The sequence below is a fragment of the Camellia sinensis genome, chromosome 14 (assembly GCF_055761805.1).
Source record: "Camellia sinensis isolate YWXY chromosome 14, ASM5576180v1, whole genome shotgun sequence".
Taxonomy (NCBI): domain Eukaryota; kingdom Viridiplantae; phylum Streptophyta; class Magnoliopsida; order Ericales; family Theaceae; genus Camellia; species Camellia sinensis.
In genome coordinates, this window is record NC_138974.1 from 75,465,297 (window position 1) to 75,609,475 (window position 144,179).

A 144,179-nucleotide genomic window follows, 5' to 3' on the forward strand; every position below is an offset into this window, starting at 1 on the left:
AGATGCAAATGAGTACAATAGAATTTCTGGGTGTATTACTGCTAAAGAGATTTGGGATAAACTTGAAATCACCTATGAAGGAACTAGCCAAATAAAAGAGTCTCAGATTGACATGCTTATTCATGATTATGAACTCTTTACTATGGAATCATTTGAATCTATTTCTGAGATGTTTTATAAATTTACTAATATTATTAATACTCGAAAATCTCTTGGTAAATCTTATACTAATGATGAGATTGTTAGAAAAATACTTAGGTCTTTGCCAAATGAATGGGAAGCTAAGGTTACAACTCTCCAAGAAGCAAAAGACCTAACAAAATTAGGCATTGAAGAACTCCTAGGCTCACTCATGACTTATGAACTTTCAATGATGGATGAGAGCAAAAAGGAAGCCATTTGGGGAGAAAATGATAGAGTAGCCAACCTGTGCCTCATGACTCTTGGAGAAGAAGAATTCACTCAAGATGAGGTAATTTCTAATTATGTAGAACTTTAAAGTGCTTTCAATGAATTACATGACATATTTAGAAATGTTTGTGTTGAGAATTCTAAATTAAAAAAAAAAATAGTTAATTCTCTTTCAAATGATGTAGATGTTTTAAAAATGAAAAATGCTACTTTAAAAAATGACTTTATGTCTATTGCCAATGAAAAAAACATTTTGAAAAACAATGTTAAGGATTTAAACAAAACTCTTGAAAATTTTGTAAAAGGAAAAAAAAAACCTCAACAAGCTTCTTGGAAATAAAAAATGTGTTTTTGACAAAGTAGGCATTGGTTTTGACCCTCCTAAACCTTTTATGAGATTAAATGTTCTTGAGACTAATCCCTATGGACCCAACACTATGGGTACCAAGAAAGAAATCATGATATTTTGCAGGTGGAATCTCAAAGAACACCAAGGACTTCGAGAGGAAATGCACAACAAGAGTGTTCAATCTAAAGAGCAAAATCAACTCCTACAAGAAGAAGAATGATGAAATGAAAATCACCAAGATAAACAATAGAGGTAATATATGGGTGAAGATTCCAAAGAGGTAAATGAAGGTATAACTCCTAACACACCTTTAAGCTTAAAGTTCTATATTCTTTAAGGTGTGATTTGTGTACAATAGGTTGTGTCTAATCATTGCTTCCATGTAACCTAATTGTACTAAGTTTGCTAAGTCATGTTCTGCTAGTTTCTTTCAAACATTCATTGAACTCAAAAATGAGAATTATATTGTTTTGATGAATGCCTATTAGAATATGAATGATTCATGTGTTTATTAACGTTTTATATCATATCATCCATTGCTATGAAAAAGAGATAAGAAGTGATAAATTTTTTTTGTGAGCATACTTTTCACATCTTATATATGACTTCATACTAATATGTTAATTCCTTTTTTAGTCATATCTTTGTAGAATCAATTTTGATGTCATAGCATGTTTTTGAGATGTATACTATCTATATTTTGAATTCTACATTTGTGATCTCAAGAATATGCTCAATATGAAAATTTCATGCTTATATGCTTTAAATTGGAATATTTGAATGAGTTGTGAAATTCCTTGATTATGATCCATCAACAATATCTAAATGAAAAGAAGTATCATACGTTTGTAGAGACATTGCATCTATCCTATTAAATATCTTTTGAATATGGATCATATTGGCATACATCTCATGAAATGCTTTTGATTGATAAATTGTTGAATTAATTATTTATAACATTCATGTTGTGTTCCATATTGAGTAAAATGTTTTATCACACTTGAGCATGTGGATTGAATTGATGAAAATGCCTCTTGTAGACACCCCATTTTTGAATTAATTCTTTTGTTTGTCAATATTTTGTGCGCTCGAGTTGCCCCAAAATCCCCACAATGACTCCGACAAGACAGAAGGCCCGTTATTTTATTTTTGGCCGCTCAGATTATTTTATCAAATGTGTTTGTTTCATCTCTTCATCTTTTATTTTGATGATGTCAAAGGGGAGAAAAAATATGATTTTGCTTTTGAAAATTATATGTTGCAGGGTTATCAAATATTTTGTTAATTTTATTTTGTGTTAAATCTATACAAATATTGCCATCATAAAAAAGGGGGAAATTGTTAATCATATTATTTAATTTTGATGATATCTAAAATATTATTTGTAAAAATTTAGATTTTTTAATATACATATTATTTGACACAAATATTATCTGTTTAAAATATATATTGTATGATACATTTGTTAAATATTATTTAAATAAATATATTTTTTTACTATTTACCTTTTGAAAAATTAGGCTGATCACTATTCATCTTTTGACAAATTTAAAATTGATTAGTTGTATCATTTTGAAAAATGTCATTTAGTGAGTTGTCATCTTTTGACAAATTTAATATGCTCACATAGGATGATTGATATATTTAAAATCTATATAGCAATCACAAAAATATTTGATTTGTGTAACATACTTAAGTGGTGTTTGATAGCAAAAATCAAACTTTTTATTCAAATATACATACATTACTTGTATGTTGTTTATAATATATTATTTATAAGTTTGGGGGTGCGGACGATGCCATGTGATGCATTTTTTACATATATATATATATATATATATTGATATAATAAAAAGAAAAGTCCGCAAGTTTGAACTTGTGCGGTACATCAGTAATAAATATATATATAGTCAAAATCTTAAAATTGATATACTATAATGATTGCAAGAGAAGACTTATTTAATTTTTTATTGAAAACAAATTCTTGAAGATGTTTTGCCTGCAGAATGAAAAAGAAAAAATTGTAAGTTGGTTTGAATTTGTTTGCAAAAAGAAAACGAAAAAGTTACAAAATAGACAAAATTTCATGTGGTTTTTAACTTCAAGGAACCCATAATGATGGAGCAAAATCATTTGCTTATTTGAATTCAAAGATGTGATAATTGTATTATATTATTCAAATTGCCTACAGAACGGTGGCTCCATGTTTGAATTTTGTATCATGTCACACACACACACACACACACACACATATATATATATATATTATAATAAAACAAGAAGAAAAAAGCAAATCATTTGCTTGTTTGAAAGTTGTGATTGTTGTATCAAATTGCCTACAAAAGTGGTGGCTCCATATTTGACAAAACAAAAAGGGAAAAGAAAATTATCATTTGCTGTCTGTTTGAATCAAAGAACATGCCATGTAATCCATGACGTCAGTAAGGAGCGTCCTATCTCCAACGGGTAGATTTTTTGGTATAAATAGAAGTGTTGTGTGTGGAGAAAAATTAAGAACTTGAAAAGAAAAAATTTCTGTGTGCTCCAAAATTTTGAGTATATTGTATTCTGCTCTTTCACTTTCAGATCTAAATGTAGCATTTGTTCTTACACTCTCATATCTACTCTTTGTGAGAGAATTATTGTAAAAGAGGGAATAAGTACCACTTATTTTTATTCATTATTTTTGTGAGAGATTTTTGTAAAGGTGAGGTATTTATTGTTGAGTGAAGCTCAATAAATAAAAGTAAGTCTTGTGCAAAATCCATAAGCTTGGCGAAGACTTGGTGGTGTATTAATTCATTTTGATAGTAAAGAAATTCTCAAGGAGGTTCCTTGGGGAGTGGACGTAGGCCTAGCGTGCCGAACCACTATAAATCTCAGTGTTTGATTTTCTCTCCCTATCTCTTTTATTTTTTATATTGATAATTTTTATTCTGTTTTTTATTTGTTAAAATTCGGAATATCGTGATTATAAATTTTAATATTGTTAAATTTTTTAAATAACCCAATTCGCCCCCTTCTTGGGTTGCCTACCTGGGATAACAATTTTCATGTGTATGGTTTTGACCCTATGAAAATGATGTGTTATTGGTTGTGGTAGTGGTGGTGATGGCAACAGTGACGGTGGTTGTGTGGTGGTGGTGGTGGGTTGGTGGTAAGATTAGTCCACAAGACCAAAGTAGCTAATTTTTCGTTGAACATGGAAATTTTTTTGGGTTGAGCTTTGTCCCTTTATATGTCAAAACAGAGCCTTAAATGTCCTGAATTTACCATACAATTTATACCGAACCCTTTTTCCTTAGGTAAGTAAGTTGCTTGCTCTTTGCTCATATGAGTTGGGCAAGCTTTCCCACCTTTACAAGAGAGGGTTGTGCCTCGGAGCCTAGTTATCTCATTTTCAGTCGTACTAAATACAAAATATGAAATGTGTTTTTTAAAAAATATTTTCCATTGAAACAAACGAAATGTTAGACAATATAGTGGATAGTAGCATAGAAGAGTTTACATTTGCAAGTGACTTTACACTTGCTACTACAGTCAACACGACATCCTTTTATCTTCTTGCTCTTCTTAGGCTTCTTCTGAGGGCATTGAGCTGGGCATACAAGGACCTTGTTGTAATAGTGTCCTCTGGCTTCACAGTAAGCTTGTTCCTACCCATATGGTGTCAACTTTTTCAGTATTGTGTAATCTGTCATTGTAGCATCCTTCCTCCCCCTCCCCCCTTTTTCTTCTTATTGTCATTATTGATATTATTGTTGTTGTCATTGTTGTCATTGTCATTATTGTTGTTGTTGCCATTGTTGTTGTTGTTGTTGCCATTTCCATGGCCTTTGTTGTTGCCTTGAGCTTGAGCAAAGATGGCTTCCAAGGAGATGATGAGCACAAGAATTAGAACAGCCGAGCACAAGAACTAGAACAGTCTGTTGGAAAATAATGGTTTTTTGACAACTTTAATTTGAAATTAAAGTGAAACCTAGCCGCTGGTTGAGGTAGGTTTGAGTGGTTTTGTATTCTCTCAAGTGAGAAGATTACAATATAAAAATAATGAGCCGAAACCATTGAGTTGTGAATGAGAATTGTCTTATAAAGTGGGCATTAATAAAATTGGGCTTAGATTTAAACTTAGTCTTAGTTTGGACTGAGCATAGACTTGTTCTTGTGTGTGTGCATGTGTTGGGTTTAGTCTTGGACTTAGACTTGGACTTAATCTTAAGTTTGGGCTAAGCTATGTTGTGTTGGGCTTAGCTTGTGTATGTGTTTGAGAATTGGGTTTAGATCCAGTTGTGACCCAACATTAGTATCTATTTTGTGACCCATCTAGTTGGCTTATTCAAACATCATTATATACATATTTATTTGTATATATTAAGTACATAGGAGGTTAGACTTTTGTAGCTCTCATCTTTTGATGATAGAGTTGATGACCATATTAGTGGCCATAGGTTTTTAACCTTTGTTACTCTAGTCCTAAAGGCTAGAGTTGATGGCCTTGATTAATGGCATTTGATGGCCCTATTGATGTATAGCCTTCATGGTTAGGGATTCCCCTACTTGTATAAATAGAGGCCTTTCTCCTCTAACTTGAAAAAAAAAATTAAAAAAAATAAAAAATAGAGAGATTTTTTATGGAAAATGGAAGTGGTGTTTTGAGATAAAAAGTTGGAGATTATTTTACATAAAAGAAAAATTTTCTTATCTTCTTTTGCTAGCCCCTTCTTTGGTTCTTGTTAGAGAGAGTGCATCCATTGCCAAATTTGCCGAAATTATTCAGAAGGTACTTCTGCATTAGCTGGTTTCGACTGTCATATCTTGGGAGACAGAAGCCGACGTACCTCCAGCACCCATCGGGAGGCTTTGAATCTGTTTTAAAGAAACTGTGGTGTCACACAAGTTTCGGTTTGCAACCTTTATCTTTTGTTCTTCAAAGTTTTAAATTTAAATAGTTTCTCGTATATTATTTTATATGTCCATTTGAATCCATCTCGTAATATGTTCCATGGTATAATCTAGTTCATTCTTGTATGTTTTTTTTTTTGGTCCTATGGTTTATTGTATATTTCATTATTTAATAATAAAAAATAATTATTATTATTATTTTGTCATTTCTATTTAATTTATTTTATATATTTTTCATGTATTATTATGAAAAAATACCAACAATCTTAAAATAGATTCATTATAAATAGTTTTGATAAAACAACTTAGCTTTTGTTATAATTTTATTCTAGTGACTCTTGGAATTAAAATTAATTTAATTGCCTAGAGTTATTGGAATTTGAGTTGTTTGTTTCAATTAATTTATTCATGCAATTTATTTTATATTAATTGGTTGTTATTGCATGAGTAATTTGATTGTTAGTGCATGATTTACTAAGTATTTATGAGATAAAATAAGAATTTTATTTCTTAAGATTCTTACTAATTTATTTGATTTGTTTGTTATTTTTTTTCTTTTATAATTAACTTTCTTCACAGGTTTACCTAAGCAAGAAAGGATGATATATAATACAAAATAAAATAAATTGGAATTAGTAAATTGGACTACTAATTTGTGATTTAAACATGATTACCTTTGCATGGAACAAGGAATAAGATTGGACTTTCAGTTTTTTTTGGACATATCTATGAATTGAAATATTCGCTTTAATGTTGAGTTTTATTTCAGATTTATTACGTATGTTGTTTTGAAAGTTCGGTAACAATTTCGATTTAATTTGATTAATTAAATTCTGGAAAAAAAACAAAGAGTTGAGCTTCTTTTTTTTTTTTGAGAATTTCAAGAGATTCGGCTAGTCGAGAGGTTTTCAACGGTATAAAAATCTCCAAACAGGTTTGTTTTGGGAGAAAATTTAGCAAAATAGTTTCGGTTTTTCTAAATATAATATTTATGTTGCATTATAAGGTGGATGGGTTCTACGAGAATATTAGTGCATGATAGAATATTTTGCATTATAATGTCTTTACTTTGTATTCATTCTATTAATTACTTGTTGTATTGGTTGTGAGTTTTTCCATGTCTTGATGTGTATAATCAAGTGGATTACTCCAAATACTATTGTGTATTGTTAGAACTTAACTCTATTGTTTATAAGATTATTTACTCATAATTAGATGGTTGAAATGCCAATGTTATGACCGTAATAGTCTTATATATTATTACATGGCTATGAAGCTCATGACATTCTTATAATTGCAATACATCTATAGCTGCTTAAATTACATAATGTGAGTGATAGTTTAAATTACTTATTTAATATGCATTATATGAGTTATTGGTTTATTAACTCATTTTGTATCCAAGTGTGTATATAAGCAGTGAGCATGGAGGTTTAGCGGCAACATGGATAAAGTTTTGTACACATCCCCTTTACATGGAATAGAGCACTGAGTTTATTTTTTGTATTGTATTTTATACAAAGATAAGCTGGCAATTCAAAAAGATGGTTTCAAGTGAAGGAGTGTGTTCTTGGCTAAATAGACCATTTTGAACGCAGCCATGAACTTTGCTTTTGCAGATTTAGATAATTTGTAATTGTAACAGTTGCATTTCCTATTGTAGTAGTTTTAATTTCTAATTTGTAATAGTTTCACCATAGTGAAAGGAAATGGAGAAGGAAAAAAATTATAAACCTTCGGGTTTAGAGAAAGTCTTTAGGATTAATTTTATTATTCCCAAAAACTAAGATGAATTTGGTTTCAAACCTTTGTGGTTAGAGGAAATCTTTGGGTTTAAATTTTTTTATTCCCAAAGTGGTAGTAAACCAAGTTTTGAGAAAGTCTTTGGTTATAATCTGATTATTTCCAAAGTATTGTAGGAAAAGAAACCAAATTTTAGCATTACCTAAAATATTTTTGATTTTTATTCAGAAATAATATGCTCAATTCCGGGAGTACCGGTTAACTTTTATGAGTGGTGTAATTCTGATAGCAATTTTGAATTGCTTATAAGTTTTGTAAACTTAGTTTGTTTTAACCTAGTTTATCCCCTGGAAAACTTAATTCTAAATTTGTTTCTCATGGACTATGAGTTAATATGCTCTTGAAAGTTTTGTCTAAGGTTAACTGAGTCTTAAGTGGGACCGGTGTAACCCCTCCACTCTTCCTGAAAACTTTCCTAACCATGTTCGATTCTTGGGTCAATAGTGAGATCAATTTTGAATTAAATTTCAGACTTTGGATTTTCTAGTGTTAAGTTTAGTTTTTGAAAAAACATAATCGTGAAATTCTATTGTGATTTTTCAGAAATGGCTTTAAAATGTGACAATAGAAAATATTGTTCCACCTAACAACTTTAAGCCTTGCTAGGCTATTAAAGGAAGATCTAGAGAGATCAAGTATAATTAGAGGAAATCATAATATTGCATAATAATATCTTTGAATGAATCAGAGGCAATTAGTATGTTATCCTTGTGTCAATTATAGCATGTATGATTGCTATGTGACTTTGCTTGAAAGCAAATATGAGACAACCCATTGGGATAGATGAATGTATTTTTTGAATTTTTATAATTCTAAATATATTCTTATATTGGTGGCTCCTAGTGAGTACAAGATCACTGATCACAGATCACAGAGATAGAAAACTGGTGGTTTCTAGGAGGTGTTAGACCACTGGCTACACAGTTATGAGATTGTGGTTCCTAGTAGTGAACAGATTACTAATCACATGTCAAGACATGACGGTTCCTAGTAATGAAGAGGCTACTGATCATATGTCAAGACATGATGATTCCTAGTAATGTAAGAGTCTATTGATCCTATGTCAAGACGTTATGATTCAAAGTAGTAAAGTGACTACTGGTCATAGGTTAAAACATCATGATTCCTAGTATTAAAAAGTCTACTGACCACATGCTGAGAAATTAGTAATGCTAGTGATAAGACTATTGGCTATGTTATGAAGTTCCGAATAGTAGACTATTGAACACTGGATTTGTGTTTCCTAATAATAAGATTATTGGCTTCAGAGTAACATGTTGGACCAAACTTGTTTTGGTGCCTTGAATTCAAGAACGACCTAATTCGATTAATGACGATCTGGGAATATGTTTTCTATAATATGATTTTGAGAGTTTCATAATCATTGTAACACATGGAATTGTTTAAAGGCCCTGTATGAATTTTTTGAGAGACCGGAAGCCTTCGTATAAATTCTACAAATGTGGAGGTGTCATGCAGAAGGTGACAAATGAAGGGGTGTCATGCAAAAGGTAACAATACCTAAACCCAAGGTGGTTAAAATAAGCCTTAAAAATCCATTGACTTTGTATTCAACAGTTATGCACAATAAAGTAGTGCATATCGGTTTTTGTGTGGACAAATCTGATATTCAGATTTACACAAGAATAATCATGAAATTGAGGAAGCGATTTTCATGAGAAAAGAGATGAGCCTAGAAGATGTTAATATGCTAGGACTTTAAAGTTTTTCTATCTAAATCTTGTTAAACCTCTATGGTGGCTAGTGAGGCTAAAAGCTTCTTTGAAGCTGTGATTTCTCTAGAAAATTTGGCTTTATCTTGCATAGGTAGTAAGTCTTGGGATACAAGTGAATGAAAGCTGATGAGATAGGCTTGTTATTAAAGGATACCGACAAAGAGAATGCCTGGATTACTTTGATACGTGATCACCAGTTATAGTGAGTGTAATCACAATTGTGCGACATCTGAAAATACATCGAGATGGATATTCAGATAGCTTTCCTAGATGAAGATTTAGTTGAATAAATCTTTAAGGTTTGAATACTTGAGAAGATATTCAATACTACCAAGTGGATGTTGTATTCTAAGTTTGATATGAAAAATATGAGCCTTGCAGATGTGATTACCAGAACATCTGGTAGTATTGTACTTTCTCAATCTCATTATGTTGATAAGATACTTGAGAAATTTAGTAAATCAGATACAAGTGTGTCGAGGACACCGGTAGACTTGAGTCTACATTTGGACTAGAATAATAGTGAGAGTGTATTTCAACTAGAATATTCTCAGGTCATTGGAAGTTTAAAGTATTTGATGAGGTATACAAGGCCATGTATGTCACACCCCAAACTTGTCTCTAAAAGTTTGGGCATGACCAATTCGGAAACGGACACAAAATTCGATTTGCATAACATATGGGGCCTGATCGAAAGCAATCGTTAACATAAACAGTATCCATTGAGCTATCACTAATATGCCAGGACCACAAACATCGCATCAGGTAGACAAACACACAGTGAACATACATATGAGAACAATTATGTACATACATATATACAGACTCGGCCCCATGATTGGGCGTGTAGCAAAAGCATTGGTAAAAGAAGGTTATACACATTTCATGACATTAGACAGAAGACTTAGAGCACAAAGCTAAAAGGTTAGCAAGAACTCCACAAAATGAATGAGCTTCATCTAAGTGCTTGGACGCATTAAGTTAACAAAAGAGAAATGACATGATGGGTTAAGACTGACCTCCAGGTTGATTACCTACAGATACAGACATAACACGGAGTGAGCAAGGCTCAATGAATAATAGTACTTAAATGATTTAAAGAATAAACCTGAATTATAACGTATATAAGAGCAGATGTCATATGATTAACCTTATTCTGTAAACATTTTCAAAAGGCCTTGGGCCCAATCTTTATACAGAGTGGCTTCAAGCCCAGTATCATACAGAACGGCCTTAGGCCCAACAGATTTTACAGATTGGCCTCGGGCCCAGATATCAACAGCTATCTGAACATTAATGGGTAAGTGAGACATTGACATGTACGCCACTTCCCTCAGCCACAGGCCCTAAAATATATTTAATTCAGATCATAACATGGTCGATGGGGCATTAACATGTCCTCACCTCCCACTTCTTTAGAGTTATCCATGCTCGATGGCTTATAACAGAACGGCCTCAGGCCCATCTTTAGCAGACCAAACTAATATCAGAGTTATACAGATGTACACAGATTTTTCAATCGTTCATATAGGTTAACATAGTTAACTTGCGAATAACAGAACATTAATAATAATTAAGTAAAACGTACTACTACCGCACTATTACTCACAGTGTTGTGGTAGAGGGATAGTCCCCTCCTGTATGTGACCTACACACACATACAGTTCAAACATTAGTTCAGTTTCCTTTTTAAACAATATCAGATTCCTTCGCTTCTAATGAATTTACAACCATTTTAAAAGCATCAAATACAGATTTTAGTAATATCAGATGGTCAAACAAGGAAAATGAAGCAGACGAAATTTTTCGGCATGGGCCGCACGTGCGGCAGTCCCCCTCCGTACGTGCAGGAAAGTGGGCCGCACGTGCTTTTATTTCAGTAGCCAAGCCTCGAGTTCCCCTGTTTTCCGCACGTGCGGTGGTGCTTCCCGCACGTGCGGCTATGAGCCCCGCACGTGCAGTCGTTGCCTCTGTTTTGGGCAGTCCGAATTAAGGCACAACTTCATCATAACAACTCAATATGAAGGGGAAGAATGAGGAACCCTTTTCTATACTATAACATATTATCACCATAACATGAATCACAAATGCTAATATCACAATAAACATGAGTACAAGCTTAATTGCATCATAACCCTTCTTAAATTCCCTTACACAATCCAATTCTTTCATGTTAATGGCTATCATTGATATATGAACAATACATATGTATCACCATGTGAGTTTAACATGGAAAAGCAAAGAATAAAATGTAATTCCTCCATATAGCTCAAATTAATTCCCAAAACAAGCAAATGATAAGTACAACTTTCCAATTAAGTAATTATCACACACAAAACTTCAATCACAAACCCTAATTCTCACAAATGAAAGGGGATTCTTACACAAGTCCAAGAAAGAGGCTATTTAAGGTGGATTATACATACCTTGAGTCCAATTCTCTACAATCTCCCCAATCTCTTCCTTGTTGAAGTTCTCTCCTCTTTGTTCTTCTTCTCTAACTCTCTCTCAGGAGATATTTGTGTAATGGCTTCTAAGTCAAATGTTTAAAGAAACATATATATATATATATATAAGTTGATTAAACAAAAATCAATCAGTTTAATCATTCCGAATCAGATTTTTACAAAAATCCTTATTATGAGCTAAAAAGCATGCTCATCACATTTATAAAGTCAATTTCGGATTATCAAGCCTCTAAGGCTTTCAATTTCTAATCTGAACATTACAATTGTAACAGATATTTCTCTTACTTGACAGATATGAATCTACAATCATAAGATTCACTCAATTAAACGTAATTTCACATGGAATTTCACAGTAAGCATGTAAATGCACAGAATAAGAGACTGAAAGCATACCAGAAAACATATACGAGGGTCGGGTTATTACAATGTATAGCCTACTCAGTAAACAGACTAAGTAGATACATGAGTAATCCCGACGCCTATCTTTAGAGGGCGTTTGTGCAGGTACTAAGGTATTTACACTACACCCGGGATTATGGGTTACATAACACTTGCTATCCAGTTGTACTAGAAGGGTACAAAGGCTCTTTCTAGATATCTGATACAAAGACTACGTATTCATTAGTGGATATGTTTTCTCTAAATTGGAGCTACAACCCTATCTTGGAGATCTTTCAAGCAAATGTGTATCACGAGATCAATGATGGAATCGGAATTTAGTACTTTAGATAAAGCTACTAAAATAACTGAATGGCTTTGCCTTTTTCTTGAGAATATTCCATGTTGACCAAAACTTGTGCTAGCAATTTTATATATTTTGAACAACCAATCAAGTATTGGTAGGGCACAGATGGAAGGTCTAGACATTTTCGTCGAAGACATAATTCCTTATGACGGTAACTCTTATGTGTTGTCACTATAGACTATATACAGTCTAAGGACGATATCATGGACCCGTTAGCCAAAGGGTTAAATCGAGAGTTAGTAAGAAAGTCGTCAAAAAGAATGGAGTTAAGGCCTTTAGTGAATGTTACTGGAATGAAAAACCCAACCTAGTTGACTGGAGATCCCAAGATCTAGATTCAAAGGGACAACCTAATTGCATGTAACAAGTGAGTCACTATGGAGGTAAATCCTCCTACCCATTCCTTAATACAGTGATAACCTGTGGAGTGGAAGGTTAAGCTGATGCTTTTAATGACCTAAGTGCTGTGAATAGTCAATCGTGGTATAGCAAGATACCTTATATAGGTCACCTATGTGAGTACGAAGTGGGGCAGCTTATTTAAGAATTGACAAGGCCAAATTCTTTAAAAACACTCACTGAACCATGCTAATGTTCCAGGGTCAAACCGGACACACCAGTGAGAACAAGAACAATGGTTAGAATGACTCCTATGTGACGTCTATTGTCTCGGTTTACAAAAATGGCAAAACAGTTCAAGACATCATGTTCACTAGTCAACCAGTAAATTCGATAAGCTTTCACTACAAAAGGTTAAAGGCTAACACCTACCTTTTCTGATACAGGGTTATTTTGTGTGCTCTCTCTCAGAGTCTTTGTTGTTAAGCGTTGTCCGTTTTTCTTTATTCGGATAATTTTATTCATGTGAGGGATTGTTGGAAAATAATGATTTTTTGGCAACTTTAATTCGAAATTAAAATGAGACCCAACAGCCGATTGAGGTGGGTATAGCTCGACTTTTTCGTGCCCCTTTTCGGAAAATCGAAATAAACCCTACAGTTCAGACTCCTGCGGTGCTAAATCTAATCTCACAAGTGCAATTGTCATGGCCCGAACCCGCCCCTATTGGTTAAGGACATAATCGGCCAGTAATCAAGGGATTACCTGTGGCCTCAAACCAATCCAGACATAACTCATCAGAGTAAAGGGGCCAAACGGAAGCAATTTCAAACTTTTGTCCGTAGAGCTGTGCTTACATGGCACATCAACAATCCATACATATACATGTTAATAACTCACATCAAGATATGTAATAACACAAAGTGTTATACATACAGGATCATTCAAGTCTAAGTCAGTCAATCAAAACTATATACAACTGTAATTCAAAGTTCTCGCCAATATTACAAAATATAATTAAATAGCAAAAAGGGCAGAAACAAGTCTCATGCATGAGACATATGGGCTGACTCTTCCAAACCTTAACCGTTTCGCACAAACTTCACTGAGGCTGGGTTTGGACCTCCCTTGACTCACCTACAGACACATGAATGAGCGTGAGCGAAAGCCCAGTGAATAATATCGAATAAAGAATATACACGAACTGTATTTAGAACGACATGCACCAAATAGCCTTGAGCCCAATTCATATCTCTATCTAGTATATATATATAGGTCAAGTAACTGCGGTTCCAAACACATCAAATGGCCTCGGGCCCAATCCATTCATGTCAAACGGCCTTTGGCCCATTCATTCTTTCATTCATGTCAGACTGGCATTCGGTCCATTCATTCATGTCATACGGCCTCTGGCCCATTCATTCATATGTCAAACTATCATTCATGTCCAACTATCATTCGTATTAGACGGCCTTTGGCCTATTCATCCATGTCCAACAACCTTCGGCCCAATCAATTGTATCCAACGGCCTCTGACCCAATCACATGGCATAGCAGATATTTGTCCCCAATTCAATGTAACAAACATACAAGACTTATATGAAAATAAGCAGTTGGACAAATAACATACTTCAGATATCTTTGTTAAGATATTACTCACAGTGATCGACTGGTTGATTTGCCCTAGAGCTTGACCCTATACATTGCATAACACATATGGGTCATAAACGATTCAATCCGTTCTTAATTCATACACCCCTCTTAGGCTTTTTTCCTATCCTTTTAATTCATTCATAATGCTCAATGCATGCCTAAGAGTACTCAGAAGTGAAAGAGAACAGAAAATGAAACACAGAACACCTTTACCAATTTTTTGAAATAGGGGTCCCCGCTCGAGCGGACCCATTAGGTCTGCAAAAGTACTGGTTGCCTCATTTTTACGCTCGAGCGTGAATTCGGACGCTCGAGCTGAAAGTCTCACTACATGGCTCCCTGCTCGAGCGTAAATATCCCCGCGCGAGCGGACATCCATGTCTGCAAAACTTCTGGGAGCTCGCATTTCCGGCTCGAGCGGCGCCTTCCCCGCTCGAGCGGACATGCCAAATTCTGAAAAATCCAGAATTGTTCTTAAGCCTCAAACTTACATTCAAATCAACATATCTTGCATATAATGACTCAAACTTCACATATACATTTACTAACATGATCCAACACCAAATTCATTACATTATGAAGCTCAATTTCATGAATTAATCACATACATGTCCCAAATTACACCAAGCTTATTTCTAACATAACAAATTCATGCATTCAAAGCTCATACTCTCATGAATTGTACATGCATGTGAGATATAACTCCCATTTTCAACTTACATGGTGCAAATGGTGATCACAAACATGAACTTTAACCAAAATTCTACATGGATCATACTTCTCATGCTCAATTATACAAGTTCATGGCAATTATACATATGCATGCATTCCATGACTTCAAACTCATCAAACACAACACAATTCTTGTTCTTGATCACCGTTCAACTTTGAATTCACAAAATTACAATATTAAACTCATGAATTCATAACCAATTACTCACCTAGAAGCTCAATCTTCCCAATTTATGGTCAAATCTTGAGTTCGTCTTCAAATTACTCAAGTTTCTTGCTCAAATCTTCCATTTCCTTCATCCTCTCTCTCTTTAGTCAACCCTCTCTCTTTCTATGGTACAAAATCTGATCTTGAGCTCAAGTAAAGTGATTGAGGCTGTAAATTGGCCCTTCAAAAGCTCTTTCTCAAACACATTTCTTTAATATTAAATAATTGAGCACCATGTCATTAATTTAATCTATTTAATTTGATCCGAATCAATTTTCAATTAAATTTCATCGTAGGCTCTAAAAATCATGCTAATCACAATGGCGCAGTCAATTTCGATTTCTGTGGCCAATAAGGCCTTCAATTTTCAGTTTATAACAATAAGTTGAACAAATATTCCTACGGTAAACAGATAGAAATTCAAAACCACATATATTCATATTGTCCAAATCTGGCAAATCTTTTAGAAAATCAATTTTGAATCAAATTGCCAAAAATGGACTGCTTTTCCAGATACAGAGTCACCACCTAAATATTTTATTTTGGAAAAATTTAGGAAACCCATGACTCGTTCCAAAGGCCACGTGTCCGTCATCACCAAGATTGCTTTGGTTCGAGAACTTAGGTACGAGAGGGAAAGGTTATGAATTGAGCACCTCCGCTTGCTCGATCAAAGATCGGCCTCTATTAATCATGATATGATTTTTATCAACATTATATGCTCTTGATTCTGGTTATTAGACTAGCATTACTATGTTGATGCACACACACAAGTATAGACTAGTTTGCTTAAATTAGAACAATTCAATTTTCATGTTTGTTTTTCGAAAAGGGTTTCAATTTGCGACTTAACAAAGTGGGCTTAAAGTTTGTGAATTTGTCATTTAACAAAGTGGGCTTAAACGTACATTTATTGAATCATTCCAATTCAAGCAACAAGTCTCCATCCACAAGCACTCAAACATTTTAACAAGTAAGCACTTAGCCTCATGTTAAGCATGCGAATCATGGCAATCACTCACACTCATGCAAGTATGCTAAAGCACTAAAAACTCACCAAGTACTCCAAGTCAAGATAAAACAAAAGAGTTAGAAAAAATATGCATGATTCCTAACTATACAAAATGTCTAATGCAACGCATGCAATAATGCAACTAAAATAGGCTCGGCTACTAAACATAGCATATGAATTCAATTAAATAGTATACAGTCTAAGCACGTATTCAATGAAGTATTGAAATAACAATGTAGTTAGAATGATGCATCGAGCCTCGGCGCATGCGATGCAAATGAATGGAAAACGAAACATGATACTCCTAAACTAACCATCGTAAGCTAGTAAATAAAAGGAAGAAAGACGTGAGGTTGGAAGACATACACGTTATTACAGCATTAATGCCCTCGCGCAGGACGGTCCGAATGAAGAAACTAACTAATTAATTAAGCTAAGCTAATTATTACAAAATAGATGAATAAATAATAAACTACCTCTAAGCTAATTAAAAATTATAACAATTAAATAATTAATTATTCTAAGCTAATTAAATATTTACAATACAAACTAAGTTAATTAATCAATCTAATTAAATCAGTACGAAACAAACTAATTAGGTACAACTAATCAATTACAACAAAGTCACTAATTAAACTAGTTAACTAAATGAAAAATGACTTATTTAAACTAATTAACTAGTCCGGGAAGCGAGAGAGGTCCATGCATACTCAGTTTCCACCCGAAGAACGTCCACTGTTTGCCTCGGAAAGCCTCTGTTGCACAACCTTTGCATTGGTTTCCACCTCTAGACCAACTCTGTTCTGTCTCAGAAGAGGACTGCTGAATTTTCACTGGTGGCCAACAAGGGGCCGGTCGGCTACTGATGATGGCCTGTCGGTCACTGTTGATTTATTCCTCCTTGCTGCAACTGAGGATAAACAGAGCAAAGAAAGGGTATTCTCACAGGTTGTTTGTATTGTGTATCTCTTCTTATCATCAAAACATCTCAAATGAGTGATACACTTAGCTCTTAAACCATCAATCAAGCAATTTCATTTCATGATGGCCAAAGAACTAAGATGTACAAATTCAATAAATGCACAAACAAGACCAAAAGCCTTTACCCTATCATGCATGATCAAGGGTAATGGAGACCTTGGAAACTTGGCACATTTTATCACTTTGAGTATGAAATGTCCCAATTTTCCTTGTGTTCAATTAACATCTGATTGAACACAACAAGACACAACCAACTTCTTATCTTGCACCATTTTAGTTACAACTTTTAGTTACTCATTTTAGATTACCAACCATTCCTTAACCAATTAAGTCCATTGGTGAGAAGTCCTCTAAAGAGAAGAAAGTGCCAAACAAGGGGTGGTTTAAGGCAAGAGAGAGATGTCATGTCGTTGGTAATGAACCCCCAAAAGAGGATTAAACCATTAAGTATGAACCTCAGTCTCAAACTTAAACTATCCTAAGGTTGAAACAACCCTCAAAGCAAATAAAAAAGTCAAGAAATGAGGGAGGTTGTAGAGATTAATAGTGTTGAAATTAAGTGAGAAAAGCACTAAAACATTGTAATCAACTCAAACAAGTGGTGTCTAAAGCCTTAAAACACCAAGCTTGTGAGGACACTTACACTACAAGCATGCAAAGCAAGACTCAAATGCACTAAAGAGCTAAAAATATAGGCAAAACAGTCTTAAATAGAGCCTAAAACATGCTGGAATTAAGCTACAAATGGCTAGAAAAATAAGCTAACACATAGAGCTAACTAGGCTAGCAAACACGACACAAGGAGGGGAGGCTAAGCCCTCTAAATTTAGACTTCAAAACGTGATTTTCAACACTGAAAATACTCTGAAATTTAGTGTTCAAAAGCCTAAAAAAAAGATGGTTTGAAAGTGGGAAACAAAGGTGGAAAGGCCTTACAAACAAAGAATAAAGAAATGTGAACCACCCCCTACCTTTAAACGGCCTACAACCACCAATTTTAGCCCACCAAAATAGAGTTTTTTATAGCCCAAAACAACCCAAAAACTGTGGAAAAAAGATAGAAAAACAAGTATACAAAGCAAGGTAAAAGGGGAAGTGTTATACCTCTTGAAGCAAAGACCAATTCTAGGGAACAATTCAAGCCAAAACCACCTTCTAGAGCTCCAAGAAGGCTTCAAGAAACCACATCTCAAAGATGAACAACTTTGGTTAAGGAGGTATATGCAAAAGTGTAGTGTATGTAGGCTAATATGCACAAATTTGCAAGAGAGAGAGAGCGAGATATATATTTTTGTTCCAAAAATTCTAACCTTTCTCAAATGTTTCTAACCTTCAAACCAAGAGAGAATGTCAAGTATATATAGAAAATATGAGCCTCACATCGAAAATATATGAATTAGGACAGCTAGACTGGCCAAAATATCTGGACTTTACACCAGTGGCCGACCAGGCAGAAGTGGTGGCCGGCCTTCCACCAGCGGTGGCCGATCGTCCACAGATGGTGATTGATGGCCACCTGTCGGCCACAACAAAAACTACTTCCTGGCCCGACTTCAAATAGTCATATCTCCTTCATCCGAACTCCTTTTCAGGTCATTCTTTAGTCTAAATTGAAGCCCTGGAAGTCTAGTTTTCAATGGTGGTAGCCTCACATCTAAATTATAAGTGTGCAAATAGATATGTTTATTTTAGTGAAGGCTGCTCAATTTTAGTCTTAATCGGATTGATGCCTAACTTCAAACAGCCATATCTCCTTCATCTGGACTCGGCTTTAGGAGATTCTTGAGTGTAAAATGAAGCTCTGGAAGTCCTCTTTCCAATGGTGGTGGCCTTACAACTAAATTATACCTGTACAAAAGGATAGGCCTAATTTAGTAAGGCTGCCCAGTTCTCTCTTAACGGTTTCAAGCCCAACTTCTTCCCCAACTAGTTTTCTTTCCTCTCCTCCAACTCTATTCAAATCCAAACCTATTAATAAGATGTTTAAAAAATATTTTTCAAAGATTTCACCTCTCTTCCATTTATTTCCACTTTGTCCTTGCTCGGTCTCTCGAAAAGTGCAATGTTTAACGAAATGCGAGCCTCGGAACATCGTAGAAACTTTTAGGAAAAATATTTTCAAAAAGAGGGTTTTGAGGTCTAAAATTTTTTTGGTCAAAATAGTTTTGGTCCAAAATGGGGTGTAAGGTTAGGATTTAGAGCTCTTCTTACTGAAGAAATTGAACATTTGCACAGTACAACTCATCATCAAGTAATCAATTAGTGGCGCCCAAGTCTTAAGGGTGGTCAAAAATAGGGTGTCTACAGTGGTTTTGAGTGGTTTTGTATTCTCTCAAATGAGAAGATTACAATATAAAAATAATGAACCGAAACCATTGAGTTGTGAATGAAAATTGTCTCATAAAATGGGTATCAAAAAAGTTGGGCTTAGATTTAGACTTAGTCTTAGTTTGGACTAGGCCTAGACTTATGCTTGTGCATGTGCATGTGCATGTGTTAGGTTTGGTCTTGGACTTAGACTTGGACTTAATCTTAAGCTTGGGCTAAGCTATGTTGTGTTGGGCTTAGCTTGTGCATGTGTTTGAGAATTAGGTTTGTATCGGGTTGCGACCCAACATTAGTATCCATTTTGTGACCCATCTAGTTGGTTTATTCAAACATCACTATATACATATTTGTTTGTATATATTAAGCACATGAGAGGTTTAGAGCTTTGTAACTCTCATCTTTGATGATGGAGTTGATGACCATATTAGTGGCCACAATTTTTAACCTTTGTAACTCTAGCCCTAATGGCTAGACTTGATGGCCTTGGTTAATGGTATTTGATGACCCTATTGATGTATAGCCTTCATGGTTAGGGATTCCCCTACTTGTATAAATAGAGGCCTTTCCCCTCCAACTTGCCCAAAAAAAAAAAAATTAGAGAGATTTTTGACGGAAAATGGAGATGGTGTTTTGAGATAAAAAAAGTTAGAGATGTTTATTTTATACAAAAGAAAATTTTTCCTATCTTCTTTTGCTTGCCCCTCATTTGATTCTTGCTAGAGAGAGTGCATCCATTGTCAAATTCGTCAAAACTATTCAAATGGTGCATCTGCATTAGTTGGTTTCGACCGTTGTATCCTGGGAGACAAACGCCGGCGTCCCTCCAACACCCACCGGAGGCGGTGAATCTATTTTAAAGAAATTGTGATATCACATAGGCTTCGATTTGCATCATTTATCTTTTGTTCTTCAAAGTTTTAAATTTAAATAATTTCTCGTATATTATTTTATATGTCCATTTGAATCCATCTTATAATATGTTCCATGGTGTAATCTAGTTTATTCTTATATATATATATATATATATATATATATTTTGGTTCTATAACTTATTGTATATTTCATTCTTTAATAATAAATAATAATAATAATTGTTTTATAATTTCTATTTAATTTATTTTATATATTTTTCATTATTATGAAAAAATACCAACACAGTCATGCTAATGCATGACTTTCTCTTATCCATGTCTCTTTGACTTGTGCGTTTTGGATGTTACACTCTTACTTCTCTATTGAACATGGACTATGATGGGCTTGAAATGGAGCCCCCTATATAAGAATGTGTTTGGGGGGGCCTGGAAAAAAAGGCCTTGGGGCTCGGCTTAATTATTGGAAGTTTGCTTTTTCCAATGAATTAAACAACTCTGTTGGTGTTATTCATGGCTTTGACCAAATGGGAGTATACCTTTAAATCTAGAAAATCTCAAGAAACTTGAGGTCGTGTTTGGTTAGAGAGAACTATATGTTACTGATTTTTTATCATCATTTTATATCATCTCTTACGTGCAATGTGAGTAGATCTTTATTTTTATTTTTTTCGAATGATGCAATGTGATGTGAATAGATCATTGAGCCACTTAGGCTATTGCTTAAGGTCCGGAAAAAATTTAAAAATTCTTAAATAAAGACTCATTTTAATGTTTAGTCTCGGGTCTTTAAAAACTTTAGGTCATTACTCCTTATGTAGATAGTTATGATTGAGAGTTTGTGTCAAAATATTTGGTGTAACTTCTTCTACTTATTAAATAAACTTTTAAAAAAAAATTAATTATTTGGAAATTGAAAAATGGGTATTTTGGATTTGGATTTTTTACGATAATTAATTGGGTGGTCAAATTATAGCTATAGAATTTTACAAGTTTATTGTTAGGATTATTGCAAAAAGATTATAGCAGAGAAACCCATATGCAGTTTTTTTAACTTTTGTTTTTTGACCATCAACTTCTAATTTATTAAAAAAGTTATTCCAAACAGTCCAATAGCAAGATAAATGACTTCTGCCATTGACAAGTGTGTAGTGAGCTTTCCGAGGCCAATAATTATGGAGCTCTTCAAGCCATTGGAGAGGCAAACCTTTGCATAAAAATATCATCTGTTATTTATTTTTATTTTATTTTATTTTCCTCTCAAACCATCGTTGGCGTTAAGTCTAAAATGTTCATTTCTCCTAATATGGTTAGCAGAAAGGCTAGAGAGCTGAGTCACTATTGTGGGATAGCCCTAACTCAAAATTTGGGGAAAATGCCTCTCCTTTATAGCAGAGTTGATAAAGGCATTTATAATAATATTTTGGAGAAAATTCAGAAAAAGTTATCCAACTAGAAAGCCAATACTCTCTCCCTGGCTGGAAAAACTACCATTGTACAGTCTATATCCTTATACATACCCTCTTACATCATGCAAACAACCAAACTTTCCCAAAGTGTGTGCAAGCAAATTGACAAGCTTAATAAAAATTTCTTGTGGGGAAACCAGAGTAACAAGAGGAAAGTTCATCTAGTAAATTGGAGACAAGTATGCAAGCACAAACAAGATGGAGGGCTTGGCATCAAAAAAGCTGAAGACCAAAACATAGCACTCTTAGCCAAGCTTGGGTGGAACATAATTAGTGAAAATGACTCCATCTAGACTATAGTCCTCAAAGGTAAATATCTCCAAAAAGAATCCTTGATGGATTGGCCCGTTAAAAGAATTGCTTCTCATACTTGGAGAAGTATTATCAAGACTAGAGAACTTCTCAAAAAGGTGTCAAGTGGACAGTGGACAATGGCATGAACATATCCTTCTGGAATGACTGGTGGTGTGAAAATCACACAATTGCATCTCAATTCCCTGGTGTCCATACCTCAAATTGTATGAAGGTAGTTAATGTAATTAAGGAAGATAGGACCTGGGAGCTTGATGAAGTTGCGGATATCATTCCATAATCAATTTTGTAGAATATGTTTCAAATCCATCTGCCACAATTTGTTGAAGTCTCAGATAATCCCTATTGGAAAGGAGCACCAACTGGAAATTTATTTGTAAATGCAACATATGACCTGTTAACATGCAATGGTAAGAGCAGTACTAAGGTTAGTTGGAGCTGGATCTGGAATCAAAAAACCCTCAGAAACTAAAGGGCTTTTGCTAGATGCTATTCCATGAGAAACTACTAACCAATCATCACAGAAGCATTAGAGGTTTAACTACGGACGACAAGTGCCTTAGGTACAATTCAGCTAGAGAAGACATCAACCACTTGCTCAGAGAATGCCTCAAAGCCAAAGAATTACGGCTAGCTACAAGAAGCCACAGATGGGTAGAGATAAGTAAAAGATAACCTCTGGAGCAATGGCTTCAAGTAAAATCTGAAGAGTAAGGAAAAGGAGATCTACCATATTCCTTGGGGAATTGAGTTCTTATTCACTATTTGGACAATTTGGAAGGATATAAATAACTTTGTTTTTAGACAAGATAAAGGCAATGTGTGTGAAGCCATCAGATATATCCAACACCAAGCAACTGAGACTTATGAAGATTTCCAATTTAACCACTTTACTGGCCAATCCCTAGATCAAAGAACTAATTGGGTTTTGCCTTTTGTAGGAAAAATCAAGCTTAATACTGATGGATGCTCGAAGGGAAATCCTGGACTAGGTGGATATGGAGGACTTTTCAGGGATGAGAGAGGAGCATAGGTGCATGGCTATCAGGGGAAATTGGAAGAAGTATCTAGTTTGGAAGCTGAGCTTTGGGGAGTTTATAAAGGCTTAACCATAATACTTGAGAAAGGAATAAGAGACATATGCATTGAGACAGACTCTAGTCAAGTTGTCAAGCTCATTCAGGATGAACCTTCTCAACACTTTCAGCACAGGGCATTACTTGAGGACACCAAATTTTTGATGAAGAGATGCAATTGCATCATAGCCCACATTCTTAGAGAAGGCAACAAAAGTGTAGATGGCTTGGCAAACATAGATGTTAATCACCAAGACTCTTTTGTCTTTCTTAATGACCCTTCTAGTGAGATTGCAAACCTGCTTGGCAAATTTTTGTTAAGGCTAGATGCCTTAGTACTCTGTTCTGTTTTTTCCTTTCTTCTGAATCAAAAAAACAAAAAAAAATACCTATGCCTTGGATCTAATCATCTTTATTTGCAACCCTATTAGCATCATTTTCAAACTTTGTTTTTATTTTATTTTTTGTTTTTGTCAAGAACAAAAGTAGTGAAAAGTTATAACATCCAAATTGTGTTGGTTGGTACAGTTTATGAGTTTTGTTATTATGCGAGTTTATATCAGATTTTTTGGTACAATTTTTACTTACAGCTTATTATTATGCAAAAATAACTTGAATAAAATTTTTAAAAAAAAATTATTATCTTAAACTATGAGATGGGTACTTTTAATTTTTACTTTCTGATTATAAATTTTATGAGGCTTTCAATTGGACGGCGTTGTCAGCCCATCGTGGGCCCATCACGGGACTCACTTAGATAATCCGAGTCGTCATCTGGTAATATCTTTCGAGAACATAATTCATGCAAAAACTTACATTGATCAAATAACCGCAGCTACATGATCGCATCACATTTATCTTAATGATCAATTCTAAAAATTATACTTGTTTATTTCTTTTTAAGATAAATCTGATTTGATCATATAGTTGAGATTATTCGATCAACTTAATTTTTTGTGTAGATGTTGTTCTCAAAAGACATTACAAGATGACGATTCGAATTATTGAGATGAGTTCCGTTATGGACCTACTGTGAACCAACGACATTCAATAGAATTATTTAACTGGAGAGGAGCCTCCTTATAGATTTTAATTTAGAATAACATTTCAAACTCTCCTTGGATGTGTTTGAGTATAAAAAATTGTGTTACTATCATAATTCAAAAAATTTATTATTATTATTATCATTATTATTATTTTTACTACTACTACTATTATTATTATTATTGAAAGAAAAAAAATCCTGAAAATTTTGCCAACTAACTTCTTTAGTTTTTATCTGCTTTGGAGAACGTAAAACTACACGAAACAAGCACGATTCTTGAGATCTGAGGAGATTTGAAGAGTCATAATAAGATTCTAGTTAAAATATAAAGGGTAAATTATAAATACTGATATTTATTTAAAGTATAGATTATTTTTTATATTTTAGAAAATTATAAATATTATTTTGTTAGAATTTTTTGTTTAATAGAATTAATTAAAAAAATAAAATTTATAATTGTTCTTCTATACAATAATAAAATTATCTAAATTATTAATTGAAATATATTTATAACATCATTAAAAACTATTAATTGACTTAATGATTTATTAATAAAAAAAATAATCTGTTATGAAATTGAAAATCTCAGATGGTGGAATATAATTTCAGAATCATAAGAGGCAATTCGTATTTTAATCAAATCTGAAAGGGTATGTTTGTAATTTATCCAAATATAAATAAATAAAGTCAAACATTAAGGTTGATTAATGTTAGCTTATTATAACAGTTGAAGCGAAACGTTCTCAGATGCTTAATAGGCTCATCTGTTGGTTTAACATCTAACAATGCATGTCACTCTTTTCATTTTTTTCTTTCTTTGAATATATGGTTCTTGTGTTTGAATCTTGGATTGTAAATGGAAAAGAGTTTAAAGGCTCTGTTTGGCAACACTTTATGTTCCTTGTTTTCTGTTTTCATTTTTTTGGAAACTGGAAACAAAAACTTGTTTTTGTTTTTAAAAAAGTGAAATTGATTCTAAATATTCCAAAACTTTTTAAAATTAAAAAATATGTGTTTTCATTATTTTCAAAACGAGTTTTCACTCTCTCCTCCTCCTTCCTCCACTACCGACATTTAGTTGCTACTAAGTCAACCCGCTAGCCAGGTCTACCTACCATCTGACTGACTGACAACGAGCTACAATCACCTTCCAACAGCCAACCAGCAACCGCCAACCTCTGGTTAACACATCCATCCACTCTCTACCATCAACCACTATCTCCAACAGCCAACCAGCGACCGCCAACCTCTGGTTAACACATCCATCCACCCTCTACCATCAACCACTATCTCCAACAACTCACCCAATATATTTATTTATTTTCAAAATATTTTTGTATACCAAATAATTATTTTTATTTTTTGTGAATAGAAAATAGAAAATAAAAAATCGACAGTGTTGTCAAATGATAGATTAACTTCTATTTCATTTATTTTTTAATTCCTTTTTCTTTTTCCTCTTGAAATCCTTTAACAAATCACAACCCAAACACAACTTGAAGCTTATATGTTATGGCAGACATGTTTTAATGAAATATTTTACATGTCAGAATAACTTATCCACAAAGAGAGAGGTGGGACAACTTATCCTCAGATAACTCTTTCAACACAAAATAACTAAAGCACCCCCTTCGGATAACTAATCTTCAAATACATTATCCCTTCTAATCCTATCCTCCAATCAAACATGGTCTTAGGGAAATGATATTTACGCTCCCCTTTTAGCCATCCATTGTTATTTGACAAGGACATAGTAGTGAAATTTAGTTACTTCAAAAGAAATATTAAGGTAAAGGGAATAATTAACCCCCAATATTGATATGTACATCAGCAGAAAATACATCTACTTCAAAACTAACCCACCACTCCAAAAGAATCCCTCTCAAACACAAACCGACTTCGACAATAAATAAAAAATCTTCCAACACAAGGGCAGCTAAAAAATGGGGATATAAGAGAAGAAAAGAAAAGGAATGTGATAGAAGTACCTAATCTGCAATTCTTTTAGCCTTTTGTTATACCACTGATACTACTGAAATATAGGAAGGTCAATTTTGGGTTGTTGATCGAAGCTTAGCTCTTCTTCAACTGCACAAATGCTACTCAAGTCTCCTTCTCCGACCTCGCCCATCTTCAAAAAGTAACTGTGCCTGCACAAACAAATGTTTAGAATCTCAAGTAAGATCATATGATAACAAACAGAAATATCTATAAATATATATTTATATGTGAAATAATAATTGGAGAAAGTGAGAGAAGATAGAGATGAGCGAATAGAGAGAGAGAGAGGCACAATTGTTTCTATAAATTGTATATGTCAATTACACAAAGAAGGCACTCTATTTATAGAGGATGCCTTGGATGCCTTGGATGATTGCCCACCGAAAGGTGCTACACTATGAACAATTAAATAATGATACACTAACATAATGCTACACTATGAACAATTAAATAATGATACACTAACATAATGCTACACTATGAACAATTAAATAATGAGACACTAACATAATGCTACACTATGAAACACAATGATGATACACTAATATACACTAACAGCCCCCCGCAAACTCAAGGAGGGAAAGCATCAACCAAGTTGAGTTTGGAAACAAGAGCATTGAAGCGGCCAGGAGGATGAGCCTTAGTGAAGATATCAGCGGGTTGATCGACGGAAGCTATAGGGAGAAGACGAACAGTACCACAGGTAACATGCTGACGAATGAAATGACAATCAATCTCAATATGTTTGGTGCGATCATGAAAAACATCATTGTGAGCAATCTGAATGGCACTCTGATTGTCACAATAGATAGGGGTAGGATCAGAAGAAGAAACACCCATATCAGCAAGAAGCCAGCGAAGCCAGAGAAGTTCCTAAGTAGTATCAGCAAGAGCTCGGTATTCAGCTTTGGTGCTAGAGCGGGCAGTGAGGGATTGTTTTTTGCTACGCCAAGAAAGAAGAGAATCCCCTAAGAAGAAGCAGAATCCCGTGGTGGAGCGTCGATCCGTAGGATCCCCAGCCCAATCAGCATCGGAAAAGGCACGCAGTTCAAGAGAGGAGGAAGCAGAGAAGTGAAGACCATGGAACAGAGTGCCTTTGAGGTAGCGAAGGATGCGGAGTAGAGCAGCATAGTGGGGAGTGCGAGGAGCCGACATGTACTGACTGACAATGTGAACAGCATAGGCAATGTCAGGACGAGTTACTGTGAGATAGACAAGGCTGCCGACGAGTTGGCGATAAAGAGTAGCATCAGAGAGAAGAGTCCCATCAAGAGGAGTGAGACGAAGCTGAGGATCAACTGGAGTAGTGGTAGTTTTGCAATCAGTCAGACCAGCACGAGCCAGAAGATCGGATGCATATTTGGCCTGGGACAAATAGGAACCAGTAGAATCATGAGAGACTTCAAGGCCTAAGAAGTAGTTAAGAGTACCAAGGTCCTTCATCTCAAACTGGCGGTGGAGAAACTGTTTGAGGTGGAGAATACCAGCTTCATCATTACCAGTGATAATCATATCATCCACATACAGAAGAAGAAGAGTGGTACCATGAGAAGTAGTCCGGATAAAAAGAGCAAAGTCATAGGAGCTAGAGGTGAACCCGAAATCATGAATGGTAGAACTGAACGTAGCAAACCAAGCACGAGGTGCTTGCTTGAGGCCATAGAGAGCACGCTGTAGTTTGCAAACCTGATGAGGGGGAAAAGTGGACCCAGGTGGAGGTTGCATGTAGACCTCCTCAGAAAGATGACCATTGAGGAAAGCATTTTTGACATCCATCTGAAAGAGCCCCCAGTGGCGAGCAGCAGCAACAGCAAGTAAACTGCGAACAGAGGTTAGCCGAGCAACAGGAGAGAATGTCTCCTCATAATCAATACCATATTCCTGGTTGAAACCCTTGGCAACAAGACGAGCTTTGTAGCGTTCAATAGAGCCATCAGAATGTGTTTTGATTTTGTAAACCCATTTGCAGCCAATGGCAGTCTTGCCAGGAGGAAGATCAACAAGATCCCAAGTATGAGCTTTGTTTAAGGCCTGTAGTTCATCGGTCATAGCTTGCTGCCAAAGAGGATTAGTACAAGCCTCACGATAGGAGGTAGGTTCATAAGTAGAGAAGGCAGCAGATCCAACAATATAATCATGAAGATGGATAGGAGGTTGAGTGACCCGGCGTGGTCGACCCGTAGGAGGATCGGTGGGAGAAAGAACCAGTGGAGAAGGAGGTGTGGCAATAAGAGGTAGACCTTCAGGGAGAGCAGGCTGGACAGGATCAGGAGTGAGCAAAGGCGTCTCCCGCCATGTCGTTTTCTGGGAGCACCAAATGTTTTCCTCGCTATCCTCTTTTCACTTACCCGCACTCTCCACTACTGTACTGTTTACTAATCCTTCTGTAGATCTTTTCTCTGCTGATTTTGATACAGGTTCCTCCTCCATCGAGATAAATTGATAGAGAGAGTAAATTGTATGTATTCAATTGATTTATGTATTGAATGTGTTATTACAATGTTCAGAGAAGACTCTCCTTTATAGGGGAGAGTGTGTACAGAGGGGCCAAAAGTGGCCGAAAGAAGCAACGCACTAAGGAACAACATTATGAAAGCTGGTTGGTAGACAGCTCATATACAATTAGCTAATATACTACTAATATATTCTAACAACCCCCCTCAAACTCAAGGAGGATAGGAACCAATCAACTTGAGTTTGGAGAGAGTAGAAAAATAAAATAAAATAAAATAGGATAGGAGACACTGTATGGTCGTGTCACACCGTTGTTGAAGACACGGTATGGTCGTGTCACACCGTTGGAGAAGACACTGTATGGTCATGTCGGACCGTTGTAGCAGATAATGTCTGGACAGTTTACGGGGTCATGCCGGACCGATGTAGAAGCTGACCGGAATCAATGTCGGGACAGTTTACGGGGTCATGTCGAACCGTTGTAGAAGCTTGTGATGGTGCACCAAGGAGGCGACTTAGGGAGTGCACCATGGGGTGGCTTGAGTGGTTCCCATGGTGTATAACCATGCTCACCAGCTTGGGTGGTTCACATGGTGTGTAACCATGCTCACCATGATATATGTATAACCCCCCCTCAAACTCAAATAGGTGTGAAGATAGAAACCTATTTGAGGTTGAAACAAAGGGATTGATAAAGTGGAGCAAAGCAGCTCAACACAGAGTGGAGATGTTATAAAAAAAATAATAATAATAAGAAAAATGGTAGAAAGGTTTTTTTTTTTTTTTTTGGTGTGTGATGTAGAACGGTGAGCGGAATCAATGTCGGGACAGATAAGAATAAAACAAGGGTGTTTGTGCAAGCTGGATGGCAAGAATGGTACAAGGTTGGTGGAGCAGAAAAATCAGTGAGGTGGTGTTGAATCTGTGTTTTGTTTTGGGCTTTTTTTTTTTTTTGTGGTTGGTGTGGTTTTTGTGGAGAAGGAAATAAAAAAAAAAAATAAGAAAAATCAGAGGTGATTTCTGAGGCCTGGTGGGGTAGGATAATATATAAACATATATATATATATATAAAATAAAATAAAGTAAAAATCAGAGGAGGCTGGGTGTGTTGGGAGCTGTGTGTGTGGGGAGTATGGAATAAAAAACAAATAAGAGTGGTTTTGTGTTTAAATAAAAGAAGAGTCGGTGGGCAATATTAAAATAAAAAGAAAGGAAAAGAGTGGGTGTAAAGTGAGAGAGCTGGATGTCTTCTTTTGAATTTTGAGAGAGAAGAGAGCCCAGCAGAGAGAGAGAGAGCTTTTGCTCTGATACCAATTGTTGAGGATTGGGGGCACACCAGGGAACTCAAACAAGCAATAACACACAAGATTTAACGTGGTTCGGCAAGTCGCCTACGTCCACGGGCAGCAGATTCACTATATTGAACAAAATTGTAAGAATTACAACACTCTCTGTAATTCTCTCTCTCTCTCTTTGCTCTCTAAGCTCACACCTCTCAGCTGTACATCAACTCTCCTTAGCTTCTCTATATATAGAGATTACCAATGCTAGAGTAATTGAGCTGGCTGCCAGCCCATTTCGGTGGCTTTCCAGATTGAGGCTTCATGGCCTCATGGCCAACTCACATGGCCTCATGGCTTCCCCCACCATGTAGCTGGCTGCTACTTTTCTTCACATGGCCAGAATCTGTAGCCAACTCAACAAATCTCCACCTTGGCGAGGATTCTCTTATCCAACATAGTGATCGATCAACACTGCCATGCACCCGAAGGTGCTCAGTTCCGAGAGATGTTGACCAAGTCCAAACAATGTTGGAACTTGATCCCAGAAACTACCTTTGTGAGCATATCGGCCGGATTATCTGCAGTACCAATCTTTTGAAGCAGAATATCCCCTTCATTCACAATTTCTCGGATGAAATGGAAACGGACATCAATGTGCTTGGTGCGGGCATGATGAAACTGGTTCTTTGCCAAACAAATGGCACTCTGACTGTCACAAAACACCTCAACGTGCTTCTGAACAATTCCCAAGTCTTCAATCAACCCATGTAGCCAATGAACAGGATCAGGAGTAAGCAAGGGCGTCTCAATGGATGGCGATGAAGCAGAGAGGCACGTACGGGCTCAAAGGAGGAAGTAAGAGCCATAAGAAAATGCACCAACCTTTGCTGGTTGCGATAGATAGTAAATAAAACAGCATCTTCGGGGGTATGCCAAGTTGGTTCTGAAAGAGCAAGCTGATCCCAAACAGAGTATATCTGAGAAAGGAAGTCATTAATGGACTGAGTGGATTCTTGGCGCATGCGGGGAAGTTGGTTCTGAAGTTGATATTGGTGGGCAAGACCAGTAGTCTGGTATCGTTCTTTCAAGAAATCCCAGATGTCTTTTGCAGGAGTAGTTACAGAGTCAAGCTGAAAGCGACCAAACTGACGACTGATAGATGTAACAGAGGTATTACGAAACCAGGTAATGATTTGGTAATTCTTACTGTCCCATTCCTCAAGTCGGTCTTCAAATGTAGCAGTAGGAACAATAGTTTCATTAGTGTCACTGTCTTTCACTGGTTTAGTCACATCCCCGGTGATAATTCGCCAGAGCTTCTTTCCTTTTAGGAAGGAGGACATGGCTTGGGCCCACAGAACATAGTTTGAACCATTCAAAATAACGGAAATAGGATGGGAGGCATCATGACGATCCATAATACTAGTTGAATAGGGTTTAAAGTAATATGATAGACCTATAGGAGCAAAATTAGGTAAAACAGAGTGTACCAGTGAGTCCGGAAGGTCGAAAATAGCCAGGAAAGGTATGCTGGACAGAGATGATGTCAGCAAATATGACAGCGGTGCACATTAGCAGAGTGCAGGAAGGAACACGTTAGCAGGAAGCGGCGGTGCACGGTAGCAGTCAGGCGCAGACGCGGCGCACGGTAGATGATTCGGCGCACGCGGGTGCACAATAGCAGGCGCGGCGTACGGGAGAGGCAGGGCTGACGTCAGCCGCGGGTCGTGTGGGCACATGTAGGCGCGTGTCGGAAGGGAGAAACAACGGATGGCGCGTGCGGGCGCATGTGAGAGTGGTGGCGGAAATGGTGACGCGCAGTGGACACTGGTGGCGCGTGTGGGCGCGTGAAAGGTTTTCTGAGGCCGGGCTTGGTGCCGTTGGAATCGTGAGGAAATTCCGAGTGGTTTGATGTAGTGCCGCTGTGGATGGGACTAAACACCAAAATCGCAAATTGCCAGAAATGTAACACTGTGCTCTGATACCATGAAATAATAATTGGAGAAAGTGAGAGAAGATAGAGATGAGCGAATAGAGAGAGAGAGAGAGGCACAATTGTTTCTATAAATTGTGTATGTCAATTACACAAAGAAGGCACTCTATTTATAGAGGATGCCTTGGATGCCTTGGATGATTGCCCACCGAAAGGTGCTACACTATGAACAATTAAATAATGATACACTAACATAATGCTACACTATGAACAATTAAATAATGAGACACTAACATAATGCTACACTATGAAACACAATGATGATACACTAATATACACTAACAATATGTACCATCGCGTGTCTGCAGTCAATTCAGGATGAAAGGCAGTCCCTAGCAAGTTTCCTTGCTTCACACCAACGATCACTTTCTCTACGGAACCAGTACTTTCCTGAAACATAAAAAATAAATTAATTTTGCGTGAGAAATTATGATATTGGTTCCAGAAAGATCATGGTTTCAAAAAGTCACAAACAATCAATATGATCATTTTCAATCAAATTGTTTTTGGTAGTCTGTGCTTGGCTGGACCATCTTCATATTTCATGCCTAGCATTTTAAAATCATGCAAGAGCTAGTCCCTACCTCACACCTTAACAGCAGGGTTGTGCTGAAGTTCAAGTCAAACAACTGCACCTAAGAGATGCACTGGTGAATTCCAGAACTTCTATTGAACAAGGGTTGTCATTACCTATAAATCTTAGAATTCGCCAAAAATAACAGACAAAATGATTCTTAGGCAGTGTCCAAAACAGCATACTCAATTTAACAATTGTTTTTGGTCTCCAACTCATATTTTGATAATGTATGACAAAGACAGCCCCAGAAACTCTTTCCCATGAATAGGTTCTGTACGGGGAGCAATTATTCCGCGGAACCCGTACTTCTTTCGTTCAAGCTCCTTCTCTATCCGATCGACCTGCGAGCATAACGGCGGTGAGTTACCCGGCAATGTGTGGCCGGAAAATCCCTCTGACGGTCAAGTTAGCACACACACTCCGGGAGAGAGAGAGGAAGAGAGAGATAAATCACAATGAGTGTTTCTTACCAAAAATGATGTTCCATCCTCAGCATGGGAGGCGCAGTCATGCTTATATACTTTCTGCGCTCAAATCTGCTCCCATTAGTCTCTTGACACGTGGATCTGCTTTCCCATCTGTCAGCACAAATCCAGCAGACACCACCTAACCAAACTGCCAGACTACATTAGCGGGAGCTCGGCAGCCCGGTGGCATAACCTCGGCTTCTCACGACCGTGCTGCGTAACAAGCCCGAGTGCTTCACTTGCCGAGCCCCATAGCAACCGGGCTCAATAACATTCTGGCAGAGCCAAGTTCAAGACAGGCCGAGCCGGCATTTAGAAAACTCTTCACACCGAGCTAAACGCGCTCCCCTAAAGCCCGGGCTAGCAGATGATCATCTCAGCCAAATTAGCTCGGTCCAAACACGGGACCTGGACCTCAGATCAAGGCCTCGACCGAGCAAGACCAACTCTAGGGAAGCCCAAGTTAGCTTGGCCTAAACAAGGTCCTGAGCCTTAACCGGGCAAAACACACTCTGGATAGGCCTAAATTAGCTCGGCCCAGCATGGTCGGTCCTAATCTATCCAGCTTCTACCACGGCCCAAAGCCAGATTATAAATCTCCCTCTCAATTGCCCCTTAATTTCGTCCACGCACGCGTGATCGGGATTACATGACCCGACTAGGGTAGATCCTGCCTCAATTCTTAGTTTGTAAGAGATAAACCGCGCTAATCCCCACGCTCGGTTTCTAAGCTTGCTCGGTTGACACCTTAACTCACCACCTTGTCTCTTCAGTACTGACGCCACCGCCATTATGAACACGCGTCGACCATTTATTGGCCCCGAGTAGCCAACCCAAACGTCCCTTCACATTTGAAATTTTGGCAGTTCTTTTCGCCTATAAACATCACTTCCCCTTCACATTTTCTTCTTATTGCCTCTCTTTCGTTCCAGACAATCAAGCACCATTCTTGCTCTCGAAGATTCGACTCTTGCCTCCTTCTGGTAAGTTCTACGAGTCTTTTTACTGCTATTTGATTTCGTATTTCACATTCTAGGGCACAAAAACCATTGGTTTTAGGATATAACCCCCCAAAAACCTCTTCTGCCCCTGCTCTCTCTGCTGTTCTTCAACTCCAGTGATGAACACACGAAGATCTAGAGTAGACCGGGCTCCAGGTCTTCTTTTGATCCCAAAAAACACCTAAACTGAGCAAATTGCGAGTTTGCAAAAACTCCTGTAGGAACCGAGGTAGGCAGAGGACTCGATCGCTCGACCGGGCTAACATCTAGTCCGCTTGAGCAACCGAACTTCTGGATTTACCTTCGTGACCGATGTGGTCAGGCACTCCATCTGACCGAGCTAAAGTCAAGCTCATTTTGCGTGACCGCGCTCCCGCTTACACTTGCCTTCCTTTTCTTGCAGAGTCCAAATGGACTACGCACCAACACTGAGGCTCTCAAAGACCGAGCAGCCATCAGACGAGAGTTTTGACAAACCAACACAGCCGTGCTAAAAACAGCCAGCTACACATGGGGCGCTACCACTTCCTGGTTGATACGCCGGTCGCATTAGCCGCGTTCCGGGAAAAATATGGCGTCCCTACTGACATACACCTCGAGCTCGGTGAGGAGGACACAGCTCCTTAGGGCAAACTTGACCAGTGCCCTTTCACCGTTCTTTCCATTATCAAAGGTGGCCTTTGCTTCCCGGTCAATCCCCTCATGTGTGAGTTCTTAAGGCACACTGAGCTAGCACCGACGCAAGTCTCTACCAATACCTATAGGATAATTAACGGGATAGCCGAGCTGAACAACCGGCTATGGACCAACTTAGGATTAGCCGAGATACTTCGCCAGTATGCCCTCGGGCATACAGGCGACGGCCTTGCCTATTATTTAAAGATCAAACCGGGCAAAGAAAAAATAGTGACCGGCACCTCGGACAAAGACATGCATGACGACGACTTTTTCTGGGTGTCCGGTAATTATGAAATAGCCGGCGTGCCGGGCTGGTATATCAGCAAGGACTTCGGTTCAACATGTAAGCCGTGCTAACTGCTCGGTCAAATTACTTTCTTTCTATATTCTGTACTTAATATCTTTTCTTCTTCTCCTCTTTGCAGCAATCGAAGCTTTGTAAGCCAACTACCATTATCCCAACGAAGCAGCCATCAGAACCGTGCTGCGGTACGATAACCGAGATTGCCACGAACTTCTCAGCTACGTACCGACCTACAAATACTCCGCTCCCCACCGAAGTAGAGTAACAGACTTTCTTCGAGCGCCATCTCCGTCCCCCAATCCAACTCTACCGGACGTGCCCCTAATCCGGCTAACAGAAGCAGAGGAGATGGCCAAACGAAGCCGCATCAAAAATCTCATCACCGCCACATCCACCGAGCTGCCGAGTATCCCTTCCCGTGCAGCTGCTGCCGGTCAAACAAGCGGGACGGTGGTTGCATTGGTGTCACCTGCAGCTTTGCAGACAAGCAAGGAAAGCCGTCGAGCTGGGAAAAGGCCTCGCACTGCCGATCCTTCAGCCGAGCTCGTTGCGGAGTTGAACACCGAGCAACCAGCGGTCACAACCGAGCCAACACCCCCCTGGAAACCTCAACTGAAGCACCGGGAAAAAGAGATCCCGTCCAGTGCTTCGGTCAAAGGGGATAAAGAGCACCTCCTCGCCTTCGACCTAACCAAAGCCCTCCTTCTGCCGAGTGACGTGACCGGCAGTGACCACGTGCTCGACACTCGGCTCGTGAAGTCCTCGGTGAAGTCTATGACCCGGGTAAGAATTTTGCATGCTTTATCCAAATATTTCCAAGTGCTTGCTCGGTTTTCTTTTTCTAATCAAACTCTCTTCTTGCAGGCCATCCAGAAACAACATCTGGTGATGGAGCGGATTCATAGACTCCGGCAGAAGGCGACCGACGCTGCCAGTCAGGTTGAGCACCTTCAAACTGAGCTGGGGTGGTCGAAGGCTTCCTTAGAAATTGTAAATTTCGATAACTCAAAATTGTTCGGCCAACTTAGAGCTACCGAGCAAGAAAGGGACGCTCTCCGGGCTAAGCTGGAAGTATTGAAACAGTCAAGAAAGGATGAAGTGGATGAGGCCAACAACGTCGATTTCAAGAAGGCCGAGGAAAACTACACCAAGCAAGTTCATGCCACCCAGGACATTTTCTTCAAGTCCGGCTGGAAGGCTGCTTGCGAAAAGCTCGGCCAAGAATCTGGAATTGACGTGTTTGCCTCCCCCCCATCTGCCTTTCTGCCGACGTACATGGTGCCTTATGCCAACGATGTCTTTAGTGCATTACAGGCTAAGGCCGAGGAAGAAGGCGAGGAAGATGTTGCGAGAGAAAACCACCCAAAGCAGCCCGGTCAGGTGGAGACCGACGTCTAAGAAAAAACAACCACGGTCGACTTGGAAACAACTAGAATCAGGGATGACTTCGCCAACCTGTCCTCCTTAGTTTAGTTTTCTTTTCTTTTTTCAAGAATGTAACCGGGCTACCTACCCCACCTAATGTAATTCAGTTTTACATCAATGAAAAGTTTTGATTTCTTTAACTGTTGCATTGCTTGTCGGACTGTGTTTTGTCATCTCGGCATGAACCTTTAAACAAAACGTCAACAACTTTAGCCGGGGCAAAGCACCTTGGCTAAATCTTTTGAGTGGGACAAATCACCAACCCCTTTAGCCGAGACAAAGCATCTCGGCTAAATCCTTAAGTAAATCAACTCATTCAACCGGAGTAAAACTTCTCGGTTGAAACCACCGAGTTGAGTAAATCATCAACTCATTCAACCGGAATAAAATATCTCGGTTGAGACCATAGAGCTGAGCAAATCATCAACTCATTCAACCGGAGTAAAACATCTTGGTTGAAATCATAGAATTGAGTAAATCATCAACTCATTCAACTGGAATAAAACATCTTGGTTAAGACCATAGAGTTGAGCAAATCATCAACTCATTCAACCGGAGTAAAACATCTCGGTTGAAATCACAGAGTTGAGTAAATCATCAACTCATTCAACCGGAATAAAACATCTCGGTTGAGACCATAGAATTGAGCAAATCATCAACTCATTCAACCGGAGTAAAACATCTCGGTTGAAATCACAGAGTTGAGTAAATCATCAACTCATTCAACCGGAATAAAACATCTCGGTTGAGACCATAGAGTTGAGCAAATCATCAACTCATTTAACCGGAGTAAAACATCTCAGTTGAAATCACAGTAAATTATCAACTCATTTAACCGGAGTAAAACATCTCGGTTTAAATCTCAAAGTAAGCATCGAAAGCAACAGAATGCTTCAGCAAAGATTAGTCACTTCTATTATATTTGACAAAAAGCGTGTTACATTCAAAAGTATAGGGAGAGCAAGTCCTTCCATAAAAAATTACATAAGAACGTAAAATGCTAAAAATAGTACAGTTTGAAGTTGGCCGCATTCCATGGCCGGGGTATGCATTTTCCTTCCAAATCTTCTAAGTGGTGTGCCCCCTTGCCCGCCAGACCGGTAATCTTGTAAAGCCCTTCCCAGTTTGCCCCTAGCTTGCCTTCCCCCGGCACCAGTGTGTTGCCCATCACCTTTCTTAAAACCCAATCCACAACTTTGAACAGTTTGGGGTGCACCGTTTTGTTGTATTTTCTGGAAAGCTCTTGTTGGTATGCGGCCACATAGATTAGAGCCTTGTCTCGGTGCTCTTCCACTAGGTCCAATTCCAGGGCGATAGCTTCAGAGTTCAGCTCGGGCTCAAAACTTTCACTGCGGAGGGTGGGCACGCCAACTTCCAATGGGATGACCGCCTCCATGTCATATGCCAAGGCAAAAGGAGTTTCCCTGATAGAGCGTCTCGTCGTCCGGTATGCCCAAAGGACACTTGGGAACTCCTCGGCCCATTTTCCTTTGGCTTTCTCAAGTCTTTTCTTCAACCCATCAAGAATGGTCTTGTTTGATGCTTCGGCTTGGCCGTTGGACTGTGGGTAAGCCGGGGTGGAGTTATAGAATTTGATCTTCAATTCGTCGCAAAAGCCTCTGAATAGGCGCCTGTCAAATTGGGTGTCATTGTCAGAAATCAGAATCTTGGGGACGCCAAACCGCGTTACCACATTCTGCCAGACAAACCGTTTGACGTCTTTCTCCGTGATAGTTGCTAAAGGCTCAGCTTCAACCCATTTGGTGAAGTAGTCCGTAGCCGCGATGAAGAACTTCCGGTTGCCTGGTGCCGTTGGGAGTGGTCCTACTATGTCCAGCTCCCACATCGCAAAAGGCCAAGGGCTTGTGAGAGGAAGAAGTTCTCTGGTCTGCTAGTGAATTTGGTGGGCAAACTTCTAGCACTTCTCACATTTGCGAACATATTTCTGAGCGTCCGTTTGCATGCACGGCCACCAATACCCTTGCGAGATAGCTCGGTAGGCCAAAGTTCTGCCCCCGATGTGACTGCCACATATGCTTTCATGAATTTCGTACAGGAAAGCTTTCACGCTGTGTGGGTGTACACACTTGAGATAAGAACCGATGAAAGACTTCTTGTATAAAGCGCCAGATGGAGAGAGCCAAAACCGCTCTGACTTCACCCGGACTTTATGCGCTTCCTTTTTATCGGTCAGAAGGGTCCGCTCTTTTAGGAAGAGGATAATAGGATCCATCCAAGAGGGGCCGAGCTCGGTGTAGAGTACTTCTGTCTGCTCGAGTTCCTCTATACTAGGCCTTGAAAGAAACTCAATCAGGAGAAGACTAGGAAATATTCTGTCGACCATGGAAGCCAAACCGGCTAACTCATCCGCGCGGCCATTTCTTTCCCGTCCAATTTGTTGGACCCTTATTGCCCGGAATCGCTTGATGCGGTCTCTTACCAGAGCTTGGTACTTTGCCATTCTGTCGTCTTTAGCTTCGTAAACCCCAGACACTTGGTTAACAACAAATTGGGAATCACTGTAAACCATCAGCTCGGATGCGCGCACTTGGAGCACGCTCTTAAGTCCGGCCAGCAGTTAGGAATGGCAACGAGGCGGGGCCGGGGATCACCCTCCCCGTCCCCGATCCCCGACGGTGGAAATTTCCCCAGCCCCGACCCCGACCCCGACCCCGATCCCCGACGGGAAAGCTATCACCGGTCCGGTCCCCCCCCGCCCCCGCCCCCGCCCCCTAACGGGGATCAGGTTTCCCCAACCCCGGAAATTCCCCGACCAAAAAAAAAAAAAAATCAGTCCCAAATCTGATTCAAATTTCAGTCACAAAAATTTCAGTCCCAAAAAAATTTCAACCACAGATTCATATTCAACAACAAACAAGATCAGATCATCATCATCAACAGATTTAAATTAAAAAAAAATAATCTGAAAACCTAACAGATCTAAATTAAAAAAAATAATCAACAGATTTAAATTAAAAAAAAATAATCTAACAGATTCATCATCATAATCTGAAAATCTCAAGATCTGAGTACAGGGAGAGGCTGAGGCGAGGTCGACTGTAAGAGGCTGTGGCGAGGATGAACCGTCGGTGAGTTGCAGCCGCGATGCCGGTGCTAAAGTGAGGGTGAGCCGTCGTATGTGTGAGAGAGAGTGGAACGATCGGAGGTGAGGGAGCATAGCAGCGGTGAGGGAGGAGTGTCGGTGAGAGTGAGAGTTGAGAGTGAGATCGACGGTGGCTGTGCTATGAGAGACATAGAAGAACAGAGGCTACTGCTGTGAGAGGGAGAGAGTTGGAGAGAGAGAAGGACGAGAGTTAAGAGAGAGAGAGAGAGAGAAAATGACGAGAGTGAGAGTGAGAAAGTGACGCACGGTTTAGGGTGTGGTTTATTATATATATATATATATATATAAGGGGTATAAAAGTAATTTAATTTCGGGGAAATTCGGGGACAGAGACGGGGCCGGGCCGGGGCTTGAACACTAATTACCGTCCCCAGCCTGAAACAGATCGGGGATTGATTTTCAAATACCGTTCCCTCCCCGTCGGGGGTATTTTTCGGGGAAAAATCGCTTAAATCGGGGTCGGGATTGGGGATCCCCGTCGGGTCGGTTTCAAATTGCCATCCCTACCAGCAGCGCCTCGTACTCAGCATCATTGCTTGACGCAGGGAATCTGAGTGTGATAGAGTGTTCGATGGTCAGACCATCTGAGGAGATCAAAACTATGCCCAACCCGGCACCGTGACGATTTGTGACTCCATCTACAAAAAGTTTTCACATTTCACCGACAAAGAGCTTCCAACACTCTGAGGGGTCCTGGGAGGCTCGAAGGTTGATGGGATCACGGTCACTTAGCTGTTCGGTTTCTGGTTCGCTGTTGTTTGGTTCTGTTTCATCCCCCCTTGGCGATGCAGTACCGGACCCAACAGGTTGATCTGCCATGCCCAAGTCCGGAGTCCAATCGCCGGGGTGCAATACTATGTCGGCTGGAGGTTCTATGGCGGGGTGCGCAAGTTTCGCGTCGCCAACATCGCCCTGCTGTGCAATTTCTGGCGAGCTTGCATTCACCTCTTTGGCTACCATGGCAAGATCTACCGGGCATACTGGATGAATTCCAGGTGAGAATTCAGTAACGAAGTCGACCAATGTCTGTGCTTTTATGGCAGTTCGGGGTTGGAACTTGACGTCGAATTGTCCCAATTCGACCGCCCACTTGAGGATTCGACTAGAGAAATCCGCCCGCTCGAACAAGGCTTTGAGTGGGAACTCGGTCAAGACGATGATTGTGTGAGCATGAAAATAGTGCGCCAATTTCCTGGAGACCATCATCAACGCCAAGGCGAGTTTTTCCAACGGCAAGTATCTCAACTCTTCCGGTAGCAAGGTTTTGCTCACGTAGAAGATGGGGAAATACTGGATTCCTTCTGACCAGACAAGCACTGCGCTAACTGCATGCTGAGAAACGGCCAGATAAAGGTAGAGTTCATTGCCGGGCTTTGGTGTCACCAATAATGGAGCAGAAGACAGATACGCCTTTAGCTCAACCAAAGCCCTGTCACATTCCTCGTCCCACGAAAACTTGGATTTTAGGGCTCGAAAGAAAGAGCGGCAGCGATCTGATGACCGGTTTATGAATCGATTAAGTGCGGCGGCCATTCCAGGCAAATGCTGCACGTCATTCGCCAAGTTGGGCTGCTTCAATTCTTGTATGGCTTTGATTTGTGTGGGGTCTGCCTCGGTTTGTGACTAAAAAGCCTAGGAATTTCCCGAATCCCACGCCGAAGGCACACTTGGACGCATTCAGGCGTAGCTTGTGCTGTTTGAGAATGGCGAACATCTTGGCTAGGTCGGACAAGTGGTTTGCCTGATGCCTGCTTTTGACCACCATGTCATCAATGTAAGCCTCCATCGTCCAGCCTAGCAAAGGGGCGAACATTTTGGTCACCATCCTTTGGAAAGTTGCCCCGGCGTTCTTTAAACCAAAAGGCATGACTCGATAGCAACAGAGTCCCCTTGGAGTGGTGAAAAAGGTTATCTCACGGTCGGGGCCATGCATGGCAATCTGATGATAACCGCGGTAGGCATCCAAGAAACTGAACCTTTCATGTCCGGCCGTTAAATCCACCAGCTGGTCTATTCTAGGCAGAGGAAAGCTATCTTTAGGGCAAGCTCGGTTAACGGTCTTGTAGTCGACGCAAACTCGCTACTTCCCTTTCTTCTTGGATACTACGACCGTGTTTGAAATCCACCGAGGGTAGTGCACTTCCTGAATAGCCTGTGCTTCAAGCAAGTTCCTTACCTCCTCCGCGACTACCTCGGCGTGATGAAGAGCTGATCTCCTTGTTCTCTGAATGACTGGCCGTGCATTAGGGAAAACATTGAGTTGCTGGCAAATAAAACTTGGATCGATGCCAGGCATGTCGTAGGGCGACCATGCGAAAACTTCGATATTTGCCATCAAGAACTCTACCATCTTGGTCCTTTCTTGAGCGGTCAGGCTTGATCCGAGCAAAAAGAACTTGTTTGGACTTTCTGTGTCGATACGTACTTCTACCAATTCTTCAACAGCTTTGTCCTCGGCCCTGGTGCCCACGTCATCAAGGACACTCTGGTCTTCTGGGCCTTCAATCATTTGCACAAAGCCTCTGGCAGCTTGGCTCCCGTTCATTGCCACGAAGCATTGTTTCGACATGACTTGATCACCCCAAATTTCCTCAATTTCCCCTATAGCCGAGGGAAATCTCATAACCTGGTGATAGGTCGACGCTACAGCTTGCATAACGTGAAAGCCAGCCCCTACCGAGGATCAGATTGTATGTAGACGGCACCTGCAATACCCAGAACTCCACCTGCTTGACCACGGATCCGGCTTTGACCGGTAAAATTATTTTTCCCAAAGTCCACTCCGGTTGCGAGTTGAAACCTACCAGTGGCGAAGTTGCCGGAGCCAAGTCTGTATCTCGAAGTTTGAGTTGTTTGAACGCGTCATAGTACATAATTTCAACCGAGCTTCCCTAGTCAATCAAGATGCGTTTGACATCGAAGTCTTTGACGCGGAGGGTGACCACTAGGGCGTCGTTGTGTGGCGTTTGAATGCGCTCTAGGTCCCTTGTGGAAAAACTAATCATGTCTTTTTCCTCGGTCTTCCCCCTTTTGATCGCAGGCTGGACTGACAAAGCTTCCCTCATGTGTTCCGCCTTTTTGATCATTCTGCGGAGCTCGCATACACGCGCCGGCTCCACTATGCGGTGGATCACATTAAGCACTCCTTGAAGGGGCGCCTCCAAGTCATCTGATCCATGCAAATCAGCCGGGGCAGGATGCGCGGGCTTAACACCCCCATCAATGTAAAGATCTAAGTGTCCAGCTGCGACTAACTCCTCCAAGTGTTACTTCAGAGGCAAATAGTCCTCTGTCCGGTGTCCTCGCTCCCGGTGATGTGTGCAGCGGTACCGCAGATTAAAGCCCTTTTGCGCGTCGCCTAACTTAGTAGGAAACCGGACGTAATCCTCATCACGGATTTCACTAAGTATGCGATAGATTGGAATCTTAAAGGCTGTGGTGATGCCCGTCCAAGCTTTCAACCTTCTGTTAGAATCAGCTACGTTATCGCGAGGGTATTCAGCTCGGTTAATCCAACGACCCCTTCCCCGATTTCGATGATTGGACCCACGATCAGAATCCTCTGCGCGATGATTTGGACGGTTAGTCTCCTGTCCGACCGCATGTACCTTGTCAGCCGACCTCTTGTCTATTACCGGAGTTGTTTTCGCGGTGGACGCCGCCGCATCATCCTCTACTCGGATGTGCTCATTGATGTGCTGCATTAGTTGGCCCATGGATATCGGCTGGCTCATGGTAAGCGAGTCTCGCAGCCTATGTCCGATCGGGAGACCGCGCTTATATTGGGTGATTGCCAGGTTGATCGAGCAATCTAAAATCTTATTGAAGGTTTCCCAGTATCTGGAGTTGTATGCCTTGAGTGTGTCGCTCGACTCCATTTTGACACTGAGAATGTGGTCTACCTCCTTTGGCGTTTTAGTGTTGGTCTTGAAACGAGTCACAAAGGCTTCCGCCAACTGCTACCACCTTTCGATGCTTCCCTCCGGCAGCCTCTCAAACCATTTCAAGCCCAGCTCGCCCAAACTCGATTGGAAGATCAGGCACATAAAAGCGTCATTGCGCCTATGTCCGGCCATGACCTGCCGAAAATAGCTTACATGCATGTATGGATCGATCTTTCCGTCGTAGAGCGTAAACTTGGGCTGGTGAAAGCCCGCGGGGAGCGGTGTGGTTTCTATCTCAAGGGAAAAGGGGGTGGCGTTCAGCCTCTCCAAATCTGTGTCTAGAATGAGAGGCACGGCTGGGCGGGGTGGTGGCATTATGACCTCTTCACTGGCGTGACCCCCGTAAGATAGCCGCTGGAGCGCCGGCAATCTTTGAGTCTCTTGCCCGCGAGCTCACTCCTTCAAGACTACCCGCAAGTCCTCAGAGTGAGCGAAGTAGGAATATCTCGACGTCGGCGCCAGACGTGAGGGTTGATAGGTACTATCTTGCGCGCTAGACTTCTCTACAGGCTCGTCGGAATCTGCAACCCTGTAACTTCTGGTGATAGAAAGGGAGGGAGTGTGCCACTGGCTCTGACTGCCTGAACAGCGTAGTTGGGTGCGCTCACTGTGGTCTCCCACTCCAGCAACACCCTTCCCTTTAACATGCCATTTGAGAGCTTTCATCTCCGCTGCCATTCTCCGGATGACGGCGTCTTGGTCCCTTAACTTGTGCTCCAGATGTCTAGCGTGTGATTCTCTTCGCCGCCGGTGTTCGTCTGGGCTCCGCGAGTGACCAAAACTTCTAGCGCACTTATCACACGCGTCTCTTGAATGTCCACCTGGGGAAGTCTCCAGGTCCGCCATGTTTGGAACGGCGGGGAGTCCGTCTCTCCGTCTAGCTGACTCCGGGGTAACACCGTCGATGGCGGACAACGGTATTTCGTCGTTGTTCACCATGGAAGGCGATCAGATAAGCATGGAAGACAAGGTTTTGTCTATCAAACTTTCCACAGACGGCGCCAATTATACGGGGAGCAAATATTCCGCGGAACCCGTACTCTTTTCGTCCAAGCTCCCTGTCTATCCGATCGACCTGCGAGCACAACGGCGGTGAGCTACCCGGCGATGTGTGGCCGAAAAACCCCTCCGACGGTCAAGTTAGCACACACACTCCGGGAGAGAGAGAGGAAGAGAGAGATAAATCACAATGAGTGTTTCTTACCAAAAATGATGTTCCATCCTCAGCATGGGAGGCGCAGTCATGCTCATATACTTTTTGCGCTCAAATCTGCTCTCATTAGTCTCTTGACACGTGGAGCTGCTTTTCCATCTGTCAGCACAAATCCAGCGGACACCACCTAACCAAACCGCCAGACTACATTAGCGGGAGCTCGGCAGCCCAGTGGCATAACCTCGGCTTCTCATGACCGTGATGCGTAACGAGACCGAGTGCTTCACTTGCCAAGCCCCATAGCAACCAGGCTCAATAACATTCCGGCAGAGCCAAGTTCAAGACAGGCCAAGCCAACATTTAGAAAACTCTTCACACCGAGCTAAACACGCTCCCCTAAAGCCCAGGCTAGCAGATGATCATCTCGGCCAAATTAGCTCAGTCCAAACACGGGACCTGGACCTCAGATCTGGGCCTCGACCGAGCAAGACCGACTCTGGGGAAGCCCAAGTTAACTCGGCCTAAACAAGGGCTTGAGCCTCAACCGGGAAAAACCCACTCTGGATAGGCCCAAATTAGCTCGGCCCAGCATGGTCGGTTCTAATCTGTCCAGCTTCTACCACAGCCCAAAGTCAGATTATAAATCTCCCTCTCAGGTTCAAATTTTTCCCAAACTAAAAGCTAATGTATGTAATGAGATAAAATACTGATAATGTGTGAAGCACCCATTTTGAACACAGTTATGGGATCTGTGTTGGGAAGATGCTAGTGAGCACAAGCCCAACAGGCATAATCAACAAAGGAGTTAGAGGAAGGCATTCTAGCTACAGAAGAAATTATCAAATATATATATAGACACTTGTCTCACCATATAGGGTTTAGAGATGAAAAACTGGACACTACAGAAGTTCAGTTATGTCGACCATTGTACTCTTGAGGTTCAACCCTTCAAGTGTAACACGAATGTCTATTTCATTTCTACCGAGAAAAATATCTAAATAGAAAAGACAAGTGCCAGGCACCGCGACATACATTAGCACATGAAAAGTAATCTTTAAGTTTAGCCCAAATAAATGTATCACATTCTAAAGTGTTGTATTGCACAATGGTTCCACCAGTTGCACACTAACAATAAATGGTTCACTCTTTATATTCCACTAAATGTGGGGGAAAAAAATTTTGTGAACAAGCATGTTCAATCTCAGCACAACCATTAAAATATAAAATACTGCACACACAATAATGCAGCAGCAATAGCACAAATATGCTCCATTAAGTAAACAATTGTTACAAGGATATGTCAAAATTGAATAGTGGAATAAAGTTGACATTAAAATTAAAGGACATGCAGTTAATAATAATCCAAGAAAATACAGTTAACAAAAAAGAGCTCACAGCAAACCTCTTGGCTTTCAAGAGTAGAATTTGGATCAACTGTTTTGTTAGATGTGATAGTAATATCAGCCACCACTTCAACTTCTGGTCCCACTACAAGGATTGTAGGTGCATGGATAAAAACCCCACGAAAAGTTGGAGGACCGCCTTTTATACAGGGCGGCCCTGTGCTAAGGCGAGTAAGGCCTGTGCCTAGGCCCTCCAAAATTTGGCCCAAAATAGGGTCTCAAATTTTGAAGATCCATTATACTATTAGGTTTTAAATAAAGTCCAATTATTGTTAGAAGCCCTCAAAAACAAAACAACTCACTAAAATAGAAGCCCTCCAAAATAAAACAGCCCACTATAAAAGGCCCAAATAAAAACATGTTGCAAGCCTATATTAAAAACAAATAAAAAAATTAGTCCAATTGAAAAAACAAACAAAGGGCCAAAATTTACTCAAGCAAACTTGAGTGGCCACTAGCAAATATATTTTTTATATATGGGCGTATGCACAAGCGACGGGGCCCAAACTTAGAAACTCGCCTAGGGCCCTGAATTCTCAGGGCCAGCCCTGCTTCTATAGCTGCAATCTAAGGTATTGGAAGCTCTGCCTCAAAACTCTGAATCTGCAATTTTTTAAAATTTATATACAATAAAATTGGTTTAACATTTTATTCAGAAAATTTTACTAGCATGTCATCACTATAGTAATAAATATATTTGCAACTCATGCAGCTTTGATTTCATGAAATACATAATGGTTTTACTTTTTTGCACTATATAAAGTTAGGGAGTGAAGAAAATGAAATGCCAAATTGCTAATTAATACTTTAGGACAATGAAATGAATAGTTCAAAACTATGCAATAAAAGCAAAATTTTGACCAAAATTTTCAGATTTTTGGAATTTGTCAAATCCAACATATATTTGTGTCAACTTAATATATTTTTCTAGACATGCATTCCATTTACCTTCATCCTTGGCAAACAAGAGAAACTAAAGATGCCTATACTAACAAGTACCTGACTGCCAAAGAAGTTCCGGTGGACAGTACAATCGAGGCCCCCAATTAGTTCCTGCCCTCCAGTTTTCTGGCTTGAAAACAGACCATACATCTCTAATTCAAAATTGAATTTTATCCTTTGTTTCCAGATTGATAAAAAACAATAAACAACATGCCCTTTTTTTTTTTTTTAATGAATAACAACACACTTTTAAAAATGGCATTACATAAATTAAATCAGTATAAGACAATGAGGAAACATAGGAAAACACACTAACAGCCTTGTTTGCCAAGAAGATAAGCCCTGCACAGGTCCCACAAACAGGCCTCCCCATTTTAACAAATTCGCGCAAAGCAGGAAACTGCAAGTAATGAGGAAATTACAATAGTTGAGAGGGTAATTTTTGGAGAAAATTGGGCCGAGCTGTGAGATGGGCTTTTGTGGCCCAAAATATGAAGGACTTGATAAAAGGCCATAATGTTATTCCGGCCCAGAAGAAGTATAATTACTTCGGCCCAAGAATTGATAAAGTTACTTCGGTCCGGTGTAGCTTGGAGTAGGTCCGGTCGCGGATTTAGTCCGGTCATGATGTCCCTTAAATAGGTCGGTCTGACATTGTCTTTGAATTAGACCGACCTAGGAGTTATACCGGTCACAATTGGTTAGGTATTTTCCAACCGTGCCATGGGTTGAACAAGAGAGAACCGAGATAAGGAGGATTAAAAGCAGAACCGAACTAAGGAAGTTCGGCCTACTCAGTGGCTCTGCACAGTCAAGTTATTTCGGTCATGTTATAGTTCGGCCATGGTACAAGCCATCTCACTTGGTTTAAGCAGTGAGGGGGGTGTTAAAGGATAAGCATTATCCTTAGGAGTATGAATCCTAGGAGGACTCTGCATGGAGGAATAAAAGTCCTACTAGGATTGTGCCACACGAAACTTATAAAAACTCACAAGCATCACCTTGGAGGAGGTAACGGAACACAACACAATTTTGCTTTCTAAGAACATAGAGCTTTGTCTATTTGTCAAGTTTTCTGACTTAGGCATCGGAGAGGTTTCCGGCACACACCCGCCGGCTAGCTCACGTTTGTGTTTTCAGGTGACAAAGCGACGTCGTACGGAGGAGCGTGGACTTAGTCAACAGGATTATACGAGAAGGCGTATTTCTTTCCCGTACAATTGGCGCCGTCTGTGGGAAGAACAGACAAAAACAAAAACCTCTTGACTAAGCTTCTCCTTTTCTCAATCAATGGCACACATTGAAGAACTACCGCAGTCTGCCGTCGACGGGCTAACTCCAGACGGGGGCACAAGGCGAGAAGGATTACCCTCCGTCCCTCCTATAGCAGATCTGGAGCCCCAACAACATAACTCCAGGAGGGGTGGCAGGGGAAGGCGGAATAACAGCCCTCGTCACTCTCAAAGTCCTGACAGGCAAAGGAGGAGAATTGATCCTCAAGCCCTGGAAGATCGCGTAAAGGAGCAAGATGAACTAATTCGGAAGATGGCGGCGGACATGGAGGCTTTGAAACGCCAGATGAAGACTAAAGATGTGGCAACAGGAGAGGGGCGCAAGCACAAGACGCCCCCTCGCCACTCAGAGAATCGTAGTAGGAATACTACACCCTCCCAAGGAGAGAGCAGAAGCCTCAGGACAGGCGACACTCATTCCTTATCTTCCAGAACTCGTCACCCCAAGTCTGAGAGGACGAGATCCGAAAGATCATACACTGAAGGAAGCACGTATTGGCCTTCGCACTCACACCAAACCAGATCTAGACAGACAGAGCTGCCCAGGTCATCCGACTTACGAACCGTGCTCGAAGAAAAAGCACGATGCAAGGAGGATGCCAGGGCGCGCGATCCACACAGAGTCTCTGCCTTACAACGGTTGGCTCCTCGGACACATGGAAGCATCGAGGTTGGAATGTCAATACCACGCCCAGCGTATGAACCAACGGACAAAGCCTTAGCAAGACTACAGACTTCGCCGTTTGTTCCCGCAATTGAAAATGCGCCCCTACCATCAAGCTTCCTTCAGCCGAAATTCACTACATATGAAGGGAAGACGAACCCGTATTCACACTTGAGCCACTTTCGCCAAGTCATGGCTGTGTACAGGCGAAACGAGGCCTTAATGTGTATACTCTTCCCGTCAAGCCTTGGCGACCTAGGCTTGACTTGGTTCGAAAAACTCCCAGAGGGCAGCATAGCCTCCTGGGCTCAATTGGCAGAAGCGTTCGTAACAAGGTTCCGAACAAACACTAAAACGCCGGTGGAAATAGACCAGTTGCTCTCCATCGACATGGGTGAAAAAGAGACCCTCAGATCTTACAACAGTCGCTACTGGGAGACATTCAACCAGATTGGAGACTGCCCCACCAATCTAGCCATTGCGCAGTATAAAAGAGGTCTTCCAGTCGGAAACAGACTAAGGGACTCTATCACCATGACGCCACCCCTTACCATGGAAGCCCTGATGGAGAGAGTGCATCAGCACATCAGGGTAGCAGAGGATGGCGCACGTGCCAAAGCAAAATCAAGTGCGACCGCAGTACCAAAAAAGAAAACCTCAGCGAAGGTCAACACGGTAGGCCGAAGTAACAGGAACGGACGTGGCAAACGAGATAGTGGAGAGGACCCAGACAAGAGATGGTTAAGAATCCGCACCGCTATAACTACGGTGTTCAAAAAACCAATATATCGGATCCTGAGCGAAATAAGAGATGAGCCTTTTGTCAAGTGGCCAGCCAAGCTGGGAGAAGCTCAGAAAGACTATGACGACAGATCACGGTGCACCTTCCACAAAGAAAAGGGGCACCGAACTGAGAATTGCATGCCACTAAGACAACACTTGGAAGAATTGGTGGCAACAGGCCACTTGGACAAATATATTGAAGGAGGGACACAGCCAGCCCCCCAGGATCATAATAACCCCAATGGGATGCCGATCGACGCCCCACCACAAGGCATCATCAATGTAATACATGGAGTCTTTGAACCTGAGCGTGTATGCGAGCTCAGGGGATCAATCAAGAAGGCTGAGCACTTTAGGGAAGTGTTAAGTGCCCAACCTGCCACCAAGAAAGGGAAGACAGAGGCAACAAACGTCATGTCTTTTTCAGATAAAGACCTGGATCGAATATACTGTCCTCACAATGATGCTCTGGTTGTCACTCTCCGAGTCAAAGATTTTGACGTCAAGCGGATTCTGATTGACCAGGGTAGTTCATGTGAGATCATGTACTACGAAACATTCAAACAGTTGAAGCTACAAGACAAAGACTTGGCGCCTGCAGTTTCTCCCCTAATTGGATTTAACTCCATGCCAGAGTGGCCCGTCGGCAAAATAATCCTTCCAGTCAGAGCAGGAAGTGTAACAAAACAAGTGGAGTTCTGGGTATTAAAGGTCCCCTTCACTTACAACATCATCTTGGGCAGAACATGGCTGCATGCCATGCGATCGGTGGCGTCATCTTACCACCAAGTAATGAGGTTCCCCAACGACACCGGAATAATTGAAGAAGTCTATGGAGATCAAATCATGTCAAAACAATGTTTCGCCACGGTGAATGGCAGCCGCGCTGCCAAAGGATATGTTCATTCGGTGGAAGAACCAGAAAGTAATGAACTATTCGCGGACGTCGGTAAAGAGGCTGATCAGAAAGCGGTGGAGGACTTGGTGGAGGTTAAAATAGATAAGAAGAACCTGGATAAGTTCTTCTTGCTTGGCTCATCATTGTCCAGCGCTGAGAGATTAGAGGTCTTGGAATTCTTGACCTCTAACATCGAAGTGTTTGCCTGGACGCCCTACGACATGCCAGACATTGATCCAAACTTCATCAGCCACCAACTCAATGTCCACCCATCCGCCAGACCAGTCATACAACGCACACGCAGATCGGCACTCCACCACGCCGAAATAATAGCAGAAGAAGTAGGCAACCTACTGGAGGCAGGAGCAATTAGAGAAGTGCACTACCCAAGATGGATCTCCAACACAGTCGTAGTGCCAAAAAAGAATGGAAAATGGCGTGTCTGCGTCGACTACAAAACGGTCAACAAGGCCTGCCCAAAAGATAGCTTTCCTCTACCAAGGATAGATCAACTGGTAGACCTAACGGCAGGGCATAACCGACTTAGCTTTCTGGATGCATACAGAGGCTACCACCAGATCGCCATGCATAAACCAGACCAGGAGGTCACATCCTTCACAACACCAAGGGGATTATATTGCTACAAGGTCATGCCCTTTGGCCTAAAGAACGCAGGGGCGACATTCCAACGGATGGTCACCAAGATGTTCGAACCATTGTTAGGCAGAACAATGGAGGCTTACATCGACGACATGGTGGTCAAAAGCAAGGATGAGAATGACCATCTTAAAGACCTAGGCGAGATGTTCCAGATCTTGAAGAAACACAAGTTGCGCCTCAATGCGTCCAAATGCGCATTCGGAGTTGGATCTGGCAAATTCTTGGGCTTCCTTGTGACCAACCGGGGTATAGAAGCAGACCCTTCTCAGATTAAAGCAATCCAGGAGTTAAAGAGACCAAACTCAGTCAAAGAAGTGCAGCATCTCACTGGTATGGCGGCTGCGCTCAACCGGTTCATAAGCAGGTCATCAGATAGACTACGACCATTCTTCCAAGCTTTAAAAGCCAAGTTTGAGTGGGATGAAGAATGCGACCAAGCTCTGGAAAGCTTGAAGGAGTACATGTCTTCCCCACCACTACTTGTTACTCCAGTACCTGGTGAAGAACTCTTTTTGTACCTGGCAGTCTCTCAGCACGCAGTTAGCGCAGTGTTGGTTCGTGCAGAAGGAATACAACACTTGCCCATCTTTTATGTCAGCAAGACATTATTGGGAGCCGAAACAAGGTACTTGCCCTTAGAGAAACTAGCGTTAGCATTAATGATGGCATCCAGAAAATTGGCACACTACTTTCATGCCCACACCATAGTTGTCCTCACAGCTTTTCCACTAAAAGCTTTGTTTGAAAGGGCGAACTTTTCTGGGCGAATCTTAAAGTGGGCAGTAGAGTTGGGACAATTCGACATCAAGTTCCAACCCAAGACCGCAATAAAAGCCCAATCTTTGGCAGACTTCGTCGCAGAATTTACTCCTGGAAGTCATCATATCTGCCCAGTCGACCTAACTGACACAACCGAACTAGAGACGGAAGTTGACGCCGGAATAGCGCAACCCCTAGTAGAGGGTAGTCAATCAAGCACCAAGACAGACCATACTAAGGACAACAAGAAAGAGACAAACAAAAGCTCACCAACAGCTCAATCAGAGGACGAAGGGCAGACAGCAAACATGGACCTTGAAGAAAACACCATCCTTGACCCCACGACATCATCTGACCCCTCCACTTGCTGGAAGTTATTCGTTGGAGAGATGTGGAAGCTCTTTGTGGATGGAGCATCCAACCGGCATGGTGCAGGACTTGGCATAGTCCTCATCTCCCCAGACGGCCTGGTTATAGAGCAAGCAATCAACCTTGGCTTCCCAGCATCCAACAATGAAGCGGAGTATGAGGCGCTTCTCGCAGGACTCAAGTCAGCACACTACATAAAGGCCACCGAACTAATGGTTTACAGCGACTCACAACTGGTGGTAAACCAAATATCTAGCGATTACGAAGCAAAGGATGACAGAATGGCCAAATATCAAGAGCTGGTCAGAACAGAGATCAAAAAGTTCGATGTAGTAAGGATAGAACAAATTGGCAGGGAAGAGAACAGCAGAGCGAACGAACTAGCAGGCTTTGCCTCAATGGCTGATACATCCATCCCTCATCCATTACTCATCGACTACTTACCAAGACCAAGCATAGAAGACCCCGAAGCAGAAGAGGTATGTTGCACAGAACTAGGCCCTTCTTGGATAGATCCCATTATCCTGTTCCTAAAAGACGGCATCCTACCAGAAGAGAAAAAAGAGGCCAACAGAATAAGGGCAAAGTCGCAGCGATTTTGGCTATCTCCATCTTTGGCATTATACAAGAAGTCATTCTCAGGGCCTTACCTAAAGTGCGTTCATCCCAGCAAAGTAGAAGCATTCTTGTTTGAAATACACGAAGGAGTATGCGGAAGCCATCAAGGGGGAAGGTCGCTAGCTTACAGGGCCATTTCGCAAGGTTATTGGTGGCCATACATGCAGGCAGACTCAGAGAAATATGTGAAGAAGTGTGAAAAATGCCAGAAATTCGCACATCAAATACATCAACCAGCCAGAGAACTCCTACCATTGACTAGCCCATGGCCTTTCGCAATGTGGGGTTTGGACATCGTAGGACCACTCCCAACAGCACCCGGTGGCAGGAAGTTCTTTCTCGCGACAACAGACTACTTCACAAAGTGGGTTGAAGCAGAAGCATTGGCATCAATCAAGGAAAAAGATGTAAAGAAGTTCGTCTGGAAAAACGTCATCACTCTATTTGGCATACCAAAGGCCCTAATCTCAGACAATGGCACTCAATTCGACGGCAGAATCTTCAGAAGCTTTTGTGAAGAGTACAAGATAGAGTTCTACAATTCTACACCAGCATATCCTCAAGCGAATGGCCAAGCAGAAGCATCAAATAAAGTCGTCTTGGATGGACTAAAAAAAAGACTAGAGAAGGCAAAAGGCAAGTGGGCAGACGAACTTCCTCATGTTTTATGGGCATACCGCACCACACCTCAGCGATCGACAGGAGAAACACCATTCTCCTTAGCTTACGGAATGGAAGCAGTAATCCCACTAGAAGTTGGCCTCCCCACAATTCGAAGCGAAAATTTTGATCCAGACTTAAATGGAGAAGCCATAGCTTTAGAACTCGACCTCGCAGAAGAAAGAAGAGAAAGATCACTGGTTCACATCGCCGCATACCAACGAGAGTTAATCAGAAAATACAATAAAAAGGTGCATCCAAGACAATTCAAGATCGGCGATTGGGTACTGCGCAAAGTAATGGGAAACACTTTGATCCCAGGAGATGGAAAGTTAGGGCCAAACTGGGAAGGTCCTTACAAGGTGGTTGGGTTAGCAGGCAAAGGGGCATACCACCTAGAAGACAAGGATGGCAAGGCAATCCCTAGGCCATGGAATACGGCCAATCTTAAGTTATTTTACTTTTAACTTTACCTTTTCAAACATATGTAATTTTTTCTTTCTTTCTTCAATAAAACAAGCAATTCTTTTTAGCACAAGTTGTCCTTTGTAAAAGTTAGCTTTAGTAAAAATTAGGTATATTGCAGGCATTCTATTCAGAGTTAGCTAGAAAAACTAACTTAGAGGTTGGCTGGATTAAACCAACACCCTTCCTAAGCCCAGGATAAGGATCCAGGCTGCAGGACGTTTTGGTCGGAATAACCAAACATTGTTCTAAGTTAGCTGGAAAAACTAACTTAGAGGTTGGCTGGAATAAACCAACACTTGTTACTCTTCAGCCAAAGTAAGGGTATGGCTGAAGAGTGGTTGGCTGGAATAAACCAACTCTTGTTACTCTTCAGCCAAAGTAAGGGTTTGGCTGAAGAGTGGTTGGCTGGAATAAACCAACTCTTGTTACTCTTCAACCGAAGTAAGGGTATGGCTGAAGAGTGGTTGGCTGGATTAAACCAACTCTTGTTACTCTTCAACCGAAGTAAGGTTATGGCTGAAGAGTGGTTGGCTGGATTAAACCAATACTTGTTACTCTTCAACCGTAGTAAGGTTATGGTTGAAGAGTGGTTGGCTGGATTAAACCAACACTTGTTACTCTTCAGCCGAAGTAAGGGTTTGGCTGAAGAGTGGTTGACTGGAATAAACCAACTCTTGTTACTCTTCAGCCGAAGTAAGGGTTTGGCTGAAGAGTGGTTGGCTGGAATAAACCAACTCTTGTTACTCTTCAGCCGAAGTAAGGGTTTGGCTGAAGAGTGGTTGGCTGGAATAAACCAACTCTTGTTACTCTTCAACCGAAGTAAGGGTATGGCTGAAGAGTGGTTGGCTGGATTAAACCAACTCTTGTTACTCTTCAACCGAAGTAAGGTTATGGGTAAAGAGTGGTTGGCTGGATTAAACCAACACTTGTTACTCTTCAGCCGAAGTAAGGGTTTGGCTGAAGAGTGGTTGGCTGGAATAAAATAACTCTTGTTACTCTTCAGCCGAAGTAAGGGTATAGTTGAAGAGTGGTTGGCTGGATTAAACCAACACTTGTTACTCTTCAGCCGAAGTAAGGGTATGGCTGAAGAGCGGTTGGCTGGATTAAACCAACACTTGTTACTCTTCAGCCGAAGTAAGGGTATGGCTGAAGAGCGGTTGGCTGGATTAAACCAACTCTGTGTACTCCTCAGCCGAAGTAATTATGTTGGCTAAGGAGTGGTTGGCTGATAAAACATAGTTCAACAAGTAAAAACCGAAATAAAAGTTGGAGTATTAGAAGGCATTACGAAGTACAGGCATACATATCAGAACCGGAATAAGAGTCTAACAAAATTTTCATTCATTGAAGAGCAAGTACAAGAGGAACATAGCCCGGTTACACAAAAGGTAACAAAAAAGGAGAAAAAATCAGGAAAAAAGCTCTTTAATTTCGGCGTCAAAAGCCGCATCACCATCAACTTGGAGACCGGTTTCAAGAGGAAGTTCGCTCTCGGTTGCCAGGATGGTTTCGGCTGGAGCCACGGTGTCACTTGGCTGATCAATAGGTGGGTCCTCTACCATGGGCTCCAACCGAAGCGATGGGTCTGCACTAACAACCGGAATGTCTTCAGGAGCAGAGGAGTCATCAGAATCAGAGTCTTCCAGAAACTCTTGTTGCAAGGCATCCGCATACTCCGCAAGGGACTTCGGTATAAAGTAAGCTAGAGGGTCGAAGACCTTGGTCTGTTGATCATGACCGAGCTTCTCAACAGCCGCCCTCCAGCCGCACTTGAAGAACAGCTCCTTGGCAGCGTCGCACTGTTTGACATAGGCATCTTCTGCCTTCTTGTAACCCTGCTTGTACCCCTCCTTTTCGGCTTCCTCCGCGCTCTTTTTTAGTTGAGTTATTTCGGTGTCTTTTCTCTTCTCAAGCTTCACCAACTCCCGCAGATACTTGTCTTTCATGGCGATGGCGGCTTTCTGCTTCTCCACTTCAGCCGAATTAACCAGATCGGCAAGTCGGCCGTTCTCTGCTTGCATCTCAGCTAGTTTCTTTTCAGCCTCTTCTAGCTCGGCCACCTTTGCCTCGGCTTCCGCCATTGCCTGCCTTGTGGTTTTTCTAAGCTCTTGGACCTTCTTGTACGTAATGTTATTTTTTTGTAAGGCCTGACAGAACGAAGACTTTCCTTAAGCCGAAGTAAAAGTTTGAAAATTTAGACAGAAGAAACGGACATAGCTACTTACCAAAATCATGGACTTCGATGTAGACCGGATTGACTTCATTTCGGTGTTTAATTGCTTTAGGTGGTGCTTCATGTCCTTGGGGAGGCACACACTTTTGGCCAGGTTAAAGGCCAATTGATGATCTTTTTCAGCCACAACCGAATCAGAATCTTTGATATTTCGGTCGTTGAAGGTTAGCTTCGGAGCCCAATTGGAAGATTCAGCTCGGTCGGTTTGCTCCGGTTGGAGGATAGGTTGAGGACTTTGGGGGATGGATTCAACCTCATCGACAAGTTGCTGTTCGGTCGATGTAGATCGGGCGCGTTTGGAAGGGCGAGATGAAGAAGGCCGTTGAGAAGGGAGGGCCACAACGGCGGGCTGCGTTTCAATAGTTGGTGGTACTTCAGCCCTGGTTGTGGCGGTTAGAAGGGCCCTAACTCTGCTTTTCTTTGCCATCTCTTCTTCAGCGGTTAATGGGACAAGTCGTATTTCGGGCAAGGTTGGGTCCGGTTCAGGTGCTTCTTCAAGAAGGAAATCGGTCACTCGGGCTTTTCGACGACCGCTATATCTGTAGGTCGGCTCAAAGTTTAGAAGTTTTGTCCAACTTCTTTCCTTAATCCGTAGTACGGCTCGAAGTATGTTCAGATTTGGGTAGCTATAATGGGATGCAAGATGAGCTGAGTCTGCAAAAAAAAATATACAACTGTTAGATCGGTCATGACGCCTGAAACCGAAGTAAAATAAAAACATGCATAAAACCGAAGTAACTTTACCAGGTTCTCCTTTCTTCCAGTTAATACTTCGGCCTGGGATTTGGGCTTGGTGATCCTCAAAATTGCCCGATACCCAGAAGAAGTCATCGTCATTAACATCCTTATCCGATGTATCTTTTATTATCTTTTCTCTGCGTCGGCGTATCCTAAGGTAATAAACCCAGCCATCATCTTTGGAACCTATGGAGTACTGGTGGAAGATTTCGGCTAAACCGAGGTTCAGGCCTGCTTGGCGGTTTAGCTCGGCTATACCCATTATTATCCGATATGTATTGGTGGATAGCTGGGTTGGGCATAGTCTGGTTTGCCTAAGAAATTCACAAATTAAAGGCTGGACCGGGAACCTTAGTCCGGTTTCTATAATGGATAAAACAGTAAATGGGACAAAGCCTTGGTTATTCCACGGAATGGTTTCCTTCTTGGCTAGGGTAAGGTGTACATCGTCTGGAATGCCATAATCCCTTCGGAATTCGGCCATACCACCAGGGGTCTCTACCAAGTACCTATACTTACCCATTTGTATAATTTACAAATAAGTTATATCGGTGCAAAATTTGTGCCCAGTAGCTCGGTTGAGCGCACGCAGGAGTGCCTGGGTAACCTAAGTCTGCAAAGTAGAAAACAAAGAGGTTAAGCACAGATCATTGGACTGTGCTACAAATTAAAAGCAAGGTAAATGAGCCCTATTTCGGCTTTGTGGGCTGGTTCTGTTTCGGTTCTGCACAATACTCGATAGTTCGGTTTGAACCTATTGTGCGCAAGATCGGTTTACCTTTAAGGATTTGTTATCTCGGTTTGAACAGTGGGTTTTTTGCTTCGGTTAAGCCACTAGGGGCAGCTTTCTGTGTTTGGTTTAGAAACTAAGAAAGCTGGCTTAGCCCCAAAGGCTTAGCTCGGTTGAAAATCGTGGTTCCTAGCCTGGTTTGTTCAAACTTTGTTCGGTGATTTTATTTCGGCTACAGTGAATCAGGAGTTGGTGATTTGTTAAGACTTCTACAAGTTCTAGTTCGGTTATTGTGTAAAGTGATCTACCAATGTTGGACAAACAGTATCCTAGTTCGGTTGCTATGAGATTTTGGATCTAAGACTAGTTTTCTACATAATCGTTCATACACACATGAAGTTCTACTGGTTTTTTCATAAAAATGTAGAAGCAAAGCAGAAATGGAAGAGCATGTTTTGCAAAAATACAGTAAACCAAATGCGTAGAACAGATATGGAAGCAAAAACAAAAGAAACAAAATGAGTTTACTTACCAGATTGAAGAAAAGGAGACTGGAGATGGAAAAGTGGCAGCAAAAACAGTCTTCAGAAGCAACGGAAGAACAGCAAGAGCACAGAGAGAGAACATGAGGAATAGTAAAAGTGAATGGTTCAAAAGGCAGGGTGATTGTTTTGTGGAAAGAGACAGAGAGGGCGGGAACTGTTCAAAAATCGCGAAACACGAAGACGGCGTTGACAGCTGCCTTCTACGAATGGGAACGAGCCACGTGTATACGGAAAGGGAAGCGTTACAGTCGTGGCTGAAGAGACATTTTGACCGGACAAAGTGAAGCCCGAAGTAAAATTAGCTCGGCTTAAGGGCCCAAGAGTTTTTGGCTCGGCTGGAGAGGCTAAAGGGTTTTTTAGCTCGGCTGGAAAAGTTTAATAACTTCAGCTCGGTTGGTGGATTGGTAATCCCAATCATGCTGTGTAGATGGAATTAAGGGGCAATTGAGAGGGTAATTTTTGGAGAAAATTGGGCCGAGCTGTGAGATGGACTTTTGTGGCCCAAAGTATGAAGGACTTGATAAAAGGCCACAATGTTATTCCGGCCCAGAAGAAGTATAATTACTTCGGCCCAAGAATTGATAAAGTTACTTCGATCCGGTGTAGCTTGGAGTAGGTCCGGTCGCGGATTTAGTCCGGTCATGATGTCCCTTGAATAGGTCGGTCTGACATTGTCTTTGAATTAGACCGACTTGGGAGTTATACCGGTCACAATTGGTTAGGTATTTTCCAACCGTGCCATGGGTTGAACAAGAGAGAACCGAGATAAGGAGGATTAAAAGCAGAACCGAACTAAGGAAGTTCGGCCTACTCAATGGCTCTGCACAGTCAAGTTATTTCGGTCATGTTATAGTTCGGCCATGGTACAAGCCATCTCACTTGGTTTAAGCAGTGAGGGGGGTGTTAAAGGATAAGCATTATCCTTAGGAGTATGAATCCTAGGAAGACTCTGCATGGAGAAATAAAAGTCCTACTAGGATTGTGCCACACGAAACTTATAAAAGCTCACAAGCATCACCTTGGAGGAGGTAACGGAACACAACACAATTTTGCTTTCTGAGAACATAGAGCTTTGTCTATTTGTCAAGTTTTCTGACTTAGGCATCGGAGAGGTTTCCGGCACACACCCGCCGGCTAGCTCACGTTTGTATTTTCAGGTGACAAAGCGACGTCGTACGGAGAAGCGTGGACTTAGTCAACAGGATTATACGAGAAGGCATATTTCTTTCCCGTACAATAGTGATGACAATGAAAAAAACGGGGGCAAAAAAGGTTTTGTTTTCGTTTTTTATTTTCATATTCCAAGAAACCACATAAAACTTATTTAGAGACTTGTTTTCATTAAAAACAAAAAAAAAAAAATCGGAAAACATTCAAACAAATTTTTTTTTTCCACAAAATCGAAAAAAAATTTGAAAAACAAAAACGAAGAAACTGAAAAAACAATACCAAGCATACCAAATTATTGAATTTGTGACAAAACATTAATTTGGGTCCTGAGAATATGAACCCTCTCATTCAACTAAGCCCAGCACAGTTGACACTGCTAAACTCATTGAAGTATTCATGTATCTATTTATTGCTAAAATGGAAGAAAACACAAAAGAATTCAGAGTTTTACACCTTTGTTTCTTCTATTTTCTCATTAACCAAACGAAAAACAACGAGACTGTTCGATTATTTGATAGCTTTGTCGAGTAAAACAACCAGAACCCACTTCATGATTCACACAAAGTAACACTAAACCATCATATATACCAGATTGTGGTACTCGGCAAGCTTGGTCATGGTGGTGCTCACCAGGGATGATGAGGGAGGTCACGCTCTGCAACTGTTCTGGCTTCCGTATCTCAACACCCTTCACACCGAGTCTTCTTAGCGCTATCCAACACACACACACACACACACACACAGAGGGGGGGGAGAGAGAATTCAAGTCATTCGCAGATACATGTGCAGACAGATGTGTAGATTCAAACATGTGAGGTAGTAGTTAGTACCTGCGATGTGTTCATTGAAAGATCCCTGTAAAGCGAGAACACCAACAGCCATTGTTCTTCCTCTGAAACAATACCCACTAAGCCCAACCTTGTCAAATGCCTCCGATTCAAGTTCAATTTCAAGAGAAAGAGAGAGAGTCACAAAATGAAAACAATGACACTGAAACAAACAGCGCAGGCCTTCTCTTTTGAGTTGGTGTGGGCAAAGAGCCGTGTTCGGCTTTGCATCACAGAAAGTAGTGAGTTGGCAATGAGCTTCCCTTTTGGTGGGGAAACCCAATGATAAGCTCTACTACTACTACGTGCGCGTTCAAAACCCACATTACGAAAGTTTTCCAAGGATACTACGGCGCCATGTGTTTAAGAGGCTCTTCAACTTAGTAGGTATTTTACCTATCTAAATATTATTATAAAGTATATATTTTATTTTGTCTATCAACTGTTTTATGTTTTTACGCTAATCATGCTCTTTATTTTAGTTATTTATCCAAATACTATTAATTTTATAGAATACCACGTCAACAACAAAGATGGAGGGAAATGATCCTAATGATTGAATACATTTTGCCTAGCGTTGAAGGCTAGCTACATGTAGCTAGTGAATATGAGTTGAGCCAAAATGCCTAATCATATGCCTAGTGCATTAGAATTGAAAAAAGTGAATCACACTAGGCATTTTAACTAACAAGTATTATATGCCTAGTGCATTAGAGATGATCTAAGCTTCCTTTGGTTTTAAGTTTTTGATTAAAATATATATATATATATATATATAAAGATAAAATTAACTATATAAATTAATAAGATAAAATATCACATTCAAATCATAATTATTATATTTTTTTTATATAAAAATCAAAAAAGTCAAATCAAATGAGGCTAAAAAAACAATGGTGATAGAGACCCCACACATACATGATTCCCACAGTCCACTTTCATCCTAATCACTCATAATGGACTCATATATACATAAGTGGATCACACAAGGGCTAATATCAAATTGGGAGTCGTGAAACCCCCAAAAAAGGGATCCCAAACATTTCTCCTAAAAAAGTCTCACTACAAAAAAATCAATACCAAACAAAAACTTAATCAATTATAAATTTTCATGTTTCTTATGTTTTTTAATTATTTAATATAAAATTATAAATTTCATCTCTTCCCTAATCAGAATATATTTGAAATATCATGTTGCCGCACCTTAGAACCAATGACTCTTGCTCCCACATTTGACGCTTTCTCGACCCATCAATTTTAAGGGCTAAGGTTTTTCTCTGACTCACATTGTAAGCTGTTTTTAAATCTCGTAGGAATTTTTATTTTGATAATTGAAATTATTTATTTTATTAAATTTTATTTGTAGATTATTTATGAAACTTTTAAATTTTAATTGAATAATTTTAATTATTTTTATTTTTATTTTTTGAATAAAATAAATATAATAAAATTATATAGTTATAATTATCATATCACTCTAATTTTTTTATCTATTCATAAAACTCGATAAAATGAACAATTTATATGGTTGAAACAGGTCCCACGAGGCCCAAAAGCCTCTCCCATTTGACTGCAAATTTTAATTTTAATTTAAAAGTAACTGAACTTAAAATATTAGTTAAATCCAATCTTACACTAACTAATTTAATAATTAACAGTGAATTTCGTAGTAAATAAATAAATAAAAATGATTAGCTAGTATAGCTAGTGTACACTCCAACCATACTCTCTAAAATGCCTCCTCAAAGTACATAGAAAACTACCTTCTTCATTTTGCTTAACTAGTTTAACTAGTGTACACTCCAATCATACTCTTTATTTTAGCTAGCCCATCAAACTAACTTAACTAATTTTTAAAAGAAAACTATTATAAACATTAATAAATAAATAAATAATCTTTTTATGACATGCTACATATATTGACGTGGCATTTGTAAATATTTATTTATTTAAAATATATAATTAAATTATTTAGTATTAAAAAAATATTTTCAAACAATCATATTATCTCAACGGTCATATTTTTCAAATGGTAATATTCTCTCAATGGTTATATTTTCAAACGGTATTATTCTCTAACGATAATATTCTCTAACGGACATATTCCTAATGGCCATATATTTTTGTTTATAAAAAGGATTTGCTCTTTCATTTTTACCAATTTGAACTATATTTCTCAACTTCATTCATTTTTTAATTATCATGGCTCGCAATACCATGAAAATGATTCTTAACGACTTTGAAGGTGATGACGAATTGCAGCTAATAACGATAGCTGTAATGGAAGAAGAGCGACTCAATAGAGAAAGATGTTCGAGAAGACGTAGTGGTTCCATTGAAGACCATGCAATTATTTATTGTGATCGAGTTCAAGGCCATCTAAAGCACAATTGTTCATACCACACAAAAAGAAGAAGAAAAAAAAAAGTATCAATTCATTGCCTAATTCCAAAAATAATAAATTTTAGAAGGGTGGATATAATACACTCATATTGAGCTATACTTGCAGCTTATTAGATTTCAAAACCAATAATTCAAGTAAGATACAAGCAATTGCAAAGTAAAGTAATAGAATTTTTGCTACTTAATTTTTATGTTAATTCTCATTAATATTGTTGATCAAAACAAAATGTGTATTATATCAGCAATAGAATTTGTGTGGGTGAAAATCTGACCACGCTGCCCGTCTAGTGATCAGCTGGAGAGCACAAGCAGAATAGATGGCTTAAGCAACCTGAAACAGAAAGAAAAAGCTCCGGCGGTGGTTCTTCCACCCGGGGGCACTCCGACGATCAAGTCAGTATATCTCTCAAAGATAATCAAGTACTAAACTGAATACTCAAAGTATAAATTACATACCTTAGACCCACGGGGGTGCCTCTCTTTTATAATATACTCAATCCAAGTCCCACTAGAAGTATGACTTCTATGAACTCCAATTTACTGTTTACTCTGGACTCTTCAAGAGATAAAGATAAACTCCCTAAAAGCTTTATCCTTATCTTGGTTAAGTCCCCTCTTTGCCTTAGGACTCTTACCCCTTTATCCCGGATTCCGATATCTTCGGAGATGACCTCGGCTTCTCCGAGATTACCTCGGCTTAACTACCAAGGCACGTGGCACCTCGGCTGACACGTCGGCGTCACCATGCCACGTGTTGGTATTCTGAAAATATATCCCCACAACTGCCCCCTAGGTTTTATTACCTCGGCATTCTGAGGTGATGGAATCTATTCCGAAATTTTGTCACTTCTTTTCTGAGTAATGGCTCAAAAACTATTTAGCCAAGATTATCTACTTTCAGCCGACATGTTCTCTTCGGAGAACAAGGCTTCGGTCGTACTCTCCCACGCGCATGAGCTGTCATGCATATCTAACTGTTTCTTTTACGTATTTCATCTTTACTGGAGCGTGTCAGTGACGCGCCTGAAGCTGTCTGTTCATTTCGTCTGCGCCGTCTGACACGTGCGTTGCTCTAGGCGCAATAATTGCCCTATTTTTGCCGCCGTTTCAAATTTTTAACAAAACTTTTCTTTTGCCTCTATTTTCTTCTTCACTTTTTCGTCTCCTTGCTCTTTCTCTCTCTAAAAGTTCATTCTTCTTTGAATCTTCCATCGCTTCAATTTCTCGTCTGGATTTGCTTTTAATCCCTCATTCTTGCAAAGCCTTCTTTGCTGTTGCAACCGGCTTCTGGGTTCGGCGAGCATTGCTTTGGCTTCATTTGTCCTGGTAAGACCCTCTTCTTTAAGTCTTCCATTCTCTTTATGTGCTTTTGTCTGTCTGTTGCCATTACTGATCTTTGTTCGAGGTTTTGAACATATTTGTATCTTGAATTTGCGGCTATGCCTTGAACTTCCATGTTTTTTCATCATTCTCTTTACCGCTGTTCTTGATTTGTTTCTGTATCTCTATTGTTTCTGAGAACTATACCTCTGTTCTTGAATCTGAAACTTCGTCTCTGTTTTCTTTTCTTTTTTTTTTTTTTTTTTTTTCTTTTTTTCTGCCCCAGATCTGTGCCCTCGATTTTTATCTTCATACTTCATAGATTTGGGATTTGTCTGTAGAACCCTTAATCTTTAGGGAAACCTGAAAAACGCCCATCTTCTGAAACATATTCCTCTTAGTTTAAGCCGACATAATGGGTATGTGGAGGCATAGGGTAAATACCCCAACAAAACTTGAATACTTTAGGCAAGAATTTTCTATCCCAGCCGACGTTCATCTTAAGCTGGCTGGGGATAATGATACCATCGCGCCCACAGACCATACAATGCCTTTTCCAATAGTTGCTTTTACCGAATGTGGACTTCGGCTTCCACTTGATCCCCTTTTTCGTCAAGTTCTCCACTTCTATAGGCTGAACCCTATGCAGCTTACTATCAATTCCTATAGGGTAATTAACGGTATTATAGCCTTGGCTAGGCAAGAAAACCTTAGAATCACCCTAGCCGACCTTCAATATTGTTATACCATGTGCCCTCTTGATCTGAAGGATGGGGGTTTTGTCTATTACCTTAAGCCGAGATCTACTCAGTACAAAATTATAGCCGACCTCCCAGACTCCAACAAGGGGGCTGGAGATGATTTTCTCATTACTTCTGGAAATTGGGAATTTGGCCCAGATGAAGATGCCCACCTCTACCCTTCTCCTCGAACAATCACAGAGGGTAAGAGTAAGAGCCCTGAGTCAACTCTCAGTTGTTTTTATTTAAGACTTTAATACTTTTTGTTTCTGACGTCTGTTTCTTTGCAGATCTCCATTAACCACCGAAAAATTTTCGTTAATCCTTCTTCCCAGGAACAGATCTGAAAACACTTCTTGGCCTTCCAATCCATAAACGAAAAGCCCCAGTATTACTCAACTTCATCCTTACATACAAGTCCACCTTAGCCGACGTCCCCAGAAAAAGGAAGAAGAGTCTTTCTCCACCAATAGCCACAACCTTAATTGCTTCTACATCCCGAACAGATCAAGAATCCACATCTGACCCAGCCGATCTTCCATCAACTTCGGCCCCCTACTTAATACCAATTCCTGAACGTAAATGCCGACGAAAGCTTGTAAAGACTGCCGAAATGGTTCGTCCAAGGCCTGTCGTCCAAGACCTTCTTGCCGACCTTCCAACTGACGCCGAAGCCGCACCAACGCAGTCAATGCTTCCACCCAAACCAAAGAGAGTAAAAAAGGCTCAGCCTAAGGCCAAGGCTACAGATGCCGAGGCTGAGGATGCTTTGCCGATCTCTAAACTAGCAGAAAGCAAAAAATCAACCTCTACTTCAACTAAGAGGTCTGCTGAGGGCCAACCCTCAGGGTCTACACAATCAAAGCGGCCAAGGTCATCGTCTGCGACGACCTCGGCTTCGAAGAAGCCTGACGTCCCCTGGGCCCCTGATCTATCCCTGGAGGATAGGCCCATCATGGCTAGTGAAAGTGCTGACGACATTAATGTTGCTGTCGCCCTTAGCACTGCTCTTCTTCTACCAAATGACTTGGAGCGAAATAGCAAGCTTAGTGAGTATGAAAATTATGCTCTTATGCTCCAACACTCTGCTCAAGTAGGTATTTCTGTTTGTACTTGTGATTTTTTCTTCTGTTCTTCACTGAGAGTACTGTCTCACATTTCTGTTTGTCTGCAGGCCATTCAGCATGCCCACTCATTTGCCATGCAATCCTTTGAAAATCGTCAAAGGTTGGTTGATATGAAAAGGGAAGCATCTGCTATGAAGAGAGAGATCAAGTCTCTTGAAGCAAAAATGAAAAAGTTGGAGGATCAAGCCGAGGCTGCAACCAAAGTTCAAACTTTAGCTCTTGAGAAAGCCGAAGCTGCTGAGGCCGTTAGAAAAGTTGCTGAGGCCGAGAAAAGAGAGGCCGAGGTTCAGAAGGCCCAAGCGGAGAAAGAACTTCAGCAAGCTCTGGCCACAAAAGAGGCCGAAATCAAAGAGGCCGACGAAAAGGCCTATGCTCAAGGTATGGCCGACGTCGCAGAAGACTACAAGCTTCAAGTCAGGCAGGCATGCAACAGGGGATTTTCCCTTGGTTGGATGTCCTTGATAAAGAAGCTTGACCTTCCTGCTGACTCGCCATTGCGTCAGGCCGACGCTATTCCGTTACCGTTTCCTCCTCCTCCTCCTGAAGGTGAATCAGAGTCTGAGGCCGAGGCCGCTGATGAAGATGAAGAAAAAGATGATGGTGACGCCTTGGTGAGAAGACCCAAGAATGCTGCCGAAGCCAAGTCCCCTCCTCCTGCTAAGCAGGTTATGGACTTGACTTTGGATGAGGAGGGTGATGGGGCTGAGGGGGCACCCAAGGAGACTGCCACTGGGCAACTATCGTCCAAACTTCTCTTGGTAGAAAGAAGTGTTGAGTCAACAATCGCTGAGATTGATGCCGAGATAGAAGCGGAGAAAGTGGCCGAGGAGGTACCACCAGAGTCATCTGAGGTCCTAGTCCCTGCAGTGGCTGATGCTGAAGAATCTTGAAAAAATTGTCCTTTGTACTTTTTTCCTTCTTTTTTTCTGTTTTTTGCGCTTTGTACTTTTTTCTTTCTGGATTAATGCAAAACTCTTTCTTTTGGCCGACGTGGTTTCTTCAATATATAACTGCAACAGTTCTTCCTCTGGATGTTCCAATCTTGTGATATTCTGTTGACTATTTCTGCATAGTCTTGTACTTATGAAATTTTTGCATATTTCCTCATGTTGCTTTCCTTTTTGCAATCTCCTCGGGGTTTCATACCTCGGGTATAACCATAAAACTCTGACTTCGGCAAGATACTATCCTGCAAACTTTTCATAAGTTTCAACAAGTATAGAACATATAGAATGTAAACCTTGCAAGCTTCTTCTCAGTTGAGTACTAAATGATAATCTCAGTTTGACCTACTTGTAAATTGCTACAAATTTCAACAAGTAACGAACAATATACTTAGCCTTTATTTTAACCTGTAACTTTCTGTGTACCTCAGCGGGTGGTCATATGTCGGCTTAACATAGACTTGTAAATTGCTACAAATTTCAACAAGTGTTAAGCATCTTCCCTTGGGTGTAAACAACCCATATATTGCTATGAGAACTTAAGCAATAACCTCGGCTTATCTTCGTCTTGTAAATTGCTACAAATTTCAACAAGGGAAGATAAGGAATCAGCTTAATTCCAACTTGTAAATTGCTACAAATTTCAACAAGTGGATTAAGGAATAACATCGGCTTAACTTCAACTTGTAAATTGCTACAAATTTCAACAAGTGAAGATAAGGAATCAGCTTAATTCCAACTTGTAAATTGCTACAAATTTCAACAAGTGGATTAAGGAATAACATCGGCTTAACTTCAACCTGTAAATTGCTACAAATTTCAACAAGTGAAGATAAGGAATCAGCTTAATTCCAACTTGTAAATTGCTACAAATTTCAACAAGTGGATTAAGGAATAACATCGGCTTAACTTCAACTTGTAAATTGCTACAAATTTCAACAAGTGAAGATAAGGAATCAGCTTAATTCCAACTTGTAAATTGCTACAAATTTCAACAAGTGGATTAAGGAATAACATCGGCTTAACTTCAACTTGTAAATTGCTACAAATTTCAACAAGTGAAGATAAGGAATCGGCTTAATTCCAACTTGTAAATTGCTACAAATTTCAACAAGTGGATTAAGGAATAACATCGGCTTAACTTCAACTTGTAAATTGCTACAAATTTCAACAAGTGAAGATAAGGAATCAGCTTAATTCCAACTTGTAAATTGCTACAAATTTCAACAAGTGGATTAAGGAATAACATCGGCTTAACTTCAACTTGTAAATTGCTACAAATTTCAACAAGTGAAGATAAGGAATCAGCTTAATTCCAACTTGTAAATTGCTACAAATTTCAACAAGTGGATTAAGGAATAACATCGGCTTATCTTTGCCTGAGTTTGATATGTCTTCGAAAACATCCATGCATAACTTTATCAATCGAACATGTTGAAAGGATTCTGAAAAGACTTTATTGATAATATCGGCCAAACAATGATGTTTATCTAATGATAGAAAAATTTCAAATTACAAGTATTCCAAGGTCTGGGCAATGCGTTGCCCTCATTGTCCTCAAGCCGATATGCTCCATTGCCTAATACTGAAGTAACTCTGTAGGGTCCTTCCCAGTTTGGGCCAAGTTTGCCCTCCCTGGGATCCTTTTTGTTCCCGACGACTTTTCTTAGGACTAGGTCGCCAACTTGAAAATCTCTTGGATTAACCTTCTTGTTGTAAGCTTTGGCAAGCTGTTGCTGGTATACTGCGAGCTGAATCGCAGCTTTTTCTCTTCGTTCTTCCAATAAATCCAGGTCTCGGGCTAACAGAATGTCATTGGTGCCATTCTCTACTCCTTGGGTTCTGATCCCTGGGATGCCGATCTCCAATGGGATGACTGCTTCTGTGCCATAGGCCATGGCAAAGGGGGATTCTCCTGTTGACCTTCTCGGCGTAGTCCGATATGCCCAAAGTACGTTGGGCAGTTCGTCCACCCACTTTCCTTTTGCTGCCTGCAGCCTCTTCTTTATTCCATCCAGGATTACTTTGTTGGATGCTTCTGCTTGCCCATTGCTTTGAGGAAAACTTGGTGTTGAGAAATAATTCTTGATCTTGAATTTTGCACAAAAGTTTTTGATGAGTTTGCTGTCGAACTGTGTCCCGTTGTCGGCAACAATTGCCCTTGGAATCCCAAATCTGGTGATTATGTTTCTCCAAATAAAATTCTTGACGTCCACATCTCGGATTTTGGCAAGAGGTTCTGCCTCTATCCATTTTGTAAAGTAGTCTGTTGCTACCAGCAAGTATTTTCTCTGCCCAGTTGCCTGGGGAAGTTGTCCAACCAGATCCATGCCCCATTGGGCAAACGGCCAAGGGCTGGATACTGGGTTTAGGTCGGCGGCTGGCTGATGTATCAAAGGTGCAAACTTTTGACATTGTTCACACTTCTTTACATAAGCTTCGGCATCCTTTTGCATGTAGGGCCACCAATACCCCTGGGTAATGGCCCTATGGGCTAACGATCTGCCCCCTGCATGGCTTCCACAAATTCCTTCATGAATCTCGTAAAGGAAATCTTCAACCTGCAAAGGATGTACGCACCTTAAAAGTGGTCCAGTGAAGGACCTCCTGTAGAGATGGCCTTCCGTTGTTAGACTGAATCTGGCCGATTTCAGCCTAATTTTATGTGCTTCTTTATGGTCTTCTGGCAGCTTCCCCTCTTTTAGGAATGCGATGATTGCATCCATCCAGCTTGGTCCAAAGCCCACGCACATTGCTTCTTGTTCGGTGCTCTGTTTATCTATGCTCGGGGCCGACATGTATTCGATCATGATTGTCCTTGTTTTTCCAGTTTGAATTGAGCTGGCCAAGTTGGCTAACGCGTCGGCATGGGTGTTGTCATCTCGGCTTACTTGGAGTAATCTGTAGTTTTGGAATAGGGCTGCCAGTCGGATGACTTCCTTTGCATATGCCGACATTCTTTCGTCTCTGGCTGCAAATTCTCCTGTTGACTGGTTAACAATCAATTGTGAATCACAAAAAACAATTACCTCGTCTGCCTCTGCCGCTGGTGCTAGCTTTAGCCCTGCGATTAATGCTTCATATTCTGCTTCATTATTGGAGGCTTTGAACCCCAGACGGATGGACTGTTCTACAATTTCTCCATCTGGAGATATCAGCAGTACTCCTGCTCCTGCTCCCTGGCGGTTTGAACTTCCATCGACGAATAGTCTGAATGAATCGCCGATGTAGATGCTGCATGGTCTGAGCTTTTCTTTCTCTTGCTTTTTTGTCTTTGACTGGAATTCTTTTTCCTTGTCGGGCCGATGCTCATCTTGGCTCGACGGAGCCCGAGGTGTGATGGCTTCCGGTGTGAGTTCTGCGACGAAGTCGGCCAAAACTTGGCCCTTTATTGCTGTTCTTGGCCTAAATTCTAGGTCAAACTGGCCTAGTATTACTGCCCATTTTGCTATCCTTCCTGTTAGGTCTCCTTGATGTAATAAGGACTTCAGTGGGTGCTCTGTTAGGACCACAATCTTGTGTGCCTGAAAGTAATGGCTCAATTTCTTTGAGGCCATTACCAAGGCTAGCATTAATTTTTCCAGTGGTAGGTACCTTGTTTCTGCGTTAGCCAGGGTCTTGCTTACATAATAGACAGCCTTCTGCTCTCCTTTTTCCTCTCGGATTAGCACTGCACTGACTGCGTGTGCAGAGACTGCTAAGTATAAAAAAAATTCCTCCCCTGGGATTGGGTTAGAAAGGACCGGGGTTGTGGTCAAGTACTTTTTTAGGTCGACTAAGGCAGCTTCACATTCTTCCGTCCATAGGAAGTCTGTGGCTTTTTTCACCAGGTTAAAGAAGGGTCTGCACTTGTCTGAGCTTCTGCTGATGAATCGGTTTAGGGCTGCGGCCCTTCCAGTGAGTACTTGAACTTGCTTTGCCGATGTTGGACTCTGTAGTTCCATGATGGCCTTGATTTGGTCTGGGCTGGCTTCAATGCCCTTTCTTGTTACCAGATATCCTAGGAATTTACCTGACCCAACTCCGAAGGCGCACTTTGAGGCGTTGAGTCGGAGCCGATGTCTTTTGAGTATGTCAAAGACCTCTTTTAGGTCGGCAAGATGACCTTTTGATTCCTTGGTCTTTACGACCATATCATCGATGTAAACTTCTACCGTTTTGCCAATCAAGTGTTTAAACATCTTTGTCACTAACCTCTGATAGGTTGCTCCTGCGTTTTTCAGCCCAAAAGGCATTACCCTGTAACAGTACAGGCCTTTCGGGGTGATGAACGCAATCTTCTCCTCATCTGGAGGGTACATAGCAATATGGTGGTACCCTCTGTATGCATCTAAAAAACTCATTCTTTCATGTCCTGAGGTGGCGTCTACCAGTTGGTCGATTTTGGGCAGAGGAAAGCTGTCTTTCGGGCAGGCTTTGTTGAGGCTGGTGAAATCTACACAAACCCTCCACTTGCCATTCTTCTTTTTTACTACTACTGTGTTGGACAGCCACGTTGGGTATTGGACTTCTCGGATGGCCCTGGCTTCAAGGAGTCTGTCTACCTCTTCTTCGACTGCTTCGACGTGCACTAACGTCGGCCTTCTGGCTCGTTGAATCACAGGTTTTGCCGATCTGTCGACATTCAGACTGTGGCAAGTGACCTCGGGGTCAATGCCAGGCATTTCATAAGGTGTCCAGGCGAACGCCTCTATGTTTGCCCTTAAAAAATCTTCCAGTTCCTTTTCTTCTTCTCTGGCTAAGCCTGAGCCGAGAAGAAAAAATCGTTCTTCGTCGCCCTCCTGGACGAGGATTTTCTTTAGCGCCTCTTCGCTTTTCTCGGCTGGTTCTTTCCCGACGTCTTCAAGGACTTCCATGTCCTCATCTTCAACTTCTGCTTTCTTTGGCTCCCGTATATTACAGGTGGACTTTATTGCTGCCATGGAGCAATTTTTGGCTTGTAGTTGATCCCCTCTGACTTCTTCAATCCCATGCTCTGTTGGGAACCGGAGTAGTTGATGCAACGTCGAGGGAACTGCCCCCATTGCATGCAACCACGGCCTTCCCAGTATGATGTTGTATGGTGAGGGTGTGTCAATTACCAGGAATTCCGTCCTGATCTTCTTAGTGCCGGCTTGTACTTCTAAGCTTGTTGCACCTAGTGGCCATGTCGGCGTTCCGTTAAAGCCGACCATCGGGCCGCTTGATTGTTCTAGGTCATCGGGGTGAAGGCCTAGCTCTTTGTAACATCTGACATACATGATGTCACAGGAGCTGCCTTGATCTATTAGGATGCGTTTAACTTGGCACTCCCCAACCTGGAGGGATACTACCAAGGCATCATTATGCGGATGTTGGACCAGTTCTAGGTCGACTTCAGTAAAGGCTATCATTGGCCCTTGGCATTCTTCTGGCCGATGTCTCTTTTCCCCGACTTGATAGATATGCTGTAAATGTCTTACCCTCTGGGTTTCTCCTCTGACTTCGTTTTCGTTGACCCTTGAGTGGATCACATTAACCACCCTCGGTTCTCCTGCTTGTGGTAGCTGTGCTGGGGGAGGGGGTGCCGCTGGTGCTTGAGGCAACCTTGCCTGTTCTTCCCTTGTTCTGGCCTCATCGACCAGGTCCCTCAGAAGGCCTTGTCTTACTAAGTCTTCCAAGTGTGCTTTTAAGGCTCTGCAACCTTGAGTTGGATGCCCTTCTTCATTGTGGTAGGCACAACGTCTACCAACGTTCCTTCCCATGAATTCCCCTGGTGCTCTTGCTGGAGCTCTGAAATAAGGTTGATTTCGAATCCGATCCAAGATTTTATGGATTGGGATCCGGAATACTGTGGTTACCGCCTGTTTATTTCTTAATTCTATTTCTTGTTTGGTCGGCCCATTGTTGACTCGGCCTCGCTTGGGCGAGCCGTTTCCCTTTTCTTGTTTCACCTCTTTGTTTCTCGATGTATCTTCCTCGGCCCTGGCGTATTTCTCAATTCTTGCCATGAGTTCTTCCATGCTTTTTGGCAATGTTTTTGCCAAAGACTTCCGTAGAGGGCAGTCATCTTTCAGGCTGTTCTTAAAGGATACGACTGCTACTTCCTGATTGCATTCGGGTATTCGGTTGAACACCTCGTAGTACCTCTTCGCATAGGCCTTGAGGCCTTCTTCCTTGGTGATTCGTAGAGCCATCAAAGCATCAACCCTCAGGGGTTGTAGCTTGTTGGTCACGAATCTGGCCACAAACATCTCGGCCAAGCCTTCCCATGTCTTTATGCTTCCTTTTGGTAACTTATGGAACCAATCAGATGCAATTTCCCCAAAGGATGAGGGGAATACTTTACAGAGCAATGGCTCGTTTCCGCTATATAACGCCATTGAATTCAGGTATAGCCCAACATGAAAGTTTGGATCTGACTTACCATCATAGATTTGAAATCTCGGCATACTGAATCTTTTGGGCGGTTCGAATTTGTCCAGTTCCACCGAGAAGGCTGTCTTCAGTTTCACTGGGGAGTTTACCTCGGCTTCTGCATTCTGCTGCCTCCTCTTGAGGTAGTCCCTTAAGTCTTCTTTGCTCCTTCCTGGAGCTCGGCTGTCTTTGGATTTTAGTCTTTTTGGTACACTGCTTTCGGCCTCGTGGTGGGGTCGTTTGGATCTTTCTTCATGGGATGTGTCAAAATGGAGTACTTGCCCCTGAACATGTTGATGTTCTTTGGGGTCTGGATTCTTCATGTGGTGTGTCCTTCGGGACTCTTCTTGCCTCGGCTTTTCCCGTCCGACTTCCCTGGAAGGCCGGTGAGAATGCCTTCCGCTTCTGGTATGCTGAGGGACTTCGGGGATTGTTTTTCTTACCTCCTTCTGAGTGTTGTTTGCCGGCATCGGCGTATCTTGCAGCGGGTATGGTGGCTGCATAACATTATTCTGCATCATGAAGTTGACGACTGACTGGAGGTCCGCCAACTTGTTTGCTAGTTCTTTTACTTCCTCATCCCTCCGTAGGCACCTGTCCCTCCATACCTGTAGGTTATCTTCATTGTAGTATTTTCCTTGGTTTGCTCTTTTTGACGTGTCGTCTTCTGGGATGACGTCGTTCTCTCTGTGACCCTGGTCACGGGCTTCTGCATTGTGGTTATCTCCTTCGATGTCAAGATCAATTGGGCTGCCGCTCCCAGTGGGAGCGTCATCCCCAATATTTTGCTGTCCGTTACTGGCCATCTATTCTCCCTTCGTTCCCACAGACGGCGCCAAATTGTGTGGGTAAAAATCTGACCACGCTGCCCGTCTAGTGATCAGCTGGAGAGCACAAGCAGAATAGATGGCTTAAGCAACCTGAAACAGAAAGAAAAAGCTCCGGCGGTGGTTCTTCCACCCGGGGGCACTCCAACGATCAAGTCAGTATATCTCTCAAAGATAATCAAGTACTAAACTGAATACTCAAAGTATAAATTACATACCTTAGACCCACGGGGGTGCCTCTCTTTTATAATATACTCAATCCAAGTCCCACTAGAAGTATGACTTCTATGAACTCCAATTTACTGTTTACTCTGGACTCTTCAAGAGATAAAGATAAACTCCCTAAGAGCTTTATCCTTATCTTGGTTAAGTCCCCTCTTTGCCTTAGGACTCTTACCCCTTTATCCCGGATTCCGATATCTTCGGAGATGACCTCAGCTTCTCCGAGATTACCTCGGCTTAACTACCAAGGCACGTGGCACCTCGGCTGACACGTCGGCGTCACTATGCCACGTGTTGGTATTCTGAAAATATATCCCCACAGAATTTTAACAATATTTCTACTACCGGTATACTAGAAAGAAAAACCAAAATTTTGCAAAGGCTATGAAATTGATCTCCATTAATGATCATTGCAAATTTCTATGTTTCAGTTTCTATAATCTGAAAATGTGTGTACCCATAAACAATTACAAATGCAACAAAGTTTAATGGAACAATTTCATGGAACAATTAAAACCAATAATTACATATATAGCAATAACATCCTTTTCTTCCTTAGCAACAATTAAAACCAGCAATTTGCAGTATGACCTAGCAACCACTGGAACAATTTCAGTACACAATTTCTTTGCAGTGAACAATTTCCCAGTGAACAATTTCAGTACACAAACCCAATTTTTGCAAATGAAATGCCCTAAATCATGTATTCCTTTGCACAAATTTAACATAGCAAGGTAGAAAAAGGTTTGCGATAAAGTTTCATAGAAAGGGGAAGAGTTTTGGAGGGGATTCCCACATGGGGGAAGGGGTTTGAGAGAGGGTTTTGTAGAACGAGAATGGGTTTGAGAGAGGGTTTCGGAGTGCAGGAGGTGGTTCGGTATATGGAAAACGATTACAGATAGATGATGGGGAAGAACAGGGATGTGGAGAAAGAGAAAGAGAAAGAGAGTCATACCTGTGATCAATGGGCTAGAACAGAGATGGAACAAGCAACGATGGAGGCCAACACAATGGCGAGAAAAGTGTTTTGCCTAGCAATAGACGTTGGCTACCTGTGAAGAGCCAAAATGAGAATTGGCAAAATGTCTCCTCAATTGCAGAGCGCGTTGGAGCTTTGAAATCCAGCTTCAATAGGCAAAATGCCTAATTCTCCCCTTTTGGCTCCTGTGTTGGAGATGCTCTAAAGTTTTTCTTTGACCCACATTGGAAGTTGTTTTTAAATCTCGTAGGAACTTATTTTGATAATTGAAATTATTTATTTTATTAAATTTTATTTATAGATTATTTATGAAACTTTTAAAATTTAATTTAATTTAATAATTATAATTATTTTTTATTTTTTGAATAAAATAAATATAATAAAATTATATAGTTATAATTATCATATCATTCTAATTTTTTTATCTATCCATAAAACTCGATAAAATGAACAATATATATGGTTGAAACAAGTCCCACAAGGCCCAAAAGCCTCACCCATTTGATTGCAAATTTTAATTTTAATTTAAAAGTAACTGAACTTAAAATATTAGTTAAATCCAATCTTACACTAACTAATTTAACAATTAAAAGTGAATTTTGTAGTAAAATAAAATAAAAATGATAAAATGACGAAATATTTAGGAGAAATTACAAACAAATTTAAATAAGAGTAAACTAGTAATTGCAAAAATTTTGTGAAACAAAAAGTAACTACACAATACATGGCAAGTTTAAAAAAAAATAATACAAAACATTATATAGGCGTTGTTTGGGAAGTGGGTTTGGGTGGATTTGGAGCTAAAATAGCCACAAAAACAAAATAAGTTTTTTAACTCAATAAAACAAAACATCACATTCAACCCATAATCATTACATTCTTTCTCTTACAAAAAAGTCAAAAAAGCCAAAAGCCCATCCCAAACTAAACTTTTTAACCCCACGCTAAAATAACCAAAAAAACCAACCCATTTCCCAAACCAAGCCATAATTACTCCCTTTCCATACATTCATCTCTCCACACCTAACTTGTTGACCCTAATTCAGACATGCACCAATGATCCAAACCGTCTATCTCGTAAGTTTCGTAATAAAGGTCATTCATGCAAAAAAATGAGTTTTATTGAAAATTTATAAATACAGGAACAAAAAATATTTTATTTTATAAAATGAATTGTTTAAATTTACAATTGCATTTATCATTCATTTTATAAAACAAAATGCCATTTTTTCTTAAATTTATAATTTTTCAATGAATTTATTTTTTGCATGGATGAGCTTTATTACGAAACTTATGAAAGAGACGGTTTGAATCATTGGTGCAGGTCCAAATTAAGACTTACAAGAGAAGTATGGAGGGAAACTTATTCCCTACTACCGACCACCATTCCCTTCTCATTCCTAGTGGCCTCCAATCTTACCTATGTCATTCCTCACCCTCTCTTATCCTTCACGACCTCCTTTAATTCCCTTTCTTATCTCTATACTTAAAACCTTCTCCATTGCCATAACCACTCCCAATTATCTTGAACTATCTTTGCCCATTCACAGCCACATCCTTGATTTTTTTTTATCATTTCTTTATCTTCTCTTCTTTTGCAAAACATCATCAATCGTCACCATCCGCAACCACCTTAAAAACCCTAAAACATATATATAGAAAAGAGGCAATAAAGAAGTCGCAAATGTGAGTGCTCGTTGTGATCTATTTTTTACAATTTGTAATGTGCCTTTCTCTCTCTCTCTTGCTTTTGTGGCAATTCGTTGTCACTATATGTGGAGATAAAATAGCTTCATCATTTATAGGGAGGGGCTTGCGATGATTGGAGAAGTTGGAAGAGACACTATTAGCGATGTGTGAGAGGTAATAGAAAACTTAAGATTTGTAGATGAAGGGAAATAAATAAAAGATAAAGAAAAAAAATGGTAGAAATTAGAGGAGTGGTTGGAGGTAATAGGAAATGAGTTGTCAATTAGAAAGATTGTTTGACACGTGATTAGGTTTACAAATTGTGGAAAGAGGGAAGGAAAGAGGGTGAGGAGAGAGGAAGAGAAGGTTAGGGTAAAAAATGAAAAGGGACAAACTTGTAATTTTTATTGTGTTTTGTATTTTTCTTTTTAACTTACAATTATTTTTTGGGTAATTCTATTTTCACACACCAAAACATCTCATTCCACATCCTTTCTCAATACACATACCAACTAATTTTAAATTTTGTGATTTTACTCAATGCACAACCTTTTTTGCCAAAAATATCTCTCTGTTTAACATTGAAATCCTAAACCAACACCTATTTGTAACTGTCATTCAATCCCTGCCAACAAAGAACAACAAGAAGTAATAATTAGCATTTAGGATTAAGGGTGAACTCAGAGAGAGAGAAGAAACTTTACGCAACTAAAAGAAAACCCAGTTACAAATTAGAGAAATTGTTAAAAAAAAACATAAATGGAAATCAAAGGAAAGATAAATTGGGAAAATTGATGAACGAATGGAAAGGAAAGTGAAGGAATAAAGATAAAAAGAGCTCAGAAAATAGACAAGTCAAAGCTCCAACAACAAACAGGGTGAGAAGAAAAGGTTGAACAAGCAAAGAGCATAAGCTAAACAATGAAAACCTAAAAGCAAATCGGGTCGAATTTGGGCAAAAAAACGAGAGATAGACTGAAATTGAAATACCCAGATAGAAATTCAAAGGAAAATGTTAGAATAAAGAGGAAAAACCCACAAAGAGATTAGGGCTATGGTGAAGAAGATAAGGACACTTTAATAATTTTATTTTAAGATAAAATTATAATAAAAAAAAACCATTAAATTTGTACACAAACATAAAGGTAAGCAGGTGTGTGGAATTTCCCTTATATTTTATTTTTTATTCCGCTATTTTGCAATTAGTTTGTTTTTTGATTTTTGTTTTTTTTTTTTGAAACGTATATTGCATTTTATGCAATTTTCCCATATATATATTTCAAGTTCTCAAAAAATAGGACCGGAGGCCATATTCTCTGGTGCTGCTTCTTCGGACGCGATTTGCCTCCATTGTCGTCTCCATCCACACACACGAACTTTGTACATCCACTGCAGCGATCTACACACACATCGATTCCGAACAATTTCTTAATCAAATCACTCCGCATTTGATTCCCTCCCTCAATCACATGCCGACAAACCCACCCTAAAACCCTCACAATTCCACCGAAATTCTCGCCCCCAACCCCCCATAGCCTGTAGGGTTTCTCTCTCTCCTCAACCTAGCCTCAATTCAAGCATTGGCATCATCATATACTACCAGACCCAAATCTAGGGTTTTGGTGATCCCCCAATTGTTCTGTTATATTTATTTGATTTGGGTTTGGTTCTTTCATGGAAAAAGCTTCGATTTTTAATTAATTGTTCGATGAGCCGGAGCTATGGTTTTCTAAGGCATTCGTCATTGAATAAAAGGTGGGTAGACGATGTATTGATTGATTGATTATGTGTGTGTGTGTGTCGTCATGGATAGGCTCAATTTCAATATTTCATTTTCACCCGTGATGTGCTGTTGTGTTGTCTGAATGTTCTAAATGCAATTTGTCATTTTCTGATTTTTTTTGCAATATTTATTATTGGGTTTGTTTGTCACTAATTTGGGTTTTCTTTATTTGTTTATTTTAATGGTGGAAAAGGTCAAGGCATTGGTGGTGGGTGGTGTGGTTTGGGGCCTGCATTCTTTGTTATAAACTGGAGTTCTTGAGATGTCTGCTTTGAATCGTAACGGAATCAATTTGATCAACTGTTTCTTTCATTTTTCTGAATGGCATCCATTGGAATAGAGAAGCCCATTAGGGCTCGGGCCCAGAGACCTTCATAAACTAGGTTAGCATCTACTAGATAACTGAATTTGGTTTGTTTACATTTTGAAAACCCAGATTACCTATTGTTCTATTTTTCAAGTTTGATTTGATGTGATTTGTTTCTTGGAATTTATTTTCTGTCATAAATTGCATTGAGAGGAGAAGGATTTTTGTATTTGCAGTTGATGTGAATGCAAGTTATATTGTTTTGTTCAGGTTTTGGGATTGAGTTTGTCATTTGTTGCTGTGAAATATAATTTCTCTCTTCAAAACTGAAGTTTTTAATGTTTAAAAGCTATTCATTTACGAGAGTGACCCAAATGGGTTGCTGTGGATGTTTTGGATTTGCATTCACAAGAAAGCCCAAGAGATTAGCAAAGCGTAATGCACACATGGGCAATCATGCATCACAGGAGTTGCTGTTGAATGAAGAGATTGAAGATGAGGATGATTGTTCTTATAATGGTGATGTAACTGATACTGGAAATGGAGATGATGCCGAGATGCGAAGCCCAACGAAACGTTCTGAAGAGATTATCATGTACAGAACTCAACATGGATTGATTTGTAGAGAATTTCCTGTTAAGGAAACCCACAGACTTATTCGCTCAGAGGTAATTAGTGGATTTGTATTTTAGCTTCTATTGTTCTTATTCGAAACTTTTTCTGCTCAGTTCGGCAATTTGTTTCCTTGAATGTATATATTTGTTTTGGTATAAGTTGTCATGGACTCAAGGTTGTATAAGCATTGAAGACCTATGCCACCTAGTAAAATTTGTCCATGAGATGCTTTTGGGTTCAAATTATTTTAAGGATGCAATCTATTGCACTGGGCTGCTTTTCACAATTTCCCAAGTCAAACAATTGGCTTTGTTGTTCAATTCTGTCGATGATACAAGCACAACTCAGAGCATCTCCAATGGTAGTAGGCATTTTACCTATTTAAATATTACTATAAAGTATATATTTTATTTTGCCTATCAACTGTTTTATGTTTTTACTCCAACCATGCTCTTTATTTTAGCTATTAATCCAAATACTATTAATTTTATAGAATGCCACGTCAACAACAAAGATGGAGGGAAATGATCCTAATGATTGAATACATTTTGCCTAGCGTTGAAGGCTAGCTACATGTAGCTAGTGAATATGAGTTGAGCCAAAATGCCTAATCATATGCCTAGTGCGTTGGAATTGAAAAAAGTGAATCACACTAGGCATTTTAACTAACAAGTATTATGTGCCTAGTGCATTGGAGATGCTCTCAATCTGTCCTTTTTGTGATTCAAAAAAATCTCATATTCAAACTTGCATACAACTCAAGCTCACAAACAAACATTCAAACTTGTGAATTGAAACAAACAGATTCAAGCATGTATACTGATCCAAGAGAGAAACAAAGAGTGGAGAAAAGAGAATGGAAGAGAGAGGGAGGAGGCTCATTGTGTGCAGCACCACCGTCACCATTTCATCAATGCTACCCACCCCCACCACCGCCATGGATAAGTGCCACAGCCATTGCTTTGCCACAATCAATCTGTATTGCCACCATCATGGTTTTTAGGTTGGAAGATTGAAGAGGGGAACAGAGGGGGAGGAGAGAACAGAGGGGAAAAGCGGGGGTGAGAGAGAACAGAGGGGGAGGAGTTCATTGGAGGGAGGGAGGGAGAGAGATGGATAGACGAGAGAGTAGAGAGGGAGAGAGTTTGTAATTATAATGAACGAGAGATAGACAAACTTTGTGAAATAGATGGCTAGAAAGAGAGAGGGTGTATTTTGTGAGACACTAGAATGGAAAGTAGATAAACCTACCCATGTGTAACGTGTAAGTTCGTTATAAGGTGATAAGATGGCGAGTGTAATCTCGAGGGGAAAGAGAGAGATGCTACTTGATCGTTAGCTTTCGCTCTACATTATGGAGATGCTACTTGATTGTTGAGATTTAAATTCTTCCATCCTTCATGTGATGCCTCTAGCTTTTTTGTTTAACAAAGATGAAAAGTATTTTCTAAGGTTGGCCAATTGCAGCTAGAGCCTATCTGTATTTGTGCATGCTAGTTTGGCCATAAGCCACCATATTACGAGTTGTTATCTTTTGTGTGCACATTTCCACTCAAATGTTTGTTGGTTAAGAAAAGGATGTAATATAACCTTATGTCTGGGAATGCCATAATGTAAAATTGTAAGTTGTTGTATCTGGCTTGGAGAATTATTATTCAATTTTGGTTCCATATTTAGGATGAAGACGGAAACAAGATGGTTAATGAATATGTTCGTGAATGCAAGATTGGCTCTGGTAGCTATGGAAAAGTGGTAAGCTTACATCCTGATAACATTCTGCAATTTTTTCCTTGCGACAGGAAGTTGTTCTTCAGTCTTATGGCCTTGTTAATGCAACAGGTTCTGTACCGAAGCAGTGTTGATGGGAAGCATTATGCAATTAAGGTATTGTTTTCATCATGTAGGGACTTTTGTATTGTGGAATATACTTTTTGTTCTAGCTCATCATATGAAACTACTTCTACTTCATTGTGCCCGAGGAAAAAAATCTCTTACTTTTATTGGATATGCTTTTTCTCTATGAGGGCATATGTAGTTAAGTTGTCTAATACATAAGCATAAAGGCATATTATCATTCTTTCTCTTGTGCTGAAGTTGTGAAGAATGTATGAACCTAAGTTACATTGATAGGATGAATGGGATGGTTGGACTGACTTAGGCCTCTTTTGGGAACAAGTTATTTTAGTAATTTTTTGGCTGTTTGGCTAACATATGAGGTAAAAAAAAACTAGTATGTTTGAAATGATTTTTTGGTTTTTTACGAAAAAATGTGCAAAAAGTAAAGAGAAAATGAAATTTTTGACTTTTTGGATTTTTTTAATAACTTTTTGGCTTTTAGGCTAAAACTCTTGCATGCCAAACGAGGCATTATTCTCGTTTCTAGATATTCCCAGTGACCCCTGTAGCCTGTAGTGCATAGTTCGAGCTGATCGTGGTCATTTATTTATTTGGTTTTGGCTTAGGATTGATTAATTTTAGTTAGAAAACAGAATTTGTTTGTTTGGTGCCATTATGAAATTCAAATTTAATGTCAAATAGTTTCAAAAGTAATTGTATCTGTCAAATTTTATAATTTCAGAGCATTATGAAATTGAAATTTAATGCCAAATAGTTTCATAAATGATGTATCTGTCCGATTTTAACTTTGCAGGCCTTTCACAAGTCCCATCTATTGAAACTGCGAGTAGCACCTTGCGAGACTGCTATGACTGATGTTCTGCGTGAGGTATTCTCTAATGTCTTGTGTTATTTATTTTGTTAAACCATTGTTGACATGGATGGTTATAAGTGAAATTTCATGGAAAATCCACTATTTATTGATTTACATATCAGTTGGATATGGACACTTAGGCTTGGTTTGGCATGTTTGGATAAAGTCAAAAAGTCACTATCTTATTTAAGTCGTATCATCTTATTTAAGTCACATCACCTCTCTAACACATCACTTCAAACCCAACCCAAACCCAAACCCAAACCCAACTCATATTTCATAAAAAAGTCAAAAAGTATACTTATTTAGATCATTCCAAACAACCCCTTAATGCTGAGAAGATGCAGCAGCTTATAATAGCTACTATATTTGAAGGGTTCCTTTTCTCCATCAATTATAGATTTGGTGGATTAGTTAGGCCATGTCGGTGCTGCATCTGGTTGTGTTGTGATCACACAAACAAATTCAAGATTTAAAAAGGAGTTATTCTGGAAAATATTGTTTATAGTTTGGAAAACAATTATATAATTTTTTTGATTAATAAAAAGCAATGTTTATCAAAAAACTTAAAAATTATTCTTTATGTAATTATTATTCTAACTAATTTGGGAAATTTAAAATATACAGGAATTATTCAAAATATTTGGGAGGTTTGGAAAGAACATTGGCTCTGAATATTACTGAAATATGCGGGATATGTTTGGGATTTGTTCATTTGATAAAAACATTGGGATACATTCATTAGCTTTTTAGAATAAGCTCTTACAATTTTATTACCACAGTTGTGATATAGGGTAATGGCATCTAATCGTTTGGTATGAAGACTTATTTTTCTTGCTGCCAATATGGTTCAAACTTGGTTACTCCTTTGTTGGTTTTTAGTAAATTACATAGGCAGTTTTGGTGTGCTTCTGATTTTTGGGTTTTTGGTCAATGGTTCTTTCGTTTCATGTATTAAGTTCTACTTCATTTTACTTTTGATTTTTGGGTTTTTGGTTGATGTTTCTTTCATTTCATCTTTTTGGTTGATGGTACTTTTGTTGGTTCTTCCGTTTCATGGTTGATGGTATTTAGTTCTAGGATAATTGTGTTAATTCTTGTGCTTTGCAGGTTTTAATTATGAAAATGTTGGAACATCCCAATATAGTTAATCTCATTGAGGTGATCGACGATCCTACCACAGACCACTTCTACATGGGTATTCTTTGCTGCTTTTTATTATTCATCTCTCTCTCTCCCTCCCATTCCCGTCATGTTTGTGTCTACAAGTGATCTTTGTCTTGCACTATGTTTGTAATTTTTGAAGAATGTGAAAGTTGCTGAGTTTGATGGTGGACACTTGTGTTTGCTCAGTTCTGGAATATGTGGAAGGCAAATGGGTCTGTGAGGGTTCTGGTCTACAAGGTGGCCTAGGAGAAGACCAAGCACGAAAGTACTTGCGGGATATAGTTTCAGGGTTGATGTATCTTCACTCTCATGTATGAGACCAACTTGTCCCCCTTTTTTTAATAATAATTTCTATTAAAACATATTAGGGGTTTTGTTGTGCGATCATTTATAGGAATAGGGATGCACAAAAATACCCAGAGAACCGGAGAACCAAACCAACCTGACCTTTATAGGTTGGGTTGGGTTGATTCAGTGTTTCCAATGTTCGGTTTTGGGTCTTAAAATCATCAACCTAATAGGATTGGGCTGGTTCTTGGTTACCAACCTGAGAACCAAACTTATATATATACGTATTGCATAAATTTTATTTATGTTGACATGTTTTGCAAATACTAAGATGGATTTGATTGCACTTTATCATTTCATATACATGATATTAATTCACATTTTAAAATGTACACTTGAACACCAGAAAATGCTCGATACTTCTCCTATTACGTCTTGTGGTCTGTTTTACATGAATATCGGTTGTAGTTTGCCCGTTTTTGCCCCTTCTTGTGTTAACAAAGGTTATGTGGATTTTTGTTTCTTGCTCAACAGAACATTGTACATGGGGATATTAAACCTGATAATCTTTTGGTCACTGCTGGCAGCACAGTGAAGATTGGCGATTTCAGCGTCAGCCAGGTTTTTGAGGTATTGAGCTTTGCTTCAACCCTGATTTGATCAGAATAATTGTGTAAATATGTTGTTTTCAATTCAAGTAATGATATGCAGGAATTTTGAAAAATGAAACTGTCATTTTGTTCGCGCTTTCTTTTCATCCCTTCACAGGATAAACCTTTTTATTAGCTTCTGTTGGTCATGGTTTCTTCTTTTTGAAATCTGGAATAAGGATTAGAGCTGAAAATAAACTTGATATTTCAAGCTCAGCTCTAATCAGCTTGTAAGGATAGGTGAGACATGCTTGATCATTTTTTCAAGCTCATAAATTTTATGCCAAAATGCAGCAAGAAAACTGTGAGAAGACATCAGGCTTGTGAGTGATTTGCTATGTGTAATAGTTTCTTGATTGCTGCTCATAGATCAAGATGTATTTTTGTTGTGATTCTATGTATGTATTTTTGTTCTATGTGAAAGCACCCATTTCTTTGTATTATTTTTCCGCTGCAACCGCTAGGAAGTGCAATGCAATATTATTATTATTCTTCCTGGCTGCCTTATACTGGGATTGAGTTGCTTTCATTTGTAGGATGATAACGATGAGCTTCGCCGCTCTCCTGGAACTCCTGTTTTTACTGCACCAGAGTGCTGTTTAGGTTAGAGCTCCCTGCCCATGTCGAGAATATATTTTTTGTAAAACTAAAATCACAAGGTGGATGATATATATCTACCACTCACTCATTGATTTTTATCTGATTAACAGGTCTAACATACGGTGGCAAAGCAGCTGACACGTGGGCCGTGGGAGTTACATTGTACTGTATGCTATTCGCTAAATACCCATTTCTTGGTGACACTCTGCAGGATACATATGACAAGGTATTGTGGATTGCTTGAATTGCCACATTAGTTATTGTTTAATTATTTATTTATTTATTTATTATTATTATTATTTTCGTTTGTAATGCTTGAACTTTCGGCCTAAATATGGGTACTCTTGCATTTCCCAGATTGTTAACAACCCTTTATCTCTTCCTGATCATATGAACCCCTTACTGAAGAACTTAATAGAGGGGTTACTCTGCAAAGGTCAGTTTCTTCTATTACATCCGGTATTGTTGGGTTTTTCTTTTTAGAAAATATCAAAAAAAATTGAAGGGAAAATAATTTCAAACCCATGAAAGTGCAAGCAGTTCATGCACTAGATTTGTCTGAGTGTTGTACTTTCAAGAGTTTGAAACTATTTTCTCCACTTCACACTTTTTACTTTTCTCCTTTTCTTTTTCTGTCAGTAGGTTCATTTTTGTTTTGAAACATTGTTTACGCAGATCCAAGAGAGAGGATGACATTAGGGGCCGTTGCAGAGCATGCGTGGGTGATTGGAGAAGAAGGGCCGATCCCTCAATATTTATGTTGGTGCAAGCGCAAGAGGTTGGAGAGAGAAGGATCTGATGATGGGAGCAGAAGCGACAATCAGGCTCATTCGGACATATCTGTTTAACTTGTTGGATTGGATTTGTTTTTTGTACAGTCTAAAGCTAGGGTTTTTGACTCTGGCTAATGAAGTAAACATATGAAGACCTAATAAAAAAATAATAATTAAAAATACAAAAAAAGAAAAAAGGAAAAAAAGAATGAAAATGGCATGCAAGTAAACAATTCAGAACATAAGGTTTTGTGTGGTTGATTACTGACCAATGCTTGTAGTTGATACCGAACGCCAAGGAAATGAGTAGGCAGATCAAGATATACCCTTTTCACTCCTGAGTCCTAACATGCTTAATTTCAATCAGATTCTGAGGGTGTGGTTTTGTGTTATAGCTTGTAAAATAATACAAGAATTGTGGGAGACAATTTTCAAAATCTTCTTTGCCACTATTATTTGCTGATCTTTTTGTGTTTTTCTGAAATTTCCATTAGCCAATGGAAAAAAGTGGAAACTCATTCTCAGGACTTTGTTTTAGGTGTCAACTGCTGTGAAAGTGGTTATTGTGCAGTTCCTGATGTTTGTTTGTGGAAGAAAATATTAGGGTTTCTGTGTTGGAGAAGTGTAAAGACAAGAATTGGCTTATCACCAATATTTAACCGTTGCACCATGTGGCTAAACTGATGGGTACTCTTTCATTCATTATTTGTCGTGTGGTAAAAAATGGAACTGGTCCACTGGGCTTTGACGTCGAGCTCTAACTTGTTGAATCTTACATTTTTCGCATAATAAATAAAAGGTGAAAATGTACATTACGTTAGCTCGATCACGTATTGTAGCTTTTACATATGAAATTAAATATTTTTTTTTGTTGGTGCAGAGCCTTTTATTGTGTTTAATTATGAAAGGGAAAAAAGGAATAGAGAGCGGGTGGTCCTGAGGTCCTTTGGTTGTTGGTGGTCTCACCCTTTGCAAGCTAACTTGCATAGCAATCTTGTCTTGTCAACCCCCAACAACACACACCCCACCATTTAGTTATGTTTATGTACAAGAAGAGAAAAGATGAGTACTTGTGGAGAAAAAGATGAGAAGAAAGTGGAAGTTGGAGAGTACAGAGTTAGAAAAAAAAATTATAAAGTTTTCATCAATTGTTTTTTGGTTAATTAAAATAAGATCTTCTCAATTATTAATCAATATTAGTATTATTTCTTTCTATTTGTGAACCCATACTTGTAATATGATCTTTTTTTTTTTTTTTTTTTTTTTTTTTTTTTTTTTTTTTTTGATGACTCAGGTATCCCCACAGCCGAAGCATGGGACTAATCCTGAGGGTCCTGAAATTAACGACCGGGCAAACCTCCAGTGGAGCTCCCAGACCCCAGGTTTTCTTCCCTCACCCACTGGGCTACCCTTGCGGGTTCTTGTAATATGATCTATATTCCCACATAAGCATTGTCACCGTTATTTGAGGGCTTGGTATTTGTTGAAATTAAACAATTTGTGTTCAACAACGTTAAGAAACGAAGAATGATTTATAGAAAATGCAATAAAATGTTGGGATCAAACTCGATTGTGTTGAGTTGCATATTCAAAATAATTCTCAGTTGATCGGTGCACTTTATGTGACTAATTATGTATTTTAGACTTCATTTGATTTTGATTTGGGTTGGGTTTTGAAAAGAAAGGAAAAAGTGAGTGGAAAATTTATGATTCAAATACAATTTATGAATTAAAAAAAAATTATTTTGCTATAAAGTCTTAACTCATTTGACAAATTTATTTCTCATTTAAAGCACACTTTAACCACTTAAAATAATAATTAGAAAAACCAAAGGTTATAATTTTTTTAATAGTATCACTTTTTTATAGACTTATTTTTAAACAACAAATTAGTTATTTTTTAAAATAAATTAAAAAGAAAAAACTTCACTTTATGGTTTTAGAATCAACATTTTGTATTAGTGTTCTTGCTTTTGAAATTGAGCAATAAAATTCACAATCAAATGGCTCTTTGTCAAATTCACTATTTGTTTGAATATGTTCCCTTAGGAAAAACTAGATATAGAGATATAAATTGCAAAATTTCAGAATAAAATTAATTTCCCTGGCAAAATAAATAGTTGGCTCCACAAAAATAAAAATAAATATAATAATAATAAAGAAAATGGGAAGATGCTTTTGAGGTTGACACATGGTGCAATATAGGGACAGTTAGCTCTATATTCATGGCCCAATAGCAAGGAATAAAAGAACAACACTTGATTCTATTCCATCTTTTCCATGTTTATATTCCTTCTTTTCACATATTATTTTAAAAAATGGTTAACGACAATCCAATAAGCATTTAGTTGAGGTTTAAAAAATGTGTGAAAACATATTAAAATATTTGTGTGGGTGATTTTTTGATCACATTGCCAAACAAGTATTCAGTTGAAGAGCACCGGCAGAATAGATTAAGCTCGAACGACCTGCAACAGAAAGAAGAGATTTCGATGATGGCTCGTCCACCCGAGGATACTCCGACGATCAAGTCAATAATATCTCTCAAAGATAACCAATAGTGCTTAACTCACTAGACAGAATACAAAAGGCATACTTTAGACCCATGGAGGTGCCTCCCTTTTATAGCCAACACAATCCTAATCCCAATAAAAGCCTAGCTCTAATAGACTTAGGATTACTGCTAATCTTGAACTCCTAATAGGATTAGGATAAACTCTCTAAAAGTCTCATCTTTACCCAAACTGAAGTCTTCTCTCATTCTAGGACTCTTGTCCCTTATCCACTTATCTCGGATTCCGACATCTTCGCAGATAACCTCGGCTTAGCCAAGATTATCTCGGCGTCATAACCAGGACACGTGGCACCTCGGCTGGCACTTCAGTGACACCTCGGCCACGTGTTGTCATTCAAAAATTATGTCCCCACAACTGCCCCATAGGTTCTATTGCCTCGGCATCCTGAAGTGATGGAACCTATATCATTCCTTCCTTTAATCATGACCCCGGTTTAACTTTAACTTGTAAACTTTTCTCAAGTTTCAACAAGTGTTAAACGTAATCTCGGTTTAACTTCAACTTGTAAACTTTTCTCAAGTTTCAACAAGTGTTAAATATCATATCGGTTTAACTTCAACTTGTAAATTCTCTAAGAATTTCAACAAGTGTTAAACATCATCTCGGTAAACTCTTCTCTTCTTGGACTTAATTATCTTAGGCCGAGATCTTGTCTTCTGGGATCTGGGATCCGAGATCTGGAATCCATGATCGGCTTACTTGGGCTGAGCTATTGTCTTCTCATATCTAGTGCTATCTCGGCTTCGCTACGACGAACCATTTCTCTTCTCTGGTTTGGACACCTTTATCCCCAGCGTGTCCTCATCGGCTCTGGCATACTTTTTTATCCTGGCCATCAGCTTCTCCATGCTTTTTGGTAATATCTTTGCCAGTGATTTTCGAAGCAGGCAGTCATCTTTCAAGCTGCTTTTAAACGATACAACCGTCACCTCTTGGTTGCATCCTGGTATTCGGTTGAATACCTCATAATACCTTTTGGCATAGGCCATAAGGCTTTCATCCTCGCCGATCTTCAGGGCCATTAGGGCGTCCACCCTCAATGGCTGTAGCTTGTTTGTCACGAACCTGACCACAAACATCTCGGCCAGGCCTTTCCAAGTTTTCACAATTCCTTTTAGCAACTTGTGAAACCAATCCGATGCAATTTCTCCGAAGGATGAGGGGAACACCTTGCAGAGTAACGGCTCGTTCCCGGTGTACAACGCCATGGAGTTCAGGTACAAGCCGACATGAAAGTTGGGGTCCGACTTACCGTCATAGATCTGGAATCTCGGCATGCTAAACCTCTTCGGGGCTTCGAATTTGTTCAATTCTACCGAGAATGGAGTTCTCGGCTTGACCGGGGAGATTACCTCGGCGTCTTGTTGCTTCTTCTGTAGGTGATCTCTCAAGTCTTCCTTGGTCCGCCCAGGAGCTCGGCTATCTCCTGATTTTAGTCTTTTCGGTGCACTGTTCTTAGCTTCGTTGTGAGCCCTTTTTGACCTTTCTCCATTAGTTGTGTTGAAGCACAACTCCTGCCCTTGAACATGTCGATGCTCTTTGGGGTCTTCTTCCTTGCTGCAGTGTGTCTTTCGAGATTCTTTCCTTCTCGACCCTCTTCGCCCGACCTCCCTTGAAGGTCGGTGAGAGTGTTCTTTGCTCCTGGTGTGTTGGGGGACTGCAGGGACTATTTTCTGCCCCCTTTTCTGGACGTCTTTCTTGGCTGCTGGAATCGGCGTATCTTGTGACGAGAACAGTGGTTGCATGTCGTTGTTCTGTATCATGAAATTGACAACTGTTTGCAAGTCCGCCAATTTGTTCGCCATTCCTTTCATCTCGTCGTCCCTTCGTAAGCATCTTTCTTTCCATACCTGGGGGTCGTTCTCGTTATAATACTTGCTTCGGTCTGATTTCTTCGGCATGTCGCCCTCCTGGCCGACGTCCTCTTCTCCATGATTCTTATCACGAGTTTCTTCGTTGTAGTTGTCTTCTTCGACGCCAAGGTCAATATGTTTCTCACTCTCAGTAGGGGTGTCGTCCCCAACCTTCTCTTTCGGTTTGTTGCTGGCCATCTATTCTCATTTTGTTCCCACAGACCGCGCCAAATTGTGTGGGTGATTTTCTGACCACACTGCCAAACAGGCACCCAGTTGGAGAGCACCGGTAGAATAGATTAAGCCCGAACAACCTGCAACAGAAAGAAGAAATTCCAGCGGTGGCTCGTCCACCCGGGAGTACTCCAACGATCAAGTCAGTACTCAATATCTCTCAAAAATAACCAATAGTGCTTAACTCACTAAACATAATACAAAAAACATACCTTAGACCCATGGGGGTGCCTCCCTTTTATAACCAACACAATCCTAGTCCCAATAGGAGCCTAGCTCTAATAGACTTACGATTACTACTAATCTTAGACTCCTAGTAGGATTAGGATAAACTCTCTAAGAGTCTCATCTTTACTCAAACTGAAGTCTTCTCTCATTCTAGGACTCTTGTCCCTTATCCGCTTATCTCGGATTTTGACATTTTCGCAGATAACCTCGGCTTAGCTGAGATTACCTCGGCATCATGACCAGAACACGTGGCACCTCGGCCAGCACTTCGGTAACACCTCGACCACATGTTGTCATTCAAAAATTATGTCCCCACAATATATATAAAATATGAATTATAATTATAATTTTTTTTTGACATTATTTATTGCTTAACCAATGCCAATTGAACGCTGATTAGAGGAAGAATATAAATACAAATTTTGGGGTCTTTCATGAGCCATGACAAAGACTTGATAAACTTATCTATTAAAGGAAAAAGCTTAAAAAAAAATTTCCCTAGTGTAGGCTTCTAGTCATTTTTATTTGTTTTTAAATTTCACTGTAGAAAAATAATAAGGAATTAGTGAGGGTAAAGGGTGTCGCCTTAGGTCACGTAGTGTGACTTACGTTTTGATAATCAATTTTGAATTTGAGAAAAAAAATTTCACTGCAAAGACCCTTAAACTCACATATTGAACTTACAAAAAATAATAATAATAATAATAAATGTTCACACATCTCTCATTTTGAATTTTTTAATTAAAAAACTTTTTAATTTTACTTGCTAGTTTTAATAGTTACATCCAAACTTATACTTTCAGATGTGAAAGGAATAATGAAATGAGAATACAAGAATTAGTTCAACAATAAAAAAAAAATGAATAATTGAATGACAATTATAGATTCATTTCATCAAAAAAAATGAATAATTAAATGAGAATATTATAAGGTGGAGTTGGCAATGACTGTTTTCTTTTTTCTTTATGAGTTTTTGATCTAGGAAAAAATGTTTTTAAATTGATGTCAAACAGGACTTACATAATTTTATTAGTAGTAAAGTATAATTGTAATTTTTTTTTATTTTTTTTATTATTATTATTAAAATATTGGTTTTGGAGCTAGCTAGTGTTGATAATGATAAAAGACTAGTCATAAAAAAAACAAAAGTAGTTGCCCACTAAATGTACTTGGTGCATCAATTGGTGTGGTGGTGCCAAAAACTTTTGAGATCTGAACAACTGCCCAGTCCCCAGTTTCAGTCCCAGTTCCAGTGCCAGCCAAACCCCAAGTACACAAATGGCTTTATTGCTTAATTACTCCAATGCTCTAAAAAAAAAGTATACAGAGAGAGAGAAAGAGAGAGAGAGAGAGAGAGAGTACTTGGCAGATATATATATATATATTTCCCATATGTATATAACACTTTTGCAATCAATCCTTGGGGAGCAGCCAACTGTACACCTTTGAAAAAAGTGGCATCCAAAAATTTCAAAAGGGTCTTTTGGTAATTCCATGTCATTGATTATTGGCTCAATTTAACTACGTCACTCTCTGTGTACAGTCTTGGTTTCAAACCCAAAACATGTTTATAAGTTTTTTGTTTTTTTGTGAATTTTTGTTTTTAGTGGATTTATTTTTTAATATTTATCTTAGATTTTTTAATTATATTTAAAAATTAAAATATTTGTAAAGATATAAAAAAATCATTAAATCCAAAAAAACTCAACACATTTATTCCATCAATCCTACCTCTAAATACAATCAAATTAAGCAAATCATGTACACAAATATTTTTATGTAAAAGTGTGATATTTCATTATATATATATATATGTGTGTGTGTGTGTTATACCTTATAGATAACTTAAAAGGGGAGTGAATTAAGTTTTTATAATTAAAAATTAATAATACTCTAATAAAAATTATGACTAACACAATAGATAAATATAATTAATGAAACAAAAATAATTAAAAACAGTGTTCTAACAACTATGTCAGTTAATGGTTTTAATATAGTGAAAATGTGAAATATAAATACAACAATGTAAATAAAATAAAGAGATAAGGGAGAGAGACAAATAAATTTATAGTGGTTCGGCTTCAATTCGGCCTACGTCCACTCCTCAAGATTCATTTGAGATTTTCCACTATACTTTGACTTCACGGGGTGCTAGTAACCTCTTTACAAATGGAGTAATCCTCCACGGATTTTACAGACTTTCTAAGTCAAGAACACTGAGTGTACTACACTCTTACAAGGTTGAAAATAATGTGTTTTTGCTTTCACAGAAAGCTACAAAAATTATCTCTCAAAGATAGATATAAAAATGAAATTCTGATTTTTCTATAAACCTCACTCATGAAAGATACGCTTAAAACTATACGTTTCAGTGTATACTTTCTGAAAAAGGATGTAAATAAAAATTGAAGAACACTTCTCAGAAAAATTTTCAGAGAATAGATGAGAGTGATTATAGATTAAAGAATATTTTCTGATTTTTTTTAACTTGTTTACATTAGAGGCTTTGGTATATATAATGAAACTTATAACCGTTTATAACCGTCGTATTCATTTGAATTTATAACCGTTTATAGTCGTTGTATTCATTTGAATATCTTCTACTCTATCATTATTAATTTGAATATCTTCCACTCCATCATTACTAATTTGAATATCTTCCACTTGAACCTTTTGACAAGCTACTGTGTTGAGCTGTTTGAACCTTTTGGCCTGCTGCTGTGCTGGGCTGTTTGAACCTTTGTTTTAGGCTGTTTGAACATCTGATTTAATCAAATATTAAATACATTTTAACAACATTTAGAATAAAAGTTTTAGGTAAGAAATAATGAGACACAATAAATTTTGATTATATTTTTCTCTTTCAAATAAATTAAAACATAAAATCATCAAAATAAATATTGATTCTATTTTTCTCTTCTAAATAAATTAAAAACATAATTAAATAAATTATCAAAATAAATAAGTCTAATAATATGTATAATGTATATATATTAGCTTCATTGATGATTGGAGATAAAATAAATTAATGTTAATATTGTAATTTGTTCAAATTGATAGTTTAAATGATAAAATAGCATGAGTGTGATAATTTGAGAGGTCAAAACGAAAATTTTCTTTTAACTTTTCTGCTGTCATATTCTAAAATACTCATAATTAATAAATCATGTCAATTTTAAAAAATTAACCTAATGGTTAAGGCTTGAGATTTTAAAGCGTGTTTCTAATAAGTCTCAAGTTCTATTGCCTTGGCAAAAATTCATATTTTATGTAAAAATCTTAGAGTGTAAAAATCTTAAAATATAATTTAATAATTTTAAGTGACAATAAATAAAGAATTTTCTATGTTGGAGATTTAGGGCTTCACCATACATTATAAATGTATATATATATATATATATATATATATTTTTGAGTCATTGGGTGCTCACATGGCCTGTCTACTAAATAACCATGTAAATATGTGGTCAATCACGTGATTTTGATCAACTTTATCTTCACCTTTACCTTTTTTTTTTTTGTTGAAAATTAGAAGCTTTGTTTATCACTTAATTAATCAAAAATGAATGATAGTTGGAGTGATATTCTATTGACCACCATCCTCCTCCATAAAGACTCTAACCACAGGTGGTCTCATATAAATTATTGTCAATATATCACTTTTAAATTGTTGATAAAGTTACCACGTGTTCACTTTTAAGGGTTTGAGCATTGGATTTCAACCACTTTAAGATATGTATCAATACATGTAGTCAACAAATCAATTGTCATTGCTTTTTTCTCCTTAGATATAGATGCTTGTAACTTCAATGGGTTGGTCCAACACTAAATATATGAGAATAATATTTAAAATTTTGAGTTCGAATCATTTTAAGGGATTATTAGAGGTTCGTCAATTTCAAAGTTTTGAAAGTTGAAATGTGCGCAAATTGACTCAGACACCTAATTATCAAAATATATGTAGATGCTTGTAGTCTCGAGACTTGTATTTGTGCCAAGAGTTCTGGATATGTAATTACTGAAGACATTATTTTACTATTTTATGTAAAAATTATTGATAACGTACAACATATAATTAGTTTGAGGCAACCAATTGATTTTTGTATTTTTTTTTTCCAAATTAAGAGGTTGTGTGAATGAATATCATATAAAATTCCAAACAATAATGATACAGACCACTAAAACATCACCACTAACATCACCACTAATGATGTGGCAAGCCAAAAAAAAAACAAAAAAAACAAAAAACTAAGACACAAAACACATGTGGCAGTGGATGGGACCCACTGCCACATCCCTAGTGCAACCACTAATTAGTGGTCTGCGTCATTTTTCAATTCCAAATAACTTCAAGATTGAAACTATTCTGTAGATGTTGCGTTCGCGCCTGTTTAAATTGTAAATCATAGTATTCATTCTTATAGGAATGGGAATTATTCTATATTTCCTTGAAAAAGATACACTCTGTTTGATTTGAAATTTTCAAAAACTATTTTTTAAGTTTTCAATTCGTATTTTATATTTTTAGTGATTTTTAAAAATATTTTAATCATTTTTTTTTAAATCCACTTCATCTTGATATTCTTAAAAAGTACAAAATTTGTAAATTTTGTTTACAAAATTCATTAAATACAACAAAATACAAAACGTACTGAATTTTTATATTTTCTATATTTGGTTTTTTTTTTTTAAGAAAAAAAAATCACAAATATTATATTTGTAAAACTGGATTGATCTGTTTTTCATCAATTGCTAAAAGATGATTTATAAGGCCCCATTTGGGATAAACTTTTTTAGCTTGACTTTTTAGTTTTTTGGTTATTTTAGGATGGCTAAAAAAGTTCTGTTTGAAATAAATTTTTGACTTTTTTTAGTTGATTTGATGGTTGTGAGAGAAAAAATAAAATGATTATAATTTGAATGTAACATTTTATTTTATTGGTTAAATTAGTCTATTTTATCTTTTAGTGAGCTAATTTAGCCCAACCCATATGTCCAACGAGCCTTAAGTATTGTTAGATTTACATGAGATAGATCTAGGATGAAGCACTAATAAATCCCAAGGTTAGATCTTTTAAACCATTTAATCCTGTATTTTATTTTGTAAACTGTAAAGTCCTATTTTAATATTAATGACATTGGAGCCCGTGATTGCAACATGTGGCTTACATTTTATAGGGGTAAATGTGGGTTTTAAGTGATGTTGTATTTACTAAATTGACCAAAAGTGTACTATGGTGTTTTTTGGTTTTCTTACGCGATCATAATGAACGAGATGGAGATGGAAACTTCTGGATTTCCTTCCAATGTTAGAACAATGATACTCACATCATTTCTTTTAACATCTTGATTATGCAATGTTAATTCCTTAATCATCCTTTCATAATTAACATTCGACATCCCCTCAAACCCTAGCAAAAGCGAAAACCCTCTTCTGTTAATACATTTTTTTCGTTGAATCAGAGTGGGCACTTAGTCATTTTGTCTTGCGATTGATGGTGAGGGCGTATCGGCAGCGAATTCACATCATCCCTTCGTCAACGTCGATGGTCATGCCGTTGTGTAATGGCGATAGGTATGCGACTTCTGATGTTATTTTGAATATGTGTAATGAAAAGTTGTTTGGTTGACAATAGATTCCTCTACTTATGTGGCCTTGAATGTAGTTTGCCTAATGGTGTATATATGTGGGTTCTGATGTTATGTTGTATATGCGTGGAACGTTTACTGTTTGGTTAATGTTAGGTTTTGTTTGTTATGTTGGTAATGGTAAATACTTGAATGCATGTTGGTTAGTGTTAGTGGCAAGGTGGGATTAGAATTTTCTTAGGGGTATGTTCATGTAGTGTCCATTCATGTGTAATGCTAGTACTATTGTTGCCACTTGGTATGTTAGGGTGTGTCCTGTACTTGGGGACCTCTGTATTTATGGTAGTATTGACGGGGGTATCTGTGGTTGCATTCTCTAATGTTGGTGTGTGGTGGGCAAGGTTACAAGGTCAGTGTCCTTTGTTGATATGGTCGTGTCGTTGTGATGTATTAGGTTTTGGGGTCTCCTTGTTTTTTAGTGTATATTGGTTGGTGTTTTTTTTGAAATGTTAGTGAAATGCACTATAGGTGTTGTGTGGTCTTTGATGATGTGGACACCGATGATATGCGAATGTAATGTTACGCACAATATCTGTTGTTTTTGGAGATGATGGTTCATATAGTGGTAGGTGTGTGGCATTCGATGCAATGTTAGTGTCAGTTAATGGGTTGGTTTTGTCGGTGTGATGTGGTGTGGTTGTATTCCCTTATTTTTTTGAGTGTGTTCAGATTGGTGTAGGTATGTTGTAATGTGTATGGTATTCATATTAGGCGTCGTGTAATACTAACAACATCGCTTGTTGTGTGTAGTTGACGTGATAGTACGTCGAGTGTCGTATGTTTTGTAATTGCTATCATTTACATACTCATTTGTGGTAATAGATGGAACATTGTTGAGTAAATGTTATGAGTTTCGCCTTAGTACGATATTGGTACTAGTTGTCATGACTCTATGGTTTTGTATGTGTATGCTACATATAGTGGTTGTGTGTGGGATATATATAGCGATTCTGGTTTAGACCCTACCCATTTGATGTTCTGGATCCAGGTTTCATTGTCTTATATGGTTGTTCATGTTTTGTTTCTCTTTATTCCTTATTGAGTTTGGTCATTGGAGTGTATCGGTTGCTTTTGGAACAGGTCTTGTTTTTCAAAATTTTTGTTGCCTAGAATTTTGCCTTTTCGCTTGAGTGGTGATTCCTGTGCTCGAGCAGTCCTTGTGAACTTCTAGTATTTTTGCAGGTCTGCAGAGATACTGAGAGATGGAATTCTTCACTCGAACGGTCTTTCTTGCGCTTAAGCGATGGTCTTATGTCTGTAAAACTTTTGAGAGTTGGTATTCTTCGCTTGAACGGTCATTTTGTGCACTCAAGTGGTCCCACTTATAGTGTCTGGTCTCTCGAGTGACCATTCTTGCGCTCGAGCGGTCTGCGTGTATATCAGGTTGTAAAAATCACTTTTTCACTCATCACTCTCTCTAAACATTTCAAAGACCCTCTCTTTCTAGAACTCGCATTCTCTCTACAAATACACCTAGATCCGTTGATTTCTTCACCATAACCCCTTTGATAAAAAGGTAGAGCTGACCTAGAACTTTGTTCTAACCGAAACAAAGTTGAATTTCGGCCTCATTGTGGTTTCTCCTTTCTCTCTTGTCTTCCAAGCTTAAGGTAAAGATATCTTTGCACTTTCTTATGATTTTTAATTTAGTTATTTGTGTTTTTGAAACAACATTGTGATTTGGGAATTTTTGGACAAATCTAGGGTTTTGGTTTGAAATAAAAAAGAGGGGTTTTCAAATGAATTGTTGAAAATGATTGAAGAAATGTATTTGTTATGGAGTTATGATGAAAAGATGGATTTTTATCCTTGGGATTGATTTAAAAAGAAAAAAATGAATTTTGCCCTAAATTTATCGAACGTTGATTTTGTATAGATAAATGGAATTGATGTTGGATTTCTGAATTTGGATTGACGTTGATGAAGATGGCGGAGTTGGATATGTATTATCACTCTCACCTTGAGATTTTGGAAAGTATAACCTTATTGGAAATTTATTTATATGTTTAAAGATATCTATTTTGGGTTATCGGTGGAGGATAATTATGATTGCTGTAGAAATTGCATGAGAACTAGAAGAATTGAAACTATTTTCTCATCTATTTGTATTGGGCATTGTTGCATATTTAACATATTGAAAATGTCTATTATTTTGAGAAAAATTGATGAATACCTTGGTGAATCTGGGTAGGAGTGTGGTTACAATATTATGTTGGCCTGTATGTCCTTGATAAATGTCTAGAAACAAGCGCGGTTAGGTGTCGAGCCTTCCGGTTAATACCGATAAAAATGACAAATTGGTAATCCTTGTATAGCCTACTTACAGACACGTACCTAGGGATTCCCAAAGTTGTGTTCACAATCTTGTTTTTTATTATAAAGGAAATGATTTCTTGAATTGTGATATAGACTTGGCATTGCACGGTTTTGAAAAGAGATATAAAATGTTTTCGGCACGAGCATTGCAAATGCATTCACCTTATATCTTTGTTAAAATTCATAAACTGTGTTAGAGTATTTCTACTGGACTTTGGCTCACCCTATATGAAAAAACCATTTTCAAATGCTGATGATATGCCTCCACCAAGGACATAACTTAGGAGGAACTTGGAGCTAAAAGTTTCTTTTTGTGTTAATTTGTTGTATTTAATTTGTACAAGCCTAAAGATTTAACTGTATTGGATTTAAATTCATTTTGTTGTAACCAAGCATTATTTTGGAAAATTGTAGCCATTAAGGCATTATCTTATTTGTTTACTTTCAATCCATTTTTCTATTAAGTGACATATTCTAGAGATTCAGGGTTAGGCTTGTGAATGTATATCTGCATATGTTACTCTTTTGGGCAGGTAATTGAAATTAATGGAAGAATTACATATATACATTGTTGTTATTTATTTATATTGTGGATGGTTTATTGTAATTATTTCGGAGTGTTACAATATGTGGGTGTAAAAAGCGTTGTTGTGGCTCGAATTGGGAATACGTACGTAATGTGAGGTTGTGTTGCGTGTTGTTGTAATGATAATTTATCTATTTCGCTTTGCTTGAGAAGTGTCTTAGTGTTCGTCGGTTATGCATGCCCCATATTAATATATTAATGTGAGTAATGTGGCAGGTAATGAAAGATGGCATAGCTCAAAACGTAGATCAGGTGAGAGAACACCATGCTCACATTTGTCCGTACAAACATCCACAGATTGGCCACAAGGAGACAAACTCAACTGCCGTTCAAGAAAAAGAGAACAACAGCTGGTAATGTTTAAAAAACTATTGTTGACTCATCGAAGCTAATGTATTGTTCGAATGTCGTTAGGGTGATCATGACCGCACTACAAAAGCTTCTACTCAAGTTAGGGTAATGTATCATTTTGTTCACCGCGATCAAGACCGTGCACGGAGTCAAAATTGATAACACAATAAATGGCTGACACCCTCTGTTCTATGTGCGACAATGATGAAAATATTCCTGAACGACCCGAAAAGAGGGCTGCGTGCAAGGATGCCCTAATTTATTTGCCTCGCCCAATTCCTCCACTATCCAATTTTGATTTGTTTTGCAAACATTGTCCTTGTTTTTTGGAATTTGGTTGAATGATATGCACATATTATTTGGGGATTGTATTAAAAATTTGCATGATGTGGATGTCGTTTTGGTGAATGAATTTTAAGATGGATTTGTTTTGGCATTATGTGCCTACTTTTTTTTAGCATTTGGTTAAACATTCATGTATGTTTTGGGGTTAATATTAGAATGACACGTGAAATAGATAGTGTTTCCTTAAATGTTGTGTAATGTACGATCGGTGAATGGAGATTTTGTATTCATCATATAACGGTATTCCTGCACGAGTAATATTGGTGCTGATACACTTATATGAAGGATGAACATTGACATTATTGGTAGTATGCTTGATTGTTCTTTAATTCTGGATGACAAGTGTACGATTGGCTAATTTCACGTTGTATAATGGAAAACAGTGATGTTTTGGGTAGTTATGTTACCATATTGTAATCGGACTATACGAACGGCAAGTGAAATTGAAATGAACACATCGTGTACATTTTTTGGTTGATCTGTAACGCATTGACATAAAGGAATTTCATTCATGGTACTAGGTGCACAACGACAATTGAACTCAGAAAATGGATTAGCGATAAGATTGTATGTGCACTCCCTCCCCCCCTCATGAGTTTGTGGGATGTAATTATGTCGCACTTGAGTATGCCAAACAAAATGGTATCTCGTTGTTCCAATCCCTCCCTCCTGAAATGGATTATAAAATGACAATGTAAAAAACAGTGCACTGTGCTTCAAATACTAACTGCCACAGTAATAAGCATATGGTGGAACCTATGATGTTGAAGACACTAAGATCACAATAACATGCTTAATAATGATCCCGAACCATCCAAACGTAATAAACATTAGTATTTATAGTGCATGTCGCATGTTGATATCTACTCGCAATGCCCTACATAATAGGTTGCGAAACCTGTAACATGTGGAACCCATTATTTTAAAAAAATTTTCCTGTCCACATGACCGGCTCAAATAATGACATAGTGATATGCTATACACATGTTGAGTTAGTAAACAAAGTGAAATATTGTGAAAATAGTGTTTATTTAGTAACGTGTAATCCACAAACTAATTGAACACATAATAAATGTGTAAGTTATCATAAACTTCTAGAAATTACGTGAACAAAATGATGTAATACACGGTTGAATTGATTTATAATGCGACATAAAATGGCCAGAATGTTTGGTGACATAAATCAACATTACAACAATTTCTTTTAGTGGTGATACCTAACCATTCCCATGTGCATGTTTGCATGTACTCATATTGTAATAAAAATTAGGTTGTGAAAACCTGTACATGTGGGACTCATGTCATGTTTTTTGTTTTTGTGTACGCATAACCAGGGAACCTAATGACATATTGATCTACTAAACACATAAAGAATTTGTAGAAAATTGAAATATATAAAAATATCATTCATCTAGTAAGGTCCATGAACTGCACAAAACATATTAAAATACATAACGTGTCATAAACTTATACTGAAATAAACTCAATCAATGTCGTTAAATGCGAAAAAGTGTGAACATGAATGGCTTAGTTAAATATGTGATATGCGATAGAAAAAGCTGCTAGTTTGTTGATCGAAATCCAAATTGATGTAACTGTGTGAGTTGTACTCCATAGCACCGTCGCTATACCACCTGAGTTGGTCGATTAACATGGCGTGATCTCTATATACTTCACATCTCGCTTTCTTCACCCCTAACTAGACAACCAAATAACTAATGTCAAGCTCGTAGTCATTTTTTACATTGAACACCACGTTTGTTAGGCGGGTGAGCAGTTGTTCACGCACACAAATTGCAATGACATCAGGCACTGAATCTTACGTGGCTTCTTATACATTTATACAACAGCACCACGTGAATGTAAGCTATTAAACCTCTTCAAACGCAACACCTCATTCGACAGCGAAACCCTTGCGTGAGCCAACCACGCATAACCAGTTGACGTTGTGAACTTACATACAGCTGTGATTTGCACAGAGTCATTCTTTATGTACTTCATCTGAAACTCACATTAAACGGCATACTTTCAAAGTACCGTTTGAAATACGTGCCGCCCCCAAAAAGATTGACTAACATGTATAATACCATATGCCCACCCAATAGATAAAAATGTCTTGGATTTATGAGGACAATATAACGGCAACAACTCAGTTCGTTCTTCCACATTGCACATTCTCTCATCAGTAGTGTCACACACTCCAACATTGTGAGAATTCGACCCACCACATTCAAAACCCGACCCATCATTCCGCATTTGAATAAGCACATCAATCTGATCAAGCACGAATGACTTTGGAAGAGACAACATGTTACAAACATCGTTGTCACAATTAAGCTTAAACTTATTGCATTCGGAAATGATAAACAAAAAATACACCAACCCTGGCGCCAAGCTGTCAAACTTCCCACATACACCATCAACCAACAGCGCAAATATAAAGACTTGATGAATCTGAACCGCCGCATTGGTCTATTCGTAAGTACACAACAACAATGCTACAAACTCCATACCTGCAATAGCAAAAACACCATGACGTAACGCTACCACCATTAACATCACAATGTTCGAAAAATGACACATTGCGTTCCCCAAACATACAAGAAAATGACCTCATAAAATGGCATCATAACATTGACAGAAAGCACACCAAACTCCGACACACCTACTAAAAATAAAACCACAAACAAACACAATGAACCAACATCATACAACACATAAGACTCACATCAAACAAACTGCACGACACGTCAAAGAACAAACCCAGTAGCAGCAACGAGAGATAATCAAAAACCTACAGCTCTTCAACAAAGAAATCGATTCCACATTAATACTACCACATCAACGGGATCATTAACCCACAAATCACTTCACTCAATCCCCCAAAAAAATAGAAACGTAATAACCTACCTTACGCACACCACCCAACATCAGGAAAAAAAAATCCAAACAAAATTACATGCAAGGGCAAACAAGTAAACTCCACAACCTCCAAATCAAACAAATACAACATACCAAAAATAAAAAGGACTAATTGGTTTGAAAAAAACTTGTAAGACTAAATGGAACAATATTTCTCCATGTGAGATTTATGAGTAATTTTTCAATAGATGTATTTGGGAAGTGACTTTTTAAATATTTTTTAGTTTTTAATTAAAATATGAGATGGAAAAAAATTAATACATTTAGGAAGAATTTTTTAACTTTTTATTACAAAAAAAAAAAAGTGCAAAAAATAGTTTGAATTAAAGAATTTTTTGACTTTTTTATATGAGTTTTTTTTTTTTTTGACTTTTTAAAATTTTTTTAATAGTTTTTTACCTGTAATAGTTGCTTACCAAATGAAGCCTCAATATTTAATCATTTGAAAAACCTCAATAACATATTAATATAAATATATAACAAAACCAAAAATGATCATTAATACAGTTAAAAAAAAAAAATCTATCAATCTCGACACTTGAATTCAAGTCTTGATATCATTTTCTTATCCCTTCTCTTGACAAAATAAATATAAATAAATAAAAAATCAATCTTCAAACAAATAGAATGGAAGGAAGAGTTAAACCCTAACTTCTAGTGAAGTGAGGGGTCTTGACCAACAACTAGCCTCATTTATTTATTTATTTTAATTTTTAAGAAGCAATGGAATCTGTTAAATTAATTTCCAAAGGGGCTATACATACCGATGTCTTTTACAATAATGCCAAGCTTACAATGACATTGATCAATTTCCTCCCCAATGGATGAAGACAAGATGGTAGTGATAAATCAAAGGATGATCAGATGCATGACAGAAGTCAAAGGTTTTGAAAGATAGTTGGGTACTTACTAAAAATATAGGTTAAGGTTTAACTCAATAGTAATATGTTAAGTTCACTATAACCAGGCATATTTAGCGATCAAAAATTATTTTAGTCGCCAATTGTGGTATTTTTAGTGACTAAACAAAATTTAATCGCCAATAATCAATATACCCCGACCAAAAAAATTAGTAGTTAAATCTTATACTTTTGCCGACTAATGTAATTTTCAGTCGCCAATTCCACAACTTTTAGTAACCAAATTTTTTTTAATTGCCAAAGGTGTAATTTCCTGTCAAGCTTGAATTGTTAAGGCCAAAATTTGATAAGAAAACCAACCTCATAATTTATTTTAAAGACCTTTGTTTTGGTTGGTAGCCTAAGATTATGATGATAATCTTCTTTGGCCTCACTTGAAATGAAAGGGACATAAATAGTTATGTCATTCCATATAAAATTTCTTACTACACTTACAAATAAATTTATGAAAACCAAATGGATGTGCACAACATTAATTTCAAATTTGGTGTTTCGCTTCCGATTTAAGAAAAATTAATAGTTTATTTTTAAAAACATACTTGTTATCCATTTTTTAAGACAAATGCAATAAATTAAATAAGTTACGATTATCATATCAATTTAATTTTTTTTTTTTTTTTGTGAATGACATATACAAAGGTTCTAACAAAATAAACAGTTTGAATAATCAATATAAGACCTATGATAAGTCTCACAGGCCCGAACAATACCCTCCAATTATTTTTGGAGAACTATAGTGAAGCCAAGAACTATAGGCTATCCCATGTTATAACATGTCACTTTGCAATACAAAAAAAAAATGTACCTTGCTTGAGGAGTTTTCTAGGGTTCCAATCAATATTTCATTTATATGTGTGTCACAATAGGTTTGGAGGTACTTGGTTTTTGAAAGAAAAAACATCAAATATATATATTTGTTGAATTTTTAGAATTTATTTTCTTAAAAAGAAAATAATTTGTCAAAAAAAAAACATAAAAAATTATTTGTAAATTAAAAAAAAAATTATTTCTTACATAAAAAAGAAAAAATATATAAATAAACAATGAGTATTATTTTTATTTTTTTTTACCAAATTAGTTTTTAAAACTCTAAAGGGTGAGTCGTGAGATTGGAAAAACATATTCCAAAAACCAGAGGCACCCGTGCAATATGCAACAATATTTTCGGTTTTAGCCCCGTGCTTTCCTTCTCGTCTCAGCATATCATAAATAGAGAAAATTACATTAACCTCCCACAAACTTTTTGATAAATACAAGTAGCCCGTTAAACTTTTGAAACAACAATACATCCGCACAATTTCTTCCCTATAAACTTCTCCGAATGACGTGGTAAGATTGGCTGAAAAATTTTAAGAAAGGAAAGGAGTGTGACAGTATGGATCATTAATTTGTATTTTTCTTGTCATTTCGTTTGAAAGGGTTTATTGAGAAAAATTTATGTGAATGAAGTATTTTTTATTTCTAAAATTACAATGCATATCATGCTAGATGTTGAGCCGGCATTGTTAGTGGAATGTCTACTTTATATAATTTTATCTTTTTTTTTATTCTTTTTTTTTTATGTTATTTAATCGCTTTATGAAGTTTCTTTTATTAAACTTTATTAGGTAATTTGTTGTCTTGTTTGAAAAAAAGAATCGTTCTTTTGTTGAATTTCTATAATTGTTAGATTATAATGGTTGAAATGTAAAATTCTCTTAAAATTTGTAAATAATCTCAAATATTTATGTATATTATTATATTAAGTGAAAGTTGGACTTAGTTTATAGGGAAAATTATTTATAAGTCCTATTAGGGAGACTTATACTACATATGGTCCTATTAAAAAACTTATGTTCCCATAAGTTCTGTAGAAAGTTTGTTGACACATTTACCCTCAATATTAGTTGTTAATATCATAAATAATAATAAAACTATATATAGGAAATTGAATGTTACCATAGATCATATCTATATAAACATAACGTAATGTGATACCTATATAAACGTAACATGACACCTATACGTAACGTGACGCCTACATAAACGTAACGTAACACCTATGATCTATGGCAATATTCAATTTCTTATATAGGAATTGAATGTTACCATAGGTCATATCTACATAAACGTAACACACGTACATAAACGTAACGTGACACCTATGATCTATGGCAACATTCAATTTCCTATATAGGAAATTGAATGTTTTAATAGATCATATTTATATGAAACGTAACGTAACACCAACATAAACCAGCAACATTTTCACATTCAATTTTAAAAAATAAAAACTTATTAAGTTTGCGAAACGTAACGTACGTTTATGTCGGTGTCACATTACGTTACGTTTATGTAAGTGTCACGTCACGTTACGTTACGTTTATGTAGGATCTTGTGAAATACATTCTTATCTAAATAGAATTTGAGACTCTATAAGAAATTTCATAGGACTTAGCATAACATAAGTGTCCGAAAAATGACTTATAAATAAGTCTCCCTAGTTTATACCACGCGTCCTTTAATTTTTTTTTAAAAAACATACGCGCACACACACAAAAAACAAAGAGAAGATTAGATAGATAGGAGAAGTAAGATTCAAACCTTGGACATTAGGTCTATTGAAGAAGACTTTGCGTTAAATAAATATATATATATATATACATATATATATGTATATATATAAATAAAATAAAAAATAAAAAAACAAAACAAAAGAAGAAGAAGAAGTAAACTCTTACGAGTATCCATTAATAAATATTTTATTTTTATTTTTATTTATTTGAATTGCACACGTATCGTATATGTTAACCTCTAGTTCTTATATTAAGTGAACATCTTCGGTTGAACTTTCTCTCTCTTTATGTTAAGTGTCAAATTCTCTATTAAAAAAATAATTAAATAGAAAAGGTAATATGACTTGAACCTAAAATTAGGGGACTGGTGAAGAACTATTTAAGTCACACATAATATATAATAAATATTTTTATTTTGTGAAAATACCCCTATAGTGAAGAACTAGTTAAATGACACATAACATACATATTTTGTTTTATGATAATAACTAGGAGTGTAAATGGCCCACGGCCCGAAGCCTACCTACGGCCCGGGATGGGCCCGACCTATTTAGACTCTTTTGGGCCCGAGCCCGAGTCCAGTCCGAGACCCTAGGCTTGGGCCTAGACCATCATTTTAAGGTTCGGCCCATCGGTCCGCTTAAGGTCCACTCAAGGCCCGGTTCGAGGCCCAGTGTCTTTTTTAGGAAAAATAATAAAATTTTGATAAAAAAAATTAAAAAAAAAATTGTTTAGGCCCGCCCAAGCTTGAGGTCCACCGGCCCGCTCAAGGCCCGAATACCTCCTAGGCCTGAGCCTGAGCCTGAGCCTAATTTTGTAGCCCGTAGGCCGATCCAATTTTTGGTGGGAGCCCGTGGGTCGAGCTAAGCCGGGCTAAATTTACGCCCTTAATAATAACCCTATGGTAAAGAACTACTTAAGTGATATCCCAGACTTAATGATAATAAATATTTTTATTTTGTAAAAATACTCTTATAGTCCCTATAGTTTAGTGTTAATGTAAAAATTATCGGTAGTACTACATGCACCAATTAATGTATACACTAGTATACCAACTAATGTTATACCATTATTAACGCCACCTATTATACAAATTACAAATACTCAAAACTTCTAAAATTATACCACATCTGTCAGTATATTAGTTGGTACATTAATTGATACATATAATATTATTTAAAAACTATATTAAGTAGATAAGAAGATTTAAAATCAAGATCATAGCAAGTTAGATATTTATTAGAGGGGATTTGGTGATAGACCCCTTTTTGTCTAATTTGTCTTTCAAAAAGACAATAATTATATAGGTACTTTCAAAACCACATAATATTTTAAAACTTGTTTCTTTTACTATACTACCCTCATAGCTATCAGCTCTTCTATTAAGCCATCCTCACAGCGTATTTTAAAGTAAAATTTTACTCTGAATCAGAGTAAAAATTTTACTTTAAATCATAGTAAACTTTACTCTTATTTAGAGTAAAATTTTACTCTGAAAGTACAATTTTACTATGATCTAAGGAGAGTATCCATTTTGAATTACACTAAGTGTCATGTATTAATAACCTTGCGTGTTTGGTTGCTGAGAAAAACACATAAACATAACAAGAAAATCAAATATAGTCTTATTCTCATTGTTGCTTTGATGTTTAAATGATTAATTTCTCAACTTTTCCCTCATTCTCTTGGAAATCAAACAGAAAATAACATCAAAATCAACAATCAACAAACACAAACAACACTTTGAAACATGTATATATATATTCACATGCAACTGATACATGTAGATAGAGAAATATATATACACACATATATATGTAGTATAGAATTAGATCTCCAAATTTCCTTCTCAAAACCTTATAAACATCAATGAAATAAGATTTAAGATTGGAATTTCAACAATCAGACAAATATAAGACCTTGATAAAAAACGCCTTCCGAATTTTCTCATCCAAATGGAGAGATCGGCGATGGCAGGAACTGCGAACTGAGATCGCTAACACACATACATACACACATATGTATCTATAGATCCAAATTTCTGCTATGCGCTTCGCGATCCAATCGAAAACCTCTAATTAGTCGTCGGAAATGGAAGAGGAGGAGGCACGACGGCGGATTTAGCCTCAGCGATGGCGAAGGAGGAGATCGCGGATCTCGACGACAGTAGAGAAGAGAATTTCGGCGAAAATGGTAAGGGAGATGAGGGACATGGAGAGGCTGTGGAGGGCCGAGGAGGAAGGGGCAGTGGCTGCGTCGGATGAGAAGAGGGAGGTAGAGGTAAAGGAAGAGAGAGAAAGTAATGTAAAAGGAGATGGCTGAAAGATTTAGTTGAGGGAATAATAGTCTAATAAAATATTTAAATAATAAATTTTATCCTTTATATAAGACTGTATAATTATGAGAGAGTTTTGAAAATATAATTTTTTTTCTTGATCCTTTTAATAATAAAAGGAAGATAAGAAGATTTATAACCAAATTTCCCCATTTACTTACAACACATACTATAGCCTTGTTTGCAAAGGCTAAAATAACCAATTTAAGAATAAAATTTACAAAAAGACAAAATAGATTAAAATAATTAATAAGACAAAATGTTATATCAAATCCATGATCATATCACTTTTTCTCTCATAAATATCACAACTAAAAAAAAATTTAACCATCTTTTCAAATATAAAAATTTTAACTTATTAAAATAAACAAAAATTAAAATAACCTGCTTCCCACACAAGGTCTATATATGCATTTCTTATCAATTTTTTTATACTATTATTTTTTATCGAGTTGCAAGTGGCTAAAATGGTTGGATGCTTGGAGCTGCCTAAAAAAAACTTTTAAAATAATAATAGTTATTATTATTATTATTATTATTTATTTTTATTTTTTTAAAAAAAAGCGCATACTTCCTTGACCAGTTCAGCTTTTCTCTGTTTTAAGTAGCGAACCATATCTCGACAACTTTCTCTCTCTCTCTCTCTCACTCTCTCTCCCTAAACTGTTATTCTCTCTCATACAATGGATTCCGGCGGCGACAGTCCGATGGAAAACACATTCCGGAACCCTCGCCGGAGCTCCAACACCCAGAGATCCCATTGAACTCCATAATCTCCAGCAATAGATTCTCCTCTTGGTTCTGCTGTTCTTCACCTCTGAAACTCTCTCTCTCTCTCTCATATTTATATATACATATATATATAATTCTCTCCGGCAGCTTTCCAACCTTTTCCGTCGAGATGCGAATAATATCTCTGCCTTCTCGTTTGATTACGAATTGGGTTTGTTAACCCTGTTTCGATCCAACAAAAACTTCTAAATCCTGATTCAAAGCCTCTCTGTTTGTTTCAAATTTGCCTTTTGAATTAGCTCCGGAGATCCGTTCAAATTGATTGCTCGAGATCGGTCGATTCACTGCACTGGATTGAAAGAAAGGGCTTTGCTTCATCAGACATGTTATGTAAGTTTTACGAGATGAATTGATTGTTTTGATTATGGATTATGATATATACATGTGGAATTATAAGGGTGATGATTTGATAGAATGATGGTTAGAATCAACAGAAGAAGAACAGTGGCATGCAAAGATCGGAAATTGTTCTCCGGTTATTGGGAAAATGATCGACAATTGAAACAGTTTAAGTAAACTGTTTTTTTTTTTTTGGCAAATTGTTATCGAATTGGGTGTGTTTGGTTTGAAGGAATTTTGCATTAGTTTAGTTGGGGGTATACTAAAGATTTGATATCATGCCATTAAAAACTGATAGAAAAGAAAAAGAAGGACAAGAAAGTACTTCAATGGGGTCAAAAAGAAGAGTTTATGATGGTTTTCAAAAAATTGGATCAACTAATTGTCTAATACCTGGTCTATATGATGATGTTGCATTAACTTGTCTTGCTTGGGCTTGTAGATCTGATTATGCTTCCTTGTCTCGCCTAAATAGGAGGTTTAATTCCCTAATAAAAAGCGGGTATTTATATGATTTGAGGAAGAAACTAGGGATTGTGGAGCACTGGGTGTTTATGGTTTGTGACCCAAGGGGATGGGAATCATTTGACCCCGTGAGAAATAAGTGGATGACATTACCTAAAATCCCATGTGATGAGTGTTTCAACCACGCAGATAAGGAGTCGTTGGCTGTGGGTAGTGAATTGCTGGTTTTTGGCCGTGAATTCTTCGAATTTGCTATTTGGAAGTTCAGTTTAATTTGTCGGAGATGGGTGAAGTGTAAAGGAATGAATCGCCCTCGTTGTTTGTTTGGGTCAAGTAGTTTAGGTTCAATTGCTATTATTGCAGGAGGGAGTGACGAGAATGGGAATATTTTGAAATCTGCTGAGCTTTACGATTCCAAAACAGGTAGATGGGAAACGTTACCCAACATGCACTTCCCACGTAGATTGTGCTCGGGTTTTTTCATGGATGAAAAATTTTACGTGATTGGCGGAATGACAAGTCCTACTGAGTCATTGACTTGTGGGGAAGAGTATGATCTTAAGACAAGGAAATGGAGGAAAATTGAGGGCATGTATCCAAATGTGAATAGGGCTGCCGAAGCACCTCCACTTGTGGCGGTTGTTGATAACCAGTTATATGCTGTTGAGTATTTGACAAACATGGTGAAGAAGTACAACAAAGAGAAGAACACGTGGGATGTGTTGGGAAGGCTACCAGTGAGGGCTGATTCATCCAATGGCTGGGGACTTGCTTTTAAGTCCTGTGGAAAGGAACTTCTTGTAGTGGGTGGGCAAAGAGGCCCAGAAGGCGAAGCCATTGTGCTGAACTCGTGGTGCCCAGAGTTGGGTGTCAAGAATGGCTCGTTGGACTGGAAGGTCATTGGTGTGAAGGAACACATTGGGGTGTTCGTGTACAACTGTGCTGTCATGGGTTGTTGATGATTCCTTCAATACAATACAATGACTCACCTGAAGGATCAGGTATATCAATCTGACCTGGTGTTCTTCGTGCTTTCACATTTATCTGATTTGACCAGAATTAGTTGTTGTTGAGGTAGTGTCTATTGTCTTGCAAGATGAGAATTTTTTTGGTTCTCTTTTAACATTCCTCCTGTATTGGATGTTCCTCACTTCCATGATCCTGCCGTCTGATTTCATGGGTATTAGATAATGTTTTTTCCATTTTGTTTTTGCCTAGTTCTGTTTCTGATTTACAGCAAACTGCGTCATACCAATAAATTGCAAAGCTTTTATTGTTTAGTGATTCAAAGTATTTTAATCCATGCTTCATCCTATGTTTTTTTTTTTTGTGTGTGTGTGTGTGTGTGTTTGTGCGTGCATTTTTCTTAGCATTCATTTTTGGCTCCAGAGTCTAGACCACTGCAGAATTTTGATACAAGAACATCAAAGAATTTTTTAGTGACTAATGTTACACTTGGTGCTTGGAAATGGAACTAATACTTCCTTGACTTCCGATGGTTATAATTTGTCTGCAGCTTTGTCTTGCCCTGCAGTTTTTATTTATTTATATTTTCTAAACTTTACAATGTCACAATTGGCTTCTTAGTTCAGCAGTAAACTAAACGTTTAATCTCTGTGTATATTTGTAAATATGCAAGAAATAGCGTTAAGGGAAGAGAGCCTTTGATCTGCTGCTCATTCTTGTAAGTTATTATAACTATAGACATCCATGTTTCACACAATATGAGAAGTGACATAAGATTATAAAAACACAATTCAAATTGAACATCATTCTCTTCTCTAGGGCCCTTAAGTTTAAGAGACGCTTTTTATGTGCTTGTTGTTTTCTTCTTCTTGCAAGAAGTTCTTCTTGAGTCAGAGGTAATTTCAGTGTGTTACACAATGTGGTCAAGCTGGTTTTCTAGAATGGGATTCTTTGGGGCCAATACTGAGCCTCTTTGCTTAGGATCAATGTTTTCATTAACTTGTTTATCTAGTCAGGCTCAATATTACAAGAATTTTTGAGCAGTTCACCAATTTATGAGAGTAACATTATTAATATCTTCAAAAGCAATTTGATCTGTATGTATACGACCTACCATCACTTTTCTTTCATAGCTTTTGAATCAGCCATGGACAGGGTGAATAAATTGAAAGAATGCACTAGCCACTGTAAGTACAAGTTCTGCCCCTGTTTGATTAAAGAAATTGATTCCTCATTATGAGATGTCATTTTCTTGTTGCACTGTCACTGGAAAGAGTTATTACCTGGAATCTCCATTATAAACAAGGAAGAAGGGTGAGGTTTACTCAATGGTTTTCTAAATAAAGAAACCTATGGCACCGATCCATGAGAACTATAGTTAGATGGTAACAGCAAGAATTAGAAACATATTTTCAATCAAATGCAATGTCAAACTCTGTGTAGGTTGTTATTTTGCTGATTAAATAAGAATGCATTACTTTTGTATTCCAATCGAAATTAAATCTCTAGCTCTATAAGACTATAGGATGCATTAGGGACTGGAATGAGGCTGTTATATTCTTTCATTACACTTGAATCTAGTCTACTTTCTTCAATAGGATCGTTTCTGGAGGAACTACATGTATCTAGGGATTAGTCAGGACGGGATGCCTTATTTTTTAAAAAAAAGAAAAAAGAAAAACAGTGTTAGATATGTGGTGAGTATGTTATTTATGGTTCTGTTTGTTGATCAATCCAATGTCACATGATTCCCATTGAATGGGCGTGTTTTTGATGATGGTTGATGAGCTCATTTCTGAACCGACTTTAGCCATACTTTCATGCATTGTTGTGATAAGCAATGAATGTGTGCCAAATCAATCATAAATTCACGAGTGTGAAGTGAATATGTTTCAAACTTTCAAACTGGAGTTGTGACTTAGGCTATGTGGATCTTGAATTTATTGATTGAAGTAAAATATAGAAGAAATGAAATTGCTTATACGGATTAATTTTTCATTCCTCTCCTTTTTTCTATTTTTTTTTTAATTTGCAAATTTAAGGTTCAAACACAACAATAATGAATGTACAATTCATATTGTCTTTATATATTTTTGTTGTGTTTGGATGTTAAATTTGTAAATGGGTTTGTGGAGAAAAAAGATTAGAGAAGGAATTTATGCAAACAAATAAAAAATATTTTGTACACTTTTGTCCCCCTTTCTCATTGCATATTATAGGGAAATTCTAATGTACACACCCTTCAAAAGAGTATACCATATGCACCCCTAAATTATATTACGTCTTTTTCTTCTTTAGTTATAGTGAATTTTTTTTCTTTAGTTATGATATTATTTTGAGATGTTTGGTTATGTCTTAGGTAATGTTTGGCTATGACCCTTTTTTTTTCTCTTTTTTTTCTTTTTTAGTTAGGACTTCAAAATTATGAAGTTATACCTTCTTTTTCTTAAGTTATAAGGTGCATATAGTGCATCCCTTTGAAGGGTATATACCATAGTCTTTCCCCTAAGTTATGTTATTTTCTTCCTTAATTATGACTAATTTTCTTATTTTATTATAACCTTATTTTAGTTATGACTCATGAGATTTTTGATTATACATCCTGTGTTATTTGGTTATAACTTTTTATTTTATTTTATTTTAATTATGACTCAAAAAGTATGAAGTTGTGTTATTTTCTTATATAGTTATAAGGTACATATGATATACACCATTTAAGAAGTGTGTACCATACTGTTTTTCTAATGTTTATTAAATGGTTGTTAATCTAAGGGAGTGAAATTTACTCGTGACCAGCATGGTGAGGTGTAGAAATTTTAATCCATTGAGCTAACCAAATTCTGCAAACAAATAGCATACCAGATTGTTAAATTATGATATTTCTGTATTAGAGCATGTTAAAATTTAATTTTGACATTATCATTTTGACAATCAATTTTATTAGAGATGCTTTTATGCATAGCTTGTGGAAGGGCAAGGGTGAGAATGCAAAAGAATTTAGTTTGGATTCCCTCTAAAGCATAATAACAAACACATAGAGGTTTCAGTAAAGTGTAGTGTATATATATCTTCTTTTTTGTTGCTTAAAGAGAGTGGGGCACATTCAATTGTGGATGGCATATTCTCAGAAATAAACATAATACAAATTGTGGGGGACCATGTGGGTACTGAATCAACCCCATCCTGAGAGAGTGCTTTCTTGATTTGGCAAGTCCTTCTACTGTAAAGTACACCCCTTACCATCAATAGTACTAAAACACATTTGTAAAGAGCATTTGCCAGGCAGGTGGCCCTCCAGGCCCAACCCAATAGTTTTCTCATACAAGCCCATTGGGCTGATAAGATTTTAACCTATGGGCTATTTTTTTTTTTTTTGGTACTAACCTATAGACCATATTTGAGAATAATTTTGTGTCCTGGCCCAGCCTAAGAATTATCGTACTCATATATATTATATATATTAATGAGTGACACACGCAATATCTGTGCAATTCAGATAAATAAGCATAAAAATAAATAATAAAGAAATTAACATCATAATATGTATGTTGTCTAAATAGATCTTACTCACGCATTTGAATAATATTTTTTTATTTTGGGATAGGAAAATTTGTTACGTGACAGAAGAAAAAATCATTACACTATTAGACACCAAGTCATGTGCTCACATATATAATAGTATAGATATATATTCAGAAAGTTATATGTACAACACAAATGTATAATCTAATCTAGGAAAGGAGGGAACAAAAGTCGAAACCAGACCTTGCTTATGGTAAAAATGACCCTGCTTATGGTAAAAAGGGCCTTACCACTTGGGCTATCCTTTTGTCTCTGTATCCATATATGTTAGTTATAATATATATATATATATATATATATGTGTGTGTGTGTGTGTGTGTGTGGCATTTTATTTTACTTTATAGTTTGAAAACATATAATTAGGAGAATTTAAGAAGTTGGAGCAGTAGATGATTGCTTTTGCCATGACTATCAAAGAGCTTGAGGATGGGCCGAACACAGTCCAATACACACTTCATTTTTATGCACTTTTATGCAGTTTAAGCCCGGCCCAGCCCACTGCTTTAGGTGGAGTGGTTCTCATGCAGACAATGGCTCCAATTTATTTATTTTTATACAAGGTTAACATCACTTAAAAACAAAATTAACAGTTTTAATAAAATTGGTTTAAAATACAAAATTAGTCAATTTGAAGTAGGTTTATTTTTAACTTACTAAATTATGTTAAAAATTATTTTCTAGATGTAGACATTATTTATAGAATATTATTGACAATACATGTAACAAATGCTTCCACAGAAAATAATAATAATAATGATAATAATAAATCAAAATTAAAATAGATAAAATCATACCTAACATAGTTGATGTTACAAGATATGTTAACTGGATCAACCATAATATCCACTGAAAATAATGCGTTAGCAAAATCTTGAATACAAAAAGCATAATCAATAATTTTACATGTCAAAAAACAAGAAAAATATATTTCAAATAAAAAGTATATTTAATAAAACCATAAAGGGCTTCACATGAATTTTTTGCCTTAAATAGGCTTGAGTCGCCTTTGCTAGGGTTTTGTCAACAATGGATTCATCGAGTGTTTAAGATGCAAATCTTCATCTAAATCAGCTTTCAAACTAGGCTATGCCAATGTTTTCAACAGCACATAATTTCACACTTTAAAAACAAGCATACATATAACAGCAATGACATAGATAGGTATCAGAAAATCACACATAAGATAGAAATTATTGCACAGTAGGCATAATAGTAAAACACAATAGATATTTCCTCCATAGCATAGATGAGGAACTTAAAACAAACAGGTCCAAACATGAAAGAACAAAGATAGTTCAACACAACAGAGGTACATTTGTAGATTGGATGATATTCAATCCACACTTACCTCATTTATTCTCTCCAAACAGAGCAACATTCTGAAAACAAGAAACAAAGTTCGCCAAACTTACCACGGGGGTTCAGTTCCCCCACAAGCGATGAACAAAGACACCACTGTTTCTGAGACCCCTGAAAAGGCTCATGCAGTCTCCACACACAGCATTTGTGCAGTCCACACTGTCTGAGCAGCAAAGGAAGAGTTCATCAACATGGCATATTGCTCCACTTTCAAATAATGCAAAGAGAATTTTCAACTCCACCTCCCTTGCATTCATCATAAGGACGACAAAGTCACCATCTTTAACTGTTCTTCTAAACCAACGTGTAAAATCAAATTCTTCGTCATCTGGTGGTGCACAAAGATCCTCATCAGAGCTGAGGCTGGTGGTAGCCTTGCCTCCTGCAAGGCCTGGATAATAAACAAAGGTGACACCAGGTTTTTTCACATGAGATGAAATGACAGAAACATCATGATCCACAACATAAATGTTGAAAGCTTGAGGCTGGATTGGATAAAAGGGATTGAACATTTCTGAAACGCTGGAGTTCACAAATTCCCCTGTGCCTACATTAATATAGATTAACCTGTTCCGTGAGGAAATATTCATAAATTCAGGTAAATATGAAAGTTTTTCTTTGAATGGTCCTGAACGTTTGCCCACAAGAGGCTCCATGTTCTTTATAAAGGGCTTATTGTTGGAAACCGATGGGCACTCACTAGGAAGCCGGTAATGTTCAAAGGAAGCAACTTTATCAAATCTTTTCTTGAAAATCACCAGAGTGAAAGATTCAATATGACATACATGAACAACGTTAGAACTTCTCAGGAACGACGAAATCGGTGTGGCAGACCTTATCAAACTACCCGAGTACAAATTACCACCGACAAGCATAGCACCAGTGCCACCAGGTCGCAAGACACGCTCAATCTCAGCCACAAGAAGGGCAGGGACAGAAACCCTATCAATAGCTCTAGAGAACAGAAAATCGAAATAATTATCCTTGAAGTCGAGCTCGTACACGAAACGTTTCCTCAAAAGCGAGAAAAAGGGGTGTATACGTACACCAAAGGCACTGGAGAATCCCAATTCTCGCAATGCGAGGACAGCTGAAGCCGATCCTTCCCCAACACAAAGAGCTTTACCACTAGAATCCAACAAGTTCTTCTCCATAAGCTCTTTGAACATATTAATGGTCAAATTTTCAGTTTCCTTACACGGCGTGAAAAACAGTGACCCAAGAAAGGGGAATTTAAATGCTGATACGGGTTTTAAAAATCCAGTGAAATTGATATATGGGTTTGAGCCAATGCTCAGTGGGCATTCATCAAATTTCATAGCTAGAGGCTCCATTGTCCGAAAATCATGGACGATTTGAAAGTAGGGAATGATAGCCATAGCCAGAACAAACAAGAAAGCTCTTAGAATCAAACGCCTCGCCAATGAGCCACGAATGATTTGCCATTTCAGTGCTTTGAAATCCATTTCCGAGTAGTTCTAATCAAGTTTCGGCTTTTCGAGTAACAGATCTAGGGCACGATTCGATTGAAATTTAAGGAAAGTGTTGATTTTTTTTTTTTTTGAGAAATCAGATCAAACAGTGGAAATTGAACACGGAGAATTGAGAAGGAAGCGATTAGCGAGTGCAAAACCTGGAAGAGGTGTGATTTCCACCCACGAGGACACCCATGGATTTTTGAAACCCTAACCAGACCCTCCTCGGAGCCCTCCTCGGCATCGGCTCGAACCACTTTTGAACCATCTTCGATTTCCAATTGAATTCCCTACATTATCAGAAAAAATCTTTGAAACAAGAATGAAATCTACATAAATGGAATGTATTGAAATTAGGGTTAGGGTTAGGGTTTGGAGAAATGGAGTAGAGATGGATCGGAGAAGAGAAGGGAAGCGAAGTGAAAGTGAGTGTGTGAAGGTGTGGCGGGCGTGGGGGTGGTGAAGAAGGAGTTCGAGTTGTGAGAGGACTGAGAAGGTACTGTCAGTGTCGGCCGCGTACACGTGTCGTGAAGTGAGTGGATAGAAAGAGGTGGCTCATTATTGAGTTTGTTGGCTCTGTTGAATTGGAACCCACTTCGCTTTCGGGTCGGAGACTCCGAGTGTCGGTTTCAGATTTTTACCGCATTTTTTTGGCACAGTTACGAGCTATCAATTGTTTGGAAAATACTTAGATTAGTGTGTGGGTGAAAATCTGACCACACTGCCCGTTTAGTGATCAGCTGGAGAGCACAAGTAGAATAGATGGCTAAAGTAACCTGAAACAGAAAGAAAAAGCTCCGGCGGTGGTTCTTCCACCCGGGGGCACTCCGACGATCAAGTCAGTATATCTCTCAAAGATAATCAAGTACTAAATTGAATACTCAAAGTATAAGTTACATACCTTAGACCCATGGGGGTGCCTCTCTTTTATAATATACTCAATCCAAGTCCCACTAGAAGTATGACTTCTATGGATTCTAGTTCACTGTTTACTCTGGACTCTTTTAAGTGATATAGATAAACTCCTTGAGAGTGTTATCCTTATCTTGGTTCAATCCCCTTTGTGCCTTAGGACTCTTGCCCCATATCTCGGATTCCGATATCTTCGGAGATGACCTCGGCTTCTCCGAGATTACCTCGGCTTAACTACCAGGGCACGTGGCACCTCGGCTGACACGTTGGCGTCACCATGCCACGTGTTGGTATACAGAAAATATATCCCCACAACTAGTATACTTGTTTGATTTTTTATTAAAAAAAAAAACTTATAAAATATGAGTTGAAATTGAAGTGATACAATAAAAAAATAATGTGATCTAAATAAAATATTATGATTCAAATAAAATAATTTATTAAAATAACATGCATTATTTTAACACATATTAAATAACACCAAAATTTAAAACTAATTATTTCGTTAGTAGCCTCTCTCTCTCTTTAGTTTGAGGGCTTCTCTCTCTAAATTTTTCTCCCCCTAGGGTTTCAAAGTTTGTGGCTGTCGGCGGTAGGGAAGGGATTTCCTGCAGCCTCCAGCCCCCTCTCCCCTCTCCCTACCCCTCTCTTGCTTTTTCTTTTCCTTACTTAGCTTTCCCATAACTTGGAAGCCTTGGCTTTCCTTCTCTCCCTTCTTTGTGAGGTGTTTTTCCCACATCCATTCACTCCCGGAGTGGCCTTCTCAGATCCGCGCCTTCACCGCCTTTTCCGCGTCGTCTTCTTCTCCGTTGCCTTCGCCGACGCCGGATTCGCCTCCCCAGCAGTCTTCATTGTCTCTTCTCCGCTCCTCCAGCCGCCTTCATCGCCTCTTCTCCACCGCATCTTCCTCACCGTTTTTCTCCATCGTCGGTTCCGTCGAAGCCGTTGCCAAATCTGTTTGGGTGTGGGTCTGTTTTTGTTTTGTTTTGTTAGTTAGATTTAATCCCTTATTTGTTTTCTTTGGTATTCTGTTCCTTTGGTTTGTGTTGGTTATGGGTGTGTTTTGGTTCTCTTAGAGTCCATCTGTGCGATTTGTTAAGCTTACCCTCATTGTGGTTGAAATCTATGATTTATTTTGGACATGCTCTATTGCCGAATTTTTATGATTGGCTCTGCGTTGCAGTACGAGCACGAGTACTATATGTACGTCCGAATATTTTCATAGTTTTCTTCCTTAGTGCTTATTGCTTTATTTTCACTTTGTTTGGTTTAAATTTTGGATTGTTTGGACTCTTGTAATTGTCATTTTAGCTTTCTTAATGACATATTTCTTCCGATAAAAAAAAAAACACCAAAATTTATTATTAAAAAAGTTTACTCTAATTTTTTGTGATAAATTTATGATTATAAAAATATATAATTTTCACATTATATTTTAATATAAATGAATTACAATTCACAAATGAAAGTGTGGGTCTAAAAATTAAAAAAATAAATAAATTTTTTTTTTAAACTTTTGTTTCATCATATATATAAATATATATTTTATATTTTGCTCATTGTTTTTTTCTTAATAAGCTTGTTAATTTAATGTTTAATTTTCTGTCTTTTTGAACTTGATCTCAAACTCAATTGATTTATGTAATTAAGTTTTAGGTTTCGTTTGTTAATAAATTATTTTTGTAATTTTTTAATTTTTAGACTAAAATATGAGTAAAAGAATTAATATGTTTAGAATGATTTTTATTTTTTTAAAAAAAATACAAAAAACAAAGAGAAAATAAAATATTTAACTTTTTTATATAATTTGTTAGTTTTTTTATTTTTTTAATTATTTTTTCATTGTTTAAATTATGGATTGTCAAATAGGCCTTCAAGGACAACTGCTCATTTGAAAATAAGTTATTTCAGTAATTTTTTTATTTTTTACTAAAAGATGTGTAAAAAAATAAAGAAAGTAATGTAACAATTTATAATAATTTTTTGACTAAAATACGTCGTCCCCAAACCAAGCCTTAAGTTGAGCTTAAAATTTTACAAAAATTGGACAAGATAAGTTCAAACTTGAAGGCTTGGTTTGGAATCATAGGCCAAGGTTTAGCTAGTTATAAAATTACAAAATAGATTAAAAAGTTAATAAGATAAAATATCACATTTAAATCATAATTATTTTAATTTTTCTCTCAAAAAAATATAAAATAAAAAAATTCATTCTAAACAAGATTTTTTAGCTCAGACCAAGGCCTTATTTGGTAACATCATTTTTTAACTTAAAAGTCAAAAAGTTTTTTAAAAAAAAATAAAAAGCCAATAACTTATACCAAAAAATCAAATATTTTATTTTCTCTCTACTTTTTACACATCTTTTCATAAAAAATTAAAAAATTATTCTAAATATATATATTTTTTTACATCATATTTTAGTTAAAAATCTAAAAAATTATTTAAAAATCATTGGAAAACAGACTTTTTTAATAATTTTTTACTTTTTATAAAAAACAATGTGTAAAATATAAAGAGGATAATGCGACAGTTTATAATAATTTTTTAACTAAAATATTTAATTAATAAACGAAACCTAAAAGTTAAAAAATCAAAAGTTGACCCCCTTTTCAAACGGACTTTAAGTTCAAAATTGAGTTCAGTTGGAGTTTAAACTGAGATTAATTTTTAAGGAGCTAAATTATAATATATTTTTGAAAGGTCAGTTTCAATTAAGGGTTGTTTTGGGAAGATGGTAAAAAGTGATTTTTTGGCTTTTAACCAAGCTTTTGACTTTTTTAGACAAATGATTTGAAAAGTTGGTAAAAAGTGACTTTTGACTTTTTTGATTAATATTTGTTTATGATGTCAAATCATAATAAAATGACTAAACTACCCCTATTTATTTAAAATATTTACAACTGAACCTATGTAACACATTGTGACCCATGAGGGGTAAAATTATAATTGCACCGTTGGCTAAAAACCAACTTGCCAAATGAAAAAAAAGCCAAAAAAGCCAACTTTTAGCTTTTGCTACTAACAAAAAAAAGAGACTTTTAGCCAAGTTCCCAAAATAGCCCTAATTGTAATATTAAAGGGGAACACATGTCGGATTAGACCATCTCCAACGGTGAACCAAACTTGGCATCAAATTTAAAATTTGGTGAAAAAGCCACTTTTTTAAGCTCCAACGGTTTCATCAGATCGATATCAAATCCAGAATTCATCAAAAATGGTACCAAACTGAGTGCAGGCGAAGCGTTTAACCAAATCACTGTTCCTAACCGTTGGGATGAGACGAACGGGTCGACCATCCGGTTGACCAACCGGTCGCCCCGGAGAAAGTTCAGACCGTTCACAAAAAGGTTCAAACGACTAAAAAAAAAAAAAAAAAAAAAAAATTGTGCCTAGGTGGTCGACCACCCGGTCGACCACCAAAAGTTGAAAAAGTTCAAAAAAAAATGTTCAAACCGGTAAAAAAAAAAAAAAAAAAAAAAAATTTTTGCCATTACCGGTTGACCGGCCGGTCGACCGGCCGGTCAACCAACCGGTTGCCCAGTGCAAATTTGATGAAACGGATTTGATGTTGAATTGTTGGAGCGCGAAGTATCAAATTAAGGAAATGACTCATTTTTCACTCAGATTTGGTGAAAAATTTGGTACACCGTTGGAGATGCTCTTAAGGATCGACTTTTGATGTAAGAAAAGAAGAATTTGAGTGGGTAGTTGGCAGTTCTTGGCCATGCTCAGGAAATGCCATTTTAAATGGTGATTGTGAGGATGATGCCCATCAATTCATTGTTTTATTATTATAAAGAATTTATTTATAAATGAATTTTTCCCACCACTCAAGTCACCTCAAGGAAGGAGCAAGGCCACATGCTAGAGGTAGAGACACAGAGAGATGGGTCCGCTTCCACATTTATGGAATATTTCTATGATTATAGTTATTTACAATGTTTGGTTTTAAAATGAAAAAAAAAAAAAATTAGAGAGAGAGAAAGTACGGGAAAGCATTCACAGGTTTGAGAAGTGGGTTGACTTTTTGACTTTTTAATTTTTTTGGCTATTTTAGCCTAGGCTAAAAACTTGGTTTGGGAAGGACTTTTTGACTTTTTAGCTTTTTTGACTTTTTTTGTGAGAGAAGAATGTAATGATTATAGGTTGGATGTGATGTTTTGTTTGTTATGGCTAAAATAACTTATTTTATTTTTTGTGGCTGAAATAGCCAAAAAAGCCTGAAAAAGCCCTTGCCAAACACATGCTATGTTTGTTTTTAAGTTTTTTAAAATTTTTATTTTCTTATTTTTTGTATTTTTTTATTTTTATTGATTTTTTTAATATTTTAAATAATTTTTTTAATTTTTAGATACACCTAACATAAATACACTTAAAAAATATATTTTTTGTGAAAAAAATTCTTTAAAAAATTCACTAAATACCAAAAATATAAAAAAATTACAAAAATTTAGTATATTTTTCATATTTTTGTGTATTTATTAATTTTTTAAAATATTTTTCACAAATATTTTATTTTTTAGTTACATCTAAGTATGTGCATCTAAAAAAATATAAAAAATGCTTAAAATTTTAAAAATATTCATTAAAAACAAAAAAAATAAAAAATAAACTTTTAGAAAACTGAATTCAAAAAACTGAAACACACGGATTGCCTATTTTAGTTTAAATTTTAGAATCAATCTTTTTTTTTTTTTAATTCTGAAAAAGTTTAAGTTAGTTTTAAAAAATACACTAAAACATATTTTTGAAATTTTAATTTATTTTCACCCTATAAAATATATAAAATCATATGAAAATGATATATGTTTTTATAAAAAAAAAAATTCACTAATATATTCTGAAAATTTAACCAAACAACATTATTTATTCCCTCATCCATTGCTTGTTTGGTTGTACTAATGAAATATATATATATATATATATATTTTTTGTCATTGAATTTTGAATTTATGGAATGATTTGTACAATAAAAATAAATCATGAAACTTGAGGAAAATGAAGTAGATGGCAGGTTTTTTTTCTTTTTTGGTTAGGATTAAAAAAAAAATAGCCAATTTTTTCTTCTTCTTTTTTTTGGATTTTTCTGATTTTCTTTATTCTTTTATTTTCTACCCATTTTATTTTGCTTTTATAACAGTGTTATTTGCATATGATTATTATTTTTAACGGAGGAGGGCTCCATTCATTTTATCTCTTATGTGATTGGTTCTGTAAAAAAAATATCGGTTTAAGAATGCTTATTAATTCATAAGATCTATAAAATTCATATTTTGGTTAGAGAAAATATATGGAACCAAGAGTCTGATGTAATTATGAATAGTTCCCAAGGTAGTATTAGCATTCTTGTGGTAGAGGTGGAAATTGATGTTATCCCATCGGACTGTGGGTGAAAAGATTATTATAATCTCACATTATAAAAATAGCAAAGTCATCTTTTGTATAGTGAGAGTTTTTACACAATTTAATATATTTGATATTCACCAATTAATAGTACCACTTGCTTCACAAACAAATGTAATTTATCTAACATCTATAATTTAATATCATTTTACTAGTAATTTCATTATTAATTTCACTAGTATAGTATGGCTTAACTTAGCAATCAAATTCTCCTAATACTTTATCTCAAATTGCATTTCCCCGACTAATGAGCCCTGTGAATGGACCCAAAAAATTCTCACCGTCGAAGAATATGCTATGTTTGGCATGTGAGTTACAAAAAAGTTAAAATAAGATAAAAAATTAAAAAGATAAAATGTCAAATTTAAATTATAATTATTTCATTTTTTCTCTGAAAAAGTTAAAAAATCAAAAAGTTCATCCCAAATGAGACTTTTTAGCCTAGGCTAAGGAGTATTTTGAAAAGATGGTTAAAAGTTATTTTTTTGCATTTTTTGACATTTTTGTAAGATAGGAAAATGGTTAAAAGCTAAGAAGTGACTTCTAACCTACTTTTTAAAATGAGTCTAAAATAGTCAAAAAGTCAACTTACCTCCAAAACGAAGACATAGTAATAGTTTATCAACCAAAGTTATTCAAATATATGTTTGCTTCGTTTAGCAATCAAGGTTAAGAATAAAATAGGCACAAAAGACAAAATAGAAAATAAGTGAGTAAGATAAAATGTCACATCCAAACATAATCATTTCACTTTTTCTCTCACAAAAATTAAAAAAGCCAAAAAAACTAATTTAAACAAATTTTTTAGTTTCAAACTAAAAAAGTCTCAACTCAAGAAAGTCAATTGAAAAAGTCCTAACCAAACAACAACTTAATTTGAGAATGACTCATTAAAGTAAATAAGATAAATTTGAATAAAATTTAAATATTGTCACTTTTTTTGACATGTATTGAATTCGGCTCAATAATCTTATATACATAAACCAAACCAAACCAAACCAAACCAAACCAAATCAAGCCTTAAATCATATGCTACATGAATCCTTATTCTCCACTCAACTCTATCTAAGGCCATTTCGTTAGTCAAATTAAGAACATTCATATCTCTATTTATTACACTAGTTCACGTCAATCTAGGTCTACCCCTTCCCGTAACACTACCATTTACCGTCACTGTATCGCATCTCTTCACTATTGCATATGTTGGTCTCCGTTGTATATGATCAAACCATCTCAATTTATTCTCTTTCAACTTATCTTCTATCGATACTACTCCTACTCATTCTCGAATATACTTATTCCTAACTTTATCTTTTCTAATCTTGTCACACATCCACCTTAGCATCCTCATCTCAGCAATACTCTTGTTACCCAAAAAGCAACCTAAAATGGGGGGTGAATTAAGTTTCTACAAATTAAAAATAATAATACCCTAATAAAATTAACTATTAGTATAACAAATTATTAACAAGCACAATGACGAATTTAGCAGCAAATAATCAAGCAAAATAACAATGAAGTATAACTAACATACAGGGTAAATCAAATGATTAACACATGAATATTAGATAGCTATAGCAGTAGTAGGAAAGTAAAGAGATTAGGGAAGATGAGACAAACAGATTTATAGTGGTTCGGCTTCAACCAAGCCTACATCCACTCCTCAAGTTTCACTTGAGATTTTCCACTGTCTTCTAGCTTCATAGGAGTGCTAGCAACCTCTTTACAAATAGAGCAATCCTCTACGAATTTTACACAGACTTTAAAAGCCCAAACCCTTGCAAATCTTAGGTGATTCACAATCACTCTCAAGATTTCAAGAACACAATGTTTGCAACACTTTTACAAGATGAAATTGTATTTTTGCTTTCAAAAAAAGCTTATAATAAATATCTCTCAAAGATAGATATATAAAATGAAACTTTGATTTTTCGGTAAATCTCACATAGGAAAGATGAGTTTAATGTTATAAGGCTCAGTATATAATTTCTGAGAGAGGATGTAAACAAAAATTGAAGAACACTTCTCAAAGAATTTTTCAAAGAATAGATGTGAGTGATTATAGATCAAAGAATATTTTCTGGTTTTTTTTTTCTAACTTGTTTACATTAGAGGCTTTGGTATATATAATGAAACTTATAATCGTTTATAGCCGTTGTAATTCATTTGAATATATAGTCATTTATAGCCGTTATATTTGTTTGAATTTATAGTCGTTTATAGCCATTGTACTCCATCATTACTAATTTGAATATCTTCCACTTGAACCTTTTGGCCTGCTGCTGTGCTAGCTTGTTTGAACCTTTTAGCCTGCTGCTGTGCTGGCCTGTTTGAACCTTTTGGCCTGCTACTATGCTGGGTTGTTTGAACCTCTGTTTTGGGCAATTTGAACTCTTAATTTAATCAAATATTAAATACATTCAAACAATATTTAGGATAAAAGTTTAGGTGAGAAATAATGGGACAAAATAAATTTTGATTCTATTTTTCTCTTTCAAACATAATTAAATAAATCATCAAAAAAAAATTTGGATTCTATTTTTCTTTTTCAAATAAATCATCAAAATAAATTTTTATTTTATTTTTCTTTTCCAAATAAATTAAAAACATAATTAAATAAATCATCAAAATAAATAAGTATAACAACTCTTCTTATCAACATGTTGTTTTTTAGTTGCCCAACATTCCGTCCCATACAACATTGCTTGTCTAATAGCTGTTCTATAGAACTTCCATTTTAGTTTAATGGGTACTCGTTTGTCGTACAGTACTCTAGACACACTCCTCCACTTAAGCCATCCCGCCTTAATTCTGTAAACTACATCCACTCTAATCTCCTCAATCATTGTGATAATCGATCCTAAATAACGAAAATGTTCATTCTTAGGTAGTTCTTGATTCTCAATCTTCACTTCTCATCTGTTTCCATTGTGATTGTTACTAAAATTACACCCCATATACTATGTCTCATTTCTGCCTATCCTAAATTCTTTAGATTCAAGTACTGTTCTCCAAATCTCTAACTCAGTTTTAACTCCTTCTCTAGTCTCATCCACTAACACGATATCATTTGCAAAAAGCATACACCATGGCATATCATCTTGAACATTGCTTGTCAACTCATCCATAACTAAAGCGAAAAGATAAGAACTTAAGGTTGATCCTTAGTGTAACTCTATAGTAATTGGAAATTTACTCGTCTCTCCAGTTAGTGATCTAATAGTAGTCACCGCACTTTCATACATATTTCTAATCACATCAATATAATCTTTTATCACTCATTTCTTCTCTAACACTCACCAGATGATATCCCGAGATACTCTATCATATGTTTTCTCAAAATTGATAAAAACCATATGAATATCTCTTTTCTTTTCTTTATACTTTTCTATTACTCTCCTCAAAAGATAGATCGCTTCCATTGTTGACCTACCAGACATAAACCCAATTTGATTCTCTAACACATCTGTTATATCTCGCAATCGACGTTCTATCCCTCTCTCCCACATTGTCGTTGTGTGACATATTAATTTGATTTCTCTATAGTTGTTGCAATTCTGGACATTTCTTTTATTCTTATATATTGGCACTAAAATACTCTTCCTCCACTCCTCTGGTATTTTCCTAGTCAACAGAATCTTGCTAAATAACCTAACCAACCAAACAACCCCCCTTCTTACCCAAACATTTTCACGCTTCAATAGGTATATCATCGGGTCTTAAAACCTTATTCAATTTCATCTTCTTAAGTGCAGACTCCACTTCCGAGTCCCTTATCCTACGATAGAACCTATAGTACTGATTTTCCTTATTGTTGCCTACTTCCTCCCCTTTTGACCTAATCCTACGTTTATCATTTAACAAGTTCCTAAAATAGTTTTTACACCTCTCCTTAATCACTTTATTCTTTACCAACACTTTAGAGTCCTCACTCTTGATGCACTTAACCTAATTAAAATCTCTTGTTTTCTTCTCTTTTATCTTAGCCAATTTGTATATCATCTTCTCTCCCTCCTTACGATCTAGTCTAGTGTATAGGTCATCATAGGCTTTTAACTTAGTCTCCTTCACTACTTTTTTGACCTTCTTATTGGCCACTCTATAGCGCTTAAGGTTTCCCTCAGTTCAAAATTACTCTAGTATAACTTCATTAAAGTTAATTTGAGATCGGCTTAAAAAATAAACAAATTAAATTTAAACACATTTTGATACTCATTAAATTTTTAAGGCAAACTTAAATAATTGACTACTCAATCCAACTTGCCTTGTTTACAGTCTTATCTCAATTTTTTAAATTAATTAAAGCAATGAACCAATTTTTTTTTTTAAATGTTAGAAATCCCAATAAAAGTAAATTAAAAAACTCTATTCAATACTCACATGGATGTGAGTAAGGGTGACGACACCATTGGCTTGATGGGGTGCCATCCCCTCATCAAGCAACCAAAAACTCTTTAAATTTTTTTTATTTGTATTGTCAGTATTTATATATATATTGTGTGAGTGATTTTCTGACCACACTGCCCGCTTAGTAACCAGCTAGAGAGTACCGGCAGAATAGATGGCACCTGGCTGACCTACAACAGAAAGAGAAGATTCCGGCAGTGGTTCATCCACCCGGGGGCACTCCAACGATCAAGTCAGTATATCTCTCAAAGATAAATCAAGTGCTATACTCACAAGCTTGAGTATCAAAAGCATACCTTAGACCCATGGGGGTGCCTCTCTTTTATAGACAACATAAACCTAGTCCCAATAGAAGCCTAACTTCTATGGACTCAAGATTACTGTTAATCTTGGACTCCCAGTAAGATTAGGATAAACTCTCTAAGAGTCTTATCTTAATACAAACTGAAATCTTCTCTCATTCTAGGACTCTTGCCCCTCATCCGCTTATTTCGGATTCCGATATCTTCGGAGGTAACCTCGACGTATCCGAGATGACCTCGGCATAACAACCAGGACACGTGGCACCTCGACTGACACGTCGGCGTCACCTTAGCCACGTGTTGGTACTTTGAAAATATATCTCCACATATATATATATATATATATATATATATATATATATAATTTGATTCTTTTAAAAAATTAAGGACCCCATCAATAGAAAAAATTAATACAACGGTGATTCCATGTCATTTGTATCATTACCTAATAACATTTTGTCATTACCTTTTCATATATACGTGGCGGTAAAGGTATATTCTGAGGTTCACCCTTAACATATAAGTTTATTGTTAGTAAGTGATCCTATGTGCCAATGGTATTATCGTGACACTTTTTTTACTCATCAAACAACAGTGCACACTTGTTAGAGATCTAGTGTTTGAAAAGTTTAAATGACTACGTTTGATAAATAGTTTTTAAAAATAATTTTTAAATATTTTATTTTTCATGTGAGTTGTCTGTGGTGAATTTTGAAAATATTTTAAGCAAATTTCTTTACTTTTTAAATTCATTTAATAAATATTTACTTAAAAAGTAAAATATTTGTGATTTTATCTTGACAAAATTTACTAAATAGAAAAAATTGAAAATTTTAATACATTTTTCATAAGTATTTTATTTTTTTGGTACATCTAAAAGAATGTCTAAAATATATTAAAAAAATTACTAAAGATAACAAAACACAAAAAATAAAAAATAAAACTCAAAAATTATTGTTAAAAATTCAAAACCAAACAGAATAAATGTTACTTTGTTTAAAATTTTATTTTAAAAATTTGTAGAATTTAAGCTCATGAAGTAATCCTATTTGTAAAAATTTATGGAGTCTCTACTGGATGTGGGACCTATGTAATATAGGTTATTTAGGGTATATTTATTTATTGTATTTTTTGATTTTTTATGAAAAAATATGTAAAAGAGTAAAATGATAATGTGACTTTGTAGTTATTTTATTTTTTTGGACCCTAACTTTGTTAAAAACAAAAATAAAAAATCATTTGCAGCCTAGTGGACTTTGGGAATTGTGAGATTTGTGTTAAACAAAGAATTCAATGGTTTGTGGGCTGTAGATTGCATATTAGAGCATCTCCAATAGTTTATTATTTTTTTCATCAAATATGAGTAAAAAAAATGACGAGTTTCTCAATCTGATACCAGTAACTCTAACGGGTGCACTGTAGCTTTCATCAAAACAATGGACATCTGGAGGGACGATCGGCTGGTCGACCGGACATGGAAAATAATTTTTTTCCCCCTCCATGGCTGCTACTGCTGCTCTTTATTTTCTGAGTAATCCATGGTGTAGCTCGACTTTTCATGCTCCTTTCGGAAGACGATAAGCGCTTCAGACTCCCATGGTTTTGAAAATGATCTCACAAGTACAATGCAAAGAACATATAAGTGTAGATAAAATTTCACATCATGAATTTCAAGTCAAGTTCTCTAATTCCCCAGTGGAGTCGCCAGAAACTGTAGCTTGACTTTTCGTGTTCCTTTCGAAAGACGATAAGTCTCACAGTTCGGACTCTCGTGGTTCTGAATCTGATCTCACAAGTGCAATGCGAAATAAATAAACACCAAAGAGTCCAAATCCGAAAAATCTTTTGAAAAATAGATTTTGAATAAAAAAATGTAAAAAATAGACTGCTTTGCCAGATACAGAGTCGCTACCTAAATATTTTTGAAAAATTTAGGAAACCCATGACTCATGCCAAAGGCCACGTGTTTGTCATCACCAAGATTGTCTTCGCTCGAGAACTTAGATACGAGAGGGGGAGGTCATGAATTGAGCACCCCTGCTCACCTGATCAAAGATCGGCCTCTACTAATCATGATGTGAATCTTATTTACATTATATGCTCTTGTTCTAGTTATTAGGTTAATATTACTATGTGATGCACACACAAGTATAGACTAAGTTGCAAAAATTGAAACATTTGATTTCATGTTTGTTTGAAAAAATGTTTGAATATGTGTTACTTGAAAAAGTGATCTCATATGTACATTCATCAATTTATCCTAATTCAAGCAACTAGCCTTCATTCATAGGCATTCAAGAGATATTTCAATTAAGCATTTAGCCTCATAGAATCATGCTAAATATGGTAACAATTACACTTATGCGATATGCTAAAACAAAAAATGCTCACCTAGTACTCCCGAGCAAGCCAAAAAAAAATAAAAGAGTTAGAAAAAATGCATGATCCTACGGATGCAAAAATGACTAATGCAACGTATGCAATATGCAATTAATAGGCTCAGCTACTAACATGACATATAAATCAATTTGATAACATGTGGTCTAAGCACGTATTCAAAGAAGTATTAACTAACAATGAAAGTTAGAATGATGTGCCGAGCTCAATGCATGCAAGACAATGGATGCAAGGCATGAGAGATGCTAAACAAAACATAATGCCCTAAACTAACCATCATAAGCAGGTAAATAAAAGGCAGAAAGACGTAGGGTTGGAAGACATGCACATTATTACAATTGTACCCTCGCGCAGGAAGGTCCGAATAAACTAACTAGCTAATTAATTACTACGAATTAACTAACTTTTCCAAACCGAAATGAAATAAACTAATTATGCTAGCTAATTATTTACAAATTGGATTTAACTAATTAATTACAAATTAGAATTAGCTAATTAATTACAACACGAATACAACCAAAAGAAATAACTAAGCTAAGTAATTAGCCCTGAGAAGCGAGGCATGCTCATGCATGCGCGGATTTCCACCCAAAAAAGCCCACTGTTCTGCTGCCAGAATACCTCTGTTGCGCAGTTAGAACATCTTTTCAACCCAGCGTCTGCTTTGTTCTGTTCCAAAAGGTTGCTGCTCAAACAGCTTAAAGGAGTGACAAGCTCAATTCACAAGCCATCAATCGACGCAATTTCATTGTATGATGGCCTATGAACCAAGGTGTACAATTTCAATAAATGCACAATAAAAGACTCTTAAACCTCCTCCCTATCATGGATTGATCAAAGGAAGTGGTTGACCTTGGAAACTTGAACCATTTCATCACTAGCAAGTATGAAATGCCTCAAGTTTCCATGTTGAACACCAAATTGTTTATTATCTTGCATCATTTTTAGTCTCAATTTTTATTATTTCATTTTAATTACGAACTATTCTTTAATCAATTGAATCCAAAAGTGAGTTTTAAGTCCTCTAATGGAAAGAAATATCAAATAAAGAGTTGTTTTGGGCATGAGAGAAGTGTCATGTCATTGGTAATGAACCCTAAAAGGGATTAAACCATTAAGCACAATACCTCAATCTCAAGCTTAAACAAACATTTGGTTTGAAACAACTTTCAAAGCAAAGAAAAAGTCAAAAAATGAGGGAAGTTGCAGAGGTGATTAGGGATGAATACAAGTATGGAAAGCTTGAAATAAACACTATCAACTCAAATAGATTAATGGCTAAGGCCTAAATCACCAAACCTATGAGGACCATTACACTACAAGCATGCTATACAAAACTCAAATGCAATGAACAACTGAAAACAATTCTAAAACAGTGCTAAAAAAGTCCAAAAAAGTGCTGGAATTAAGCTTAAAAAAGCTAAAACAATAAACTAAAACATGGAGCAAGTTAAGCTAGTAAGCAAGCATAAGGAGGGGAGGCTACTCCCTCCATTTTTGGGACTTCAAAACATGATTTTAGCCACTAAAAAAGCTCTAAGATTCAGTAGTAAAAAGCTCAAAAAAAGTTGATAAGAATGTGGAAAACACAACGGCAAAGGCCTTAGAAGCAAAGTTCAAAGAAGGGCTATCAACCCCTCTACCTTAAATGGCCTTAAACCACAAGTTTTAGTCCAAAAATACAGGTAATGAACAGCTTAAATCAGCAAGAAAAGATCGAGAACAAGTGGTGTAGAGATGATACAAAAACACTAAAAGGTATACCTCTTGAAGATGAATGCTTCTTTGAGTTACAAACCACCAATTTCACACTTCAAGTGCCTTAAGAGCTCAAATTCAAGCTCAAATCACCTTAGCAAGAAGCTTTCTAGGTTTTGTTTAGAGTGTTTAGGCAGATGCTATGCAAGTTGCAAGAAAGAGAAAGAGAGAGAATTGTAGAGAAAGAGGAATTTACCAAAATTTGCTCTTCAAAAATATTTTCTCATTCCTAAATTTTTCTAACCTTGAAACCAAGATAGAAGGTCCTCTATATATAGAAAACATGAGCCTCAGTCAAAAATATCTATATACAAACAGCTGGTGTAGTGTGGAAACAGTTGGCAACAAATATCTACAAAAAATTTGTTTTTTGACACAAGTGGCTTGCAGGCCACTAGTAGGGGACACTTGGAAGGCCAAAACACTCAAAATGGCCAAATTTTGCACAACTGGCCGGCAGGCCACCATTAGTGGCCGGTTACAAAAATCTGCTTCCAAGCTCAATTTCAAACAGACATATCTCCCTCATCCGAACTCGGTTTTAGGTCATTCTTGAGTCTAAATTGAAGTCCGGAAGTCTACTTTCCAATGGTGGAAGCCTCACATCTAAATTCTAAGTGTGCAAAGAGATATTACTTTTTTAGTAAAGGCTACTCATTTATGTCCTAACGGATTGATGCCCAACTTCTCCCCCAGCTAGGTTCTTGCCTCCCTTCTTATTTTCTTCAACTCCAAACATTTAAATAAGGTGTTTTAAATATTTTTTCAAAGAGTTCACCTCCCTTTCATTTATTTCCACTTTGTCTTTGCTCATTTTACCGAAAAGTGCAATATTTTAAACGAAATGCGAGCCTCGGAACATCGTAGAAATATTTGGAAAAATATTTTGAAAGAGAGGGTTTTAAAGTCTAAAATAGTTTGGCCAAAATAGTTTTGATCAAAAATGGGATATAAGGTTGGGATTTAGAAGTTTTTTTTGCTGAAGAAATCGAACATTTGCACAACATAACTTTCATCATCGAGTAATCAATCAGTGGCGCCCAAGTCTTAAGTGCGGTAAAAAATGGGGTGTCTACACATGGCTGTTGCTCTTTCGGGGGATTGGGATCTAGAAAGCCCAAGCCTTAGCTTTGTAGCTCTTAAATTCAAACAGCCCTTTTGCTGTGTTGTACACATTTACGAACCGAAAATTGTAAAAAGTTCACCAAGAAATTGTCAGTGAGCTAAACAACAAATTATCCAATTCTAAAAAATAAAAATAAAACAAAAAGAGATAAAGCTAACTAAGTTGAATTTGTATGCAAATAGATTTAAAGAACTAAACAATTAATCGCATGAACAAGTGAGAAAATTTTAATTTCAAGCACAATAACACTATAATAGGAAGACATACTAGATTAACAATAAATATACAAATATATATATATATATATATAGAGAGAGAGAGAGAGTGAGTGAGTGATAGAAAATGAAGAGAAAGTTGAATCTGGGGGCAAATAGGACACCAATAGCTTTGGTTTTGAGCTAAAATAGAATAGAGATTTCTGGAAGAGAGATTAAGAGAGTGCTGGATTTTACCTGAAGAAGCTTGAGAAAACAATGATAGAGTAAACCTTTTTCTTCGATTTTATGAGCAAATTTACAGAAGAGAGAGAGAGAGAGAGAGCTTACTAAAGCTATTGTGTCCAAACCACGGCTTGCTCTTCAATTTTTGTGTAATCCGAACGACCAGGGAGACAACTGGCCGGACGTCTGGCCGATTGTCCTGTGGCCCCCATACCCAACGATCACACACAGTGAACTGGTGAAAGCTGAGCCTGGTCCTCAGTTTGGTGCAAGATTTGAAATATTCTCAATTTGATATCGTTTTGGTGAAACCATTGAAGAGCTAAAAACTAAACTTTTTCACCAAATTTAAATATGGTGATGAATCTGAGTAAATGTTGGATATGGCCTTATCAAAGTGATTTTATTTGCACTCAAATAATAATTTAGTACGTTCAATTAAAATTACATCTTAATATAAATTTATTAATAAAGATAATATATGTTAAATCTTAAAATAGAACATAACTTTTTTCTCATCGTACACCAAAATCACTTATATGTATGTTTTATAGGGGAAATTATTGAAAAATCCCATTTGGGAGAGTTTTAGTCTAAGGAGTCCTTCTTGTTTTTTAATACTCTGGGAAATCCTTTCTTTTTGGTAATATGATCCGCAAGATCCCATTTGCTAATTTTGGAATGGGTTTGATGACCTTTTTACCCTTTCTCACGCATACCCCAACACAAAAGTTCCAACCTACATTCACGCATGCCAAAACTGCATACATTCATCAAAAAAAAAAAAAAAAAAAACAAACTCACCCACCACACATGTTGCAATACACATCCACACACAACAAACGCCATGCCACCCTACGTTACTACTCCAACATAGCTACAATAGACAAAACACAACACACATCCCCACATAAATGTCAATAACAACAACGGCAATCTAATGTTCGTAAACCCACAGAAATGTTCGCAAACCTTGAACTAATGTTTACAATCTAATGTTCCAACTTTCAAAATGTCAAATCCCATAGAAATGTCTCCCACACTGGGTTCGTAGCGTCGACGGCAAAGCACCTTGCCCAAACCCCAAATAACAATAACAACAACGACAATCTAATGTTCGCAAACCGTCGACGTTCGAATTGCTTCCAGGGCCTTAGATCTGTGCAGTTGATGATTTGCTTTAAATGTGGCTTACTCAAATGTGGGCGATGGTAACCACATTTCACGATAAAAAAACAACGGCAATCTAATGTTCGCAAACCCACAGAAATGTTCACAAACCCCAAACTAATGTTCGCAATCTAATGTTCCAACTTTCAATGTTCGTAGTCTAAGAAGTCCTCCTTGTTTTTTAATCTAATGTTCGCAATCATTTTTCGATGTTTACATATCATCCTAGATTGCTAAGTGTTAGCATGCTCCTTATTTTTTCGGAAGCCATAGGAAGTAAATGAACTTTCAAAGGTAGGGATGGGAATGGGGGTGGGGGTGGTGGCGGCAGCAGCAGCAGCATCAGCTCTTTCTCTCTCCTCTCCACATCTGCTGCAAGGCGGTTCTTTGGGTGATGGAAGAGGAACATTCACGGGGATCGAATTTGAATTATGAGATTCAACGGTGGCGTGGCGGAGGAGCATGGCCAAGTCAGGAAGAGGAAGGGGCTGCGGAAGCGCCGCAGAGGACCGAAGGGACAACTGATCGGGTCTGCACCACAACTATGGGTTGTCTTCAAATGTGGGCTTCAAAAAATGATGTGGGCCACCACTGTGTGGGTCATCAAAAACATGGACACCCCTACATACACTACTAAACCCTAAAAAAGCTATAGTAAGTTTTCCCCAAACATTACGTACACCCACATCAATCAAACATAATATCACTAAATCAAAAACAATACATTCATGGGCAAAACTGTCCACCCCCAAATAATGGGACCTTTGGGTGTACAAAATTAAATATGGGACTGATTAGATTACAATTCCACCTTTTAGGATTTATGGGTCAATTCCCCTTTTTTATATTTTAACTCTTTTCATCTTTTTTTTTATCAAATTTTAATTATTTTTTCTTCATTTTTTTTTTCTCACTCCAAAACTCTAATCTACCCAGCAACATCCATCATTATCATGAAGAGGCTATCCGAAGGGCATGGAGTTTTATTCAAGGGGTAAAAATTATTAGTGTGGGCGACAATCTGATCGATTTCGGATTATCATCTAAAGAGTATGGTGAAAGTAGTGGACGGCGGTCTTTGTGCTTTCAGAATCGTCTAGTTTTGCTTTGTCCTTAGAAATAGGGGGAGAAAAAGAGTGACTTTTGAGCATGTTGATTTTTGGGTGCTTTTTAAAGTAACGTAATTTAAGGTTTTTGATTTGTTAATTATTTAAGTACATCTTGAAGAGTAATTTGAGAAAAAAAATATAAGATATATTGAAAATAAATTATAATTATAAATAATTTAATAGGATCTACTAAGAAATTGAACATAAGTAATGATTTTTTAAGTACAATTAAAATGCTCTCATATTATGGCCAGTGATCAAGTGGGCTAATAAGATTTTGTGGCCTTATGGGCTCGAGGACATATTCTCATTGATCCAATCGTCCAGACTCTAAATTTGGTGGTTTTGATGGCACCAAACTTATTTCAAAATATCCACCCAAAATAAAATAAAAATAAATTTTAGGACGAATCACACTAATAGTCTTTATACTTTAGGGCTCATTGTAGACACCCTATTTTTTATCGTCCTTAAGATTTGGACGTCATCGTTTGAACACTCGATGATTACCCTTGTTTGTGTTCGTCTTGAGTTCTCGGAGGTTTCGGCTACGCGCCTTACCTCAAGACCTCTCGACTTGTTTGTTTTGTGTTTGGTTTTGCATCAAACACTTGTTGTTTTGCTTCTGAGGGTGGGAAATAGCTTGTAGGCCATCCCCACAACTCACCGGCCATGGCTTGAGGCCACAGGCCTTGTTTCCTTTCCATCGGCCATTGGTGATGGCCGGTCGGCACTATTGATGGTCGGTCGGCATTGTGTTTGGTCGGCCGGCCATTGATTTTGGTCAATCGGTCACTTTTTCTGGCCAAGACCTTTTCTTGAGGGGGTTTGAACCTTTTGAACCCTTGGTTTTAGCTCCTTGAGGAAGCTTGAACCTTTTAAACCATTGGTTTTAGCTTCTTGAGGAACCTTGAACCTTTTGAACCATTAGTTCTAGCTTCTTGAGGATGTTTGAACCTTTTGAACCCTCGGTTCTAGATTCTTGAGGAAGCTTGAACCTTTTGAACCTTTGTTTTAGTTTCTCCAAGAAGCTTGACCCTTTTGTTTTGGCTTCTCCAAGAAGCTTGACCCTTTTGACCCTTTGTCTAGCTTCTCCAAGAAGCGTGAACCCTTTGTCTAGCTTCTCCAAGAAGCTTGGCCCTTTTGGCCCTTTTGCTCCAAGCTTCTAAGAGAAACTTGGCCCTTTTTCTTCTATAAAATAAGAGCTCCTCTCCCATTGCAAGGGTTCCAAGAAATTTGTCTAAGGCAAAAACCATACACTTCCCTCCATATCTCTACATTCCAAGCTCCAAAGTCCATAGTTCTTGGCCCCTTTGCACCACAACTCCTAAGCACACACCTCCACCACTCATCTAAGGTTCTTGGAGGGGCTTGTGGGGACTCAAGACTTGGTTTTGACTCAAAAAAACCTGCTGGAGTGCTGATTTTGAAGAAGGTCTTCAATGGTGAGTTTCTCCTTCTTTTATTCCCCGTTTTTGCACAAGTTTTTAGCCTATCTTGCACACTGTTTTGAGCTTAGTGTATAACTGATAAAAGCTCTATTTTTTCATGCTTTTGAAGTTTGTTTAAGACTACTTTTGTGTTTGGGGTTGTTTACCCCCTCTTAGGCCTTGTTTGGCCCCCATTTTGTGCTATTTTGGTGAACTCCGGGACCACCTTGTTTGGGCCTCCTTACCACTGAAATCTTGAGGAATTTTAGTGGTGAGGATGGTGGTTTATGGTCCTAAGAAGGAGAGGGCCATCCCCTCTCCTTGTTGCCTTTAATATTGGCCATTTTTGCCTCATGTGTAAGCATCATTCTTAAGTTCATGTTGACCATGTCTTAGTAGGTATTTGGTAGTATTTTACCATGTTTTATCTCTGTTTTAAGTTGGTTTAGACACACCATGCTTGCTTTGCATACTTGTCTTGTAATGCCATGAAATTGCCTTAACATGTATCTAGCATTTAGACTACTATGCTTACTTGTTTCGGCTTGGTTTTGTGAAGCTTTTATGCATGTTTTAGTGTGCTTGAGGACTGTTTTTGGTTGTTTGGGTCATCCATGCTTTGCTTTGTATAGCTACCATGTAATCTCCCTTGTAGGCCTTGAGTGTTGGACCCTCTAGCATGCTCTATTTGCATTATTTTAGTGGTTTGGAACCACTTGCCATGTCATTTCAGTCCTTATGGCATGCTTGTATGGTTGCATTTGATGCTCCTTTAATACTTTAAGAGGTTGGTGTCTTATACTCCATGTTAGGCCCCTTTTGCATGCCTTTAGAATTAGGCCATTTAGATGCCATCTAGGTGTGTCTTTGACCTTGTTTTGGCATGATTTGGGGCTGTTTTGTTTTACTTTGGTCATTTGCTTCATGTGTCACATGACCATAGTTTAAGTCCTTGGGCTTGGTTCCGTGCCTTGCATACTTGTTAGCTTAGGTTGTGTACCTAGTATACATTGCTTGCGCCCATGCTCATGTTGTATACTTAGCTTACATGCTTAGGTTGCATTCGGCATGCATGCCTTGCCTTTTGATTAACCATGATTGAGGTTGGGCCCCTTGTTTGTTTGTATGCATTTCATTCTAATATTGAATTGCATGCTTTGGCTTATTGGGCCATCACGCATTGAAATACGCGATTGGTGGTCCGAGGGTCGAGGACCATCCTCCTTTGAGTCACGAACATGATAAGGAGGGTGTTGGTGCAAACATTGCTTTGAAAATACTTTGCCATGCCTTGTCTGTCCTTTACTGCTGTCAAAACAGGTTGCTGCAAGAATCTTTGGCCGACCGACCATCTATACTGCCGACCGACCAAATATTTGTGGCCGAGAGCTCCATAATTGGTCGATGACCAACTCCCTTTGGCCGGTGGTGATTCCCCTTGGTCGGTGGTGTTCCACAGTGTTCATGGAGTGTACCTTGGGACTTGTGCAATTTTCAGAGGAGCAGAGTAGGGAAAACAGAGGCAACTTGTGCATGGCGACGGATTTCCGAGGAAACCCGAGCACGCATGCATCAGACACTCTTCCCAAGGCTGTTTATTGCTTTCTACTAGTTAGGTGGTCTGTAATAATTAATTAGTTTGTAGGTTAATTAATTTGTATATTCTTTTGGTTCCTCCGAGCGAGGGCGAATTTGTAATAAGTGTGGGTGCGTGTGTTGCATGTCTTCCAACCCCCACTTCTTTCTCCCTTTTACTTACCTACTTTCAATGGTTAGTATTAGGGCATGTTTCAATTAGCATACTTATGCTCGCATGTTTGCATCATTCATTTGTCTTGTATGCACCGGGCTCGGCACATCATACTAAGTGCATTTGTATTTCAATTCTAAGTTGAATACGTGTTAGCTGTAGCATCATCATATGCCATCTTAGAATAGTCGAGCCTATTGTAGTTGCATCTTGCATGTGTTGCATTAGCCATCTTAACATGAACTAGGATCATGCATTTGATTACTAACTAGTTTCTGTTTTGGCTTGGAGTACTCGGTAAGCATTTACGCTTTAGTATCCTTGCATATGCGTGAGTGTTGCCATGATATTATGCTTACCATGAGGCTATGTGCTTATGTGATATATCTGCCTGAATGCCTGTGGGTGAATGTTGGATTATCTGAATTGGAAAAATGCATTGACTGTGAGTTTTAAGCCTACTAAATAGTGCAAAACCATGTTTTCCTAAGCCCACCCGAGGGTGGCAAAATCTACATTTTAGCCTACTTACGAGTAACAAACCATTTTCAAAACAAACATGAAATGTTTTGTTCCAATTCAGGCGACCCAGTCTATACTTGTATGCTATGTGCATCACATAGTAAATCTAGGCTAATAACCGGAATAAGAACACATAACGCTTTCAAAACTATTTGAGTCCGAACTGTAGCGAGCCTACAAACGAACGAAACGGGATTCATCCTCCCGGGACGTTCGGGGACGTCTACACTTTCTGGCGACTCTACTGGAGATTTTAGAGAACTTGACTCGAACTCATGATATCTTGTTTTGACTACACTTATGTGTTTCTTTGCATTGCATGTGTATTGGTGTGCCTAGGACACTGTGTTGGCCATCTTCTATTCCTAAGCGGTTTGCCGGAGGCTCGCTTTGAGAAGCATGCCATAAGGCTGACCGGTTACGGGCTCTGCCAGTATGGGAACACAAACCCCGGTTTTACCGGGGCACCCTTTTTTACCATTCGACCTAGTGCATATTTGGAATCTATAGTGACCATTCCAAACTAGGACAGGTTACTTACCCGATTATAGGTTGTTTGAAACCGCTGCGTGCGTAGTGAAACCCTAGCTCCTGACAAAAATAGGACAGGAAAACCCTACCCCATTATAGGGGTGTTTTGGCTCTCACTTATCTGCTATGTGCTTTAGAGTGCGTCTCTACAGGAATGCATGTATCAGTTTGCAAGTTCGGGCATCAGGCCTGCGGGCATCAGCATCAGTATTTGGGGAATCAGTTTTACCTGAGGGTATCGGTTTACAGGCAGAATTTTGGGCAGAATTCAATAGAGAGCACAGTTATTCGGCTGTTCATATCTGTTTTGGTGAAATCAGGCTGAGATGCTGCATGTTTTCTCTTTTGCTAGGTACTGCTGGAATCATAGCTTCAGAAGGCTCCACTATCCCTCGGGTACATTGGATTTGTGCTGATAGACTTTGTCAGGTCAGAGACTCAGTTCAAGGATAATCAGGGCCAGAGAAGGCTAGTCAGGCACAGACCACCAGTACAACAACTACCAGATCAGTGATCTTTGAGCAGTTGGGTTGAGATTTCCAAGCCTACTGTAGACACAAATATACCGATTGCTCAGTTAAGTCAGGACAATATGTCGAGTCTGGAAGAGATGATGCGCTAACTCCAGGATAGTATGAAAGCCATGCAGCAGGATGCTGCTCGTCAAGCAGAATTTGCCAAACAGCAGGTTGAGATCATGGCTCAACAGGCAGACTTAATTACCCGGCTGCAGCATCAAACAGGACTATCTGCTTCACATCAGGCTCCTCTCCCACCCAGAGATCCAACACTCGGGGAGACAACTAATGTCCAGGAAGATACGGACATTCCGACAGAGGCACCTCCGCCCCCGATCCTACCCCAGCTATCTAAAACACCGATCAACCCGCCGGATTCACCCTTTGAGTTCGAGTTAGACCCTACAGCGCTGAAGGTGAGCAAGCTGGAAAAGATGTTCAAGAAATCTCAAGGAGTAAAGTCCATTCCAGACATTGAGGACGGATACACCGACTCAGCCGTGACGCTGCCAGATCGGTTTAAGATGCCACAAATTGATCGTTTTGATGGATCTGGGGATCCCATGGTGCATCTATGGTTGTTCTCAGATCTACTAAGGTCGATGGCCCTTACCAGGTTACAGAAGTGTAATAACCCTTACCACTATTTACCGATTAATCACTGATTATTGCTAAACTGAAACTCATTATGATGGGTAATTGATTGATTGAAATACTGAACTGATAGACTGAAATCTAAAACTGATTGATTGAGTATATCTGTTTGAATTACATTCTATCTGTTTGACTGTTTGATTATCTGTTTATGTTTTTATGTTTAAGCTGCTAGTTGAAGGCCTTATCGACGGCCGAACCAGAAATTGATTGATGTTTTACGATCTTTGGAATTTATATGATTTTATGGCATATTTATCTGAAATGTGTTTTGGTATGATTAAATTAGTTGAAATAAAGCTAAATTACATGAATTAGACTTAATTACATTGGTGCCACTTAGTGGCCCACTACATTGAACATATGTGAGCCTTATTATACATTTAAACAAAACTTTTCATCAGCCAAACTCCTTGTTCTTGCCGACTTAGAGAGAGAGGGAGAGAAATTGAGTTCCTTCTTGTGATTGCTTTGAGAACCTAAAGAAATTGAAGGTTGATTTCAAAATTGTGCTTCCATTCTTGAACTACAAGACCTAAGGTAGTGTAATTACCCTCTTGTTTATGAATTGAGCTTGTTCTTACATGATTCATGTCGAAGTTAGTGGATTGAGTCTTGAAATAGCATCATATGTCAATTTGAGTTAGAATTCATGCATGCATGTGTTTATCCTTGCATTGTGAGGTTTGATTTCATGGAAATCTTGCATGCATGTTCATATTTTTATAATGGACCATGTTTTCATCTTGTTTTTGGAACAATTGGCTCATTCGAGCAAGTGTTTAAAGTTTGAAAGCGGTTTAAATTCATGCATGTTGCATTGAAGTTAAGTTCATGAAAATTGGTTTGAAAATTGGTTTTTGGAACATTTGCATTTCCGCTCGAGCGGAGTAATCGACGCTCGAGATGGAACCCTGTTTTCTGAAAATTCTGAAAATGCTTTTAAAGTGCATCTTTGCATCCTCATTTCATCCTAGGCATTCTTAGACCTAGTTTAAGGCATCTTAATAAGGATATAGATGTAAAACCATACCGAGTCAAGATAGGGATTAAGTTATTATCTTTCCCAACTGTGTAGCTTAGTGTGTGTTCAATCTGTAAACTGTGTAGGGTTGGCGACTGGGGACGCGCTCTAGCCTAACTGTAGCCCGGAACTCTGTGAGTAACAATTGTGTAAAGATATGTTCAAAAATAATTATCTTCTGAATAATTGAACTGTACTGTTTCTGAATTGATACTGTTAATAGAATGAATGTATGTCCTCTATTCTAAACTGTATTGTGGCATCCTTAGCAACTACTGTTACTGACTGTTACTGTCACAGAGATCTCTGTCGGTTCCCTTGTTGGAACCACTACTGTTTACTGATTGATGGCCATCATTGACTGTTCGGTCTTTCAAGACCTACTATTTACTGTACTGTTATGCTAATGGATGTACCACATATGACTGCACTGACTGAACGACTGAAATACTGATTTAATGAACTGTTTTCATTACTGTAAGGACATTCATTCTAAACCTCTTTACGCATCATGTTATTTACTGGGCTTTAGCTCACTGTTTATATATATATGTAGGTGTACAGGCACCAGACTGGAGCTAGGAGCATGGGTTAGACTCCCTTTTTGTCAAGCCAACCACTGTGCCTCACTGCGAGGTTCTGAGCCTGTCAAGCTATGGCTTAGGGGTATTTTAATTTCCCCCGTCTGTCTCTGTAACTGTTTTGTTAATTGTATAGACTGTATAGACTGTTACTGTACTGTTTAATAGGGATTA

At 37.8% G+C, this 144,179-nt stretch overlaps 4 protein-coding genes and 1 pseudogene across 6 annotated transcripts; 2 read left to right on the forward strand and 3 right to left on the reverse strand.

Annotated features, from left to right (window-relative positions):
* Positions 1-26,192: 26,192 nt before the first annotated feature.
* LOC114263734 (putative pyridoxal 5'-phosphate synthase subunit PDX2) lies at positions 26,193-60,939 on the reverse strand (annotated as a pseudogene). The gene is made up of 8 exons (XR_014351456.1): positions 60,605-60,939; positions 60,363-60,485; positions 47,496-47,587; positions 47,245-47,317; positions 46,800-46,848; positions 46,245-46,387; positions 32,462-32,559; positions 26,193-26,588 (listed from the first exon to the last, which is right to left on the reverse strand). The product of XR_014351456.1 is annotated as a putative pyridoxal 5'-phosphate synthase subunit PDX2 (transcript).
* On the reverse strand, positions 55,454-59,323 carry LOC145807997 (uncharacterized). Its single transcript, XM_082907216.1, has 2 exons — positions 56,584-59,323; positions 55,454-56,505 (listed from the first exon to the last, which is right to left on the reverse strand). Exons 1-2 carry the CDS (start codon positions 57,850-57,852, stop codon positions 55,768-55,770), a joined length of 2,007 nt encoding a protein of 668 aa, XP_082763342.1. The 5' UTR covers positions 57,853-59,323; the 3' UTR covers positions 55,454-55,767.
* Positions 60,940-78,129: 17,190 nt separating the features above from the next.
* LOC114263736 (serine/threonine-protein kinase GRIK2) lies at positions 78,130-86,575 on the forward strand. The gene is made up of 13 exons (XM_028204334.2): positions 78,130-78,982; positions 79,204-79,393; positions 79,588-79,985; positions 81,610-81,684; positions 81,772-81,816; positions 82,583-82,657; positions 83,753-83,840; positions 83,996-84,120; positions 84,632-84,727; positions 85,284-85,350; positions 85,458-85,573; positions 85,705-85,783; positions 86,023-86,575. The coding sequence occupies exons 3-13, from the start codon at positions 79,656-79,658 to the stop codon at positions 86,193-86,195; spliced, it is 1,269 nt and encodes a 422-aa protein (XP_028060135.1). The 5' UTR covers positions 78,130-78,982; positions 79,204-79,393; positions 79,588-79,655; the 3' UTR covers positions 86,196-86,575.
* A 22,986-nt stretch (positions 86,576-109,561) lies between these two features.
* On the forward strand, positions 109,562-111,876 carry LOC114263739 (F-box/kelch-repeat protein At5g60570). Of its 2 annotated transcripts, XM_082907218.1 has the most exons (2): positions 109,572-110,112; positions 110,564-111,876. In XM_082907218.1, exon 2 carries the CDS (start codon positions 110,676-110,678, stop codon positions 111,543-111,545), a length of 870 nt encoding a protein of 289 aa, XP_082763344.1. In that variant the 5' UTR covers positions 109,572-110,112; positions 110,564-110,675; the 3' UTR covers positions 111,546-111,876. The 2 variants fall into 2 exon arrangements, with proteins under 2 accessions (XP_028060138.1, XP_082763344.1); XM_028204337.2 differs by having other exon boundaries at positions 109,562-111,876.
* Positions 111,877-116,296: 4,420 nt separating this feature from the next.
* Positions 116,297-118,634, reverse strand: LOC114263738 (peptide upstream protein). Its single transcript, XM_028204336.2, has one exon. It carries the CDS (start codon positions 117,957-117,959, stop codon positions 116,556-116,558), a length of 1,404 nt encoding a protein of 467 aa, XP_028060137.1. The 5' UTR covers positions 117,960-118,634; the 3' UTR covers positions 116,297-116,555.
* Between the last annotated feature and the right edge of the window lie 25,545 nt (positions 118,635-144,179).

Excerpts from the sequence above, each read along its gene's own strand:
- LOC114263738 (XM_028204336.2), bottom strand. The coding sequence starts at position 117,959 with ATGGATTTCAAAGCACTGAAATGGCAAATCATTCGTGGCTCATTGGCG.
- LOC145807997 (XM_082907216.1), bottom strand. The coding sequence starts at position 57,852 with ATGGGTAAGTATAGGTACTTGGTAGAGACCCCTGGTGGTATGGCCGAA. Across the intron at positions 56,506-56,583 it reads CATCGAAGTCCATGATTTTG|GCCTTACAAAAAAATAACAT; the intron begins GTAAGTAGCTAT and ends TCGTTCTGTCAG.
- LOC114263736 (XM_028204334.2), top strand. The coding sequence starts at position 79,656 with ATGTTTAAAAGCTATTCATTTACGAGAGTGACCCAAATGGGTTGCTGT. Across the intron at positions 84,728-85,283 it reads GCGTCAGCCAGGTTTTTGAG|GATGATAACGATGAGCTTCG; the intron begins GTATTGAGCTTT and ends TTTCATTTGTAG. Across the intron at positions 85,574-85,704 it reads TGCAGGATACATATGACAAG|ATTGTTAACAACCCTTTATC; the intron begins GTATTGTGGATT and ends TGCATTTCCCAG.
- LOC114263739 (XM_028204337.2), top strand. The coding sequence starts at position 110,400 with ATGCCATTAAAAACTGATAGAAAAGAAAAAGAAGGACAAGAAAGTACT.